Source organism: Ciconia boyciana, chromosome 8 (genome assembly GCF_034638445.1).
Source record: "Ciconia boyciana chromosome 8, ASM3463844v1, whole genome shotgun sequence".
Taxonomy (NCBI): Eukaryota; Metazoa; Chordata; class Aves; order Ciconiiformes; family Ciconiidae; genus Ciconia; species Ciconia boyciana.
The window spans coordinates 48,942,858-49,045,011 of NC_132941.1; the positions used below are offsets into that span (position 1 = coordinate 48,942,858).

Sequence of the window (102,154 nt, forward strand, 5' to 3'; positions counted from 1 at the left end):
TACCCAGATGGATGGATATTAAGGGATGGAGAGATACGTATCATAAAACCAATTCAATTTAAAAAGATTAAATAAGTTCCAAGTACGCTCATTTTTGCAAGGCCCAAATTAACTTCATTAATAATTACTTTTTAATACTTAAAAACTCCTGAAAGTCAGATTTTATTGTAAATCCAACAGCTTTTTCAATATACCATTCTGAATAATTTAATGACAAATCTGAGAAATGACAGGACAAAAGTCCATTGCATAATGCATTTGTACTTAGTGCTTTGTTTTGGTTTACTTCTATAACTTTAAAAGTGTTTTGATCCTGTTTCATTGGAAAGAAAATAAACTGAAAGTGAGGCTTCAACCCAAACAGTTTTTCACAGCAGTAGGTATAAACTCTGGAAAATAAAACGTGGGCTAAAACCGTTCAGGGACTATTAGATGTAATAGAAAGAAAGCACCTATCACTTAACAGAATTTTCGCTGCTAAAGCAGTTTTATGTTTGCTATTCACAGGTACTAACATTTATGATAGTAACCTTTATAAAGTCAATTTAATTATCTTTATCTTATTACAAATAATAAATTTAGTTGTCCTACAATGAAAATCAATTGTCAACATAAGCTATGGTTAACATCTAATAAAACGGCCCTCTGTAAATCCATGATTAATAAGATTGGCTTCTGTATTAACTAACAGACATCATAAAATTTCCTTCCTTGCATTAATCTGTATATTCAAGGTTCATCCTGCTGGACTGAGTTTCCTAAAATAAACTGTTAGAGTGAATGAGCAAAATTTTGGCGCCTATCATTATTACATTATAACCATTTGAATATATATCTATAGCTGAATGGTTTTGAAATTAATGTCATATTTTAATTAAGTCATAGAAGATGGTAGCTATAACAAATGATAAGTGATTCACTTCTTTGTTTCCTTTGCTTCTGAACATAATGATAATGCTGCTTATGTTTTGGTTTGAGCATTAGGGGAAGTTAATTGAAATGTGAAAAACCAATTTCCCAAAACAGTCTTTACATATGACAGGGGTTACTTAAGATCTCCTGTGTCAAAAAAAAAAAAAGGCATTTACTCCCTCAGAAACACGTCTACAAGTTTCTCCTTCCAAAGTGGGAGTAGTGGTGCTCAGATTCAGCATGAAGTTATGTTCTAGAAGACAGGGGATATCTGTGCCATCCTTTGGAGGTTTAAAAGGTTCCTCTTCCTGTGATACACACTATGCCTAAGGACACTGGCATGATACAGTGGCCACTACAATCAGTGCTAGCTTCAACTGACGTTGGGTCTAGTCTTTTAACAGCAGAATAATAATGTCATACCTATCTTGAAAGGTCCCAAAGTCATTTTACAAAGTCGGGGAAGTAGGTATGCTTGAAGTACCTGTGAGAAAGAACATACAGAATTAGGGATGGAAAGAACTTCCAGGCTTGCCTAGACAAACCCTTCTAAATGCCCTACAGAGACCAAGCAGGGCCTTAGATTTTTTTGGTTTTTAAGCATCATTATCAACTCAGTACATTCTTTGGAAAACAGAGAATCTGATCCTTCACCTTATTACTTTAGTATAAATCAAGTGACTGTAGCAGAATTAGCCTTATGTAAGACTGGACTTGTGCAGTGGGGAAATCGGTCCTCTGAGAAGCAGCATTCATTGTTATTACTCAAATGGCTGGGGAGGAGGAGGAGTATCTTACCATGTATGTAATCTGTTTTGTTTAATATTTGTCATAAATGCTAAAAGAGCATATTTTCTTTCCTGCTAATTGTTATTTATTTTTCACTTTGCAAAACTTGTGTATTAATTAGGAAAAAAAAAATTTTAAATTAACTTCTGCCAATGCAAATACAATACCTTATCACATGAAAAAAATCTTCACATAGTAGCTTTAGTGCTCTGGACGTTGTCAGAATAAAACTGTAGTCAAAACTATATATATATTATCAACAACTGTAGATGATTACATCTGGAAAGGTCTGAAAAAAATCAAATGTACTTTTATGTCATATTCCTGTTTATTTCATTCTTATAATTTGCTCATTTTTTAATAAAGAAAATGCACTAGTCAAGTTCAAAGTTTTAGTCATTGTGCTTCATTCTTTGAATTACGTTTAGGTTATGAACAGAGCAAGGGTCACAAAAGCATTTCAAGTATAACTAAGGAAGTCAAGGGAACATTTATATAGGTTTAATATTTTGGAGAAAAAAGAAACAATCCAGTTAATCTCCATTATTTTACAAAATCTAACTTTGCACCACCTGAAAACTGACCATCTTCTCATGAAGTTTTCATGAATCTGGAAATCTTCTCATGAATCTGGAAATACAGAACAATTTTCAGACCTCATATAAAAATGGCAGCTTGTTTCTAACTTCTTCCCTGACAAGAGACTGCTGGACCATGCATTTGCTCCTTTTTATGTCTGAAGAGCACTTGTGTAGCTATAATGTGCCCTCCTTTTGGTAGCTAGACCCTTTACTAGGGAACCAAAGTTGATTTTTGAAGTATTCTGAACACAGGGATTTAAACATTCGCTTCTCTGCACTGTGTTCATACTTTTTCATAACATTTTCAAGATTGAGCATAGCAATGCTGCTGTGGATTGAGTTTGTGTTCAACCTACAAGAACAGCCTACTTTGCTAGGTGGTCTACATCTCACCTATAATACTATGTCACATAAAGCCTACTAATGCCAAGCCTAGCATGATTTACTGTTATTTAACTTTATAAACTACCTGCGTGGGTGGGCGCGCAGTTTATAGAGCATTGCCCTTTACCATAAAAAGTAGTTTCTAACAGGGAAAGAAAAAATAGTAGTCAAATGGTTGTAAACACTTGTTTAAAAAGTATATATTTACCAACTAAGTATCTTAAAATTTATTTATTTTTTCCTGTTTTTAATGCTCTGGAACATTAGAGCTCTTTCTTTTTTTCCTTCAATCTCTTTTTGATCGAAAAGGAATGTTTAATTTTATTTTTCCAGCTCCTTCTAGCTTTATTTTTTCTTTTATCACCCCAAAGTTACAGGCTTCCTCTTGTTTCCTCTACCCATTTAACAGATGATTGCAGTGGTGACTGACACCTAACAGAAAAAAGAAAGGCAGAGTCTAGCAACTATGCACCTTCTCCTCACTTCTCTCTAGCCCCACACAATTGCTTCTGATACCCAAATTAAAACCAGCCATCAATAGCAGCCAGACAGCTTAGTCTTCTTTCCTCTCTTCAAATAAGCATTGCATCCCCCAACGACTCTGATGCAGCAAATGCCGCAGCTCCCCGATTTCCATGAAGAAGCAGGAAGTTTCCTTTCCTCCATTTCCTCTTAACTGCTAATTTTTCACTTGAAAAGCAAGCTGGTGGCTCTGATTATCTGTACTTCCCATGGCCCTCTTATCACGCTCTCTCCATTCCCCCTTCACATGCATTTAAACTCACATTTTTCCTCATTTTATTTCCCCACATCACATTCATCCTACCTGTTTTTTTTATTAAATCAAGAGCTATCCCACTTGGCTACTAATCCAGAATCTGAAAAAACTCATCACGTTAATTTGAACGCGGCCAGATACTACAGCCTCAGTCACCACAACTCTCCCTCATGCTCAGCTGGACTAATTCAGTCAGGGTACAGCCTTGCTATTTATTCTGTAGAAATGGCTTTCTACTCTTCTTATAAAGGATGCCTTATAAAAAGACAAATTCAAACCACCATGTAAGCTAGCCTGGACCACGCCATTTCTTCCCTCTGGGTTAGACCTGCAAATCCAGTGACTATGTACAAGAAACAACTCTTGCTTTCATTTTTCTTACCCTCCTTTTCTCCTTGTCATACATTGCATAATATACCAAAACAAACAGGTGTTGCTTTCTACTTTGGGCAATGCCCATGTGGTGGGGAACCCAGAGAGGGGATCAGGACAAGAGTTTAGATACTGAGAGTGTCTATTGGCCCTGCAGCCAAGCTCAAGACATCGGTTGGATCATCTTTTTCTCAGATGTGGCTCTTCATAAAACAACCCTTTGCCTAACCTTGAATACAGACTTATCTTCGTGGAAACATAAATTTGGTATTAGTTTTTGAAACCTGTTCTTTTAACAGATACTTGGCAAAAAGCTTATTTCTAAGTCTTGGTCAGTGGCCAGTACTTGAGCTTTGGACTAACGCTTTAGTGTTAGAGCCATCTAGTGGGAGAAGAGACATGGACAGAAAAGGCAAGACAGGTTCTGCATCTGGATTTTTCATCCTATTCAGCTTTCCAGTGTGACCTCCGGACACCAGGGCCAACAAAACAACGGTCTGCCATGCCAGTATTGCAAACAAAAAAACCCCCATGACACTGGGGGGTACTTTAGGAAAACAGAAAGCATGCAAGCAGTCCATGAAATTCATACAGCTGTTAAGGCTCCCAGTTATCAGGAAAACAGCCTGTGCCTGTACCAGGAGAAACCAAATAGCTAAGGTAGAGGAGAAAGTTTCAAAGAGGATAAAAACCAGGAAGCACAGATTCTAGCATGATTTTATGGATGCAACCCTCCTCGCGTAGTGGCTGTTCCAGTTTGTTTGCTCATACTGATCCTGTGAACTCCACAGGGAAAATGAAGTAGTAGGGTGAAAGGCTTGCACAAGCCTCTTGCATTTGGCTTTGGCCATTCCAAATATACAGCTGTGGGATCAGCTCTTCTGGTTGAATGTTAGTCAGTAAATGATTTCTTGAACAGTTTGAGAAGACCATACTAAAACCTAGTCAGTGTTAACAGACTGTTAACAGTGTTAACAATGGATCCTAGGCCCTGGAGAGTTCTTAAGTCTGCTAAGTTTCTGGTGCCAGAATTTAACAATATGACAAACACTCTGTGAAGGAGACAGTGCTGCAGTTTCCAGTCTTTCAAGTCCCTTACAAAATAGAAAGATTTGGTTTATTGGTGATAACCAATGTTATGATAACCAAGTGTTATGATAACCAAGTGTTATGATAACCAAGATTATCATAACACTCCCATAAAATTTAAAAAATAAAATCCATTTGTGTCTCTTATTCACTTGAAAGAGAATTAATGCTTTCCCTGCTCCTGTCAGGCTGTTGAGAAAAAGCAATTAGCTTTGCCCACAGAGGCAAAAGAGAGAGGACAAATGAGAGGTAAGATAGGTGTTTCCGAAAATAACAACTGATTAATGGTCTACCTCATGCCAGAGAGTTCAGAGAATCAGTGCACAGGAATACTTCAAATTATGTCTTTGTCTCTATCAGCAGGACTGCAGTGTGCTGTGTGAATGGTGTCCAAAGTACATTTAGTTGGCATACTTGCTGAAAGTCAAATAGACATATGGACCACCCCTTTGAAGAAAGATCAACTTAAGCCTGCAAGCTAGATATAGAAAAATGAACAATCTCCTAAATCATGTTTTGACAATTCAATGTAAATTAAGGCTGTCTTCTAGTGCCTCTCCCCACTCCCATCATAATCCTATTCATCTATTTTTTTTAGCACATCATAGCTTCAAGTTTTCTTCAAATTCTCAGGTAAGCATCATGAAAAGAGCAGCTGGTCAAATGCCACTGTCAATTTCTGGAAATTCACTGTTATTATACAACATAGGAGCTGCATTTGTAATCAAGCTTGCATGTTTTAACATTATGTATCTACATCTTAAAACAAATGCTGCCAGTTTACAATGCAAGCTGTGGTTGACAACATCATATCCAAGCCAACACATCACAGCTTCAGGTTAAGAGGAAGATAAGAACAGTGGGGTTCAAAATAAACAAAAACAAAAAAAACCCCCAAAACCCATCAGTGAGACTAGCTTTCATATAGCGAAGAGACACTGAAATAAAGCTATTGTCTATTATGAAACAAGGGAGGGAACCATCCTTTTCTGACAGCACAAGACTTATGACATAGCTGCTAATGTTTTAGCTAAACCTGTTAATGTAAGATGAAAGTCATGTAAGCTTGTTTTACCGAGGGAGGTGCTTATACATTTGTTTTCCATGTATCAATGATTTATTTGAAGTATCCCAGTCAAAAGACAGCTATCTACTTCATAGAAACAGGAATCAGACTAAAAAGCAGGTACAAAACCAGAACGTGTATTTACAGTTAATTAAAAAATAAAATGGTAGCTGGTAATGCTGATAAAGCATTTTCCCACATCACTTTCTGCTCTGTTTTGAATCTACTGAGAAACAGAAAAGGATCTCATACTTGAAAACATAAAAGTCTATTTAATATACAGCACCATGATCTGCAGGTTGTTGTTGGTTTGGTTTTTAAGTCTGTCAATACTTTGCAAGCTACAGCATATAAAAATGGGACAAAGGCAGGACATCTGGCAGGCCAATCTTTTGATCCAACTTCGCATCAATATATCACTATATACAGAGATCAAGAATAACCAAAGAAAGTTATGGCTCAGTAGACAATTAGACATAAGTATTTCAAAGCAGGGGTCTGCAGTGGATATATCTTAGTTCAGTGATCTTAAAGGAGGCTTAGTTTTGGGAAGAAACTGTTCCGTCATATCCTCTATTTTGTTCTTCTCCACTGTAGCTGCAGATTTGTTCTCTTTGTCCTTTTTGTGACTCCTTTTGTGCTGGGATTTAAAGAAAATGCCCAATAAATTATCCATGTTAAGAGAATACAAAGAAATTAAAGACTACTTGCTCATGTACAATGCAGTATATAGGGTTCTGAGAAAAAAAAAAGTTGGTAGAACTCCTGAGAAAGGTTCATAACATTGCATTTACTAAAGAGATTTATTGTAGACATCTGGAAGTTCAGCAGCTACTTTTAAGGGGATCCATGACAAGTAAATACAACCCCCCAGGCTAAACCCAAGCCTAATATACCAAGGGTTTACACTGATATATTGGTAGAGCAAGAGAGTCAAAAGGAAGGAAATAAAAAACATCAGTGAAGAATCAAGAATGATAATATTTCTGTCTGGCCTCTAAGAAAATACTCCACATCCAATTTCAACTTTCCATTAACACACGTGTTAATGTCTAGTAAATTATGACAATTTTTTCATGCAGGATTATTTGCTGAGGAGTTTTCTGTCTGTCCAGCTTGTCAGAAGTTTGCATTATTTTATCTGCTATTAACCGTTATTAGAATCTGCTGTTATTTTAGCTCAAGTTTAACAAAGCATATTCTACAGGATTTAAAGAAGTTGTGAGACTACACTAAATGATAGTAGGTGACTTTAGACTACAGCACTATTATGGAACAATAATTTTTTTTCCACTCTTAAGTTCACAGCTGTTTGGAATATCTGTGGAAGTTACCTGGAAAAAGGGAATGCCACCATTTGTGTGGCAACATATGTTTGTATCCACTAAGGATTTTTCACTAGAAAGGCTTTCATTGGATTCTTGAAACCCCTCCTCCTCTTCCAACAGGTCCTAAAACAAAGGTTTTCAGAAAAGTGTATTTAATGTCTGAATTTCCTAGGCGAACATACAGATCTATACATTCACCTCATTCACATCATCTATACATGATCAGATCTATAAAAGACATGGCACTTCCATTTTTTTGAAAAACAGAAACAAAAGTCTCTAAATTAACATCATCTCTTATTTTTCAAGATATTGTTTTTGTCAAAAAGCTCAGCATACGTGACTCCAAGTACCCTGTAAAACACAAAGGCTGCAACAGCTCTAGGGTTCTAGTCAACTCTCCGCAATGGCATGAAAAAATTCTAAAGGTGTGAAATCTTCAAGAACCTCATTTGCCATTCACACACATACCTGATCTGCATTATCCTCCACCTCCTTTGTCACACTGTTTAGCATAGCATCAAGCTTTGGTTGCTTTTGCCTTAATTGCTCCAGTAGAAGTTCCCGGGGTTCTGTTCTCACAAGTGTGACTGGATAGAAGTAGTCTCTTCTCTGTGGAGTTGTCCCTTTAATGAATTGTACACTAATGAAAGGCACTATTAAACACTTTCAGCAATTGCTTTAATTACAGATCCTCAATTTTACATTAACTCAATACAGAAATCATGCTTTGTTCCGTCATCATTCTTTGCATACACCTTAAAAAAGGCATAAGGCTGCTATAGTTATATTATGCCCCCATTAACCTTCACTTACGAATTCTGCAACTCAAATTGCTTTCTCTAAGACCATTCTGTCCCCGACTACTTTAAATACCTGTTGGAACATCCACTTTAAGATCCTCTTGCAGGAAACCATTAACCTGAGTCAGTCCATGCTGTGCTTCCTCATTAAGTGCCAGCTTTTGCTCCAGAAGTATCTCCTGGTCAGCTTTTATCTGATCAAGAAGGCCATTTAGTACCTTCTCCTCAGCAGCCTTTTGTCTACTAATATGGTCAGCAATTTCAGCTATTGCTTTATCACAGTTTTCTTCATTTTTCTGAAAACAAAACAAAACCCAACCAAAAACACCGAGTTAACAGGAAAGTTAAGGTTATGGCCTCTTCTCTAAGATGTGGTGCATGATTAGGGACATGACCTGAAACGAAACAACTGAGAGACCTCAAATTGAGAAGTTTCAGTGCCAGTTTTACACTCTCATTTTGAGAACGATCTTCAGAAGAGAGTCAGTTTCTTCGAAAGTATGATCATTTTAGAAAGCTACTCATAAGAATAAAGATGATGCCATCTGGTTCACATCAGACTCCTCATGCTTCTATGCACAGCCCTGCACAGAATTAGGATATTCAAATGAAAGTGAAAATTGTACAAGCACTAGAAGCTGTATGCATTTGTAGGGGAAAAAGAAGGAAAATGTGTATTTTTGGCTGTTCCCATTGGAATGAAACTCCTGAAGTATTCAGTAGGTATAACAGATACAGGGGTGTCTTGAGACTGCAAATGCTTTTAAACACTTAAAGTTTCTTTCTGAAAGTTAGCAAAATGTTGGATTTTCCTGTTTCATTACCTATTGGAACAATAAAACAAGAAGGGTGGGAAGTGAAGTTTGCAATGGAAATTAAAAAAATTAGAAAAATTCTCAGATAAAAGGCTAGAACTATTAGATACGTAAAAGGAATGCTTTCTCCCATAATGTTAATCCATCTAACCAATAGTCATTTGCATCCTCCAGTATATATTCTGTATTTGACCACTGCACAAATCTCCCAGGCACATTACTGGTAGACAGAGCTTTAGAATTAGAGATATATACTACCAAAAAGATGTAAACAACCCAAATCACACATGGAAGTTAGCCTGCATGGGATTAATCAAGATACCATTTTTTGAGGTTATTTGCACTTTAAAGCTCAAAGTCCTCCTCTTAAATTAAGCTTTTGATTTCCTCTAATTGCATCTATTTAAGCTGAGTAACACAAGTCTGCTGTGATTGAAAAAAACACAAATTTGTTCTGACTGTAAGTAAGAACTTTTTCCCCCCCTACAAATTCTACTGTACAAGTTTGTCTCAGAATGTTGTATTAGACTACAAATGACTACAGGTACCTTTTGTACACACTGAAGTTGCTGTTTCTCATCATTGAAGGACAATAGCTGCTGATTGGTAAAGTCAACTATCTGAGCAGTTGTAAATTCACCCCATTTATCAGTATCCTGAGACACATTTTTGAGACCGCTGAGAAGCTGTTGACAGTGGTCAGTGGATTCTTCCAGCATCATCTTGTTTTCAGCATTTATAATCCTGAGCTCTTGAGAGAAATTATCCAGAGATGCAATAAATTTGCCATGATTGGAAGTTGTACTGCTGACTAGGTCTGTAGTTTTCCTGCAACAACGTATTTGTAACAGTTCAGAGATTTTGAAAGGTGGATTTTAACATATTCTACATTTAGAAATATTTGAGACCAGAACCAGTGAAGTACTGCAGTTCTATCAAACCAGTTAATTATAATGTCGTTGCTCTATTTAGTAAATTTACAAATTGCAGCACTTGGTGCAGTAGGTTTGTTAAATCCCCTAAAAAAACCAAACCAAAACCAAACCCCCAAAACCCCACAAACTAAAAAACAACAGCTTTGGCAAGACCTTAGTTATTCAGTCTGCACCTGAATGAAGCATGCTGCAATAGATACACTGTTATACTTCAGGCTGCTAAGTCTTTAAGGTATGAAGTTCTGAAGTCCAGCCAAACTGAGGGCCATTCATCAGCATATTGCTCCCAAAACCATGGTCTCTTATCTGCAGTATGCTCAAGAGACGAGTTTGAGGAAAAGCCTTGTAGAGCTACCTTTTACTCTGGGGAAAGGTGAACTATGATCTACATTCTGTGGCAGAACTCAGCTCTAACATATAGATCTTGTCCAGAAGACTTTATAAGCATATAAATATGAAGAGCATCTAATTTTGCAGTCCTCTTCACACATAGTTTTATCTTGCATCAGTATACACCAAAAGTAATCTGCTCCTTACAGGTGAACATTTTCTTGCACAGCCGTGATGGTGGTCTTCAAGCTTCCATTTTTTGCAAGTACATGAGTTAAGTTCTTCTGAGTCTCCTGAGCAAACAGGTCAAGCTGGCTTCGCAGTGAGGACATTAATTCAGCTGCGCCCTATTAAGAAAAATGTCATACATTTCACTGTTATTCTGCACTTTTTAACATTCTTAAAGGGTACTTTATTAAAAATGCAGCAAATAAAATAACTTTTTCATTCTAAAGCTGAAGGTACAATTTTTGAGTAGAGAAGATACAGACACTTTGCTTTTGGAGGTATATGTAAAGGCATATATACTGGACATGCTCAGAGCAAGGGTAAATTTTTTGTTACCTTCCTACATGAGCTTCTTAAAGCAGCCCAACAAAGGCTGAAAAGAATTAGGATCATCAAGTTACTGTCCTAACATTTTTTCTGAAGCAAGTATAATGGTTTACTGCTACAAAGAGTTTAAATCAAAGCAAGCAATCACACTTGGTGTTAGGATTTCTTCTTACTCTAAGGATACCTTTGTATGTGCCAACCTCATCATTTCCACTTCTTCTTTTAAATTCTCACAATCATTCTGAAGCTGAGCAAACACACTGGCCGTTTCTTCCCGTAATTTTTTCAGAGTGAGAGAGAGCTCTCCAAAGAAGGTATCCACTTCCTTTTTATGACCCTCCATCTTTGAAAAAAGTTTTATTTAAAGTTAGATATTTGTCTTTAGGTAAGAATTGGATACTTTCCCTAGCATAATTTATACAGAAACAAACTCTAACCCAAGGAAATTGTCAAAGGCACTAATAAAGTATTGTGCATAAAAGGTGGAAAATGACACTTAGAGCAATCTGAAGTTACAGACTGAAACTTGGTGTGGGCTTTTTCAAACACAAAATTTGGCATGTGAGGTAGACAAAATAGGAAGACACAGACAAGGCACTTGGCTAAGACAAGAGCAAGAAGCAAGAGCTGGTAAGACATGGACTATTTGCTCTCTAAGTCTGAAAACCAATAAAAAGCCTCTAGACAAGGGGAGCTGATTTCACATGAGTTGTAATTGACAGAAGGGGGAAATTTTTTGGTCAGAGTAACAGGTCACCAGCAACAAAGATTTGTTTTTGACAAAATGGAAAAAGAGGAATGAGAGAATGAGGCTGCAGTTCTACATAAACATCATGAGATAGACTAGAACTAAAAATTGAAGCAAAGGACTTCTTTTATAAGTGCAGTTGTCTGTACTTATGGTTATTGTTAATAAGATACAGCATCACATTCCCCAGGAATCAAAGTGACTATGGAAAAAGCTTGGTATGACAGCAGGAGAAATTGGGAGTGATAAGACTTGTCTAAGTTGATTATTTTAGATTTCTAAAATACAGGAGATACTATATTAAGGATATTATCAAATATTTGTTATATATAGCTTTAAGCATCCACGTTTTACCATTCTTCTGTAGCAGTTGTGCCACTATAGGTAACGAGCAAATACACCACACTCAGAAGTAAAAAAGAAATCTGAAAGAGCAAACTAAAAGGTAGAACTCATGGGATGGAATAAAGAAGAAAAGGCCATATCAGACATGGAAATTCTGACACACTGCAGAAAAACCATCAAAGGGTTATCTGTAAATTAAATAAAATAGAAGAGCACAAGGTAAGAGACAAATTATGTGCATTACCTTGTCAGCCACAGCAGAATATTTCTTCATGTTACTCTGAAACTGACAGTTTAGCCCCAAGACAAATTCTACCATTGGTGTCAAGCTATTTAATGCTCTTCCTAATCCAGACGTATGTTCCTCCTAGGAACAGCAGTAAAAAAAAAGGCAAAAGTAAATCAGGATATGACTGTTCCTTCATCTACATTTGTAAGAAGCTATCCATACACATACCCATGTACTCTGTTATTACAGTATTTGCTATATAGTACATTACAGGTTGTGGTAGTGACAGGGGAAGGGACACGGGGAGGGACATAATCATGGCCAAGTGCTGAAGCAGAGACAGGTAGAGAGCATCAGAAAAAAAACTATACAATATTTACAGAACCCCTTTTGATTGAGAAAGTTTCAAACATTTAAGTAACATAAGAGTATATAAATTTACTAACAATTAATTTCAGCAGCTCAGCTTTACAATCAAGCGACAGATTCTCGTGTTGTGTTAGTTTTTCAGACACGTGAGAAACTTCAGTAGACACCAATTCTTTAACAGAGGCAAAAGATGCTGATACAACTGATGCAAGAATATTAGCTGCTGAAGAACTGGTAGACAGGAGGTCACCTACAAAAGAAATCAAGAAGTGTTACAAATTTTTTTAAAAGTTCCACTGTAAGATAGGAACTCTTTTTATTGCTCATCATCTTACTGCCTCTTACAGCACAGGAAGGCTGTTGATCATCCCAGATACATTATTACTGGTGCAACTGTAATCATTACATTGCTTAAAATAAAGCCTCTTCCACTTATTAAAACAGATCCATTTTTGGAAACGTTCTTTGGTACTACTGTTGCAAAAATTCAGGATGACATACTGATACAAGTATTACACTTACCTATAAAATTTGTGTAAGATGTCAACATCTGTTGCTGCTTCAAACTGTTTTCACTAACTGAATCTTGTATTTTGTTGAACAAAACATTCATTTGTCCTGCAAATGTATTTTGGACGATAGCATTGTGTTGATCAACAGCCTTCTTACGGTCCAGTTTTGCATGGAGACCAGATACATCTTTTGTAGTCTCTTCAACTGTACTAAGTAACTACAATTTTTAAAAGTTATTTTAGTCAGTCTTTAAACAAGAAGTCAAACATATATTACATATGGAAAAGCAACTGTAGTTCTGAGTTAAAGGACAAGTTATCTCCCTAGAAAGACAGGTATTTCCCTTTACATCAAATTACAACTGTTCTTAATCTTGATGTTATGGCATTTGTAGTCTTGGAACACAGGAAAAAATTACCTACTAGAGACCATTTGTTCTGACTTTGAAATTAAAGCATTAATAAAGGATATCCTCAGTATTTAAGGAATTAAGATATCATTTATCACAGAATAGTAACCAAAAAAGATTCCTGACCACTTCAACTTCTTCTGAAAGATTTGACAGTAAATACATTCTTTAAGAGTAGTCAAGCAAGAGGTTTCCAGTACTAGTTCTGTGATAAATAATTTAGAATCCGAACATATAGTGGATTCTTGGTTTTGTAGTCAGCATAATTTCTGTACCTATTTCTCTCACACAAACACTCCACAACCCACATGCAAAAAACTAGGCATCCCCTCCCAACCTTACAGGAATCTGAGTAGAAAGAAATTTTCATGTTGACTAAACATACAAGTTTCATCACTTTGCAGTTTAAATAGCAGGACACTCTCCCTCTCCCCACATCAAGTCTGTTTTGATAATTATGACCAATCTACAAACACATCAAAACCATACCCTAAAATATAGAGGTGACAGGGCAACAGTTTCCGTTATTCATTCAGTGAGTGTAAATTACTGCACACACCTCTGCAAAGCTTTTTGCTTTTTTTCTACCCCAGTTATACATAACTTACTTTTTTGTAGGGCCAGCCATAAGTTTCTAGTAAAAAACCCTACTTATTCTGCAAAACAACTCATGACAATAGATACTGCAAAGCACTGGAACTCTCATGACAAACTGGCCTGAAGGAAAGGTAGCTCCAGACCAACGAGTATGTTTAGCAGTCAACTGTCAATATTACCAGAGAGATAGTCCTGCAATCTTAAGTAGCTTTTCATCATAATATAATTTATAAAGAACACTAATCCTAGTTTTCCATCTTAAATTCAGGTTTTGTAACACTTGCATCATGCTTTAGCAATACTGATTTCCTTGAACAGCCCATGAAACTCCTAAAACAGAGGGAGCTACTGTTACAATTAAGTGCAAGAACTGTGACAACCTTGCTGGCTGTGCCATGAAGTTTTTGTTCAGTGTTTTCCAAAACTGAAACCACATATTCTTCTTCAGCCAGATGAACCTTGGTTTCTTGCAGATCTTTTTGTGTTTCTTCCAGTTCTTTCTCCTTGATTTGCAGATGTGTTTTACACTGTTCAAGTTCATTTTTACTAACTGTGAATAGTTCAGTGATCTAAAGTGGAAGACAAACATCAATAGGGCAACACTGCTTTTTATAAGTTCAACAGTCCCACTTCACATCTGTCAAATTATGCCACAATACCAGAAGGCAAGTTGTCATCTACCAATGTAATTTCAGCTGTAAGGCTCAGAGGTCTTAAACCTAGACTATATATTTGTATAGTGTCTGTAATCACTGAAAATATCACAAACCAACACCATTTTCACTGTAATAATCCCTTGCTTCCCCACTCAAACCACAAGATCAAACAATTGTTACAGTACAAGAAAAAAAATCCCACTAAACAAACCTAAGCAGATAGACTGAAGAAGAGTCAGTAAAGCTGATTACACAGAGTAGTTACATATTCCAGCAAATTAATATCTGCATTTCTTTTAAAGAGGAAGCTCCCATTTTCTGTGTAATTTGTTAATGGGAGCTCATCACCTTCTCCTCTTTCCCTTCATTCTTTGCTCCTAAGCAGGTAACTGTCAACTGAGATGACACCATTTTACAAGCAGATTTTTGCTGAACACACAGCAAAGCAAATTAAAGGTAAAGTGGTAGACATTAAAAAACATTTTAAAAATAAATATTACATCCTGCAGCTTCATATATGATATTTCAACTTCCTAACTTCAAGGATTAGGAAGCTTCCACTGTTGACTAATTAGGGAACTTTAAGAACAAAAACTCTTTAGACTGTTCTTTGCTCAAACTTTTTTCCTCCTTCCCCAAAGACTTTTTTTTTTGGCAGATTTAAGCCACAGTTGAGAAACGTCACTTACTCTTTTCACTTCTTCCTCCATGATGCTGATTTTGTCAATATACTCTGCAATTTGTTCTTCCTGAACTGTCAGCTTTCCATTAAGGGCTCTCAAGCAAGGATTAGAACAAGCAAATAAATTAGTCAAGTAAGAGCTGATTTCAAGATTATCTACTGTTTTTTATACTACATACTTAGTAATTTTGAAAAATAAGTATTGCTAACTTCTGTATGAAAAGCAGGTAATTTATACTTAACACAGAAAGGATTTAAGACAACTTTCCATTGTAAACCTTCTGTGTAAACTAGCCCTCTTACAAAGTGAAGTAAACTATATCAAGTTTGCTCTCCTATAAGAGCTTCCACTGAAAGAAAGGCTGCATGGTGTAAATCTGCATCCCAGCTATGCTCAAGGTAAGTTCCACATATAAATAAAATCCTCAGTGCAAACCTATTCTTTAGACTTCTATCTGTGTAATAATTAATTTCAAAGGAACAAGTTGACCAGCCAAATTCTCCTATCTTCAATTTTCTGGTGTGAAAAATAGATCTGAAAGCATTTCTGTATAAGGATAGGTACCAGTATCTGAGATTTGTTGCTAGTCATTTTATAGACATTTTGAAGACATACTCATAATTTTCAAGGGAAATATAGACTCCATTTTTTTCTCGTGCAGCAGCAAGGTCTCGCTTCAGACGCTCAATCTCTTCAGTATATTCCTGTATAAAGAATCACATGTAAACCTGAAAATTTCTACTCTGCTTTCAAGATAAGCTTTAGCCTAACAGATACTTCACAAAAATAGTGCTCTATGAAAGTTTTGCATAAGCACAGGAGCAAAGCACTTCACTTCTGTTCCAAATAAGTTCAGTATAGCGCTATTTAAATTCATATCATTGGATATATGTAAAGCATTGAAACTTCCCATTTGAATCGTACTTGGTTGCATATAAACAGCTTACAACGGGAATCACAGCTTCTTTAGTAGCAGTCAGCTACTTTATATTGGCTCTTTGTTCATACTGACAAGTTCACTTTAATTCAGGCACTTTCTAGGGAATGAAACTGCTAATACAGCAAGTCCAGAAAAAGATAGCCAGTGTCATTTAGTGGCTCTCCACTACCTTGTAAACAGATAATCCATACACAGAGTCATAGCTAGTAGCAATAGCCCCCTCTATCCAGCTTTAGTCTTAGCAACAGTTTCAGTATCTGCAAAGTGACTAGTGCTGTACCAGTAGAGCAGCTTCATTTGAAAGCATCAGCTCAGTGATTAAAATCACCTCAGAAAAGCACTGCTACTAGTTATAGCTTCTCCACAACTTCATAATTCCTGCATAGCAAAAACTATGTTAACAGAATCAAACCTAACCTGTAACTTAATTTGTGAAGATATATGTCTAGTTTACCTTAATAAGAGCTTTTTTTGTTAGCTTCTGATTAACTTCAGGCTTGTTCATTATGTTCTTTGCTCTGTGGGCATATTCCAGCGTACTCAATGTTTCCTGTGATAAACAGATGTAACGCTAGGTCAAGCTGAGGAGTTAACTCATTTTTTTGTATCATTAGCAAAATATAATGTTTATTTTAGGAATAGATTTCCAGACTTAAATTTACCTCAAGATTTATAGATGCAGGAGAAACTGTAGCAATTATTGATGTTTTTGTTCGTCCTCCAAGAGAGTCTTGAAGGATTCTTGTGAGTTTAGATTCCCTGTATGGAATATGTGGGGCTCTTTCTACTAGAGCAGTAATAACTCTTCCTAGTGTCAGGAGAGACTGGTTGATATTTCCAGCTTCACGAGCTCTTTTGTCAACTGCCCCGGATCGACCGATATTTTCACTTCCTGCAAGATCAACCTGAAAGACAAGAGGAAGGACACGCTTGTCTCAAATCACCCTGAAGAATGCATTCTGCAACACTATGGGGCAAGCAACACACATGAATTAGCTTATGAGTCGTTCATGAGACATTGGGGTGACAAATGGGACTGACGTTTCTTAGAGTGACAAATACAGTTCATATCACTTTATGAAAAACAATGATTTTTACCCTTATGGGAAAAAACCCACCTCTCAAGAGAATGAGGCCAGATTATTCTAGTTCATTACTTTAACAATGGCATCAATGACATTTGGTTCAAATACTTACCAAGTTTAGCTTCCCAATTTTAACAAGTTCTTCTCCATCTATTGTCGTTTCTTTCATATGGATGGTAATCGAAAACACAGAGTGGGAACGGCTATAAAAGAATTCAGTTTCAGCCAGACATCCCATTAAAGCCAAATGATCTGCTTGCTACATGATACTACTGCAAGTTAGGTATCTTTTTAGGGAATACATCTGGCCCATTAATTGGGACTTACACATTTTCAATACACAAAGTTATGCTACCAAGTATGTTTTTGTGTGTATACATATGAATACAGTACTTAAAACCAGTGATGAAGCAAATGGATGTTTGCCTCATTCAATCCTGGTAAATTTTATCTTATTTCAAGCAAACCCAAGAGAAACACTTTGGTTTTGTTTACATTTGTGTGTTTTCTCAACTCACAGACATGTCAAGAAAACTGGCTTGTACTTTTTTTTTTAGCCAATACACTAAGAACAGCTTTACAGAATGTGAAAGTAAGAAATTTAGTTTTCTTTATCAGGATAAGAAAATGAGCAAGTAGCTGAATCCAATATTAAAAATTTAGAAGGTCAATTCAGTTTTCATTCAAAACAGTAGTACAGTTTATGATTATTTTAGCTTGAGCTTATTCCTTTAATAAATTTTTACTATAGGAAGCTAACATATATAGAAAACCATAGACAAATTACACCAGTTTGATCATGCATAAAACAACAGTTCAGGCAGAATGAATTCTCTAAATTCCCTGTAATTTCAGATTAAATTAGTTCTGTGTTCTAATCTGCAGTAGCCAAATACCCATTCCCTTGCACCAGTAGACAGATATGCTCAGTATATCTTTAATTTAAAATATGACATGGGTAGGGTTTTCCTTGCTTATAGCAACACTGGAGCACTACTTGTTCAGTGACACAGATATCACATCTGCAGTTCTAGAATGAGAAACCAGTAATAAACAATGATATTTTTGACCAAGGTGTGTCTACTAGATTCTGACTATGGGCTGCAATCACATGAAGTAGCTTGCATTGCCATACAAAAAACCCCTCAACCTTATCCCCGACTTCCACAATCCAGTTTGCCAGTTTTCAGAAGCTGGGGTTTGAAAATAGGGTCTTGTGTTGACCTGTAAAAAACAGGTCTTAGCAGTATTTTGAAATTCCAACTTCAGTAACAAATCCTAACATACCATTTTCTACTGCTGGTGAGGAGAGGAAAGGATACTTGAGACTCTTACACCAAGTTTTTATTTAGTAAACAGGGTTGGCAAAAAACCAACCACCCATAACAGCTAGAAGACAACCCACCTCTCTAATACAGGTATATCAGCTAAACATCTTCCAAACTTGAAGGGACCACAGCCTTCTTTTTGAAGATGTACAATATCTACTGCAGAGAATATTTCTCTCATGCTAGTACATACAATGTATTTCAGTTACATATCTGTCAGACTTTTGTCTTTTGTTTCCATAGGCATAGAAAGCTTTGAAAAAGTTAACTTCTTCACTTTGAGTTATAATTAAATTTCAATATTCTAGATGCCAAATTAAGAACATTCTGCTACTTATATCTCAGCTAGAGTTTGGTGGAATGCCAAGGCTACTGTTCCAACTAGACACTGTGTATTAACAAGGGATATATTCAAAACAAAGCATGCAAACTCTAAACAAGAGGGGAAGCTTACGTAAAAAATCATGGAGAGAGAAACAGGTTGCCCATTTTTAAGACAAAAAGCATTCAGATTTTATAATGTCCCCTTCATACACCTATTAGAATCACCCCACAGGATGTGATAAGGAAGAAGTTTTAACTATGGCTTTCTAATCCACATTTGGCAATCGCAGCTATGATACACAATCTCAAGATCATGCCAGGTTTGCACTAGCTTCAACATCTTTTACTTCTTTGGTAAGATCCTGTTGAATAAAACAAGAACAAAACAAAGTTTCTGAAACAGGGAAGATTTGTACCTGGAATATGCATTCATGTAAGTAGCTGCAGTCGTTCTTTTTGCTGCACCCCTTTCCAGGATTTGGTAGACTTCATTTTTGTTGTGTACAGTTATTTCTTCCAAGCCTTTAATAATTACACCCCTCTGTCAGAAAATAACACATGCTTATTATACATCTCAACAATCCTGAAAGTCTTAAGATAATAAATTTTGGAAGACAGCACTAACCTTGTTTCGAGGGTCATCAAACATCTGCAGTCTTTCTCCAACATCAGGAGTGGGATTCAGAAGATCAAAAAGCTCCTCATTATAGATTTCCAACAGAGAGACTTTCACTGAAAATTCGGTACCATTTTCTGTGAGTTTTTCAAATATTTGATGCAATGTACGGGGTATTATACCTGCTAGTGGATCCTATAAATTAAAGTGAAGTATTTAATACATAATTATACTGAAAGAGATTTGGGGGTGGGGGTGGAATTTCAGCTAAATAGTCTGATTTGATATAAGCAAGAATACCTTGGACAAAGATCATCTTGCATATAAAGATTGCCAAGACTTGTATGCATGCATTAAAGATGTAAAGTTTTGATTTTCATACAAATGAATGAGACCTTTCGTTAATTTACAAACATTTAAGGAAAGTCAGCTTCAGGATTTGAAAGGCATCAACTTTAGGTTTCCTTTAGCCTTCTGCAATTTCTAACTCTGAACTATAGTATAGACAAAAGAAATCTCAGGAGTGAAAATATACCTCTTCCCAAGTATATTCCTCATTGGGTGACCGCTCCCCTTCCATTGTGAAGGTCTTACCAGTACCAGTTTGGCCATAACTGAGAATAAAAAATTAAAATGTAAACAAGAAACTAAAATTCAAAATAAGTTTCCTAATAATAATTACTGGCTTACTTACGCAAACACTGTACAGTTGTAGCCCATAATAACTTCATCCAAAATGGGACACACAACACTCCGATATACATCAATCTGCTTTGCCTGAGCTCCAAAAACCTGTCAAGGCAAAGACAACACATTCCATTTATCCGTACAGTAATGTATAGCATCACACAGTAATCAGACCATATTAGAGAAATGTACTAGCTTGTTTCTAGAAGTCCCCAACTTGACAAGCAGTTACCATATCAAATGTGTAAGTCTTCCTTGATGTCTTATCTGTCACTCCTCCAGTGCGGACACTAACTTCCTTTCTTGCTTGATCACAGTCTACAACAGCATAGGAGCTTGCTTTACGTTCTGAGGCATTAAAAGGCCTAAAAAGACAGGAGTTAAGAATATCGGATTGATATCATTGCTAACAAGAACATAAACTGACAAAGCAGTAATGTCACTCAGTTTAAGGATCCAGAATAGTACATCTGGGTAAAAGGAACAGAAAGCTTTTAACTTTAATAATTGTTTAAGGAAAAACTGCTGCAATTTGTCAGTTTCCGGACAAGGCAGTTTCTCCTTCCACTCACTGTGGGACAACTCAAGTATCTATAGCTTTTAGTTTCTTTACCTATGTATTTTTTAACAAGTCCATAAACACTCATTTAGATGTCCACACAGCTAACTTGCATTAGAAAATGTTGTTCAATTGCAAGGGAGCAGAAGATTAAACATACCAAGTAGTTGTACAAGTAATAGCCTTCAAAAACAGAAAAACTTATACATGAAAGTTGAGGCAATAGTAAATCAAACTAGTTAACTCTAAAAATGTCCTTTTTTATTTTTCATTTACATGAGCAATGAAGCCTACATCTCACACTGATGACAAAACACTCTTAAAGCACCAGAAATACTAATAGACCCTACTAATAGCAGAACAGTAGACAGCAATACCAGAACCTTTATAATGGTGATGCATTTGAATTTAATAAGACAGACAAAACATTGGATTTGTGGGGAAAAAAGTACACATACCTTTTTGCTTTGATTGAGTTTTAAGTAAAGTTTAATAGAGGTGTAATAAAAGTTTATAAACTTGATGGTATTTTGTTTCATCACTAAGTTAATTTAAACCTGGTACACACAATTTTCCTTTGAAGGGGCATTTGCAACAATTTATCCCCAAAAGCATGGAAATGACCATGGGCTGAAAACTACAAGCATGAAATGCTATTTTATTACTCATTTAGTAGTGCTACTGCACTGAAAGTCTATGCTACCTGTATAGCTGACCTGAACAGTCAACTTGAAAAGAGAACTTCTACAACCTTAGCAATCTTTAAAATATTGACCATAGAGGCACTTCAGATACTGTCTCTTTAAATTATAATGTTAAAAAAAAAAGAAGGAAGATACCACAAGTGCATGGCATCTTGAGTTTCCTGACTCTTGTGGCTAACATTTCTTCCTCAACACAGCACTGAGGCTGAAGTGTTAGACCACTAGACACTTTGGTGCAAGACTGACTGGATCACTAAAATCTTGTTCACAGGGGCAAGTTACAGCTCCGGTTTTGTGACTTTTAAAACGGTAAGAAGCTGAACAATGAACATATTCTGCTCTGTAATGATATAACAGTGAACCAGCCAAATGCAGGAGCCTTATGGGATCATAGCCCACAATTGTGAGATCAGAAGAACAATTCAGCTAGGCTGGAGCATACATGCAGATCATTGCCATGCGCCACTAGACAAGCAGAAACCTGATATGCCATGGTGACATTTAATCACAGGTTCATCCCCTTAGGTATGAAGCATATTAACATGCATATTAACAATGCTAATGCATGCATTTTGAGTTTCCAAATGCATGTTTTACCAAAGCATAGTGAATGGGTTGCTTGAAAAGGTTTTTGATAAGCTCAGACACATCAGGTTTGGAAGCAAATTAATACAATTGCATCTATCTACCTAGTTGTAAGGTAAGTAGAACCTGACTGATGCAGAAGAAAAAGGAAAGGTGGAAGGGACATTTACTAGCTCAAACACACTGAAGCTCTATTAAAAAGAAAAGCTGTACAAGAGGCAAGACCAAGGGTGGGCTAGAAAGTTTTTAGGGGTTAGAGACTAAATCTTGACATAGGACTTAGTCTATGAGTTGCAACAAAAGCAAAACACTACACCATGGACAATCCTCATGCTACTGTCATATTGAGCATTATATTTAATTAAAATATACACTGATATTTAGTGAGCCTATTCCAGAACAGTTGAGACTACTCAGAGGAAAAAGAAAGTGATTGCTCTTGACAGTGTTTCGAACTCAATTGCTTCAATAAAATTATTCTTCTTTTGTAATAGCTTTGATTTACATGAACACTTTCACCAATCCCATAACATTTGTTTCAGCAGCTTTTTAGTTGTGTTGCAAAAAATAAGAAAAAATCACTTTTAATTTCTGTTTTCATTTTGCATCTGTAAAAGTAAAACTTCCAAGCGTGAGGATATAATGATTGCAAAATACATTAATAACAATAATATGTAAGCTAACATTTGCAGTTCTGGCTCAAAAAAAACCCAACTTCCAAAGGTATTTTGAACACTCTTCTTAACCCATTAGCAGTATTACAGTTTTAACAAGTAACAATTTAAGAACATTTAAGATCTAGTATCAGCGAGCAACTCTTCAAAGTCACCTCAAAATTACAAAGAGAACCTAATTTTATAGTACATGAAATTTGTCACATCATACCAAAACCTAAATTCCTCTCATCAACCAAGATTGTTGGTCATTATTGCATAAGAAGTTGACCCCCATAGCTTTTTGCCTGAATTTGGAGAGTCCGCATCACTGAAGTTATACAGAAGATCGATAAGCGGGTGTAGCAAAAATTTTATTAGCAGCTTCCTACAGAAGCTCATAGAAGACAGAAATTCAGTTTGGGATTTTTTTGTCTTGAATATCAGTCATACTAACTCTCATCTAGCTCTTCTTAACCTTCCTGCATAGCTTCATACAGGGCGCGCATTGAATCAAGTTAGGAAATTGCAACTTTTTGCCTTTTTAAACTGTAAGAGATTATTCATAGCAGCGTTAGTCTTGCGGAAGTGCCGATTATCTGTGCTGGCTCCAGGGGTCTGGCACTACGGCGCATACAATTAATGCTTCGGACAGGCATTTTAAAGCGCAGTAACGAGCGCCGTTTGGCTGTAACGGCGGGCTCTTCAATAACGATATACTCGGAGAGACATCATGCAGTGCCCTTTCGCCGGAGCCGCCGAGTAGCACCTTGGCAGAGCCGCGGGCCGCGCGGCGGCCCGTCAGCGCCCTGTCACACGACGGCGGCCTGGGCTCGCCGGGCACACCGGGCTCCCCGAGAGACGGCGCAGCAAACGTTTCAGACCGAAGTCCCCAAGGGACTTACGAGGAGGGGCCTCACTGGCTCCCCGCGGGCTCCTGCTGCGGGCCGACCTCCAACGCTCGCCCGGGGAAGAGTGGGGGGAAGGCCGCCGCGCCTACCTGCACCGCACCACCACCTGGATGTTCTTGCCCTTCTCCTCCTTTTTAGCGCCACCGCTGCCCTGGAAGCTGAGGGAAGTCATGGCGGGCCTCGGCGTGAAACCTGCCAGGGGGAGAGAGGCGAAACGCCGACCGCGTTGCTCCGGGGCGCCTGGGGCTCGGGCCAACCGCCCGCCGCTCGCCTCAGCAGCCGCCGCGCTCCAGCCGGGGGCGCGCGCTCCGCCGCCGACTTTGAACCACGCACCTCCCCCCGGCCCGGCCAATCAGCGGGAGCCCGCGGGGCACCATGGGACTGATTTTCAAATTCTGGTGGTGACGCACCGGCGCGGCGGAAGGGGCGGTGCCGCCCCGTCCGGCCGTGAGCGCACTGCATGCTGGGGGCTGTAGTCCCCGGTCGGTCACGACCACGTAACGCGTGACCGTGGGACGGAGGACGGCGAGCCCGCTGCCGTCCCTGGCAGCTCAGCCCCGCCCCCCCCCCCCCCGCGCTGGCAGCCGCGGCGAGGGCATCACGCCAGAGCAGGCCGCACGATGAAGCGAATTGGACCGGACGGGTCGCGGGATGGCAGGGGAAGGCAGATCCCGCGGTCCGGGACGAAAGGGGGGGGCACATCTGCGTTACGGTGTCTGACCTGGTCCCCCACACCGCTGTGACGTTCTAGCTGACGTCAAACTCGAACCTGCAGTGCATCCATTTTTTGCCACCACTACCGCGCGTGCTCACAAGGGGGCAGCAGGGAAATCTACTGCCTCCTGCGCCGCTGCCGCTGAGCATCCATGTACTTGCGGGCGTCCAAACTTTCACCTCGGTTATCTTCAAGATTCACGTCATCCTTGTAATCTTTCATCACAGGTCAAGCCCTCTGGCCATCCTTTCTTTTATGCCCACTGGCTCTGCAGTTAGTCCACGTCTTCTTTAAACGGCACGTTCAAAATTAGACAAGAACACCTAGCCAATGCCCGGTGGCACGGAAGCGTTACTTTGCCTCTTTAAAAAATCCCAGTATCCTATTTCTATTTACACGGTGGAGCACAGCATTCACTGTTCCCAGCAGGGCACCTCGCTGTCTCCTCGGTCGGCGGTGCCCCGCTGCAGGTGCCCCGCGTTTGCAGCAGAACTGCCAGGCCAGGCAGTTTCTAGCCCCCAGCTGCGCGCTTCGCTGGCCCTGCCGGGAGAGCTCTGCTCTGGTCCCTCCGTGCGTCGTGTGTGCGTTAACCCAGGCTGGTCTCCAGCGCGATTCATGAACACTGCTCTAAATTCTACACTGCACTTTCAACATGTTTACAGGCTGGTACTGCCTGACCAATTAGTGGGACAATCCCATGTCAGAATGAAAACAGATAGTTAAAGGCTCAGAACAAAGCACCGTGGGTGCACAACATCCATCCTTCTATTTTGAAACTAGATCACGTGAACCACTCACCAAGTACAAGTTTGCATCGTCTCACCAGCAGTTTCGTTTATGTCACCCTAGCTTCCATGTGAGAGCTTCCTTTGAGGTGGTTTTCAAAGCTTTGCTAGGTGGAGATCTATGACAGGTAACAGGTCTTGTGGGTAGAGGGGAAGAAGCAGGTGTTAGAGAAGATTTAACTGGTCTGACATGCTTTGTTCTCGACAAATCTGTACAGGCTCCTACAGGCTGTCATACTGTCATCTATCTGTTACGACCTACAGTGCTACAGTGTTTGGCTACTGTTGTTCTAGGGCCTTCCCAGTTGCTGAAATTCGGATTACCCATCTATAATTTTGCAGGTTCCGCACCCACCCCCCCTTCTTTTTTTTCCAAGTTGGCTGCTTTGAAACTTACACCTCCTCCATGAGTTCTTAAAGTTAATAACAAATGAATCCTAACCTATAAGGCTTGTGGTAATTTTTCTGACAGTGACATGAAGCAGCATCACATTATGCTCCTCTACCATCTATCTCAAATTTAGAACAACGTCAGAGCCAATCAATCTTATACTAGGCATGAAGAACAGGATCTGAGAAATACACACATTATTTTTATAGAAAAGGACATGAAGTGTTGGATTCCTAGTCTGCTGAAAGCAGAAATTGATTCAGAAAACATTAATATTCAACAAATTAGTCTGCCATTCTAAATATAGACTGATGATGAGACAGGACAAGAGCTATGAAATCTTTATAGTGATTAGTAACAATTTTCATTTCCAGCCTTTCAGAGCAAGTATTTTCTGTTTGCTCCATGTAAGACTTTACTGCTTGCATGCCACTGAAAACAATACAATCTTAAAGTACATATAGCATATAAATATATTACATGAAAATAAAACTACTTTGCAAGGACAGACATTTGGAAGTTAGTAATTGCCATATGAATTACTGCCCTTGAACATTAATTTTTAACCTTTTGGCCTCAAACCTAGAAATAAGGCAATGATTCTGTAGAAAAAGCCTGTAATGAAACACTTAAAATTTATATGCATAGACAGCTAAGGAATCTGTATTTTCTAACAGTCTTAGAGCTTAACTTTCCAACCAAAATTAGCTTGGTGGGTTGGTATTACTAACACATACTATTTTTTTTCCTCTAATGAAACACTGAAAATCACAATAACACATTTTTGTTTCAGTTAAGTGAAGATTTAACCAAGTGGGAAAATTAATATAAGATAAAAGCGATATCCATTGCAAACACATTGAGATCACCCTTATTCTTAGTTGCTTTTTGTATTCCATATATGCTAAGAGCAAAAATAATTTGTGCAGACAACTGTGTAGAAGCTACTGCTAGACTGAAAAGTCAAATGCAGGTATGCAAATATACTGAATCTTCACCTTTTGCTCTATACTCCTTCATATGGATCATACAAAAGAAGGCAGCACTGGAACACAAGAAGTCTTTTCTTCCCATTTCTGCCTGTTTGTTCTTTTCTAGTACGAAAGTGTGACCTGCATTAGTCAGAATTTTGCTCAAAATATTAACGTCTCTCACAAACAAAGAAGAAAAGATCATTCAAACCTGCATTTAAACAAGAGGAATCTATTTAATTACTGGGAGTTGAATCTGGCCGATAGCTACCTTTGCCATAGCTGTGGTAAGTGGAAAACATGTATTTCTGGTAATCAAGTTAGCTTAAAAAATGCATACAGTTTAATAGCTGCAGCTCTGTTGTACAAGGTCAACTTATAGCATAGGTTGTACATTTTCTTAGACTAGGTAGAGCCTAAAGATACAAATACTCTATAAATACAAACTGAGTAACAGGGAGCTAGCATTTCACAAGCAATAAAAATAAATACGAGAAAAATGAAACAAGAATACTTAGGATAGTCTTAACAGTGGTCGGGAGAATGACCTTTAAGAAGGCATGTACCTCATCTGTGACAAATACATTTTATTTTTTAAAGAGACACAAAAACATTACAGAAAAATAAATTATATAATAATACACACAACTGTCAATGTACGACTTCTGTAGAGATTACTAATCCCTGCTTACTGATCAAAAAGGACAACTTTTCACTAAAGCTTGCCAACAAGAAGTTGTTGTATTATAGTGATATTCATAGGCAATGCATGTCTCAAAATTAAAAAAAAAAAAAAAAAAAGTGTTTTCCTAGGATTTATATCAGATGACCTGGGTAATTACAGGTATGGAGGCCTGACAAAACAGTAGAATTGTTGACACTACACCTGATTAGCTAAGAATTAAGAAAGGTTATAATAATGGAGACATATAATTAATACAAATTATAAGTTTGGGTGAGACTTCTTCAAGGCTTAGTAACACCTGTTTTGATTACCAACATGCTACACAGTGTATAAGCTGTATTGAACATGTGGAGAGTTTAATATTGTTTAATATTATCAGTGACATAGGAAAAATTTACTGATTTATTGCATATTCACATTAAAGGGGAGATCACCTGCACCTCAGATAAACATAAAGCAATTTCTAGCCTTTAAACAGCCTGTCCAGGTGGCCAGTAATATTCTAAACTCTGTGTTGTCCACATACAGAAAGTTAAACAATGAGGACTTACACACACACTGTACTGGTATATTCTCAGCTGAGGACAGAGTTCTTCTTCAGTCAAAATAACAGGATAATTATTTCACTGTTAAAAATGAAAGATATGATGCAATAAAATAACTACCTTATCATTAAAAATTAAGGACTCAATGAATATATAACATGATTAAAAACAGAATTGCTTTCAACTAACCAGGGAAAATACACAGAATAAAGGATCTCTTTTTTCTGCATGTGTGCCAGATCACTGTCCGACACAGACACAGACGGTACCACTTTTACATCTTTTTATAGGTATAGTCACCACAATAAAAAATTAACACCACACGTAGGGGGGGTGTATGCATTTGTGTAATTAGCTCAGAGTAAAGCTAATAATTTGCCATACACTTACCTATTTTTAAGGCATGCAGCTGGATGACATCCTTTACATAAAAAGAAAAGAAACAATGAATGGGAAAATTGGAAACATATAGACTTGACAGGACCCACTGAAGTCAACAGGAAATGTCTCCTTGGTTTCTCATTACCTTTTGACTTTAATATTTTAAAATGTTATTCATTATTTTAATACTAAGAACAGTCAACAGACGATCTTTTTTCATATATGCCTTGTCATGAAATTGCCACTATTTATTTTGGAGTGGAAATAACCATCATAAGCTATGCTTTTTTCAGCCTGAGGCCAGTTTGCTACAAAGCCCTTTTATATACAATTACAATTTGAATTTAATCCAGAATTTTAGCTAGGGGGAAAAATATGCTTCCATTGTAAGCATATCAAGACTGTACTTTTGCTGCCTCTTAGCTTTCAAGAGGAATATAAAATACTGGTTTTATTCTAAATTATTTGTAAGCTGGCTACTTTGACATAACTTTCCTTGTGCTGTACAGTTATGTCACATATTCTGAAGAGGGATCTCCACGCTGCTACTCCATAAGGCTTCTTCATGGGAATTTTTGAATAATTTCCACACTTACTGTAAATCATACTTAAGTTCATTTGATCTTTTGGACAACACCTGTTTTTCCACGAGGGCAGATGAAGAAGGCAGGACTGAAAGCATCAATTGTCTATGAGCAATTAAAGTTTCATGGGGAAGAAATCTTAGTTGCTGGACTACACTGAGAAAGGAATTTTACTGCAAGTCCTCTTTACTTTTGCTGATGGTGTCGTATTAAAAATATCTTTAAAACATGGAAAAGATATCCAAAATAGTGGATGAGTGTAATTTTGGCTAGTATAAACAGAAACAGAGAGGGGTTAGATTCTAAGAACAGAATCTGCTCTGAATAAGCGTCAGTGCCATTGAGTAGCCACTAAATGAGCTTACAGTGGAAAAAATAGGTGTAAAGTACAGTAGGTGTGACCTCTATTGCACACCTCTGCTGCAATAGTTATGTTAGATGCACGAGGAGGTGTGATCTTTCATCACCACAGCTACAGAAGCAGAAGCGCTTGCTTTAGATGCAGCTATTAGCAGACCACCACAGTTTTGCTGGTGCAGTCTACTTTGCTTTCCCAGGATTGTCCCTGTGTATATCCTAGGCAAGATCTATATGGAAAGGCAAGATTTATCAGAGCAGCTAAATACACATCAGGCCAACATTAGCTAAATATATACATTCGGCTACATTAGCCTAGCAAACTCTGTCAGGACCTGAAAAAGGAATAAACTGCCTGAAACCCTGTATACTTTTATAGCTTTCACCCCTATGTGACAACTGATACAACATGCCTACAACTTGTGTTAACAATAAAGGCAGAAGCATTTCTACTATACATTCAATTTAAGAGAGCGACTCCAATTCACAACCTCTTAATCCCCCAGTTGCTTCAGAGAGGGAGGAGACAGATCATGAAGAGACGCTCATCTGGCAACATGCTTTCTGCCAGACACAACGGTATTACCCTCTCTGATGCACTGGCAATGGCAACGGGGCAGAAGTAAGATTTAAGATCTCACCATTTATCCTGTCCTCTTTCCCTCTGGCCTGCTCTTGGCTTTTACATACACTAGGAAATGGAAAAAAACCTGACTGCCTCAAACTAGAATCCCATGAGGACAAAGATATCCTTCATTTTCACAGGAGTTAACATATTGTGTTAAAATTAGGCTCCCACACAGTTCTAAATCCAACCAGTTAATTTAGGTGAAAACTACCAACTGCCTTGCTCCAACCAGCATTAGTTAACTTGAGAGACAGTTCTGTGTCTAAACTGAGGCCAGAAGTGTGGGTGTACTTGATGTAGACACAAATGTCTTAAACTGGCTCAGGTACTGTAAGAACGTCTCTATAGCAGCGCAGATCTCAGTGGAAACCAGCAGCTCAATGTCTACCCAAATTCCCTGACAGATTTTGTTGACCATATGGAGTAGCGTGCTGCCACTTTTAACAGCTAATTTGACCAAAGCTGACTAGTTTAAAGCTACTTCCGACACATCTTCAGTCCCATCTTTGGGTGCAGAAATAATCTTGGCTAACTCATCAGGTCACATCGTTCTACCTTTTTATGACAGGAGGGTTCTGTGAACTTCCAGCTGTGAAATACCACCTGGAATAAAAGGCAAGCAGCGGGGAAGCTAAAATCAGGCATTAAATGTAGCACATTAAGTTTTTTCTTTCTCTTTTTTTTTAACTTTGAGAAATAACACATAGAAGAATAGATAAATCTGAAGAAAGCACATTACTAGACTGCAAACAGTGGGGGTTTTTGGTTTGGTGTTTTGGTTTTTTGTTGTTATGGTTTTTTGTAGGTTTTTGGTTGTTTTTTTTTTCTCCCTAGAAAGGAATTAAAGCAGCCAGCTATAACCACGACTTTCCCACAGGGAGATCTACCAAGAAAAAAAAAAAATCTCCCCAGAAAACCAAATACATGGAGTTAATCAGGTCAACCTTATCCAGCATTTACACCTCGTAAACCCATCCTGCAAGGAGAGTCCTGTGCCCGACGCAGCGGGGCCCCGGCGCTGCAGACCTCCCGCGGCAGGTGAGTGGCGGCGAGCAGACTCCGACGGAGAGCTCCCACGGGGTAAATTCTCTCCCCAGGGGAGGGAAGATTTTGATACCCGCTGGACCGGGAAATCTGAAATCTCTGCCACTCAGGACGGCACCGCATCCACTGTACTCAAATTACGAGGCGTCTAATTACCTTTTGTCTTGGCTTGGACGCGGAGCCTGGCCACCCGGAAGCGGGCGGGCCGCTCCCTCCGCGCCGGGCCGCAACACGGTCCCTTCGCGGGCGCAACCTAGCCCCGCGGCGCCGGCGGCTGCGGGGCCGCTCGGGTGCCCTTCCCGACGCAGCCCCGTCGGCCTCCACCGGGCGCGGCTCCCCGGCCCCCCCCGCCGCGACGAGTGTCGCCCTGGCTCCCCGCCCAGCCACCCACCCCCTCCGCCTCCTCCCAGAGGCCCCCTGCCCCCTCCTCAGCCGCAGCCGCAGCCCCGGCCCTCCCGGCAGCAGAGGCAGCCTCCCGCACCCCCAGGTACGGGCCCCGCTAGGCCCGACGCGGTGGCGGCTGCCCCGCCGGGCGAGGAGGGCGGACGGGACCCCGAGGGCGCCGGGGAGGGATTGGCCAGGCGGCGAGGGGAGGCGGGCGGAGAAGATGGCGCCGCCGCCGGCCACGGCGCCGAGGAGCGGCGCGTGCTGAGGCGAGCGGAGCCGGGCCGGGGCAGGCGGCAGCGGCGGGGAGAGGCCGGGCGCTGGCGGCGGGGCCGGGATATGCGGCAGCGGCCGCTTCCTGTCCTGAGGCGGGCTCTGCTGGGCTTAGCGCGCTCCTGGGCCGCCCCGGCCTCCCGGTTTTTCCCTCAGTGCCGGCAGCGCAGCTTTCTCGGGTACGGTGCGTGTGCGGCGGGGGCCGGGGCAGGGGGGGCCGGGGCAGGCCCCCGCGTCCCGGCATCGTGTGATGGGCCGTGAGGTCGGAGATCCGCTCCTGCCCCCGCTGTGTTGTGTAAGCGGTGGCGGCGCGGCCCGGGCGGGGGCACCTTGTGCGGCCAAGGGAGTGCCCGCCCTGCCCCGAGTGCGGCTTCACCACCCCCGGGCCTGTGGGGGGCCAGGAGGAGCTCGGGCCGCGGCCGGGGAAACGCGGGGCTGGCGGCGAAGCCCTCGGGGGGGAAGCGGTGGGGGAGCTGGGGACGGCGGGCCCGTGTGTGCCGCGGAGGCCTGCGTCCTGCCTTGCCCTGCCCGCCCCTGGCAGGGCCCGCCCGGGAGAGCCCGGTGTGCGGCGGGGCTGACATGCTCGTCTGTCTCCAACTGCACCTCCGTTGACAAAGCAGGCTTGGTCATCAGCCGTACGGCTGTGGCGCCGCTTTAGCTGCCCGGTGGCTTTGCTTTGTTGGTGGGTTTCCCCCCTCCCCTCAAACCCGGAATTTTCATGTTGCTTAACTTGCCGTGTCTTCCGAAGCCATAAATATATATAAAAAAAGTTTAAGTTATTTGAAAAGAAACTGCTATCAGAGTTACCCAAAGTTGATGGGAGCGGCCACTTCAGTTTGTGACGAGCTGTCTAGTACTGGCGTTGTGTGGGTCTGGTTCTTGTGTGTGTGTTACCAGTTCCAGTGGAGACAGTAAGTAACCTCGATCGAGGGAGGAGCGGGCGGGAGGCTTGGCATGGCTCACTTTAGGGGCAAATTAAACTGCGTAACAACTCGACAAAGTTTTTCCAGGAAGGGAGCTGGGTAAGGGAGAGAGGCTAAGTTGTTTTCTTTCTTTAACACTGTGTCTTTTATTTTAATAGCAAAACTTACCTTTAACACTGCAAAAGTAAGAGATGTCAAAAGTAGCATCTTTTGGGGGGAAAAAAAGTGAGGTATGACTCATGCTGTCAATGCTCGTGTGTCAAAATTTGGATGCACCGTTATTGTTCATAATTGCTATGTATGCTTCAGTATTGTAAAAGTAATCCACAATGTATATTCAGAGCCAATGCTTTTCTGAGGTTGTATTTTCTCCTGCTAGATTACTCCTCTTTAAGCATGTGAATATATGCAGTATTTGGACTTAACTTTATATATGTGAGTAGGCCTGTTGTGTTTTCATACTGCCTATAACCATGATTTAATAATCCATTTAGTTTTAATTAGGATTTACATAAATAATAATCAAATGAGAGGAGGCATAGTGCTTTCACGTGATGATTTTTTTTAAGATGGTGAACATGTGAAAATTAAGTGTTCCTTTCAATTACATGTTCCCTGTTCCCATTTCTGAGTTTTGTTCATACTTTCACCTTTTTTTCAGCTTTAACTCTTTCTTGTATAATTTTTAACCTTCATCTGCACGTCGAGTAGCAAGATCATGTCTCAGTTAGAACTTCTTATCTCTTCCTTTTCATCTCATGTGCAGCATTGAAATTATCTGTTCTACTTGGGAAGTCCCTAGAAGGGTTCATATTTGCATGTCTGCATGCTTTTTTGCTCCCTTTCTCCTTTCTGTCTTCAGTCGCTTGTAAGGCTGTGGCTTAATCCCTTAGATGAAACGGTACCTTTGGGAATTTGATCAAAGTGTCAAGTATATAACTTATTTTGCACGTGAATACAAAAGTAGTTCCCTACCCTATTATGTCCAAAAGAAGAAAGAGGACAGGGACAAAAAGTTCATTACCTCCAGTCTTTCACTGAGCTGGAAGGTGTTAGGCCCCTAGCTAAGGGTTATTGCAGGTTATTGTAGAAGTCATTTACTAAAAATACTGTCAGACCATTTGAGAGATCACATGTTGGGTTGATATTTTAGATATATTAATTCTATTGTATTAGATGCTTTCATAAATAATGTTGATCTATTGATCATAATAATGTTGATATATTGATCTTTTAACAAGATAGGAATCAAAAAGTTTGTAATAAAAAATGTCTGTAGAGGAATTGATTTAATTGGTTTTGTGTCTAGTTAAATATTGGTATGTGCATGGTCTGTCAAGTAGCATCTTTATGTTCTCAGCTTTTATGATGTCCATAAGTTGATAAAATATGCTTATGATAGCACTGTATATATGTAATAAGGTGATTTTTGATGGAGCTTGTTTGAAAGTTGCTTCACTGTAGCTTTCTATTTAGATCTGACCTTCTGCAACTTGTTTTTAGAATGAGTCAGAACTATAGCTTGCCTGAACAATTGAAATGGAAAAAAACGGTGTAGAGTTGGGAGTTTACTTACAGCGTTAACAGTAGAGCTAGAATTGAATTGTCCAAAATCATAAAAACTAAAACACAAAGTAGGTACACAGCCAGGACTTCCTTTGTTGAAACACACCGCTGACTCTTGTAAACTGCTCGTTATAGGTCTGTTGGTTATGTCAAAGCTCTACTGTTAGATAAGCAATTGCTTTTAATGTGGGATTACTGTACTTTTCATGATTCAGAATCCTAAAGTTCTTTCTGTTGTTGTTGCTACATCAAATTTTCTTGCCAGTTCTCTCATCTTTCTGTGTATTTCTTGTTGTTATGCAGTATAACTAAAGTTTTAGTCTCATCTTGTTTTTTTAATTCAGACCTCACAAGTTTTTCTTTTTGAGGGTATGAGACAGATGGTAGCATAAAGTGTTAAGTGAGTTGGCTTTACAAAGAGTCTCGGGCAATCTGATGTGCTACTTGCAGTTAAAACGTATGAAATACACATCAAAATACAGTTAGAATAAAGCACAGAGGTCTCTCCTGTAGCATGCAGTTTTATGTTTCCTAGCGTGTGCAGGGTGGCCATGCGCTAGACACCACTGCTGCCCAGTGGTTGTGGACCAAGCCCTGCAGCTGTAGGGTGGTGGAGGAAAAATGTCAGGGAGGGAGGAAGAGAGAATGACAACCACTTGGCTTGCAAGTGTTCGATGGATAAAGCAATTAATTCAATTAAGGAGTACATTTCTGAAGAAAATGAGTAAAATACACTTTCAAGCAGCTGGTCATGTAACACAGAAACTAGTCTTGTCAGTCTTGTTCTTAGCACACAATTTGAGACTCTGATGAAAATAATGATGCAAGCCAAAATACTATGCCAGATTTGTGAAATCATTCTGAAGATCCTGTATCGTCATATTGCCTAAAGATTAAAAACAGGTAATTTTACTTAAATTTAAAAAAGAACCAGCCTTTCAAATAATGAAAGGCTTCAAAACCCTTTTGGAATTTTCCTAATTTTCAGCAATCTTGTAAAAAGTTGAAGCAAAGAAGTGCTAGGGAAAGATTAATTTCAGTTGTTTGCTATTTCTGGTGAACCTGGATAAAACTTGTTTACCCTGGAGGGTGTGTTTTGATGAATTGTTTGGGGCAATTTTTGAAGAGAGAGGAAAAGTAAGCTGAAGTGATTTAGAAATTTTAAAAAACTTGTTATCCTTTATTGCTATGTCTGAAATCAGATTGTATAAAATGCTGCCTTTTTGTTTGACTTTTTTACCCAGTGCTTTGGAAACTGTGGAATGGTCAAGTTAAGGAATGCAGTTTTAGAGCAGTAAATTAGCTTTATGGCTATGCTTTATATTCCATCCTGTTTGACCAACACAAGACTGTTGAAAACACACATCATTTTACTACTCAGGCCAGTTACTCTTCTGGGGCCTGATCTTACATGTGAAGCTACCAGGGCCCTTGTTTTTGCCAAGTTCACACGTGGTATTGTCTCATTAACGCTACTGGTAATTCCTGTACACACCAGCATTTCTCCTGTCACATTGGCAGTGAAACCTGAGGCAGACCAAGTTTTACTGCTGTGATCTGGAACCTGCAGAAGCTGGACCCTTCTGGGAACAAGAGCAAGGCAGGCATCTGCCCTGGACACTGTCATTAGGAGGGAATTTTCTGAGTCAGTTACAGACTTGGCAAAAAGCTGCAGACCAAGGTTCTGAAAATGCTTTCATTGTAGCGAGACTTCATAATTTCTTCAAAATGAACTACATAACAAAACCTTATAAATATTTATAATCTTCAGACTTGCCTGATTTGGCATGATTAGTTGTTCTTAATAACTTGGTAGAACTGATTAAATCATTGTGGGTCTTTGTAGTTGGAGCTTTTGTGTATGAAGTAATATGCTGAATTCCTGATGAGTTTAAAAGTGATAAAACATGTTAACATTTTGAGCGGTTTATCTGCTTATGCAGTCTATCTGCCTTGTATGCAATCAAATTTATTTAGATCAGCAACAGGAATGTGTTGGGATCTTATACATTCTCTAGCTTCGTGACAAGTAAATTCACAGAAGATTGATGCTTTATGAATGTTGAATAATGTGAACTGTTTTAATCTCTAAATGTGTAAAAGAAGGATTGCTCGGTTTGTCTACTGATGAACCTGTAACCTGAAAGAGTTATGGATGGTCTCCTGAAGTATCCTTTATGGTAATGGTCACCTGAGTTGATTTAATTTGGTTTGGGGTTTTTTGTTTGGGATTTTGTTTTGTTTTGGTTTTTTTTTTGAGATTGCTCTTTCTCTGCTCCATTTTTTTATTACATTCTTGGTAACAGAACTTAGTAAAAACATTTGTCTGATTTTAGAAAAAAACCTGATTTTAGAAAAAGACTGCCTACAGTTTAGTCTAAAAAATAATTTTTAATTGTAGCGTACAAGTGAATTGAGAACTTAGGAGAGGAGGTAGATTGTTGGTTGATGTACTGGTAATGTCACTGTTACACATACAAGGATGTCACAATGCCATCGAATTCTGCTATCGTGAAGAGAGGTAGGTGCAAGAGACAAAGAGAAGGGGCGAAGACCTGTGGAAGAATGGAGATTTATTTTATTGTGGCAAAGCCACGAGCTTGCAACTGAAGAAGTTCATGGACTCCTCCAGAGTGCTCAATTCAGTGCTATCATCCCTGTAAGAGAGGTGAGAAAACTCTGGCTGGTAGTTCTGCAGCACCGGGCCTCCTGCCGAAGCACACGGCACTTCTTTCACTCCAGGCATTGGCAGCTGAAGAAATCTTCATGTAAGTTACTAAGAACTGTAAACCAAGATGGATTAGTAAATACTACAGAGAACACGTTATCAATGGTAGCTCCCATGCAGGACAGAGCAGAGAGAGCTTTTGGCTCAACAAAGGTTTCACTTCACTCTGGTAAATGGTAGGCAATTAAGTTTGGAATAATAATTAAAAAAGCCTAAAAAGAAATGGATATAAATAAAATACAGAACATGGAACAGGTGCAGAATGTGAGATTGAACATTGCTGTGGTCTTTGTATAGTTTCAAAGACACAGTTAGAACTCAAATAACAATTGTATTGCAGTCAGCATAACATATCGAGTATATTCAAAAGGCAGATGAAACATGAGTTGAAAACAAGGAGCAATTCAGATCCTAGTATATACAAGTGTAAACTTAAAGTGAGTATGTTGTACTACCCACAGGCGTATCCATAGAAATAATTTGGGTTCAGTTGCATAAAAGCTTCAAGCAAACCCCAAATTTTAAGGCAAGTGATATAAATTGAAAGCAAGCATCAAAATCTGCTAGGCTGGTAACTGTTTGTTGCTGTTCATCTGGTTACTTCAAGCTGATTAGTGTCTATAGCCATTCATTTAGCTCAGACCTATGTACCAGCATTTGACTTAAATATGTGTGGCCTGTCATGGCAAAAAATCTTGAAAAGCACTTTGGAGTTTGTGCTTTGGGGATCATATTTTTACTAGCTAGTTACATTCTTGCGTTGAAGCAACCCTCAGGAGTTTCTGTTAATTGGTTTTCAAATATGGTCCTTTAATTGTTCAGACATTGAACTAAGATTTGACTACATTGGCTAATTTTTAATTAAAGTAAGTTTACTAAAATAACTTTGAAAGATTAAAATAGTTAGGCAGAATCATATATCACTTAATGCCACTCTGTAATACTCAGTTTGCAGGTGGAACCTGGCATCCCCAGAGAGCCTTGCTGGTTCCAAGGGACTGCCTGGCTAGAAATCGTTACAAAAACAGGGCCTCAAAAAATAGGATATAATTTTACTTCAAAGTGCTATGGTTTAAAATTCAGCATCTGTTTTAACTGATACTTTTCTTGTACAAGTGAAGTAATTTTGATGAGGAGGAAGTATGTTTAATATTTCCTAGTCATTGAGTAGGGACACTGCTCTCAGTTCAAACATCCCCATTCTTTTCACTGTTTCTTTCTAGCTCTGTCATCTTGCCACCTGTAATTTTTGAGCCAGTGGAAGAATCCCAGTGCCACAGTAATGCTTTATATTTGTTGCTGGTGTCTTTGCTTTATTGGGTCTTTCTCTGTTGCTTCTGTTTTGTGAAAGCTGTATGACAATATTTCTTTTAATGATGTTTTTATTGGGATATTAGCTCTGCAATAAACACAGCATCTAGTTTGTGGATGAATTTCTTTGCTACTGACCATCAGCATTGAATGCTCACTGTAATGACAGCATAGCAAGTAGATACAGCACATGTACTTCAGGACAGCGTCTGAAGACAACTTTAGGAATTAACCTACTTCTCAAAAAACTACAGGAAATACAGAATTCTTTATCTTTCCATTACTTTTTTTCCTATGGTCAAAAGCAGTTCTATTGTCAAAAAGTGGTTTGTAGTGTTTTAGGATTCTTGTGTGAAAGAATGGAACATGGTATTGTTATAAAGCGGTTGCACTTAGAGAACTTAAAAGTTGCACAGAAAAGCTGTCATATGAGGGAATGTTTAATATTATGTCTTACAGTTTACTCCTTAAGAAAAAGTCAGTGTATAAATACTCTATCTTGAATGAAATTTTCTTTTCTAGCTATTATATTATAGTAACATAGCACCATGAGGAATGGTACTTAAGCGGGAAGGTATTGGTCTTATTCTTTTGATGCATTGCCTTCCAGGAATATTGCATAGTTGATCTGCTCTTGCTTTTATATGAGTTGTCTGGTACTACAATTTAGTTTGCAGGGAAATAGTTGTGGGTTAATCATGCAAACCCATTTGAAGTTGAAGAGAGTGTTGTTTTCACAATGCCCCTTGAAATAACAATGAAGATGGAGATACAAGTTTAAGTCTTTAGTCTGAAGGCTTAATTACTCATTTTGACCTTTTGAAAAGTATAGGTTTTTCCTGTACTGAAATTTGACTACTGAGCTGGAGGTAGCCTATGAAGGAGGCAGAAGTGGGGAATGATAATAAAATGAAGTGGAGGTGTACAGCTTCACAAGACATCAGTTGAAATCTCATAAGGTTTCACAGCAGCCGTGTAATTTGATGAATCACATTGGAAAAATGAGTCATCTGAACGAACAGTAAAGTTCTGTGACTTAATGATGTGGTGTAGAAATAACAAGGAGATATCAGATGACAAGGAAATTGTATAACATTTAAAAAAACCTTGAAGTTTATAGTATATATGCATCTTATGATAAGCAACTAGTATCTTAATGAGATGGAATATTTTAGCTGAAAATGAAGTGATATGTGTTCCTTAGCAGAGGTGAAATCAAGAGATTCAGAGACCTCCTTGCTCTCCTACATACTTATATTTGTCAATCCAATAGAATTGTGTGCAAGTGAAATAAAATTAAGAATGGTTTAGTTACTGATTTTCATCTATGAAAAGTAGTATCTATTCTCACTTCATACATTTTACACAGTGTCTTAAGTTTAGTAGAGTATTTCTACTGAGGATTCTGAACTTTGAACAAGGAGGGATTTTTAAAATCATAACCATGGATTATATCAGTGCTGTTGATGCAGAGAAACAGATGTTGCCATACTTGGAGTATCCCTTGTTTTTGAATGGTATCTGTGTTTTTTCAGAGGAAGGAAGCCCATAGATATTCCAGGCAGGATTAACCCAAGTACAGCGTTAAACTAGTGGATAAATGACAGGTTTAAATGACAGTGTAGACATTTAAATTTAAATTCAGCATTTCAGTTACTGTTTAGTGATTGCGTTTGACTGCACTTTTTTTTGTAAGTAATTCATAGTGTGAGAACCGTGTTTTACTAGTGGAAGTGTTTCCTTCTAAAATGCACTGAGCTGCACATTTTAAAAAGTTACTTCATATTGTTTATGGCTCTTGCTTAGAGACATTCAGATTCTGATTATTCATTGATGCCTTCTGTACTCAGTGCTTCTATTTTTTTATTTGGATTATAATTCCTGTTTGTAATTTGGCTTTCTTTCATATAAAGGCGTGTTATAACTTAAGTCTATTTAAAAGTTCCAGAGTAATCTTTTTACTTCTTTCAAAAGTATTCAAAGATCTAATGCTTACTTTACTGCCTTTTTTTTTTTCTTCAATAATATCTTCTCCAGTTTACATATGTGTCTCCTTCCTCAAGCATAAATCCAGTCTTACACAAACTTTCACTCTGCTACAGGTAAAATCTTAATTTTCTGTTTGTGAAACACTGTTTTTCACTGATTCTGCTGTAGACATTATGTTCATAAACTTTCTATCCTTAACATGCTGTTACTAATGAGCTCTTTATCAGCCTCATTGTGATGTGTAACACCAACACTGAGGGCTGTGCATCTGCGGGCTTCAAGTTGGCTGTTGTTTTTATATCATAGAATCACATGAATAAATGGGAAGGAGGTAATCCAGAGGGATAGTAGCTCACAGAACTGCTTCATGGTTTGAGAATGATACAGTATTTTAGGAAGGAGATTTTATTAGCTGACTCCCTTTTTTCATTTGTAATTTTAAACTGTAAATAAAATATATAATCAGATTTTCTTTTCTGAAGTTTTTTTATTGTGTATCTGGTAACATTGAGTATGCAGTTGATTTGCTAGCTAGAGAGTTAGTTAAAATGTCATGACCGAAGACCTGAAACAGTAAGTACGTTGAGAACTGTGCAGTCCTTCATGTTCCACATTCCATACGGTCTTAAAGCTTGTATGTAGTCTTAAAACTTGGATGGAGTTCCTTGAACCATGCAACCTGAAAATGGAAAAATAAATACTGTGAAACACCTTGTTATCTGTGTGATACCGACAGGACCGTACAGAATTTCTTGTGCCTCTGTGTATGTGTTGTGGTGAGGAGTTAGACTCGGATCTGATTTTCTTTGTAAGTGAAATTAGTTCAGCAATGACTAATGAAGCTCATGTAGTAAGTTACGTGGCAATATGACAAGCAACATTTCACCACAGGAAAAGATTGAGTTTGGTTGGTACTATATATTTATAACAGGCCCTGTTTGAAAACCTTTCCTGTAAAACAGTGTTAGAATTCAGTGTCTGTTACATACAGGAATACACCACATGCTTGGCTCAGAGCATAGCTCTCTGATTTCCCGTTTCTGGGGTTTGCTTATTTTTGCGCGCGCGCACGTGTGTGTGTGTGTGGTTTGTTTGGGGGTTTTTTGTGTTGGTGGGGGTTTTTTTGTTGTTTGTTTTGTTGTTTTTTTTTTTTTTTTAAACATGCAGCCAAGTGGTTCCATTCTACCTCCCCAAATATCCAAGTCTGAATGTCTCACCTTTTCACTTGGCATTTTAAAAAATTGAATAACCAGAGTTTGTAATTTCAGAATCGGCCTTAGTTTCTTAGCATTTCAAAGTTGGGCCATTAAAGAAGCATGTCTCATAGCATGTCTGTTAAACTAATAGTAGAAGTTTAAACATGTGAGACAGTCTGTTTGCGTTTATCATGGGGATTCTGCAGTGTGTTTGTATTTTTATGGCAGTATTATAAATGGTGTCACCCTTTCTTGCTTGAGTGTACAAATCCAGTGGTTTATTAGTAAAATTTTGTTTATCTGACAATCGCAAAGTTAAAACATTCATAATATAACCACCAATTCAGGCACATGAAATACTTTCCTGAAGCCTGAAAGTAAACTTGAGATAGCAATGTATGCTTAATTTAATTTAATTTTTATCATAATTGAATAAGGGGATGATATTTCTTTACTAAGTTATTTTTTTAATTACCGTTAGTATGAAACTTGAAACATTAAATTACATGATCTACAATTTTATCATGTTCCTTGGCCTTCAGGTTTTTTTTTGTTTGTTTTAACAGCAATATCTCTCAGGATCTGAACTACACTTTTTGGCCAGTTCTGTGAGTTTTGCACAGAACGGAATTTCTTGCTGTCAGTATCGCCCAGTATTCTCTAACATAATATTAAAATATTAGCAGGGCTTAAGTAAAAATAGTAAGTGAAATTTCTTCTGTTTTCTTTAAGGTTTCAGAAGGAGACAAAAAACAAAATGAACAATCCAGCTATTAAGAGAATAACAAATGAAATCATCAAATCACCTGAGGATAAACGAGAATATCGTGGACTGGAATTGGCAAATGGCATTAAAGCTCTTCTCATTAGTGACCCCACCACAGATAAGTCTTCAGCAGCACTTGATGTGCACATAGGTATTTAATGCATGTTGTGTTCATTATGTCATTAATAAAAATGCTTTAAGTTTTGATATCTTAATTGCAAATAAACTGACAAGAGTGGTATCCAGTTGGCAGCCTAGCCTTTTATTGTAATTTAGAGTTTATTTAATTTTGACACATCAAGTTGAAAATTATTAGAGCTAATTAAATTATCTTATTGTACTCTGTGTTTACTCAAGTGTAGCTCAGGCAGTAGAAAGACTTCTTTTAACCATTAAGTTTTGTGTTATGAAAGATCTTTTGTAAGCAGAAAAGGGGCGGGTATGAGTGCAATTATTTCAGACAGCTCCATCTGTCATGTCAGACTTTTTTTTTTTTCATGCTAAGTTGTTGATGTGTAGTGGTGAGAAAATGCTGTAGTGCTGGAGGAACTGGAGAGGCACTCCCTAACTCCACTGATGCTTAAGTGTCCAAACTGAAATATTGGAAATAGAATGGGAAGGCAGTTACTTTGACTCTTTGGAATAATGGAAGCCTTTTCTTATATCTGAGGTATTTCTCAAGCTTGTGTAGTTTCTCAGTTGCTTGGAAAGTATGATGCACGCACACATTACCTAAGCATTGTTACTCATTACCTAAGCATCCTCTTGCCATGTTTGTAGTTGGGAGCTCTTGCTGCTGGTGGTGTTAGGACAGAATTAGTAGAGTAAATTTGAAAACTTCTGGCCTTTTTTATTATGGAGACGGCTGTCACAAATCATTATCTAGCTTAGAGGATCCCAAATGTAGTTTTGTTAGGTACTATGATAATAATATCCAACTGCAGCATCCAGTTCCTGCACATGTACTGGAGGAGATTTATCTGTTGCCTTCATCTCTACTCTCCCATTGCACATTGTTGTACACTCCAAAGCAGGGCTGCCAGACTCAAACTTCGACATTTCTGGGTTCCATTCTTGCACATCATTATTGTCTTTTAATCTGACTGCCTTCACACCTACTAGCTGGTCATCAATAACTGCTTGTGTTCAGGCAATTACAGGTTATCACCACAGGATAAATACCTTCTTAATTGTGGTTGGCAATTGCTGCCTTTTAACACAGTGCAGTTATTAAAGTCAAGGTATAGAAATCAGAACATTGTGATCTACCAGGTCTTTAGAGGTCTTTACAGATTATGAGTCATGGACTTCAATTGAAAAATTGTCTCTCTAAGGCAACGCAGGCTGATCTGGAGAGGCAATTTGAGACACTAATTGGTTCAGCTACTCATTCTAAATTTTTTTTTTTTTAAAAGATTGAGTTTGACTATAACTGCACAAGTGTCTGCTTAAATTTACAGAATTGATATAATTTCCTGAGGCAACATGCTGTAATATAAAGCACTTTAAAAGACTTAACGTTTTAGTATTACTTTTTAGGAATGGTTACATGAAATTTTTCCTCCTGCAGGATCCTTGTCTGATCCCCCCAACATTGCTGGGCTTAGTCATTTTTGTGAGCATATGCTGTTCCTGGGAACCAAGAAATATCCAAAAGAGAATGAGTATAGCCAGTTCCTTAGTGAGCATGCTGGGAGCTCAAATGCTTTCACAAGTGGAGAACATACCAACTATTACTTTGATGTGTCACATGAACATCTAGAAGGTGCACTGGACAGGTAAACACATTTTTTTATATTTAATTTTTTGTAATATAGGTGCTCTTCAAAATTGTGTAAAAGTTTTTTGATAGTTCTATCATTGTGATATTGAAGAAAGGGTTGAGAGCACTATCTTCTGTTAAAACTGATACCAGATATTTTTCATTTCAAAAGTTTTGCTCAGATTTTTTCAGCTAGCAGAGTCATTCACTGAGGCAGAATTTTTGAAGTTCAAAGGCTGTGTTTACACTGAGCATTTTTGGAAATGTGGGGTACAGAACATGATCATGAACTTAGGCATTGTGCAAATACTCTGATTGTATAATCAAATACTGTGCTTCCCATACGATCCTTATTTCACTCATAGCAAAAGAAGGATGAAGTCTAGAAATATATTCGGATGCCTTTAGTAAAGGGTACTCAGTTAAATCTCTGCCTTTTGTGGGAGGGGACAGAAATTGAAAGGTGTGTAGTCAGTGAGGTAAAGAGTGGATTTTCCCTTTGGACTTTCCGTGGATGTCTGACAAGACTGATTAGATTTGCGAGATTATGAGCCTCTTGCAGCTAAACTTCAAAACAGTAGAAATCTTCAGTGTATGAATTATGATGCAAGGTCCTTGATCGTTGTAGTATTTTATATGATGAATATGTTGTTGTCTGCATTTATAGATAAAGAAATTCAGAAATAAAGGTAGTGAATTGGTGTCAAAACTGTTACAGAATTTATAAGTTCTGCATTAAAAAATAATATATTCAGCTGCTTTCAGGAGGTACCAAGCTTCATACTTTTCTTTTACCACCTATGTACAGTACTCTTGACTTGAATCAAAATTTTTCTGTTTAGATTTGCCCAGTTTTTCCTGTGCCCTTTGTTTGATGAAAGCTGCAAAGACAGGGAAGTGAATGCTGTTGATTCTGAGCATGAGAAGAATCTGATGAATGATGCCTGGAGGTTGTTTCAATTGGAGAAGGCTACTGGAAACCCTGATCATCCCTTCAGTAAATTTGGAACAGGTTTGTCAGAATATTATTGTCCATCCATTGGAGTTCTGTAACATACAGAACGTACATTCTGGAGTAATGTACATAATATTATTGTTTATATAAAATTGTTAAAGGCAGACTGAAACAATTCCCTTTTTTCCTCTCCATACATGGTTATTGTGGTGCTTTATCACATTTTCCACATTATAGACCACACAGAGCTAGAAAAAAATGTAGGAAACAGAGTGAGTTGCAGTACAGTGATGAAGCATCCTTTATGATTCTGATAATTACTGCAGTGAATGCTGTTTTCCAGTTACTGGATTTGTCATAATGTGGTACTGTTAAGTCTTTGTGCATAACAAAGTGAATGAACTGTGTTTAAATTGTTTTTATCCATATCCTCTTTTTGCTAACTAGTATTGTATTAGGACTAGATGACCTAGTGACTAGGTCGAATCAGAAGGATCAGCAAAGTAACATGAAAATTACTGAGTAAGACTATAAAAACAAAATCTTAAGCATAAAATACAACAGTAGTAGATGGATGGATAAAACGGTCTTGGACAAATACCAATCTTATGGCTGTAGTTTTTTTCAGGCTTTATAATTCACAGAATGCTTAGTAACAATTTAAAATAAATACCTCCAAAACCTCAATTTAGAAAGCATTAAAGTAACATACCATAGTTATGGTCAAAACCACAAATGTTTGATGCTTTGGCTGAAGTTTAAATGTTTGGGGTTTTTTTCATATAAGTTATTTTCTACATGTATTTATTTTTGAAACTATCGAAGTAACAGGGCTATTCATTAATGCGCTGCACTGTTTCATGCTCAAGGATTAATGTGTTTTGTGGCTGGGTCAGTTTGCTGAATGAATAGTTGATGCAAGTATTGGGTACAGTAGGATGATGGGAGGGCAGGTAATGGGCTTTAAGGACTGGTTTCTTTCTCTGTCTCAAGAAAGAGAATAATATTTTTGCACCTGTTGATGGAGGGCATCAATCAGTTGAGGGGCTGGTAGGCAGCTGCTACAAGAGCATGTATTGCTCTGCTTACCAATAAAGAGAGGCTTGTCTGAAAAAGGGAAACTATAACTGCATTCTCCAAACAGCTAAATTTGAAAATAAAGTCTTGGGAACTACATATTGATAGCCAGGCAGGCATCCAAAGTACATTCTGTAATCTCTGCTACTGAAGAGGTTATTTAATTTTTATATAGCACCCAGAAAACATGAGTGGAAGTTGCAGAAATAGTTTTCTACAATTTAAGAAGGTTTTATAGCTGACACAAGTGAAATGTTTTCACGGGGAGAATGCCCAAAATGTGCTCAAATTCAATAGCAGTAGTCATACTCACCTCTTCTTAGATTAGGCTCTGATTCTGACATTAAGTTATAGCACATAGCCTTCCTGTAGATCTGACTTTGCAGAAGTAGAGCCCAGCTTTGGTTTTTATTTACCCAGAGAGGTGACAACTATGATATGCTTTTCATGACAATTGCAGTTGGCATCCTTCTTATTGTTTCCTTTTGACCAGCTGAGATGTTGTTAGTCTAGCTGAATACAGGAGTGACTCCTTTTGATGCTTCAGGTCACTCCTCGTTGCTGTGCAGCCTGTTTTGCCAGCAAACCTTCTATTCTCTTTGTCTGTCCAGAGAAACAAATGCATCTTAATCTTCTAGTTTTGTTGTTAGGATGTGCATTTTGTCCCCAGATACCTTTCACCCATCTCCCTGAATTAATGCCTGTGATGTTAATTCTTCTCCATCAGTACCCTCAACAGTGTCAAGTACTTTCCCAGGCACTTTTGCACTGTCTAGTGTCCATTTTCCTCCATCTACAAGGTGTCTTCTGACTGTTGCCTCTCAAATGTACTCCAGTACTGTACCAGCAGAGTTACTGAGATAAAGCTTTAGCTTTATTTTATTTTGTTTTATTTTATTTTAAACTATGTATTGATTCTATGGGAATAAACACAGTAGGGTATCTAAAACTTCTGCGTTTCATTTGTCTGCAGATGGCGAGGAATATAGACAAAATATTTTAAACATAATACCCTAATTATCCTTTTTAGGTGTCGTTAAGAATCCTTGCTTTTACTCACATGTGAACTTTGAAAATTAAAGTAATATATTGCTTGAGGCAGCCTCTCTATGATGATTTGTTGACTGTTGCAGTTGTAATTAGACTTGTATCTAGTCACCAAACATCTGGACAACATACTCGTCTATTATTTATGTAGCTAATTTTGCCTCATTGATTTGTATTAACTTATGTCTTTGATTGTAAGATTTTTGCATTGGGCATATATGCATAGCAGGCATGCTCTCCCAGTCTTTTCTCTCTTTCTTGTTGTTTTTCCTATAAACACACAAGTCAACTTTTCTGCTACATTTTCTTGCCTTATTCTTCCTCCTCATCCGTTGCTCTCTTCTCTACCTGGTCTGGTTGTGGCTTAAGGGAGTTACTGATCTCAAAGTTAACAGATAGAGTATTAGTTCGCAGTTCTGGTCTGTAGACTGTGTTGACCATTTTGTGTGTCCATGTAGTAATGGGAAGTGGAGTTGATTAAAATCCAGTGTGCTTTTCGTAGACTCTAATTTTTTTGTTGTTTCAAATTCTTACCTTTACTAAACATGAGTTCTGCTTTGACTATAAATGTGGAGTATGTCCTTAGAGTAAATTATTGAAAGCTTGATGTTGATGTGGAGATTGCACTAATTAACAGGAGGATAACTTAATGGAGAATGTTTGGTATCTTCTGCTTATGGGCTTATTCAGGGAGAGCTGTAGTTCTCTTCCTCTCTAGTCCTGTTCCTCTACTGCAGCAACAGCTCAGCTGTTTGTGAAGCAGAAGCTGAACAGTCACAATTTAAAAATAATGTTTGTAAATTAGTAATTATTTATTTCATTTAATATACTGGGCTATAATTTGTGGCACACAATGCCACAAATAATTTCACACAGTGATTCCTATGACAGGAATGTGTATGTGGGAGTAAAACCTACTCCAAATGTGCCAAAGAAAAACCTTTTTCTTCCTCTGAATTAGAGCCTGGGCTTACCTGCATTGCTTTGAAATAACCCATTCAAATTAAAAAGATTCATTTGGAAGACTAAAACATCCTTGGTTCTTTAGGAGTGTGCAGATTGAGAGTAGAAGTATTTATTGTCTCTGATAAGCTGAGACAGTATTGATCCAGTTTACTTATTATGCATAGTAATTGTTTTTAAAATTACTATCCATCTGGAGGAAAGCAGATTTATTCATTTATATTTTTCTTTTTGATTTGTAAATTCATAAACATAAAGTATTGTTAACTTTTTTTAATGTTACAGGGAACAAACTCACTCTGGAAACTAGACCAACCAGAGAAGGAATAGATGTAAGACAAGAGCTATTGAAGTTCCATTCTACTTATTATTCATCAAATTTAATGGCTATTTGTGTCTTAGGAAGAGGTGAGTTTTGTTCTCTTGGTTGAGTAAGACTTTACGTGTATTTATGTTTGAAGAAAATAAAGCATATGCAAGTGTCTGAAAATCTACAGAAGGGAAAAAAGTAAAACTTTTATAGACTGTCTAAACATAATTTTGTGTTTAGTGAAGTCTCCAAAGCAACTTGCATTGTATAACTTTAGGTGTTTCTAAGCTTAAAATAGAAAAAATAAGCTGAAAATTTTAAATCCATTATCAAGTCACCAGTTGCTGTCATTGTATGTTTGTCTTACGAAGACTGACACCTGTCTGGTTTCAGATGTTGGGAGAGCTTTTGATACTGTTTTCATATTTTAGACTTACGCTTCTACTACAAAAATTTCTGTATTATCAAAGGATAAACCTAACCTAACATTTAGATAAAAAGCCTTTACTTCAGTTTACTCCTGAATTAACTTAACAGACGTTCCAACTGCTTAAAATCTTCCATAGTCGAGATGATATTTTACATAGGTTTGCCAAAAGCTTAATAACAGTGTGTTTAAAAACTGTTTGCTTTTTGAAAATATGCTGGCAGACTGGTGTTTGTATCGTGTTATACTCACCATCTGAGCATTATTGTAAGAATGGAATAAAATTCATTAGCAAAGTGAAATATTCCTTTACAGCTATCTGTTTACAGGATGCTGAGTATGAAGCTGATTAACAAAATGTACCTGTTTAATTTCAACCATAGCATATACATGAACCATTTTTTCTTGTAGATTTTTAAGGTGGGCAAACACGGTGAGGATTATACTTCTTAACTGAATCCAAGTTTTGTGCATATACTCACTACTGAATCAGTTCCAGGCACCCTGATTCTTTTCAAATCAATTTATTATTATATCTTACCTGCTGTAATATCACGTATTGATTAGAATATGATGAAAGTTTTTTTTTCCACTGTTGCAAGCTGAGCAGTAAAGTGTATTGGAATTTTTTTTTTTTTTTTTAAGTGCAGTATCAGACATGTTCTAGTAGACATGTAGGTAATACCACTAGGGCTTAATGTATGTCATGTGTGAAAATTACTTCCTTATTTTTCTGGTAGTAGTGGAAACTTTCTGCAAGTAAACACTGTAATATTAATGAAGATAGCTTGTAAATATTTTTCAATATTGTGAATTTACTTTTTATTGCTATTTGAAAGAGGTGCTTCCCCCTTTTTCAACTAGCAGAAAAACTTCTCAGTTTTTTTCCTTGTATTTTACCTGAGCAAAATAAAAAAAACCCTTTTATTTTCTTTAAAAATATTTATTAATTGAAGGTAAATAGATACTGGTCGGCATTTAAAACGATTGAATTAAAACTCTCTTCCTCATTTAACAGTTCTGTTTTCAAGGTTTCCAGGATCTTTTTTTCTTCAACTAGTTTTTTACTGGACAGGCAATATTCCAGGACAGACAAGTTCTGCATTTCAAATATCAATAAAATGTAGAAAATAGTCTTAAAATCTGTTACCTCTCAAACATTTCTGCAATTTGCACATATGTATTTTTTTACTACAAAACACAAAAATTATTCTTGTTAAAATCCTGAATTTAGGTGGTTTTACTAGTCATTTTCCACAGTCGAATTCTTTCAGTGTGAGTTGCTCTTGTTCAGTTGAGTTGCCTAGTTCAATATTTAGAAAAATTAGGAGCCTTTGAAACATTGATCTTTGGGATTTTTCCTTTCAGTCTTATAAAATAAATAAATACATTTTTGAAAGGTAACTCTCAGGCTTTTTGTTAGTCTGCTTGTATACAAAATGCTGTACAACTACCCTTATTTGTCGTATTTAATTAAGTAGTTGTCACTATAATTGTGAGGTGCTATTTTCGCAAAAGTTGCATCTTATTTTCCCTGAAAAGACACATACCTTTTCTCATTCTGTTATTTGTTCAAGCAGGAGAATTATGCAGTTGCTTTCCAAAAGGCTTTATATTAATGGCTGATTTGGCTATTTGAGGGCTTGCCTCTAGCATTAAATTTGAAAATTTACAAGTTCCGTGTTCTTCCTGATTTTTTTTTTTTTTATTTTATCTTATTTTCAGGGAGCTCCACCCATAAAAAGCAAACTGCAGAAAACAAACCTAGTTAGCATTATTCCATAAATTCTTTGCTGAAATACCTTGCTGTAAGTGTAGCAGTACTGGTATTTAATACATAAATAAATAGTTAGAAATTCCATAACATAAAAATATGTTGAGTTGCACACTGGAAGTCCCCCATGATCTCTCTACTCTTGTGCATCCTGAAATAACTGGATGTCTAAAGCTACGTGCAGCCTAGTAATTCTCTGATTTTCCTACCATTTTATATATGTAATGTAAAACAAATAAAAATATATGTCAGTAAAAAGTGGTGGGGGAATCAGAATTTCTCTAGTAAATAGTAAAAAATTATTCAAAAGTTTGCTAAAATTAAATAATGAAATTCAATTTTTTTTTTAATGTAATCAAAAGCAAAATTCACTGAGTAATCATAGAACAGCTTTAGTACAGCAGTTCATATATAGACTTTTAAATGGAAACTTTTTCAGTAAAAATCACCCTGACCACTGGAAATGTGTCCTAAAGAAAACCCTGACTGTAGTTGTAAAGCTTAAATGAATGTGTATTTTGCTGATGTGGATAAAAAATAGTGGTCTTTTAATAGAATTATATGCAGTTCACAAAATTTTATTATACAGCGACCCGTCGTGGTTTGCATTGTTTCATTTTTTGTTCGGTTCCCTCCTGACCTGCACTGTTGTCTTGGTGTAGTGTAGGAGCATGCATACGTTGGGCAGGAAAGTTTCCGCTTTCTAAATCTAACTGGGATTGTTTTGACTAACAAGGTGACTGCTTTTTGAAATCTTTCAAGGATTAACGTTGTACTTTGAGACATCCAAGAAACACGCAGTTTTTTCTTCAGTGCTCACCCTTGAAAGGCGTGTGCTAAAAAACTTGATGGATGAATCTTTCTTGTCTTATTCTCACTTTTAGAAGTGCTCCAAAATGCATTTCTTTTAAGCAGATAGCTATTTTGAAGGCAGTATTTCAACAGAAATGGTATAGGTCAATTTAGGTGAATTCATGCACAACATCAAATTCTTTCTGCAAATGGTCTTCCTCTCATTTTTGGAGAGTACTAGAGTCATGGACTGAAACTAGAATGGATGTAAAAGTAGAAGTGCTTAAACGGGTCACAGATGTGTGTGAAATTTTGGGGTGCTGAGGACAGATGACCCTGGCTCAGTATACATGAAGTACTGGAGGTGAGCTGAGGCTGAAGAAAATCCAAGTTTTGGTAAAGATGCTTTCACTCTGGAAAATTTGCAGCTGCAATTCCATGTCCCTTAAGCTTTTTGTGGAATGTTTATTTTTGTAAATGTTCAGTATCTGATCTGTCTTTTCTTCAGTTCCAGCTTAGATTCATCAGTAAAATTTAAAGATGTTTTTTCGGGTTACAGGATTCACTTTAATCATGGTTGAAGCCTTCCTTTAATAAGCATGGTGCTTATAGCACGTTATAGTTCAAACCTTAAGTATGAATACAGATTTCCTTTCTGAAGTTAATAATCATCATACCATTAAAACTACTTTTCTGTATAATTTATGCCTCCCCCAAAGAATATACAAAATCCAAATTTGCCAGAATCTTCAGATAATGATTTTGCTTTTTCTGATGTTTCTTTATTCTAGAATCCTTGGATGAGCTGACTTGCTTAGTGGTAAAGTTGTTTTCAGAAGTAGAGAACAAAAATGTCCCTATACCAGAGTTTCCTGAACATCCTTTCCAAGAAGAACATCTCCGGGTATGTATAGAGATATATATTCCATCAGGAGTGTATACCTTAAATGGTATTTTTTATGTTTCAGTAATACATTGTGCACTTCACTACTTTTGTATCAGTGTCCCTATTAAGTTCCATATTTTTCTTCGTTTTCCACCCACCTTCCCATGCTTATTGTAGTTTTGTGAAGTTTATAGTAAAGGTTGTACATTTGGTTGCAGGTGTAAGCAACTGAGAGATAATTAATTCTCTTTTTGTTTGTATCATGAATGGCTAAAGTGTTGCCCTAACTTTTACATACCTTTACTTTCGAGATTTTGTTGATATGTTTGTAATGTGTGTGTGTGAAGGGAACACGATATGTGCTCCTGAGGTGAATAAAATAATGAGAGTTTCCTTTTGTTTATGGATCTCCTTGTTTATTTCCCCCCTCAGCAACTTTACAAAGTGGTACCTATTAAGGACATTAGAAATCTTTATGTCACATTTCCTATACCAGACCTTCAGAAGTACTATAAATCAAACCCTGGCCATTACCTTGGTCATCTGATTGGGCATGAAGGCCCGGGGAGTCTTTTGTCAGAGCTTAAAGCCAAAGGTAAGTCCTTTGAAGGTAAAGAATTAAAAAGTAATTTATTACACAATTTTTTAAAGCTTAGCTACATTTCACTTAAATGTATGTTTGAGTGTATGTTATGTCTGTCTGTATGTTAAATTTAAAGTTCCCAACTGTTTGAGTAATTTGAGTGGTAAGTAATTTTGTGCTTGATTTTTGTTTCTGTGGTGGGTAAAAATAAATAAATAACAGGCACTCTGACTACTGAAGCTATTATTTCTTGCACTCCCCTTTATCTACCCCTGTTTAGAGAGTTACATGAACTTTGACATAATGATCTTGTCTCTATTCTGTCACTGACTTAGAGACTACTGTCAGGTCCCTTAATGTCTGGAGGACTACAAGAGGGTATCTTTCGCTGTTTTTCTTTATATTACTGTGTTCCAAACAGAAATAAATTACCCAGTAATCAAATGATCTTGAGTTTGTCATATCACTGTGAGCACAAAATCAGATAGGTCTGACTTGTGTTATGTTTAACTTGCACTGTTGCTATACGCATTAAGGAAGAGAAGGAAAACATGTAAAGTAGTCAAAATGTAAAAAAAAAAAAAAAAAAGTAATTTAATATTGCTGAAGCATACAAAAAGTAGCATAAATTGTTACAGATTTGTTTATGTAATATATTTTATTTTGGATTTCATAGGATGGGTGAATACTCTTGTTGGAGGACAGAAGGAAGGTGCTAGAGGTTTCATGTTTTTCATCATTAATGTGGACTTGACAGAGGAAGGACTTTGTAAGTGAAGCACTATGTCTGCATTCCATGTTGTTCCTTATCTGATGGGTTTGTGTTTGTATCCAAAGAGACTAATTGTGTTTATAGCTTGAAAGCCAATTTATTTTAGTTAACTGGTTATTATTCTGTGTTTAGATCCTCTCAGTATGCTAACATACTTCATCTAACATAAGAAACCAACTTATTTGAGGTTATATTAAATTAAAGTATTTCATTAAATATTTTAAAGTAAATTTCTTTAAAAGAAAAGCTGTTCGTACCTTTGTGTGCTACTTATTCATACTATTCAGACCTGAGTTAAATTATATTGTAAACCAATATCTTAACATAAGACATGTTCAATGCAGTTCTCGGAATTAGCTGGGGACCTAAACACTTATCTTAAATTCATCTCTGAGAAAAACATGTTTAACTTTGCCAGTGGGATTGCATATGTACTTAATTATCTTGATGTGTCAGGGTGTAATTAAAATAAAACCTTACATATTTGTGTTCATCAGAATTTTTTCTTTGTGCAGAACTGAGTGAATTATAAAGCAAGTATTTTTTTCTTTCCAGTGCACGTTGAAGATATTATTTTGCACATGTTTCAATATATTCAAAAGCTACGTACAGAAGGACCTCAAGAATGGGTTTTCCAAGAGTGCAAGGTACAGTGATTGGTACTTGAAATATGTGGTGGTTGTATTTTTACAAATTTTTGGATTATAAGTAGAAACAGATTCCTTGGCTGTGGAAATAGCCTTTAATAATCACATAGTAATTAAGTTTATTAATTTTAAAGGTGCAACATGACACAAATGACAAGTACATTCAGAATATCTTGTCTTAATGTAGATGTGAAATGCTCTTACAGAGCTGTGAGTTGACATTTTATGATAGTATAATGGAGGTGGAGGAAGAAGTATCTTACTCTGTCCGCAAGGGTTTTGCATAACCTTCCTTAGTCTTCACTGAAGCGGGGAGGGGGGAAGCATTTGCTGTGAGGGGTAACAGTGAATTGGAAATTCAAATGGCTGTTATTCTACCCCTCTCTTCTTTCATGTGTCAAATTGTATAGTTGAGATTGTAAAGGCAGTAGGACATTTAATCTGTTTATTCTCTCACCTTTTTGAGAGGTGAACTAAAACTTTTAATGGAGTAGTGTGGCTGTACACTTTAGTCTTTGCTGAACTGTTCATGCTTCTTACAAGTCAATATGGTTCTGTGTGCACAGAGCAAAAATGTGAAGTATCCTATTAGAATTAAATAGTACTGCACTTCTCAGTGGCAGTGTGAAATAAAACCAGTTTTATTTATGTATATAGTCTCATTGGTTCACTACAAATACTTGGGTAAAGATTTCTTGTTCCATCTTAGCTTTATTTGGTGAAAACTGTTGAGTCTCTTCTGTCTAAGAGTAGAAATTCTGCAGATGCATTAACTTAGTTTCTTGCATTTTGACACTATACCGGTACAAGAAGTCTCTTTACCCTCTGCTAAAAGTCCCAATGGAATTGTTTCACTGTCATCGTAAGCAAATACAAGATTTGAAAGAGAGAGTTCCATCCTCCCATCTCATCCCTGTGTCTTTCCCTTGCTCCTCTTGTATCAGCCCCAGCACTCCTGGGGCTGTGAGGTGAGTCAGAAGAGCTGTCAAACTAGTTTGAAAAGAATGTTCTTTTGAGTTTATTTTCAGCCAAATTGTTGAATTAATCAGACTCTCTGCATGGTTTCACAGAAGGATGGACTGTCCTTTTCATTGGCTTTATAGTCTTAGATCTCTTTAATTCACCCTTGCCATTGTAATCTAAGAATGATGTCAGTGGCTAAGACAGCATAAGGAACACACTTTTTCTGTCTCTCAACTTAGCTTTTGGCTGGCTGAACAAAAGGAACAAAAAGAGGGAAAGGCTTCAGTTCATTAACGTACAGCGAACATTGCACTGGAACACTGCATTGGTTGTATCAAAGTTGGTGTGTTTTCAAATTATCGGGAAATTTAAATATCTGAGCCATGGGACAGATCTCTTACTACGAACAGGACTTACAAGACTTGTATAACACTTCGTCTTGTGAGACTATCCAAAATTGCTTGTGAGTTTTGTGCAACTTGAATATTACTGAAAACTTTTGTGTTGGGTACCTAACTACTATAAAATGGATACAACAAAACTCCTTCCTTTTCTTACGTTATAAAAAGGAATTAAGTAGCCAGTAATTATTCTTCGTATAGTCTTTAATATATGCTTTTCAACCCTTCCTACATTGTTTCCTAGGATCTAAATGCTGTGGCATTCAGATTTAAAGATAAAGAACGACCACGAGGATATACATCAAAGCTTGGAGGAATGCTGCATGTAAGTGTGTGGGAGTTTGTTTTTTTGTTTGTTTGGGTTTTTTGTTTGTTTGGGTTTTTTGTTTGTTTGGGTTTTTTGTTTGTTTTTTTCAATATAGTAGTCACTTAGCAGTATGTTTGATTATACTCTTAATAAATACAGGTATTTGCAAAGGTCGTTTGCCCATCTTGAGCTCAGGAAGCTAATATCATGCTGCATAGATCTTCGTTTTGGCAGTCAATAAGTCACATTTCCTTCACACTTTACCGTTTTATACTTCTATACTTGGTAGAACTGATTTTACAGTAACTAGAGTTGCTGTTTGATCTGTTTCAGTGTTTCTTAAGACATATGTACCTTGTCATTCTGTGTCTACCTGATAGCTAAATATTGTCTAGGGAAATATAGAGAAATAATATTTTATCATAAACAGAAGCAATATGTTTCTCAATGCTTCCATAGTTAACAGTGTTGAAATACTGCAGTAAGCAGAAACGTTCATATTAAGGTAGCAAGTTAGAAATGTTTGACTCCACTAATGGGATTACCTCTTGGTACTGGAAGAATCATCATGTAGCTTATACTTAGTCTTTATACTTCTTGCAAAATTCAGTTCCCTCATTTTGCACTGAAGGAGGATTTAGGCATTTGGGTTTTTTTGTCTAGTGAAATTCATGCAACTTCTATACATTGGAGCCATTCTCCGTTGCACAGCTAATGTCTACATCTACTCAGAGGCATTTTTGGTTTCTTTGCAGGAATTCCTGCTAATGCTCCTACACCTTTAACTTGTAAAGTCTAAAATAATGATCTTTAATTTTAGAATTGTCTTTCTGTTTACTAAAAAGCATTAGACTTAATTGAAAACATTTAGATGGATATTTAAAGGAGCTCCTATTTGGGATGCTGTCTCTTGCTTTTCTTCTGTCAGATGCATAAAATCTCTCTAACAAATGGACTTCTGACTTCTGAAACAGTCTTTCAGTGGTCTGTATTTGTTGGATCATTCCCAATTACAATTGCTGTCTCCAAAAATCAGGCCAGGAAGTTGCCAGCAGTGTTCCAAAGAGGAGGGTATTGATTCAGGACTACTTTTTTTTCACTGCTTTTCTTTTGCTGTGCTTTGCAGTATGAATGGTAATTCCGATTCTGCTGTTAGTTGCTTAAACACTAATAGAAAAATAACTTTTCTAGTTCTCTTTATTGTCTCTGAGTCATCCTAAGTTTATGCTTTGAATTAACCAAGCTAGAACTGTTGTTTGGTCATTTCATGCACTTATGAATACTACCTGTTTTTCTTAACTTGGAGAAGAACCTGTGTATAAGTTAGCATGAGTAAATGTAATATCATAAGTTGTTATGTATTTACCAAAAGGATTTAAAAAACCTTTTTATTCAACAAAACAGATGTTCATCTTTAAAGCACATTTGTGCTGGTCTAAGGAGTCACCACTAAGGTTTTGGTGTCAAATTATATTTCATATTTGTCATGTGTAGGCTTGATGTTTTCCAAGTAGTTGTTCCCTGGTTTGCAATGCCCTTTTTCTTTAATTTTGTTTTGTCTCCTTAATTGTATAATTTTTAAAATTTCACTTTAATCTGATTGTCGTATGTAGATTGTTTTAGTCCGTTTTATTTTAGTTATGTTATGGTCTGACCTTGCTGAAAAGTAGTCACAGAATCACAAAATTGTTGAGGTTGGACTGGACCTTTGGAGGTCATCTTGTCCAACCCTCTTGCTCAAGCAATACAAAAATAAAGTAACCAAATAAATTTTATGTTCAATTCCAGTTGGTGGGCAGACTGTGGCCTGTGTTTGTAAAGGAAATAAAATGTAGACTTTTGGTCCTATATCTGTATTGCATTTGTAATTTCAGATTAGAAGTGCATAGATTACTTAAAATCTCCCCTTCAAGTTGCTTAGTCTGCTTAGCCGTTTATGCAGTGTAGTTAAATGAGCATTCTTCAGTGTACGGTGAATCTTTTGGACAAGACCTTTCAAATTCTGGATCTTTAGCACTCACATTTGGATTTTTTGTAATACAGGTTTGGTTCATTGTCCTTGGTCTCCATGCCCCCCCCCAGCCCTTTCTCTTTTCCAGAATCCTTTGTGTGAGTTACTCTGTGTTCTGGAAGTCATTCCACTGTAGTTTTTTGTATAATGTATGTAATTCAGAAAGCCATTTTATAATCTGGTCAAAGAAGGTACACCTATATGGCAAACTGCAAGTACTCGGTGCTTAGGTCACCTGGTGTTTTTCCCTTGGTAAACAGATGTTTAACAACAAAGTTTTCCTGTCAGCCACACTAATCATTTGCAGAGGAATTTTAACTGTTTTTTCATCTTAGATTGCAATATATTTTAAGAGATTTTCATTTTGATCCTAAATAAAAAAAGTTAACATTAAAATTGTGTAAATTTGTGTTATGCTTTTAGATAATTAAAATATACTTTCCTATAAATTACTGTAAATAAAAATTGAATTCTTAGAGAATCCTAAAAGACTTAGTGGGGTGTGTGTTTTATTTTGGGGTGTTTTGTTCATTTTTGTTTTGGTTTTTTTGTTGTTGTTGGGGGATTTTCTTGCTTTATTATATTTTATTTTTCCCAAATGCACTCTAGTACTTAGTGTCTTTTATCTTTAAAAATATCCTCCAGGGGTCAGCATTTACCATGTTATTTTTACTTCAGTTACTTCAAAACAGTATTTAAAGGTGGGTTACTTTTTATATTGAGACATAAAATATTTCAAGATAAAAGAATGGTAATATACAGTATATAAGCTTACCTAATATAGGAGGAATGTGATTGCATAGTTAGAGTACTACTCCATCTTGTTTAAAGAGAAAGATTTTAAGACATCTATGCACTTCTAACTTGAAATTACCAAGGTAATACAAATTTAGTGACCAGAAGTATACACTTTTATTTCCTTTACAAAATAGTAGTTTTTTTCATGCTTAGTTTTTGTTTAATTCACCTATGTATTTCTGGGCTTTGTTTTCTAGTATTATCCTATAGAAGAAGTATTGGCTGCTGAATATTTGCTTGAAGAATTCAGGCCTGATTTAATAGAGATGGTACTGGATAAATTGAGACCAGAAAATGTTCGGTAAGTTAAACTGCAGTAACTTGTATTTTAACCCAAACATTATAAGAAAGCAGATGAACTAATGGAAACACAAATTCTTAGGTGTCTCTTACAGCTCCAAAGTAAATGTCACTGAAAAAGAGCTGGTTGTTCTGTGTGTTAATGTATCTGCTCCCCATTGAAAATAAGCACTCTTAAGTGCATGCAACTCTTCCTGTTCAGACAGAAACGTCCTTTCAGTCCTTTCTATGCAGGATGTCTTCCTCAGACTGGAATAGTTTTTAGGAAGATACTTACTTGGAATAGCTCAACTGTTACTGAGAAAAAGCCTGGTATCATTATCTTGCTTCACTAAATTCTTGGGACATTTTATATGGAATGCTCTAATATTCATAATTTGGAGCTAGGTCTGGAAATCTGGTAAGAGGATGGCTTTTATCGGCTGTATATGTTTTATTTTCACTATGGAGAGCTATGAAGGTTCGTGCAGATTAGCAGACCCTCTGAAAAATATCAATTTATGTGGGTAGAAATAGCTGTGTCTTCAGCTGCTAAAATCTCTCAGACTTGCAGAGCATGTCTTTGATGTGTGACCGTACTGCACATGTGCTTTCTTTGCAGAGTGAGTGTGCTGCAGTAAAAATTTCAGGGCTCAGTAATTGGTCAGACTAGATGTTGAAAGGAAAAGGGGAAGCCTCTCTCTCCTGTGCTTTTGGGGATCTTCTGTTGTCAAGCAGGGCAGAAAAGGGAGGCCGAAAGAAAAAATGTACCTCATATCTATTTGAATACCTAAAGAACAAAAGCATGACCAGGATGAGGGAAATAATACTTTGCTGAGATGATGATTTACAAGTGAAGGAATCTGGAAGCTGTAGAGATGAAAATGAGGGCAGGTGAAAAGAGGGCGTATTAATTGAGGAGGAGGAAGGGCTGGGCAAATGGTTAACAAAGGAAGAGCCTGGGACAAGAGACCTGGCAAAGGACATCATGGGGGTAATTTAAGGGGAGGTATTGGTAGCTAATTTAAGGGGGGATATTGGTAGCTGTGGGGAGCTGGTATCTCAGTCAAGAATGGATAGAGAGGCTGGCTAGTGGAACTGCTGGGCATGGTTAAGTGCAGATTGGACAAAAAAATGAGAGGGGGATAGGAAATGGGACTAGTAGGCAGAGTGAAGGTAAGAGAGCAAGTCTAGAAGAAAAGATTATGTTAGGCTTAGGAAGGATATTCAGCTGAGAGTCCTGAATCATGGAAGCAGGGCAAACAGAAGAGGTCCAAGACAAGGAGCCTGAGGTAGGACAGCAGCAGGACTGATGGGACTAAGCTTGGAGGAACTGAGCAGGAAAGCTTGTGCAGACTAAGTGCAGTATAGTATACAAAGGGCAAAGAAACTAAAGTTTACCAAGTCTTGCCCTTCCCCCCACTGCAGTTGTATGCTTTTTCCTTTTTTTCCCCCTTACAACTTCTGTTTCAGTTGTTACAGAATAGAAATGTTTGGAATTACATGGTAAGATGGCAGTACCATGTATTGCTCTGCCTGAGCTACCAATGTAGTTGGAAGGTGTGTAATGAAAGTAACAGGAATCTGCAGAAAGAGAAAAGTGCAGATTCAAGGTTAAGACTGTAATGCTGCTCAGGAGAACTGACCTCCTTCTTTGCTTTGTGACAAGCTTCCTAAATGGCACGATAAGCTCCTAAAACGAACTTTTCACAGCAAGCCAGTACTCAGTACTCATTCCTTTTTATTTTCCTGAGGATGCCTAAAATCTTAAGGCCTGACAAGGGGGATTGCTGAGGACCTGAATCCACAAACAACTCAACAGAAGCTTTGCTTTTAATTTATGAGGTACCATACAATGCGAAGAATTAAAAAAAAAGAGTGTTAAAATGAGCATCTAAAATGAATGGGGATTGTGTAACTTCGTGGATCTCTGTATGCCTCGGCTTCCTATCTATGAAAATAATGTATCTTGGGATATTTTAAAATATGAAATCAGTTCCCGTAACACTGAGTGCTGTGGAAGGGACAGTAATTCTATTTTAGTAATTTTAGTAATTCTATTTATTTAGAGAAAGAGAAGAAGTCAGGTCATACATTGAGCAAAAAATATAAAATATTGAATAACTGTTTCTTAATTGTTCTGTGCACTGAACAGGGCAGAGGTTTGGTAGGACAATATGTAAATTAGTGTGTGTGTATATTTATATGTATGTATAATGTGGTACAATCTAATTACTAGAAGGTTGCATGGGCAACAGTTATACTAGCACTTTGGAGCCTGATTCCCCCACCCCTACCCCACCAATTTGATTCTTTTAATAAATCTTTCATGTATATGGTGATAAATTGTAATATTAAATTAGTGGTGTAGAGATATTAAAATGTATGAAAACACAGAAGCAAGCTCTTGCTTGTGATTCTGTATATCAGTCTTACAGTATTTGAAAACATCAGTGTTTTGCAAGCCAGGTATATGATACAAAAAATAATGAGTTTTTGGGAGTTCTGTTTCTGAATATGTTCCACACTGAAATTTTCAGACAGTGTTGGATATAGAAGGACAGTGAGGCATGCATTCATATATTTCTAGAGTTTATATATTTCAGTCTTCTGAAATTACTGTGAATTACTTAAAAGTTTGGGCATGAATTTTCACTATGTTTGTATGACAAAATCTGTCTTGTATATTCATTTAGTTTAAGATGCATGTTACTTTATTTTCAAAAGATGGTATATTTCAAGTAATTATTGGATAAAGTAGGATAAAATTGGATGATGAACTGTATTTGCAAATGTCATGGGGTTCTGGTGTTTCTAGGGGTATACAAGTAATGATAAAATAAATGGAGCTGCCTATGTCAGTGACAGTAGTTGCCATAGTAATTAGTGCCCTTTAAAGAAAGGCCTATATCTTTGTGTGTGGGTGTGGATCTATGTGTAATGTGTGTGGGATACTGCAACTGAAGCTGGAATATTTTGAGAGATCATATTTTGAACAAACAATACTTCAAAGAAAATTTCCAGGTTCTCTTTCGTATTGTATTAAGTAAGTCTATTTTGAATATGTTTTCATGTTGATCTACCACCCAACTTCTTGGAAATTTGATACAAGAGCTTACCTTTAACATAAACACTGTTTTTAGTAATTAAAAGAGAGAATGTACAATTACATCTTCTCTGAAGAAAGCTTAACCAAATTCCATATGAATTTCAACTTTTAACTGGTTTTAGAATTGCTTACAAGCAATAGGTAAACCATTTTTTATACTGATTTAGTAAAGCTACAGGTGCTTAATCAAATCTGATGTTTATTATAGCTTCACATAGCTTTAAAATGTGGATCTTAACATTGCAAGAAAACAGTCGATATTATCTTGGGGAAGGATACCTTTCGTAATGTAAATTGGATCTTTGTTATTAGCCAGAGAACTTCCGAAGCATCTGCATGCTTAAATTTGCAAAAATTGCTAGAGGAGATTAATATATGTAAATACATTCATAGACTCTTTAAGCTTATCAGATGCTGCTGGATGCCACAGACCACTCATCAGTTTTCTGTGTTACTCCTGTTTCTGGCTGTGCCAGCCTTTTGACACTCTCTTCCAGTTGACAGTACTTCAGCATAAAATAGCCATAATTAACTTGTTCGAAAGTTATTAGTGTGGGGAAAGGAAAGTGTAGAGAATGCAGGTACAGGGAGAAAATTCAAGTCTATAGAATGTGGTCAGAAGCACAGGAATAGTGGTAACAATTTTTAGAAGAATGTAGAATGTTACTTGGTGTGCTTTTTTCAAATAGGTAGTAAACAGCTGTTTCACTACATTTCTTTTATTTTAGTTAATATAAGCCCATGTTTGTACTTGCAGTTGCAATTCGGTGTTCCTTTTGTCTTTGGTTTAAAAAAAAACCCAAAGGGCAAGAAAAGAGCAAAATGAGCAGGAATCGTATTAGAGAGGAAAAAGTACTTCTAAAAAGACATGGAATTTAGCCATAACTTACTTGAAACATTAGTAACCAAGGAAAAGAATTGTTTACTATTATAAGTGTCTTTTACTTATAGTAATTTTGTAGGGTTACATCAGTCTTCTCACATTTGACAAAGTGACTTGCTGGAGATGGGAATATTCTCTACACTTGGTAATTGTGATTAATTTTAAATAAAAAAAGGATTTTTTTCAAGATGGAACACATCTAGGGCAAATACCAACTGAAAATGATCAGCTTTAGTGTTCAAAGCAAATGGGAAGCATTGATCCTTCAGATGATAGAGATAGTTGTTTCATCTCAGCTTTTCAAATTCAGCCTGTTTTGAATGCTGTGTATGTGAATTCTCAAGTGGCAAAGTGCAGTACATTTAGCCTAGAGAGGCACAGTGGTGGGGGTGTTTTGGAAACTAAATTTGATAGAAGAGGTATGCTTTCCTGTACAGGAAGGTCTCAAAGTTTTCATAACGGAAGAAGTGGCATGGTGACTGAATCAAGAAAGCTTGTGATCAGAGAGGGATGGTCATCTAGTAACTTCTGTGTATGTGGGTCTCCATGTAATCTTGGGCTTTGAATGTCTTAGGTCTCACCCTGCTTTCTTTTAGCTTGTTGTTACTGTGCTTTCTTTGTGGATGCTGAAAGAAATACGTTGCATTTAATCTTCCCTCAGGACTAACCACATTGTCTATTCACTTTACCTGGCTTAAGAAATACATTATAATGATTATGTAATTTTAAGCATTTGAATAAAAAAGCTAAATATTGGGAGATAAAGGGACTTTCAAAACTGGAATATACCTAGTTTTATGGCCTCTTCAGTTTATTGTTAAAGAAATTATATATTCTTTTTGTTGCAGAGATTTTGGTAGGGCTTAAAGATAGTAAGTAAAAGTAGGTTAGTTCTCTGAAGCTTAAATACCCACAGCTCTGCCTACAGCTGTCCTGTTAAGGCTTAAATATAAATATGTACAAACTAGAGAGTGACCAAAGACGGATTAAATGCAGTTCTAACAGTGGAATTCAGCAAAGCACTGATATTCTAACATGGATTGAATGAGGCCTGCAGGAGGCCTATAATGATGTAGCAGCAGGCATACTTTGAGTTTGAAAGGTATATGGTCAGAGTAATGGTAAATGTATTGCTTATTATGTGTAGACTAAAACCATGCTAGTGTTTGCTATTTCCATAACAACTATACATTCTCATCTTAGTTCTCTTTATGTTCAGACTATTTGTCTTCTCTAATACTGTAACGTATAAAAAGAAACCCAAAACAGCAAACCAAATTTAAAATTCTTAAGTGTTGTGTTGCTTTTTCCTGCTTCTCTAAATGATACATTTTTTTCAGTGTAGACTCAGGAGTTATACTTGTGCTTCTGTGTAGCTTCTACGATAATACTGCAAGCTGATTTTTCTCAGATGTAAAAATATAAGTCCTTTCAATTTTGGTGGGAACTAAATGTTTTTATTCAGGGCATCAGATGTTTAAAGATCTGAGCTGATTAGACTTTCCTATTTTCATGTGATTGAAACAAAATATCAACTTGTATGTAGTACTGTATTCCTTTTAGTCACATTTTAAGCACTTCTCTTTTGAAATTAAAAGTAGAATTAAATGGACTGGGAATTTTTTCATCTTTTACTTAGATACTTCAAAGTATAGTAAAATATAACAGGGAATATAATTTTATAGTATCTCTTACTTTAAATTGCTGGCAAGATAAAATATCTTGGGGGAAAAAAACCTTAGTTAAATATTACTAAAAGTGATTTCATGGTATGTTAGAAAGATTGGAGAAAGCCACTGTGGATTTATATTTTTAGTGGGCTCTCTTGAAAGAATGAGTTGAGATTATAGATGCTAATAAAGGGTCCCTTTGTGTTTTACTTTTTTTGTATTACATCTGTATGTATATGCATGTAGTAAACTATCAATTCAGTATTATAATAAAAAACCGTGGACATGTGCTTTTAAATATGTGTTCTGGTTGTCTGCCATTTCCTGATATTTATGCTCATGTTTACCTTTCTATTCTCCCTTTTAATGGAAGAATTAGTATGTGCCACATCATCCTAACTTTGCCTGTTGGTTTTTTTTTCCTGTTTTGGTTTGGTTTTTTTCTTTGCCTTGCATAAATTGTGTCTTGCAATGGTTTAGTTTCCATTGATTTTAATTTTTCCTTTGTATCGTGGTTTTATTTATAATTTCCTTTTCATAACCCTATTGGAATTCACCTACATTAAGAACTTTTCTTGGCATAGCTATATTGGGGTACCTGCATTCACAGTTGGAGACTACTGTTCAATGTCTTTTTAAAAAGTTTAGCTTTTCGACTGTTATTTTCTTAACAAACTGTGTTTTTAAAAAGTATGGAAAAATATCCATACTCACAGATGGTAGCAAGTATCCATATGTGCTTCTATTTGACTGAACCATAACAGGAAGTTTCCATGTTCTCCTCCCCCCTCCTACCCCCGCACACTACTTGTTGCGTTTAGCGGCTTAATTTCCCTAAGAGAGAAACCTTTTTAAGATGTAAGTATCATTTTTACTTGTTCAAACTGCATTAGGTTTTGCCAGCCATCTGTGAAGATAAGGGAATAGACTTGGCATGTGTCGTAATCTTAGCTGAAAAATGTAATTTTCCCATCATTTCCAATACAATTTTTTTCCCCTCATCATCTGCAGAATAAATGCTCTTATTAAAATTTAAGAAGCTAGTGACTCATCAGATTAGGCAACTAAAGAACATTTTCCCCTGGATAGTAAATGGACTTTTTTCCTCTTGATATCTGAAGTGCAGCACTAGTACTATCCTAGAGGGAAGAAAAATAGAATGAATGCCAACAATGTTGATACAGATTTTTCTAAGGGCTGGAATTTCACAGATTCTGAGCAAACAGTTACTTCAATGCAGTCAGTGATGCTCATCCCCGATGATAAACATGTTAAAATTATGGAATGTATGGGTTTATTTTTTAATTGCATTGTATTTGAGTAAAGATTTTGAAAATCACAATTTATTCACTTATTTCCCCCCACAAACCATTGCGTTTTTAGAGACTTAGTTTTATTGAACCCTAACAAATGCTTCTGCAGAATGATTAGAATGCTGCACCCCAGCAGCATCTCTCTGCATGTTGTTTCCCCTCTTACTCTGTTTTCAAATGAGATTTGTGTGGAAGTGGCTTTGAATAGCCTATGTTGCCTCCTATCAGTTTTACTGATGTTTTTGGGGGAAGTTATAAACAAATCTAGGCTTTTGCTGTTTTTGTCTCAGTCATGTTATTTTATGCATTTGAATAAGATATGTGTAATTTTTTCCATTGTTTGACAACATCATAATTTGGAAGACAAAGTTTAAATTAGTTCCTAAAAAAAGCAATTGTTCCTTCTTAAGTGTAAATTCATTTTTTTGGAACAAATTTGCTTTGACGTGTCTGTTACTAATACCACAAATACTGTGGTCTCAAAGTCTATTACTTTTTCACCCCTAGAAGCTTGATTTTGTTATGTAAATCTGCAATATAATAGCTGATAATCTTTCCTGGAAGTACATTCATTTTAAAGCACACATTCTCTTCCCAAGTAACACTATTCTGTGGATCTGTCACTTGTAGCTTCAATTTAGATTTCAGGAGAGTGAAAAGCAAGATGGCATCTAGTAAATATGTATCACATTATAGAAATTGTGCTTGTTTTTGAAAATTGACCATAACTGAGGACTACAACAGTTTGCATGTACAAGAATGTACCTATAGAAGTAAATTGCATTTATAGTTTCAGCTGTGTTCCACGTTCATGAATGGCTCGGAAGCCTAATTGCACTGGTTAAGTTTAAATATGTTGTAAGCAGGTGCCTAATAAAGATTGCCTGATTGCCTGTCTTGCTTTTCCAGTGCATTTCAATGCTGTCTTAAACCATGGGGTTGTTCATAGTGCTATACAGCACAACACAGAAATGAAAAGCAAAAGTAACATTACATAATTGGTAACTTTAAAGATGCATCATGATATATTTAAATAACTGCATAGCATTGTATTTCCACCTGTGGTGGTGCTTTTCCCCTCTTCTTTTCCTGTCCTGCTGTTCATTGCTGTTCGTGCTTGTATCTTGGTTTAGGTTGTAAGTCTCAGTCAGATTAAATGCCTTTTGGTTTGTTTCATGTGGTTGTGGGTATGTTGCTTGAGAGCTCAAAATGTAAGTAATAATTCCAGTAGTGATTTGGGGTATGGGGAGGGCAAGGAGGATCCCTTGAAGCAGAACTGCTGCAAGAATTGCAATGCTGATTTCCACAATTTCTTATTCTATGTGTTGAGCAGACAGAATTATTTTTAGCTCTTTAATTTTAGTGTGTTCCTACAGAAAATGTTTGGGTGCTTAGATTGGCAGTACTGCTTGAGCATCGGTATGTTGGAGAGGGATAGAAGGAGGGAATGTCAAATAACAGACATCTTTGTATTATAGTATGAAACACCTTTGTCTTGCTGCTCAGACCACATGATTATTGGAATTTTATCAGGATAATCTTTTAGCTTAAGACTATTTTTATTTTTTTCTTTTTATTTTTTATTTAATGGATGGAAAAGCCTGGTAGGTTGCTCTGAAATTCTAATAGACTTCATGGTTTTTATAGTCTTAGCGACTTCATTTGTACATGATAGAGCTTTTGCTCACCAGCTGTCCAAGTTAAAATGCAAAACATAATAGAATATTTCTATGGTTCATTTTAACGTAAACAACAATCTTGCTAATAGATTTCACCTTGTTGACCGAGCTACTGTCTGCTGTGTTGCAAGAACAAATATTCTCTAGGATTAAAATGCTTAGTTCTTTGCTGAATATTTATTTAGTATTGTTCCTTTTGTATAAAAAATGAAATAGATGTAACATGCAAACAGATATAAAACCATTTTATATGAAGTCACAATAAAAATGTTAACCATTTCTGTCGCCATTTGCAATGAGAGATGAAATAATGTATCTCTGAAAGATGAATCTTCTCATTCTGGTTTGGATATTGCATAACTTCTGCAGAGGAACAGCGGTTGTTTTGTGTGTGTGTGTATTCATGCTAATCATGTGGTTCTTTCAAAGGTGGGGAGTAAAAATTTCTCCCTTCCTCAACCCAGAGGAAATCTGCATTCCTGAAATGTGAGATTTGATTGCCCCTCTTTAATGTGTATGATTTAAAATATTGTCTCAAAATTAGACAGTCTGTGGTGCAAGTCCTGCTTCAATTTTTGAATCTATTGCTAGAGAATGTGTCTTTACAGTCCCATGTGACTCAAGATTACTTGCCATTTATTTAAATGCAACTAATGCTAGGTATTTACCCCACTCTTCTCCTGCTACTTGAATTGCAATGCACAGATCAAATTATTAATAATTTGAAAATCTTCATAATAGGGGAATCTAGAACTAAATACAGCAGAATCCTGTTTTCTTCAACCTTCTTGGATTATTTAGTCTTCTATGTGTAAACGTTAAATGAAAAAGGAGGGATGAGGACATAGGCATTTACAATATTAATAGTCCACATATTTAAACTTTTCAGTGTATTGCAAAATTCATGCTAAGGGTATTTTTCAGTAACATATTTGTAAAATAAAATACTATAGTTTGAGGCACATCCATATGCCTGTTTTGATTTATGCCTAACTTTGCCATGCACATTAGAAATATACAACAGGGTGTTCCTGGCCTGAAGATATTGTGATTTTTAAAAAGAACACTTACATTGCATATATTTTGATGTTTTAATGTGCAGTTTAGCCATCTGCACAAGATTTGACAAAGTTTGTTACTGTGCTATTCAGCATCTAGGGATTGTTAAATATATGTAGGAGGAATTGTGCTACCTTTTTGACCATTTCAGAACTCTTATAAACATCTATTTACTCTTAAAGCTAGCTACTTATTTCCTTTGAATACTCTTTTGTGTTGTAGGTTGTTAAAAAGAATTAAAGGAGTTTTCTTGATACCTATTATGAAGACTACTGAAAAAATACTGATAAGTTTGTAACTTTCTTTATTCTGGATTTCCTCTTACTTAGGTGTATTCTTTAGTTCAAGGAGTGTCTGGACAATGCTCTTAGTCATATGGTTTAGTTTTAGGTAGTCCTGCGAGAAGCAGGGAGTTGAACTCGATGATCCTTATGGGTCCCTTCCAACTTGAGATAGTCTATGATTTAGCTTTCTAATTGAGTATAATTCTGTTGTATTGACTGTAAATACATTAATCTTCCTACTTTTCTTCCCTTCCCCTCAAAAAACCCAAACCAAACCAGAAAAAAAAAGGGGGGGGGAGGGGGAGAGAAACAAGTATCAATCTGAAATGAGAATAATACAAAATGAAGAAACTCTGTTAGTATCGGATTATGAATGGGAGAGTGAAACTGCAATAATGTAATATAAAACACTAGGTCTGGAATAAATTTCTATAGTGAGTATTTTCACATATCTGAGTGTTGATATAGGTGGTATGAAAAATATTGTAGTCACTTCATTAATTTTGTAGAAGATCTCAAGGACTGCTTTCTGTGTTTTCTGGAACAAGGACAAAGTCTAAAAAATAGAAATTGCATGCGACAGTAATTGTGTGTAACTGTAGGTTGTAACACTTTAGAAAAACAGTAAAATTAAATGACGCTGATAATCTGATTTCATGGTTAACCTTAGTGTGTAGTTCAGTATATGTATACTTGCTATCCAAATGTACTCTCTAATTGTCCAGGAACCATTTCCAGAAATAAATTCATTCTAGTGATGGAACAGAAATAGTGCTCTGAATAATTTCTTACAGTCTTTTCTCAGACACATTCATGCCGAAGTGCTTTGTCTCTTTGTTTTCAGAGTTGCAATAGTTTCCAAGTCTTTTGAAGGAAAAACTGATCGAACAGAAGACTGGTATGGAACACAGTACAAGCAAGAAGCAATTTCTGATGAAGTTATTAAGGCATGTTAAAACTTTTAATATATTCTAATATCTGCAAGTGAAAGACAGTGGTAAATTCTTTGTCTAATTTTCCATTTAGTTGAAAACCTGCTGCTCTACATAGCATGAAAATTGCACAATGAGTCTTAAATACTATGACACATAAGGCTCTTAGGTTAGTCTTTAGATTTCAAATATTTATGACATAGGACAGATATTTTAATGGTTTTAAACCATGTTAGGTACAGGGAATGTTATACCATTTTTGCTATAAAAGATCCATAAAATGCAGCGGCTACTTAAAAACATAAGCATTAACTTTTTAAAACTTAAAAGTCTCTATTAAACGTTAGTGAACTAATCTGTTCTTAAGAAAGGAATCTTTTTACAACTGCTATATGTAACTGTTTCTGAAACTGATTTTTGCAACGTAGAAAATGAGTATATTTTGCCAATTAAATGAGCTTCTAAAAATCAAAACTCCAACTAAGGATGTGGGCAAATCCTCCTTGAAGCTTGTTATTGATCTAATCTTTTAATAAGAGATGGCTGTAAAATACACCCTAGAGCTAAATTGGGCCTGCCAAGCATGCTTTGAACAGACAGTGCATAGGAACACTTCACTTCCTTTAGCTTGTCCATACCTATGTTCTTGATTAGAATTCTTGCTTATGTATTTAGTTTAATACCTTCATTTAGAGTTCACAGTAGCAGAAAAGATGAGATATAGAACCACCTTCCACTTTACAGTAAACTTCAAAATTATTTTTTATCTTTTGTCTTCCTCCTCAGAGCACTTCATCCCACTGATAGCCTACTTCAGCTTGGTTTCCCAGATATTTCTCTCTTTCCCAGTTATCTTAATAGTATTTGCACATAAGCTAGTGGAACACATTTTACAGTCTTTTGTTACAGCATAATATACATATATATATATCCGTTAATTAAGCAGAAATTCTACTTAACCTCATTGTTTTTCCTGTTTATCTAGAAATGGCAAAATGCTGACCTGAATGGGAAATTCAAGCTTCCAATGAAGAACGAGTTCATTCCTACTAACTTTGAGATTTTGCCATTGGAAAAAGATGCGACACAGTACCCTGCTCTTGTCAAGGTAAGCTATCTGTATTTGTTCCGTTTGCTAGCTAACCTGGGAAGTTAGCAGTTAATTCCTATGTGTTTTTAAAACACAGATTGTGTCATGTTCCAAAGTGTAATAAACAAAAAAGTACAAAACTTAAAGATATTTCTAGAAAGACAGTAGAAAGTTCATTCTTGCTAAACTTTGGATTATGACTATTTGGGTTCTTAGGAAAATTAATCTACAAACAGCTTGAACTCTCTTTGCCATTTTGAAAGTGTGTTAACAATTGATAGAGATAGTATTAAAGCCGTTTATTCAGCAGGAGGGTGACTGCCACCCTTACATTTTTTTGAGCAGTGTTCAGTAAGTTGAGGGCGTAGACAAGGCTATTCTTTTGTAACTGTGTGTGGAAAGAGCTTGTGATTGCATGGAAAAAGGGAGACACACATGTAAACATGTAAATAAACATCGCTGTCCAGCCTCCTGGAAGTATCGTTTAATTATCTCAATACGTTTAGCAAATCTCAGTTTTTCTGAGTACCTACATTTTGCTAAAAAAATACTTCTTACTATTAAAGTGTAGTTGTCTTTACTAATGCTCATCTCTGTTCTACGCTTAGTTGGAGGATAAATAGGGAAAGTCTTCTGCAATTACATGTTGTGCTTCAGCTTGAATACTCAATTCAGGAATACTTTTTGCATACTAGATTAATATAAGTCTACTTTAGTGCAAAGACATCCTTCAGGAAAATATGTTTGTTCTGCACAGGGCATTTTAGGTATATACTTGAAGCAGTATTATTAACAGAGGAGGACTTCGAGAATATATTTATGTTCGTCCTGAACTGAAACCCTAAACGTCAACAGGGACACGTACTACAGCTCTATTAAGTAACACTAAGTGGTTTGCTACAGAAACTTGATGGTCCTTCAGTGTCTCTCTAGCAGCTAGGCAATTGATCCACAGAAATGCTTTGCTTTAAGGCATCATTGCTTTAGAAATGTATTGGCTTCTAGTTTTTCCTTTCCCTTTAAAATATGTTTTCTGAGGGAAGATGTTTTTAATCTTCTGTACTTGATGAAAGAGACATTATCTATTTTGCCTGCATCTCTTTTATTTTCTCCACAGCTGTATGTCTGTGCCATTTTCCTTTTGTGGGCCCTGGCATTTGTCTGACCCCACAGCAAAACACTCCAAGAACTAAATCAGCAGAGATTAGCTGTACAAAAAAAAAGCAATTTTTCTGCTGTTTTATATGCCTAGGTGAGCTTACTATGGACTGGACCAGTGTTGTGGAGAAAGAGAGGGATGGGAACACAAGTGCAGGAATAGGATGGCAATTTTCACTGGCAGCATGTCACTATGTCACCTCTGTTGTAATGGCACATCTTGCCCTGAAAAACCCTCACGAGAGAGGGCAGTTGGGATATGGGCTTTGGCCTGACAACTGAATTGTTACTATGGACTGCAGCTAACGATCTTCAGCTATTGGATCAGGTCTCCAGTACTACAGACAGGCTCTACTGTTTATCATTCTGTCCTGATGCAAAATGTATTCTAAACTGCGTAGTAGCAATTTAACAGAATAAAAATTTTGTTGTCTCAGAGAGAAGCTGTAATTTGGCTTTTTAGAATGAGTCAAATATTGTGTAAAGGAAGGTGTGCTGTAAGAGGCGAGACTTCTTGTTTTTTTTAATGCAGAAAGGAGGAGGAAAATACCATGCCAAATCCCTGAGAAGCAAAGAACATCTGCTCAAAAATATGAGAAAGAGAAATAATTTTACATTTAAAAGTTCTCTTCTTGTGTATAGCAATTTAAAGAAAAGCTGTTGGGGGGATAAAGTTAACTAGAGTTGGAACAGAGAGAGAGTATCTATTTCACAGCTTTTGTGGGAGAAGAAGCAATTGGGGGGGGTTGTTTAGATTCTTTCCTGTACTAGGAGATTATTCTAAAAAAATTTGGCAACAGATCTTTTAACTAATTTTCAACTACTTTTACTACTTTTTCTAAATGTGTATGTGTTTTTTGTTACCAATGTTACTTTAAAACAACATACAATGCATTAATATTTTTTACTAAAAGCATTAAATACACAATTACATTCTTAGTCTAAAACATGTATGCTGCTGTAATGTTGCATAATGGCACATCTTTTAATGCCAGCATTAGCAGGGAATTTTGTGAAGCTAACTCTGTATTTGTCTTTGATCGCTCCTGCTCTAGAAAAGTAGTTCCCATTTTGATCATAAACTCATTCACAATGCTGCAGACATTTAACTGCTTGTTAAGGTGACATATGGTAAGAAGAGAGTGTCAATAAGGATAGATGGATGCATACACAAATGTATATAGCAAGAATATGAATTTAAGGGGACAACACTAAACTGAGATTTGAATTGGCGAAGAGACTTTTTTTTAAAAACAGTGTAATATATTACAGTTAAAAGTTAGGTGACTTAACAAAACTTCCTCTTCTTGACACAGGACACTGCTATGAGCAAACTATGGTTCAAGCAAGATGACAAATTTTTTTTGCCAAAAGCTTGTCTCAACTTTGAATTTTTCAGGTATGCAGTGTTAAGTATATCACATAAATTGTTCTCTAAAAGTTTCTTGTTGTTTGGGAATCTGCATTTCTGTGGCAAAAACTTTCTTGCATGTATTAAGGCTTTAAAATGTTTGTCCTTACTTGGGAATATGCAATAAGATACAGATAGCAGGAAGGTTCATGTAAGTTATGCAGTAGTAGTATGCAAGCAGTTTGAGGTTCTCCATCTATATTAACAGGAAAATTTTATCTAAAAATGCTTTTAAAACAAATTTTCTTCTGTGTTTTATTTGCTATACCTGAAATATGCCTGCCAACAGGACCTACTGCATATTGCAATATACCTCTTTAAAAATTGGTGTGTATTGTTTTTAATAACTAAATCGCAACTATTCTAAGATAGTGTTTTCTTTATAAAATGCTATTCTGATACTGGTTTTAGGTTCAAATTATCTTTTAATTCACATAATGTAAGCCAGTATAAAATTCTAAGGGCTTAAAATTGGGGGATTTTTATTTAACTGACGCCAACAACTGATTTTTTTTTTTTTTTTAGAGGAACACCGTCTGTATTATCAATGAATGTGTGATTCTCACCTCAGGATGCATGATAAAGTGCTGTAATGTTAATTCTGGTCTTCCATTATTTTTGCCACAGGAAATTTTTTTTTTTTTTTTTTAATGAGCATAACAGTGATGTACCTTCTTAGTGTTCCTTTCAAGTAATAATTTCGAACTTTTGAGTTAAAAAACTGCTGTGTTTAGAGTGCAGCTATTTCTGTGCTGGCCTACTGAAAGTGAAAATAATTTCAGAAACTCTCCTCCTTTGGCCTAATTAAACAATTTGGTGATATTGCTGGAAAGGCTATTATGTGGGCTCTGATAGATGCTCATAGATGCACTGTTGAATCCTTGTTTTGAGTGACCACTTGAAATTTTTCTTAGCAGAATTTTAGGTAGAGGGTTTTTTTCAGAGAGTGCCAGATCTTGGTACTGGTGTTGGTACTAGTTGGGGAAAATAGGTTGCCTGGGGCATTTCCTCTTTCTTTCTGCTTTTTGAAACCACAGGGCAAACATTACAACTGTTTCAACTTCGATGTGCCAGGACGTGGAAGATCAAAATGGTGACTGCCCATCTTTTATTCAGAGAACAGCAATTGCAATACTTTGTCGTCTTTGTTCATACCTGGTAGCTTTCCCTTGTACTATGTTTGGCCAAAATCCGAAATAGGTTTTTATTGATGGACACTGTGTTTATGTTATACAGGTGTATTTTTTTTAAAAAATCAATTCCAGATGAACTAAGAGTGATCCAATCTCTATACCAGTTTGTGAATGATTAAAAGATAATAATTGATTTTATGTAGAGCACACAAAGGTACAAGTATGCACACATACACACAATATCATAGAATCATAGAATGGTTTGGGTTGGAAGGGACCTTTAATGGTCATCTAATCCAACCCTTCTGCAATGAGCAGGGACATCTTCAAGTAGATATGTGGTGATAGTCTTTCCCAGTTAAATTTGTACTTTCATCTCAGTGAGCCCTTTTCAAAAGCCAGTAATACTTGAGCTTTGCTGACAGAAATTATTTGCCTCTTTCCTCTTAGGAATGGTTATAGGTGGAAAGCTGGCTGCTTTTTAGGGTTGGGGGTGAGGGTTCTTTCCTCTTCTTTAAAAATGAGATGGTAGTTGTGTATGAATGGACACGAGGAGATTTTGACAATATTGGGTATATCATCTCCAAAAGAAGTTTTAAGCAGGTTTGTCTGGTTTTGATACTTAGTGAAGATTCTTAGTGAATCTCTCTCTCTTTTGAGACTGGTCATGCTGATGGTCATTGGAAGAAATGGTGAAATGTATAGTGTTTATTCACGAGACTTGATGAAATTACTCAGCTCTTGTGGCCAAGTGATATAAAGCCATCTTAATAACATGGTTTTTCATAAAAAGTTTTAGCCTCAATTCTAGATCAGAATACGATGACTGTGCTGCCTTGTAGCAGATTACAAGAATTTGTTCACACTACAGACTGCTTCAATAAGACAGAAAAAACTAGGAGGATTTCTTATGCCTGCAGCCCTGATCATCAGGAATCATTGGAAGAATTCCTGACCCAGATGTTATAGCACCAACTGCTGTGTAGAGGAAGTTGATAAGGGTGGTTTCTCCTTCAAGCATACAAATCCAGTAGGAACAATCTGAGTATAGGAACGTCTTGAAGTTGCCTTGTTCCAAAACTGAAAATCCTTACGTGGTACAAGTCTTGCATTAAAGAAACACCACAGTAAAAACCTCTGACACAGGACTTATCATCCAGCCTAAAGGATGATGATAAGCTTTTGCTTGTGTATGAATTATGACTTAAGAGCTCAACAGGTATCCTTTTTTAAAAGGAAGCAAAATAACAATGTAATGTGCTGCTGTTTTGAAAACTTTCTAAAGGTAGTTATAAACTCTGCTCTTCAAGTTTCCCAAGGTTTAGAGATGGATGTTAAAAATACAATGCTAATTATTTTTAACTGGATAATTGCTACCTTCCAGTTTAAGAAATACTTCAAGCAACTTGAGTTGCTCATGAGGTGACCCAGGATCACACTTCAGTGTTGATTCCAGCTATGTCACTTACAACCCTGTTTGAAAGGGGAAAAGACTAGACTTTTAAGATTTTTCAAATACACTATCAATGACTGAGTTGTTCTGCTTCCTCAAGTCTAGTCAAAAAAAGTAAACTAGAAATAAGCATTTATTTACAAAGTTGCCAGTAATAGAAGGCAAATCCCAGGACAGTATTATGATAATTGTGTTCTGTTATTTTTCACTTGAGGATTAATGACTTAGTAGTCTTCATTATTTTCAAAACTCCCTGTTGGCCTTTGCCAGCTAAATGAGTATATAGAAGTTATAACTGATGTGGACATAGTAATCACTCAAACTGATTAAGTCTCTATTCTAGTATCAAAATGGAAAAGAATATAGTGAGTTTGGAGGAAGGTTTATGATAACATAAGATTGACCTACATTGGGCATATTGAAATTGCTCAGTTTCAGGAAATTCTCATTGTAGGGAGAAATGCAAATAGCAGAGCCCCCTCCCCTTCCCCCCCCCCTTAAGTTCTTGAGTTGCATTTCTCTTTTTGAGAAATTTGCGACAGTATTGTGTGTGATCGGATGCTTCTAATACAGTAGACCTTGTATAGTTGTTGCCATTAAAAAGATAACACAAAAAATTATGGTGGTATCAAAATGGATGTGCCAGGCTTCTTTCCTGAGCTGAATTTAGCATGTACTGCATATTTTTCATACCACAAATTGCTAATCTCTTAATTTTTGTAATAGAAACGACTTTGTTTTCTGATAGTGTAGAAATATTAATTAAATTTCTGTTCGGTATGTGAGCTTTCATTTCAGTCTATTAAACTATGTTGGTTATTCAAGGTGTATTTAGTTTGTTTTACTCCTGGTGAATTCTGACTGTGCAGCAAAGTAAATATAATGTGTCTTGATTTATGAGCACAAATAAGAGAATATCTCTGGGATCTTCAATATATTTAGGTATCGCTCAAACCATAAGCAAGCTAAATAATTATTTTTGGGTATGTTCATATTTGTCTTCGAAATAGGAATCCTTCATAATGGGATATATCAGCATACTTGCAGTAAATATTGTTTCCTTCAGATCAAACTTAAAAGGCCAAAAGAAACTGAGAAATAATTTTAAACTGCATATTTTACTTTCAACATTTTCTTCCAGCCCATTTGCTTACGTGGATCCCTTGCATTGTAACATGGCCTATTTGTACCTTGAACTACTCAAAGACTCCCTCAACGAGTATGCATATGCAGCAGAACTAGCTGGCTTGAACTATGATCTCCAAAATACCATCTATGGGATGTATGTAAGTACCCAAATCAAGGAAAAGCTTAGAGCCTTAAAACTACTTCCACTCATCAACATTTTTATATTGATTTGATGGAAGGACTTTTATTTAAAAAATAGGTCTAAGGCTGTCACTCCTTTTGATCTTGGTTATTAACCATCCTTTCTTTAATTTGAATTTTAAGTTGAATTTTGTTCAAAGTCTTCAACAATCTTTCCATTCATATTTAAACAAATTTTCTTCTTTATTTTTATATCATTCATGAAATTAATTAGTTGTAAGATTTGTTCCTCCATTTTAAAAAAAGAAAAAAGCAACCCTAATCCAAGCTTACATATTTCAGTTTGTCAGATAGCTACTAAAAACTTTCTGACTGATGGGGTAGAAGACCCCCTTTTCATGCTATTAAATGAATGGTATACTTCAGCTTTCCTGTTCAAGAACTACTGATCATGAGGCTGCATATACATACTCTTCAGTCATATTTCTTCATCCATTACTTTGTCACTGCTTGAGGTATCAAAGCATTTCTTTTGTTTTTCTTTTTGTTAGTCGCTACATTTATGCTGATCCTCTCCATTGCAACATGACATACCTGTTTATCAGGTTATTGAAGGATGATTTAAAAGAGTATACATATGCAGCACGCCTCTCAGGTTTGATCTATGGCATTGCATCAGGAATGAATGCAATACTTGTAAGTAAGAAAAAAACACAGGAGGAAATGAAACAGCTTGGGCGTTGTTGAGCTTGGAGAAAACATTTGACTTCTGCATTTCTAAATGAGATGGTTAATGTTTTTTTCCTTGCATATATCTCATGAATTAAAGGCAAAGCAAAACTATATTTTAATCAATACTGAGTGACCTGTTGGAGATTGCAGTGTCTTGTGAACATGTGTGCAGTGCAATTGTTGCATTCTAGTTCACGTTTTTATTTGCTTGCATGGTAATCTTGAAAGTACTATTGGAGGTTTCTATATAAAAAGATTAACTTTTCTGTTGAATGAATCTCAGCTTTACAGATTTTGTTATAATTCTCTAATTCTGCTATAGTGAGCTGTGGAAATGGATTGTGCATGTGTTCATTAGAATGCAGTGCTGGATATTTATATTTATGGCTTTTCCTTACTGTTTGTTTTTGTTATGTGTTTTATAATCTGTTTTAAAGTGCTGACAATACTTACTTGATAAACACTGATATTATGATAGATGGTTATTTCTTACTCGGCTTCTCCTATGAGATTTATGATAGGAGATTTGAGTAGTTTCTCTTGAAGTTCTGTTAAAAGCTTTTATTAATCATCATTTTATACCAAAATGTGTTTTGAAATTTCCTGAAGAAGTATTATTTTCCAAAGCATATTGTAAGAGAATATACTGTATATTGTCTTTACATTTTCTGTATAAAAGACAGTGCTGCAATTTCTTTTTTTATCCAATGCAAATCTCATTTCCTGGTAGCATTCACTTAACTTACTGCAAACATGGTTATCTATTTTGTTTCAAAGCTTGCTGATGTTTCCATGGTCAGAGTTAATTCCTTTAAAAAAAAAAAAAGTGTGTGTGTAATTTTCTTCATTTTTAGTCACAGTTTAGACGTTTAGAGTTTTATTTTAAATATTAGCTGGTTTTTGTAGGGTCTTTGTATTCTTCTACTGTAAAGATTCTGGTTTTGCGTATTAAAATCGGTTTACTCCATTTTGATATCTGTGAATTTCTAATATTTTTCTAATATTTTCTATATCATGAGAAGTTTTATAGTCAATAGTTGTAACTGTACAATGTTGATACTTTAAGCAAGGACACATGCTACACTGAAAACAGTCACCCATGGTGATGATTGAACAGTTTGAGTTCTTACACTAATTTAGGATACCAACCTTTGTCATAAATCCATTTATGATAGCTTTTTCTTCAAATTCATGGTTCAGGTATGTTTCAGCAACTATAGAAGAAAAAATTCTTCCTACTGGAAAGCAGGAATTCACCTGTATGTTGGTTTGTGTCCTAGAATTTATTTTTACCCTTAATTAAACTGCACAAATCCAATTAAATTCCTGTTTCAAGATACCAAATTTTGAAGGTTTTTCTTCCCCCAAAAAGGCCTTCTAATGCCTTTTTTCACTAGACAAACTTTCTGTAGCTTGATGCAATCATATAGTAATTTTTAAGTTTCTGTGTTGTGTTTTTAAATTACCAAATTTATTTCATGTATGCTTTCAAAAAAATGTGTATGATCAGATCAGTATCTCATTACGATAGTAGACTAACTACCTTGGTGTTTTCAGCCCAACACCATCCTGGTTAAATTGTGCTGCTGTTGACAGTACCGCTTTTCTTGTGGTACTGCTTACTTCTGCTTACGTAAAATTTTTTTTTTGAGCAACAAGATAAACATGAAACAAAAGCAAATTGGAGAGAATATTTAAGAAGGCTGTGAATCTGGATTTTATCACTGAAATGAGAAACCTAGAGTAAAACCATTTCAGTACTCCGCATGTACAGTTTACTGACTGGACTCAATACTTGTAATCATTTAAAAAATCTGTATTCTTAGTACAATTTGCTTACATCAACATGAAATTACATTAATTCTCTGCGTTCATAACTCCTGGGCAAATATGCAACATTATATTCCTCAGTTACTTATCTTTTGATGGGTAAAGTTATTTTATTTCAGAATGAGTTAATGTTGAATAACGTTGAATTTAGAGTAAGTATTGAAAAGTGTGTTGTTCAGTGAATTGTACAAGACTTGGTAATTGTTTTATTCTTTTATCTTCCACATTTAAAGCAAACTATGCACTTTTTCCATAGCTTTCTGTAAAAGGTTATAATGACAAGCAACATATCTTGCTCAAGAAGATCATTGAGAAAATGGCTACTTTTGAGATTGATGAAAAACGATTTGAAATTATCAAGGAAGCGGTAAGCTACATGAGAAATTTACATTTTGGAGTAACTTAAAATTTAATGCATTGACTTGAAATGAAATCTGAGGGCTGATTATTAATGGAAGTACAGAGTGAAATTGCGCCTCATTGGGACTGCAGAAGCTTTTTTCTTTTGTCTTTTTTGTGACCCAGAGTGTTTATATTACATTATTTGGTTAAAAATAACTGGCCCTGGAATCTTATTGCAGTTGGTCTTCCTTATGATTGATCAAGGGATTGCAACTTGCTTTGATAGGAGTAGAAATCTAAGAAAGGGGACAAGGGGAAATCTTAACTTTATATCCTGTTTTGCAATTTGGAAAGGCCCCAGTGGGATCTAGTCATAAAAGAAGGGGAAAATGGGTGAAGGGGGAAAGGAAGCGTTGAAAAGATTTGCAACATTTCTTCTCCCCAGATGCGAAGAGGAGCTCTGCTCCTGGGCCAAGATCCTTTGGCGCAAAAGTAACCAGCTGGTTAAATACATGCTGACTTTTGGAAGTCTCACTTCCTAAATTTAATGACTGATCTATATATATGGAATGTAAGTTAGATTTTTTTGTTTTTTTAAGCTCCTGAAGTAAATTTATGAATGGTGATTACATTTGCTAAGCCAAACAAAATACATAATTGTTCTTCTGGTGCTTTCTTTAGAGCAAGACAGAGGTAAAACAAAGGAAATTAACAAATTAGATATTGGCACTCATAGCAACGAGTGGTTGTGGAGGTATAAATGAGTGCACAAGGATTAGACTGGTGTTAGGGGACAGGCTGACTTCTGGTCCCGAAAGCTTTCAAATAGTCTGCAGTAGATGAGTGAGCTAGGGCTGCAGGGAAGATCACTCCATGCTTGCTGTATTCTTATTTTAATCCTCTGCTGCTGGTGATTTTTGAACAGGTGACTGGCCTAGACAGACAGCAGGGCCGTCTTTAGTTCATTACTATTTAGTAGGAAATTCTAAGCAGGTGGACATCAAACATGAGGTAGATTTATTATAACAGCACTTTATTTAGGGCTCTGTGTACCTAAGATACATTACTTTTCTGGAAAGTTTTAACTGGATGTGACAAATGTCAAGGTAAAAAGAAAACCCAGCCCACAGGTCTGTGAATGATCCATTTTGGATGATTTTCTCTTAGTTTAAGATGTTTCCCTGATTGTCTTTACAGTTTGCTTGAACTTTGTCTCTGTATTATGCATGTTTTGTCATTTTATAGATTTTTGTTACATAGGCCTCTTGTGTATGTAAAATAAGGACAAAATACAAAAAAAGTCGAATCAGGTGGGAGATGGCTGTTTTTCCCCTCATGTCTACACCTAACAGATAAAGGAGATACCAGCTTCTGGCTTCTATGTGGAACTTCATGGTCGCTGTTTCTCACTCTTGTGCCCTGAAATGAGTTACTTTTCTCCTGTACTGGAAATGATCCCAGCTTGCCAAAACTATTAGTGTGCACTTTCCATTTCCTCTGGTAGAGGAAAAAGGTTTTGCTTATTTTGTAAAGGTGGAGCTGGACTAGAAAGGAGTTTCTTTGGAGAAGCTCACTGATTCTTCTCTCATACCTCCTTTATCCAGGCAAAGAATGTAAGGAATTTCCCAGTGCTCCTGTATCTTTCTAACCAAGTCAGCCCAGGGAAGCAATTGGGAGAAAAATACATTTTCTATTTGCGATATTCCCCCACCCCACCCCTGGGCAGTCATTATAGAATGCATATTTCCTGGGTAGAGAACTTGATCTAAATACTTATTTAGGTCTAACTGCAATAATTTAATTTCCAGTCATTAATTTTATGGAGAAGTTTGATTTCATGCTCCTTTCAACCATCTTAACGGTTACTGCTTAATCCATAGGCTCAGAAGCCCACATTATTACTAAGGTAATTTAACACAATTTTTTGACAGGTCTAACAAGCAAGAGAATGTTGATGGCACTACAAAGTTGAGAGTACAAGGTTAATATTTTATGTTTAGAAATAGAGTTCTATAATTTGGACTTAATTATTTTGTTTTAGTACATGAGATCACTTAACAACTTCAGGGCTGAACAGCCTCACCAACATGCAATGTATTATCTCCGACTGCTGATGACAGAAGTTGCTTGGACCAAAGATGAACTAAAAGAAGCTCTAGATGGTAATGTTCTGCCACTTTTAAACTTTATTTTGATTTTTTCTTGTGGAAAATGTCTTGTTACTAAACTAATGAAGGTACCTATTTTGAACTCTGTCCATTATTCAAGTGAGGCCCCTACAGTGCCAGACCTGAGCTGATGCTGGTGGATGTTGATGCCTCTGCACTTGTCCTCCAGTTTCTAGAAAGTGTAGTAGTTCAGGCAAAAGGCCTCAAATGGCAAAACTTGAACAGCTTTGTGGGCATGAGCCTGGGTATGGTGAATCCAGTGCTTAACTAGCACTGCTAAAATAATTTGGCTCTAGCTGACATCTTGCAGACACATTGGAGTGTATCTGCATTGTACTTCCCAATGTGCACACTATTTTCTTTTTTCTATTATCAGGGAATCCTAACTACTGTTTCTGTAGATAATAAAGAACTGTAGATAAAAAAGATAAAAGAAAAAAGATATAACTTCTGTAGATAATAACGATAATAAAGAACATTACGGTTCTTAACAAAGAGCAGGTGCCCCACTATATTTGGAGGAAGAAGAAATTTCAAATTAAGAGATTTAATTGATTTTAGTAATAGCTGAAGAACTCTTCCCTACCTTTGTTTTCCTGTGTTACAACAAAAGGCTGTTACTGGGACAGTTTGCAAAATACCTTGTAATACCTTCTTAGAATACACCAAGACATTCTTTTCAAGAAGAATATCTGACTTTTGTATTTATTTGAGGGGGTGGATTCAGAATACATATCCATAGTTGTTAAAGACTGACACATACGATACTGTTTGAAGTTGTGATGCTGAAAACTGCTTCATTAAGATAGACTCTATAGATGCCCTGAGCCAGCTCCACAGGGGTGTGTGTTTTTCCTACCGGATTGCTCCAGGATAGAAATATAAATGTTTAGTTGTATAGTTTTTTGAATGAGTGCAGGTATCTCTGAGATTAGCAGTGGTGGCAGCGCCTGTGAAGTCAATGACAAAACTAATGCTGATTTTCATGGCAGTGGGTTCAGCTATATGTAGGTCATTCCTTTTTTTAATGACTACTGAATTTTGAAAAAATAAGAGATTTTCTGTTCCATGTGTAAATTGTCTTTATAAGATTAATGCTGCTGTATTCAGCATAAGAATGGCTAAAAATGGAATGCTGGACAGGAATGCTGTCTACTTAACACTGCTGGAAGTCTGCTTGAAATACAGGGAGTTTATGCATGATTTTTTTTTTCTTTTCCTCTCTCGCATTCAATGTGTCTGTAATCTTTTGCACTATTAATAAGCAATTCTAGAGGCAAAAATTAAGATTAGGATTATACAACAATAAAATGTTAATTTGGAATCAGGGAAGAATGTGGAAATGAATTTTTTACTGGGGGTCAGTTACCTGTTTTAAGAGAGGGAAAGACTGGTAAGCGCAGTATAGGTTTTTCTAATACAAATCACAAATCTGTTAGATATGTATGCATCCCCCACTGAATAACTGAGTGACCTCCTAATCTTGATTGTATTTGTCTTTTCAAAACTTTGTGAAATACACAAGTATTGTTAGTTTTTATTTTAGTTGCGAAAATGACAAAATGAGAAATCAATTTTTTGGTGTTATAGTGTGGGTAGTCTTGTAATGTCAGGGAATTAAGAATGGAGGTGTCGACTTTGGGATGAACACCCCATCCATTCAACCATCCTTCCTCTCTTCATCCATTGATTCTATATGTTAAACACTTTGCATTATATATGAAAACTGGTTTGGAAAGACAGGCTAGCATAGAATGTGTGTGTATGTGTACTCTGGGATATATTGCAAAAATATGTTTCTTGTGCATTGTTTGTTACAAAGATACTATCAAAACACCATATTTGAGTTGAGGTTCTTTTTTTAGTCTAGATGGTAAATGCACAGTGTGTTTCTCGAGCGTTGTAAACTATATGCTGCTGGTTTAGTTAATAACTAAGGCTTTATCTTGGAACACCACCTGAAAGATTGCAGCTGTTTTCTCTGGAGAATGAATGTTTGTTCAGCATGATTGGAAAGAAGGCTTTTTTTTCTTTTCTTTTTGGAATCTGGGTCAGATGGTACGTGAATTCTAAGCAAAACAAACTATATGATGAGTGCTGCTATTTAGACCTGGAAACTCTCCAGTGTTGCATTTTTAAGGAGAGATTCACTTTTTCATTATGATGAGTTTCTCCTCCTCTAAGAAATGCACCATATCTAATGATGAGTTAGGTACTTCCTAACGTAAAAATGTATGTAATTGATTTAACTGTCTAAATAACTATTCTAGATGTCACTCTTCCCCGCCTCAAGGCCTTTATAGCTCAGCTGTTGTCACGGTTACACATTGAAGCTCTTCTCCATGGCAATATAACAAAACAGGTTGGTGTGATACTTTCTTTAATAAAACAATTTTTATTTAAAAGCAACATAAAAAATCTTCTCAGATCTTAAAGCATCTTTGCCAAATGTGATTTCATAATTTGACTTTGTACTTTTTTATCTTTATGGGAATATCATAGTGTCATTTGTTCCGCTTTAGATTTATTAGGCTGAGTGCTGCCCTTGTATTGCTCTTGGAAATTTAATGAAAAACAACTTATGATCTAAATATTTTAAAGTCTGTGTTGCGTGTCATTACTGTGATGTGATCAGGCTGCATAAGGAATGATGTGCTGCAGATCCTGCTTTTCCATTTAAAAGTTTCAGGCTAACTAGCAAAGATTTAAGAATCCAAGATCCTTCCAAATGAAGTACTTTGCACAAAGCTAAACAGGGATGGTGGGCCATAAAAAATAAGTTTCAGCTCTCAGTTGTGTCTTTTTGGGAGTAAAAATCAGAAAACGTTTGTTCTGTATTCCATTAAAATAGTAACGGTTTGTATTTGCATAGAAAATCTAACCAAATATTTGAATATATGTACTAATACAAAATGTAGTATCTCTCTTGTACATTTTTGCATTCTTTTTTTGTAGGGCTGGTATAGCAGTATATCTGTGTTATACCAGCTGTGTGATACTTTACTGGCAGGAGGTGTTATAAACACTGCTAGTGACTGCTGGATGTATGGAGAAGAAAGTTAACTCGTAAGGAGGGGAAAAATAAAAAGATGAAGGAGCCAATAGCACTGGATGCACAGTTTTCTTTTTCAAGGATGTCTTTAAATTTTTTTTTATTTTATAGAGTATTTTTCATGTGGAAAAATGTAAAAAAATTGTCTCACTCTTTTCCTTCCTTATTTCTTACACATTTGTATATGAAAGTCAGTTACTTCTGAAATATAATTGAATGACCAGATTTTTTTAGATTTCCATGATAATGCAGTCACAGCAGAGAAATGCATTCTTTAGTTGGCATAATGGGTGGCTATTGAAGAGTCCTACAGCTAGAGAACTGGGAAGGATTTACTGTTATGCCCATAGCTGTGTAATGTTTAGAAATGATCTGCAAACCTCCCTGAATAGATGCGGGTAGGAAAACTTCTCTGTCCTTCAGTGCCCATGATGTGATCATCACTGACAAAGCTCAGAAATTTTAACCTGGATCTAAGAATTTTTTCTGACTAAAATTAAAAACAAATTTACATACTCTTGCGACACCTTTCAATACTTGAAAAATTTTTTAGTGAATCTGTATTTTTTTTAAAAATTAGACCTATCTAGCTGCTTAAAATTCCCATTTCTTCTTGAACTAATTTCATTCCGATACTTGTTTTTTGACTGTTCCTTTTATTTATTTGCTGCAAGTGGATGAGTAGTAAACTAATCCTGTTCAGAACATCTGTCTGAACAGTCTTGTAAATATTTTGTTTTAATATGGTGACTTGATTGGAAGAATATATAGTATTTTTCTCTCACCTTTCAAACTGGGTTTTGTTAGACCTCAATCTTTTTGTCTTTAATATTGGGTGGGGTTATGGGGGAGTGTTCGGGGGGGAAGGGGCATGTGTTTACTCAGTTTTCAGGCCTTTTGCATGTTTTTGATAAGATCACTTGTGTTGCGAGTTTGTGGCAGTGCAGACTAAGAGGTTTTGGCTTTCAGCCAAAACTACTTTGTAGCAAGTTACTGTGACTTCCAGTACCCAGGTTACAAGAACACATAACCCTTAACAGGTAAAGCTTTTGAAGTTAAATCCTTGAATTAAACTAATGATTTTAAAATTTTTTCACTACTTATGATTTTTTTATTATTATTATTTTAATCCATCAAATAAAAGAAAGTATCTGGGCATCGAGTCCTAATAATACCAGCACGACAATGGAATGCATGTTGGAACTTAACCATTAATTTGTTTTCTTAAAATTCCATCTCATGAGGTGTTAGCTTTGCAAGCCTATGTTGTAGGTGTCTTGTCTTCAGACTTTGAAAGATGACATCAAAGTGGTGAAGGGAAAGGAAAAAAAAGCCCATAGAACTTCAATTTCAACAGCATTGGGGAGGAGTAGAAGTAGTTAAACATGTAAAAAAGATAAATGTAAAAAAAAAAACCAACCACAAAACCCTTGCCCTCCAAACCCCCATTTCCTCTCATCTACTTAACTTCTACTGTATTTTTATTAAATTACAATATCCCTACTTCCTATTCTTGAGGGGTTTGGGTTTTTTTTTTTCTTTTTTCTTTTCTCTCATGTCACCATCAATAATTGGAAAGTCTTATCCTGCTGTTAGGTACAGAATAACTAATAAAAATCCTCTTATGTTTTCTCTTCCAGGCTGCATTAGGAATTATGCAGATGGTTGAGGACACTCTCATCGAGCACGCTCATACAAAGCCACTCCTTCCCAGTCAGCTAGTGAGATACAGAGAAGTGCAACTTCCTGACAGTAAGTTAAATGATTTATTTACAATTTTTTAATGCACGTTAAATTGAAATTCTCTGTTTACTAACGGCATTTTAAAATGAATATTACTCCGTTGCTAGGAGTTAGTTTCAAAATCAGACTTACTTCAAATTATTTTAAACTTTAAATTTAAAAATATAATTAGGGTGTGGTTTTGTTAGTAAAATGATACACTAATATATCATCTTTCTGGTACACTTGAAAATGAATTTGATTTTATTTTTAATCTGTGTATGTAAATTGGACTTCTTGGGGGTTGGAACTAGACAATCTTTAAAGTGCCTTCCAACTCAAACCATTCTATGATTCTGTGATTCAGTCCGAATTCACTCGGTATGATTTATGGAAATAAGAGTCCTGTCGCACTCTCTGCTACACATAGTATACACATTTAAATAAGCACCATTCTTTGAGCACTTGTGAATATTAATTGACCATTCAGTGAAGGATTGTCCTAAACAACTCTTGCTTTTTGAGAAAAATAAAAGCTCTTACCCAAGCAACTTTGGTTTTTTTCTAATACAAATTCTTTTGGTCTTGTAGTGTTGTATATGATTTTACTTCTATTGTGCAAAATAATCTTATATATAAGAAAGGAGGTTCAAGGAATTGCTGGGAGTTATACAGGAATGGTGACATATGTAGCTATACAACCAAAGCCAATTACCCATAGCTGATCATCAGCCTGTGGAAACTGCCATATACCAAAGAAGCTATTGGTATTAAATGCTGAATTATTTTTAATGTTCATAAATGTTTCTGACAAATTGTCTTTAGAAACTATTTACACAGTAGAGGCAATGCAGAATTCCACTCCAGTTCCAAAAATATTTGCTTGAGGAGAAGCAGCCAGTTTCAATTTACTTGCTGATATGCTCAAGCTATGACATTTTGATGTGTTAAAATAATCTTTTCTTTACTTGTTTCATGAAAAGTATGCTGTTAGCAAAATTCTGCTGTAACAGTCCTAAACCATTTATTATAACTCCATTCCACAAGTTACAGACCATTATCTTTTTAATTGTGGACAATAAGAATGTACCTTTTTACGAACTTAAGTGTTTTAACTTTGTCTTTTAGGAGGTTGGTTTGTATATCAACAGAGAAATGAAGTTCATAACAATTGCGGCATTGAAATATATTACCAGACAGACATGCAGAGCACTTCTGAGAATATGTTTTTGGAGCTCTTTTGTCAAATTATCTCAGAACCATGCTTCAATACGCTGCGTACCAAGGAACAATTAGGTAAGTTTTCCCGTAGTGATTATGTGTCTGTATACACACATGCATGCATACTGACGCACTTACATGAGACACAATGAGGTGTTCTTTCCTTGCTTAGTGAATGCCGTTTAAAGGGCACTTGGTAAATGTAAATCATTTTAACTGCTGATGATCATTCCTTTAACTGATGACTCAAAGGAATGTTACTGTGCATATACTCTAAATTGACAAGGAGCAAGCATAATTTTTAAGGTAAGTCTGAAATACCTGAAGCGAACTCTGGCTTAATAAAAAGTTTGATCACTGTACAGAAAATTTAATATCTCAAATTTTTACCTAAAGGAGATGATATCAGTTTCCTAAATTTTAGATCTTCTTAAAGAATCAGCAGTAGTAGTTTGGTCTTTTCTGCTTGTGATCCTACTTCCAGGTGCACTTGATGATTCACAAGCCTTAGCTTAGGAATACTGCTGTATGGGTCATGGTAAGCTGCCATACTAAATACATTTCAGGTTTTTTAAGAATACAGCTGTTCACTAAGAAGTACAAATAATTGTTACCTGAACCAGTAAGGCTGAGAACTGGTAAGGTTATTCCAAACAGGATAACAAGGAGACACAGAGGCTTTGCATGACAGTTTGCATGATTGAAATACTGATGGGGAGGAGTACGGTTTTTCCAAAGGTGAGAGGCAGGGGAATGTCTCAGTGTGATGACTATGAACTACCAGGGAGATCAGGCAAGATTAGACTTTTTGTGAGCAACTAGCAGAATCAGCCATACCATATTGATCATAGGGATTTTAACTATCCAGGTATCTGTTGAAAACAGCGCAGGACCCAGGTTATTTAGCAGGTTTTTGGAATCTGCTGGTGGCAGGTTTAGTGTAGAAGTTGGAGGTAACAGCTAAAGAGGAGGGGGGGAACCATTGAGGAAGAACTGCGTGAGTGTGTCCAGCGCTGCGTAACTGCCGTGTGATAGGGTTCACAAGACTTAGGAGGGAAGACAGTAGAAATACCAGCAAAATTCTGTAAACTTCATGGAATTGATAAGAAGATCTCTGAGAAAGTTAAGGGAAAAAGAAGTTCAGGAGTTAGCAGTTTGCTAAACAGTAGAAGTAGTAACAAGAACTCATTCAATAAATACTTCAGCAGTACGAGAAAGAGGAAGAGAAAAGTTGTCAATGGTGGGGGAAAAAAGTCAAAATGTGTTAGGACGGCTTTGTTAGTTTTCACTTAAAATGTCAGCTGTGACCAGGTGATTTCCAAAATAAATACCAGTGATCAAAGTCCAAGACTTACCTTTGAACAGGAAAATAAGAGATTAAAGGTTGTTCAGGTAAATTAGGAGCTTTTAAAGAGTTCAGGCATGATGAACTCTACATTACATTAAAAAAACAACCAAACAAAAAAACCATACACACAAAAAGTTATGAAATCCTGGAATTAGAAATCTTATAACTGAGAATTTGTGGATGATAGATGAGGTACTGGAAAAATAAACATGGGTAAATGCTGTATGTTTCCTTAAAAAAGGAAAGAGAAGAGCAGGGAAATTGCAGATCAGTCAGCTTAATTCTGATTCCTGGAAAATACGGAATAAGTTATCAAACCAGTTCTAAATTCATAGAAGATAACTGAAAGACTATTGCTGGACAAACTCAGGTCAGACTAACCTAACTTTTTAAATAGAAACAGAGTTTAACTGTATGGGTGGAAGTGGTGATGTTGTACGTCTCTTCTTGATAGTGTGAAGAGTGCATAGTATTCTCAAATAAGCTAGAGAGAGCACCTAGGTGGAAGTGCTACACATCTGGCTGCAAGACTGTTTGGAAAGTCATGACTGGAGAACAGTTAAGAATAGTTCATTAGAAAAATGGTGTTCTACAGAGGTCTATTGTGATCCAATGCTATTTAGTATTTTCATCAAAACTCTGGATAATGAAAGAGTGAATATACTTACTAAATCTTCAGATAATACTAAGCTGGGAGAGGCTGCAAGTGTGTGGGAAGGTAGAATTAGAATTCAAAATTAGTTTGACGTTTTGGAAACATGACTTGAATGAAGATAAGATGCAATTTGGTAGGAATGGTTTGGCAGGAATAATCAATGGCACAGATACAAGCTAGGAAGCAACTGGCTAGGTAGCAGTTATGTAGAAAACAATCTACAGATTACAGTGGATCAGAAGTAGAACATAAATCAGCAGTGTCATGCTGCTGTGTAAAACGCTGGGATAAATAAATGGGAGCTTCCAAGATGCACACACAATAATACTCCTGTATTGTTCAGGTAAGGACTTTGAAATACTGTATCCAGTTTTGACATGAGCATCAAGGAACAATTAGGGAGCTATAAAACAACATTTAAAAGACTGAAATGTGACAGATTTGTTATTAAAAGAGTGGAAGAAGACTGAAAAAAGGCTTGGGTGTTCAGATAAGCAAAAACTGCAACAAAAAGGAAGGGAATATTTTCTTTGTATCTAATTGATAAGATGAGAAATAGTGGTTTTACATTGCAACAAAGAGAATTCAGATTAGGCGTTATGAAAAAATAATAAGAAGTTCCTAATGTTGAGTCTAATGAAGCACTAGAGTACAGCTTAATTTCTGGTTACCTAATCCTGATGACAGAATTCCTTTTGTTCTGTCGTCGTCTGCCTCATCTCCTCCTCGCCCCTCCCCTGAACTGTTATTTACCTCAGTGAAATAAAGATGTTTTAAAAAAATACAGTGGCATATTTTGAAAACCTGCATTATTTAATTTATAATACCGAATTAAACTTTGCATAAAATGGCATTGCTGTCAAACGTGCCATGTTTGGCAAACTTAATGCTGGAACAAGGGATTTATTTAATTTGTGACTATTCTTGTTTTGCCAAGGTTACATTGTGTTCAGTGGTCCACGTCGGGCAAATGGCATACAAGGACTGCGATTTATTATCCAATCTGAAAAGCCACCACACTATTTAGAAAGCAGAGTTGAAGCGTTCTTAAAAACCATGGAGAAATGCATAGAAGACATGACAGAAGAGGCCTTCCAAAAACACATCCAAGCTTTAGCAATTCGTCGTCTAGATAAACCAAAGAAGCTGTCTGCAGAATGTGCTAAATACTGGGGAGAAATAATTTCCCAGCAGTATAACTTTGACAGAGGTAAGACAAATTATAATTCCTCCTTTGTGGACCCTGTGCTCTTACTGCTGTTGGGGCCATTAGTAATGGAGGATAAACGTGTTCCCTGATGTTCACCATATGATGGGGGTTGGCAAATGCTTCATTGACCTTCCATTCTTTCCCTTAAGGCTCAGTGAGACATAAAGTAGGTCAAGAATTGGAGGTGGTTTGAATGCAAATGTTGATGTCACATAAGCTCAAATTTCTTTCTGCGGTGTTCAGACGTCTGTATTACATATGTGCCTAATACTTGACTGAGATGCATTCTAATACACTGTGACATTCCTGACAGTGCACACATTCATATGAACCCTGTTCCTCTTCCCATTGCGCAGTTCTTTTGAGGGAGTGATGGCAGAGGCAACAGCAGGTATCTTAACTAACATGTGACCTGTCTCAGCTTAGAGTAGGCTTGAAGAAACATTAATTTTTTTTGTTTTTTCATCCATGATACTTTGAAGATTATAAGTTTGTAGAAGACCAATTGAGATCCAACTTCTAGTGTTATTACTGAAAATGGACTGACAGTTATTTACATTGTGATCCTACATAGTATTTAGGTTGTATTTTTCCCTTTTTCATCATTGTTTGAAGATTTTTTTAATCCAAAATACTGAGGTATATTAGTTTCTAACATTAAAAAAAAATCAGTTTCAGGTAAGATCAGCTTTTCCTCACATTTCATGTCTCAACTCTTACAGCTATAATTTTCCATCTTCAATGCATAATATGCTTCCTATATAAAACTCGCTCTGTATCCTGTGACTTTTCTGCTTTACATGCACAGTTTTGGCCTTCCACGATAGCAAATACAGTCTTTTTGGTCAACAATGACTAACTGAACTGTTTTAATAATGAAGAATTTTGAGTTGTCATCTAGCTTGGACTTGAGAGAATGAGAGCTACTGACAAGGTTTCATGCCTGAGTATAATGTGGAAACTTATCCCCTCAAGCACTTTTGTTGTGTCTGATGAAACACTTCAATTTTTCTCTGCCTTAAGTGCTTCTGTTTTTACCGTACTTGGATCTGTATTATCTCTCTGGAATTTCTTACTGCTAGCTGTAACCGTATCTTTCATATCTAAATCCCTCTCAACTTATTATTTCCCTTGGCTTTTATATCTTTAATTCCCCTCTGCCCACTAGTAATTTTATTTCATTAATGATTCTAATATGACTAGAATTGTCAAAATCAGAAATTCATATTCCAGCCTTAAGAAGTGAAAGGGTTTTTTCTTCAGGTTTTTACATTTTTGTTATTATTACTTTTACTGTTTTAAAAATTTTCTCCCAAATGTCATCTAATTTTTCAAACTGTTTTGTTGATTTTTTTTTATTTCCTCAGTGTAGAACTTCATATTAATTATTTACAGCCTGCCTCACAGACTTGTTAGCTGCCTATTTGTTCTCTTGCACGCATCTTTCTTGACCTTCCCGCTAACCCTAAGAAAAGCAAGCATGCCTACAACAAAACCGTTCCTGCTTATGCAGCAATGATATTACGTGATTAGTTCATTACACTTTAATTTATGTGAAGTGATGTAGCTACTGAGATACATTGTCCAGGTATGATGTAGGCACCGTTCCTTACATTTATTTAAAAGTACATCCTGCCAAAGTACATCCTACCGTCCTGTTTCCTAACTGTGCATAAAAGACATCTATAATCAGTCTGCATTAGAAGTATGTAACATTGATTTGAAGATAATATACAGAAGTAGGCATATCTTTTTTAGCTACTGAATAACACACAATGCAATCAGTATTCTTCAATCGTGCATTTTTTTAGTAAGTCCAATCAAATGGACTTACTGAAGTATAATTTTCTGCCAAGCTTCCAATGACACTTTTAGTGATGCAAGTATTAGCTTGAAAAGTTAAGAATGAAAAGCATATCATTTGCAGTCATTTACAGCATCTGAATTTGAAAGAAAAATACTTTGAATAAGTAGCGTGCTAATAACCAGCTATGATTTGCAGACTTGTTCTAATTTTTACTATTGTTGTGCAGATAACATTGAAGTGGCTTATCTAAAGACCCTGACCAAGGATGATATTATACAGTTCTACAAGGTAAGTTAGTCATGTAGTTAAAATGTTACTTGGAAAGAGACGTAGATATAACTGGATGTTATTTGTGTGAACTATGAAAGCATATACTTATGCCTGTTTTAGGTAGATGATATGATTGATGCAGATACCTTAATAATAATTTTGTTTCCTGAATCTCACTTAATTTAATGGCAACTAGCATACTGTAAAAATTGTGGAGAAGGATTGGGTTTTGTTGTGTTGGTTTGGGTGTTTTGTTTTTTTTTTTCCTTACCAGCTCTTATTCTCCTCTTGTCTCATTTATCCTTTCTTTCTGAATAAAAAATGTGCTACTCTATGACCAAGCTTGGCCAAAATGGCAAATTTGTTCTTTTATTTCTTTTCTTCATCAGTAAATGATTCAGCTTATTTTGTGTCCATGAATTGTGAATGAAACAGATATTTTTAAAGCTTTGTTCACTGTAAATCAACACTTTTTTTTTCTTCCGCTCATAGTTAGGCAGAACAAAGGAACAGCATAATGATGCAATAATTGCACACTGCAACTCAGCATGAAGTTGCTAGATAGATATCTAATATAAGCAATTGAAATACCAGGGGGGTCCCCCCCAAAAAATAAATTGGGCCTCATTCTTTCTGTTTTGTAACGAATTTCATAGGCAATGATAATTCACTATATTGCAAAGTGTACATATTGCTTTATTACTTAGAGAGCAGCTAATAGCTCAGGGAATACTTTGAAAAATAATGTAGATCTATGTCTTTGGAACTTATTATTGGATGGAAAAATTTCTGCCCATGAGGAAGCATGGGTATGTGTGTATCTATATGTTCTTTTTTCTCTCTTCGGGGCGGGGCTAATGTCTTTCAAAATCGTTTCTCTTTTGTAGTCTGTCTTATCCTTTTCACTATCCAAGGTCATTTTTACATTACTGCCTATTTTTATGAGATTTAGTCTTAATGCTTAAAACTGGTTATTATTTACATGACACAGTGAACACTAACATCTTTGGTGGTTTTTTGGTGGTGTTTTTTTTTTAATAGTATGATAGCATGGGTGAAGATATGCAGCAAATACAAACTTAGTAAATGGAATTTCAGCAGCTGTTGTTTAATAAATAATAACTTGAACAAGTATCCACATTCTGTTTTTGTAGGAATCTATACTATTTTGCTTACACTAATGCTCAATACATTATTATCTGGTATTCCAGAGCAGAAATAACTGGCTAGATAGGTGAGCTAGTCGAGGTGAGTTTAGTAATTGTGTTCAGGATGATGTGCTTCCAGCAGGCTGCTCAGGATCGAAAATTCTGCAGAGATTTTAGGTTGCTTTCCTGATACTATGATAGGTAATGGCTGAATTCCTATTACTTCCAGTTTTTCTGAGTCCTAAACAGTACATGAATTTCTTACTTGATTGTAAAATGATTCAAAGTACTGTAGGGATGACCTTTAATAATATTTGAAGGGACATCCCAAAATTCATCCCTCATTTTAAAGCTTAAATTAAAATTTAAATACACTCATTCTTTTACTGTTTTATAAATACAATGTCTGAGTGATACTTCCCACACCTGAAGGATTTGATGTTTTTTACTGTAGGTGCTGTTGGCAACAGATGCTCCCAGAAGACACAAGGTATCAGTACACGTCCTTGCAAGGGAAATGGACTCCTGTAAGTATTGTGCTGAATATAGTATTTAATCAATTCCTGTTCAAGCAAGTCATAGTTAAAGACAGCTATGTTATATGATACAAATGCACTGTAAGAAAAATTCAGCTCTGGAGATTATATACCTTTCAGAGGAAAAAGTATTTCTTTTTATAGATTTTTCTTCACATGGGTGCTTCAGATTTTCTGATTGATGTTTGTGGCCAAGTTCTTCAGCCATTCTGAAGTATATTGGTATTAAAACAATATATCTTAAAATAGCACTTCTTTTTTTCAACAGGATATTTTAAAACAAACATAAAACTGTAATAGTCCTACAGGGAAAAACAAAATTAGGATTTGCAGTTATCAATACAATGAGGTGGGGGTTTTGGTGTGTTTTTGTTGTTGGTTTTTGGTTTTTGGTTTTGTTTTGTTTTTTTTTTTTTCTGACAAGCAATGAATGTCCACAACTTTATTTAAGCAGTCTCAAAGGAAAAACAAACAAACCAAAGCCAACCCTCTGGGAATGTCAAACATTATATTTAATCTTGAGAAAGTCAAAGTTTATTTAGGTTTTACTTTCAAATAATATAGATTAGCTATGCATTGTAAACTGTGTTGTTTCGTTTTAGAATTCAAGAAGGAAAAGGTTAAAAGTGTTTCTGATTAATATAAATAAACTAAGAGGAAAAACTTCTATGTTGTTTTGTGCGGATTTTTCACCAGTTTATACTGGACTTAAATTCCAACATGTAACTGGTTGCAAAATCAAGAATTTTAAAGGCTTGTCTGCAGAACAGAAAGAAGCAGATAGCTGTGTGCCTGTCATGAAACTCCTTCCAGTCTCAGAATGGTTGATTTTTATGGTATCATGGAAATTGTAACTCTGCAGCTGAGTAAGGAAGACTTGCTTCAAAGCATCTTTCCAGTTTTCATGACTAATCATTGGTAAATAGAAATAGCTCTAATACTTTTCCTGTCTAGAGAAAACTACATTGCCAGAATGGTTTATAATTTGCTTGGAATGGTATCTTCCCAAGACAAGGGTGAGCATGGGACACAACCTAAAAAGCGGTTACTCTTACAGAGATTATAGCAAGGTATTCTTTCCACATACTCCCCAGTCCTAAACCATTTAATATGACATGTGGCCTCTCTTCTGCCATGAAAGAGAAATTGGAACTTTAATACATTTCCCTGAGTCCAAATGAGCATTCTTCCAAGTGCAGGTGCCCATCCTCTAGAGTGTAACACAAAGGAGGAAGGCTAAAAAGCTTCCCAGAGAGAACGCTTCCTCCTGGAGGCAGACACCATTTTCTCTGAGAGTGGAAAAGAATTGGAAGCAATAGAGAAGAGATCTAGGATTTTAGGAGGGAGAAGCACTTGAAGTCCCAGGCTGAAGGTTACGGTTGAAATTTGAGTATGGAGATAGAAGGGAGGTTTAAGGAGTTTAAGAACTACAAGTTCTTATGGCCAAGTGGATTGGAGGCAGGAAGAAGTTTTGGGGGGACTGTAGTAGGGCATGCATGGGGACAGGCAGGGAAGACTTAGGGTTGCTATCCAGAATTTTGGTACATGGAGTAACTCCCATGCCTCCATAGGCACATCCTTACTAAAAGAAGTGCTGTTATTGCATTGCTCTTGTTGCATATACCAGTGGCATTTACTACTGTTCTCATAATTTGTACTGGAAAACAGTTCTAAGTATTAATTGATCAGTAGATTAGCAATTTTTATTTCTACGTTCTCTTTATGTTTAAGTAAACTGAATAAAAGCCACTACCTCAGCACGTGTTCTCAAGTCAAATCATGGATTAAGCTCTTTGTGTTTATAAAGACAGCCATGGAGTATAAAAGCCAAATGTTCAGAAAATCTTATTTAGAGACACTTGAAAATTAATAACCTGCGCTTTATATAGATACCTGTCTTATAAGAGAAAACAGCTTATTATGTGAAAGGTACTGATTAAATTATGGTCCTGAATTAATTTTGATGATGTTAAATAGGCCCTGTTGTTGGAGAATTTCCATGCCAAAATGATGTGAACCTGGCACCAGCACCACCTCTACCACAGGTAAAAAGAAACAACACACAAAAAATGCCAGGCTGTATTCTTAATATGGAAGTTTAGTATCATTAAATACAAGTTTATAGGCAGAAACAAACTTCTTGAAATTCATGCTGTTGTGGGGCTGACATTTCAGCTCTTTTCCACATGTATTGTCATCCTTAATATCAACAGGGATTTTTCCCGTTTTTTTTTTTCTTTTTTTCTTTTTAACAGTCTGTCCTGTTACCTTTGTTCCTTCTATTGCATTGGAATGAAAGCTAATAGTAGTAGTTAACTCTACTGAGTATCTGCACTGTGGAGTAAAACACAGATTGTTATTGTCTGAAAATACTGATTGTATGTCATTGGATGTATCAAGTGCCAAGATAAAGATGCGTATGCATCAACAAATTTATCATCTTTGTTTTTTTAAAAAAAAACAAACAACAAAACCTCAACCCCAAACCACCACCAACAAAACCAACTACCTGGTCACTATCTTAGAATCATAGAATCATTAAGGTTGGAAAAGACTTCTAGGATCATCTAGTCCAACCGTCAACCCAACACCTCCATGCCTACTAAACCATGTCCTGAAGTGCCACATCTACACATTTTTTTAACTCCTCCAGGGATGGTGACTCCACCACCTCTCTGGGCAGCCTGTTCCAATGCTTGACCACCCTTTCAGTAAAGAAATTTTTCCTAATATCTAATCTAAACCTCTCCTCTCCTATCTTAAAGCCTAAAATAGTAATGCACATTCTTGTCAATGTGTAACCTCTGGAGGAAGCAATTTGACAAATTCTATTCATACAAGTATTACAGATTTCACTGTGTGGTTAGATATGATAGCACTGGGCCCTTACTGGACCTTAAATGAATTTTCTTGAAGAAGGATGGTAATGTTTGTCCCAATAGATAACTAACTTTTCACAATGCAGTAGTAGATCTGTGTTCTTATTCAGCCCTTATAGGTGAAAAAATCACCATGGCTAGAAATTTTTGTAGGAATTATATGTGGATATGTTAGCCATTATGAGTGAAACATTAAAAAGTTACTTTGTTACTGCAACTAAAAATAATAGCTCATTGAACTGCTATCGTTTTTATGATCTTACCCTGATATTCAAAGGATAGGTGGGATGTTCTGAAGTAGAATTTGTAAATGAAAAGACAAGCTCTGCATTTACTAAAGTTCCTGCCATTATTAGTAATGCAATTACTGCATTATAGCTATTGTTTTAAATTATCTAGAGTAAATATGAAACCATTTATTTCATAAGAAATAACACTATTTTGGGGGATCCTGTAATAATGAAATGTGAATTACTAATATTGTAGAAAAGAGCAAGAAAGATGTGTTTATATGTAGCTGTAGCAAAAGTTAAAATGAAAAGTGAGGAATTTCTCACTTTTCTGAATTAAAGATATTGAGCAGACTTTTTCTTGCATACGCTTCTTTGCAGCCAAGTGTGATTGAAAATATGACAGAATTCAAGCGCAGTCTGCCACTCTTTCCACTGGTGAAACCACATATCAATTTCATGGCTGCAAAACTGTGAAGAACGCCACTGGATGAAGAAATGCAAGTGATCAGTACTGACATGGTTTCGGGGGACTTCATGATGAACAAAATTTATTAAAGATCATTAGGATAAATGGTTCTGTCCGTTATGAAAGTCCCGAATTCCTTCTTGGTTCGTTTGACATTAGCTGTGTGTTAGGGATAGAGAGTATATAAAAATCAGTTGTGGTCATGTGTCATTTATATTACAGAGAACCTGTTGAAAACCAAAATCAACTGAAACAATAATAATAAAAAACTTGTAGATGGCAGTATATTTTTAAAATAGTATATCCCTTCAAATTTTCATTTTGATAAAATAACCCTCCAGAGCAAACGAAATTTCTTGAAATATCCTTGTTACTCCTGAAGAACACCGTTTAGTATCCCAATAATTATCTTATTGGGGGCTGTAGGGGGTGAGAAAAGTAGGTCCTTTTTGGGATGGGGTCAACAATTTTTCTTAAAAATAGAGACTTTCACATTTTTTTGAAGTGACGTGTTGAATGATACTTTTTTAATTGATCCTTAATGCAACCAACATATTTTCTATTTAAGTTTTTTGAAGACCGGGGGGGGAGGGGGGGGGGGGGGCGGAGAAAATCTGACAACACAGTAGTAAATGAGAGAATTGTCTTAATGAGAATAATTGAAGATACGGGCATGATTTTAACCTTTCTATACAAATTTGGGAACATTTTATATTAAAACTAGTAAAATGCTGGAAACACTTGAATAATGCATCTTATTTTTGTTATCAAAAGCATTGTCCCAGTCTCTTGATACTGTTAACATCCTGTTCAGTTTTTCAGTGTTACTGTGGATTGTTTCCATTTGGTATATAAAATACTTCATTTGGTGTCATTTTTTTGTTTTCAGTTGCATGTGCACTGATGGAGAACTCAGTCTATTTTGCCTCATTTGTTATGTTAAGTCTCAGTCCAGCAAAGTGTAACCAGTCAATGTGTAACCTGTGGAGGAAGCAATTTGACAAATTCTATTCATACAAGTATTACAGATTTCACTGTGTGGTTAGATATGATAGCACTGGGCCCTTACTGGACCTTAAATGAATTTTCTTGAAGAAGGATGGTAATGTTTGTCCCAATAGATAATTAACTTTTCACAATGCAGTAGTAGATCTGTGTTCTTATTCAACCCTTATAGGTGAAAAAATCACCATGGCTAGAAATTTTTGTAGGAATTATATGTGGATATGTTAGCCATTATGAGTGAAACATTAAAAAGTTACTTTGTTACTGCAACTAAAAATAATAGCTCATTGAACTGCTATCGTTTTTATGATCTTACCCCTGATATTCAAAGGATAGGTGGGATGTTCTGAAGTAGAATTTGTACTAGTGCAAATAACTTCAAGCACGCGTTAGTTCTTGACTCAAGAACAGGTGAATGTCAAATATGGGCCCTGTAATGAATCGGGTACATCATTGTTCTGATACATGTGTGGGTCCTTCTTGTCCTTCAGGAAGGCATTTGGGACAGTGCAGTACTGGGTTAGCAGTACTGCTATAGCACAGGGCATGGTTCAGGTTACATCATAAAATGTTTGTTCCTACTTCTTTTCAGAAGGCTGCACGAAAACCAGAAGGCTCAAGAATTATGCTGAGATACTATATGTATATATATTCCATAATTTAGTAAAATGGTAAAACCAATATATGGTGTCTAATCTTCACCAAGTTTACTGACTTATGCAGAGTGGTCTTGTGCTTGGGACAGCCCCCAGATAGAAAACGGTAAGGGAGCATCGTGCTAATTACTAAGTTCTCCTACCTGTTTAATGCATAAAATTGACTGTAATTTTTCAGACAGGATGGATTATGCAAAGCACTGAAGATATAAAATCTGCTCATCAGGGGTGTTACTGAGAGTTTGCTTCTTATTAAAAGAACCCGAAACTAAGGCCCTGATGTGACAGGCATGTTGTCATATGTCAGAATCCTGGGATATTCGATAGAGCTGTTCTTGCATTGAATCGATGTTCTTTCTTACAGTGGCTCTGAAGCCAAGTTAAATGAATGCTTGACAGGGCAAGGGCCTTAAGTTGTGTTTATCTGAAAGTCTTTTCTAGTTGAATAAATACAGCGTATTTAAAAGTTGTTTTAAAGGTTAACAGTACATGTTTCAACATATTTTAAATAAATCTGATGATAGTTTGTGATGTAACCTGTTGCTAAGGAAGGCCACTAGCATTTTTTTGTAGCCTGAGGAGAAAAAAAATTAAGCATAGTATAAGCAAAAACAGTAAGGGTGTCTCTGTTCACCACACTTTTCATGGATCCTTCACATAAAATGGGCTTTTTACCCTCTTGCATTTCACTTTTGTTTATAGTTTTTCTTTAGTAAAAGTATTTGTATTATATATATTAAAAGTTTTGACAACATAATATAAAAATATATATTTTGGAATTTAGTATTTAAACATACCACTTACAGTGAAGAAAATGAAATGGCTTCTATCGTGTGTAAAAATAGAGAGAGAGATATATATATTCATGGAAGTACTATCAACTCTAATTTTAACAAATTACATAAATAAATTGGAATGGCAGTGTATTTAACACAAGCTCATAGATCATGTTTTCCAGAGGAAGAAATGTAGAATTTCAAAGTTCTGTGACTGGATGTGGAAACCCATGTAGTTTTCCAGCAACTCTCAATTGCTTTTAAGTGTTCTCCAGCATTTTACAGTTTCTGAGTTTGATATAGCAGTAAATTTTTATAAACTCAGGCATACTAATGGGTTCATTTTAATGGATCCAACGCTGCAGTGTCTACAAGCAATAAAAAACTACCTAGAATACACTGTAATTCAATTTTAGTGCTTGTTAATTAGTTGATGTAAGAAACCATAAATTATTATTACATAACTGTAATTTTTGCAAGTGCTATTTTAAGCAGTTGATGTGGAATCGGGTGCATGTGACACAGCCAGTATGACAGAGTGCTAGAGTTATTCTGTTTACAATAAACAATCTGAATTCAGTGTTTGGAGTTCTTAATTTGTTTCATTTTAAGTTTTTTGCATACTGGTAATGTTACATCTATCAGTCTGTGCATGTTTTTTATTATTCATTAATAGGGATTTTCTGCTATCCAGTTGCTTGGACTAGTTAGGCTGAATAGCATTGCTGGAGAAGTGTTCCCAGTCACTTCTAGGGAAGTTTCAGAGGACTTCCCCATGTGGGATCCCACACCTTTTAGGTAGATCCACCTCTGTTGCTCTCTGAGTGTATGAAAACTTAATAGTATAAAGGTAGAAATATTTGCACAAGACAGGATTTTAATTATCAAATTTGAAATTGTAAATTCAGAGCATCACTGCAGTCAGACTGAATCGTGCCTAGTGCAGCTTTACAGTGTTGCTTTTGAGAAATTACTTTCCCTGGTCATTTTCTTTGTTTTAC

The 102,154-nt window shown here is 36.5% G+C and overlaps 2 protein-coding genes across 6 annotated transcripts; one reads left to right on the forward strand and one right to left on the reverse strand.

The window, feature by feature from the left end:
* Positions 1 to 2,273: 2,273 nt before the first annotated feature.
* KIF11 (kinesin family member 11) lies at positions 2,274 to 26,647 on the reverse strand. Of its 3 annotated transcripts, XR_012043725.1 has the most exons (24): positions 26,568 to 26,647; positions 25,192 to 25,315; positions 20,499 to 20,631; positions 20,274 to 20,371; positions 20,115 to 20,193; positions 19,589 to 19,774; positions 19,380 to 19,504; positions 17,424 to 17,514; positions 16,889 to 17,131; positions 16,681 to 16,776; positions 15,902 to 15,990; positions 15,293 to 15,380; positions 14,328 to 14,516; positions 12,951 to 13,158; positions 12,506 to 12,678; positions 12,075 to 12,197; positions 10,922 to 11,080; positions 10,390 to 10,529; positions 9,466 to 9,745; positions 8,176 to 8,398; positions 7,771 to 7,925; positions 7,306 to 7,422; positions 5,199 to 6,611; positions 2,274 to 2,331 (listed from the first exon to the last, which is right to left on the reverse strand). XR_012043725.1 is itself a non-coding variant. In XM_072869398.1 (22 exons), exons 1-22 carry the CDS (start codon positions 23,848 to 23,850, stop codon positions 6,486 to 6,488), a joined length of 3,204 nt encoding a protein of 1,067 aa, XP_072725499.1. In that variant the 5' UTR covers positions 23,851 to 24,000; the 3' UTR covers positions 5,119 to 6,485. The 3 variants fall into 3 exon arrangements, 1 of the variants encoding a protein (XP_072725499.1); XR_012043724.1 differs by lacking the exons at positions 25,192 to 25,315; positions 26,568 to 26,647 and adding an exon at positions 23,768 to 24,000; XM_072869398.1 differs by lacking the exons at positions 2,274 to 2,331; positions 25,192 to 25,315; positions 26,568 to 26,647 and adding an exon at positions 23,768 to 24,000 and having other exon boundaries at positions 5,119 to 6,611.
* A 4,326-nt stretch (positions 26,648 to 30,973) lies between these two features.
* IDE (insulin degrading enzyme) lies at positions 30,974 to 101,733 on the forward strand. Of its 3 annotated transcripts, none has more exons than XM_072869401.1 (25): positions 30,974 to 31,251; positions 41,867 to 42,051; positions 43,471 to 43,678; positions 44,505 to 44,674; positions 47,990 to 48,112; positions 51,799 to 51,911; positions 52,326 to 52,488; positions 53,153 to 53,245; positions 53,804 to 53,895; positions 55,504 to 55,584; positions 58,573 to 58,676; positions 69,496 to 69,598; positions 70,569 to 70,691; positions 73,148 to 73,230; positions 76,970 to 77,114; positions 79,916 to 80,026; positions 82,043 to 82,163; positions 84,440 to 84,531; positions 86,862 to 86,973; positions 88,072 to 88,239; positions 91,105 to 91,377; positions 93,411 to 93,472; positions 95,057 to 95,129; positions 97,116 to 97,183; positions 98,629 to 101,733. In XM_072869401.1, the coding sequence occupies exons 2-25, from the start codon at positions 41,892 to 41,894 to the stop codon at positions 98,722 to 98,724; spliced, it is 2,937 nt and encodes a 978-aa protein (XP_072725502.1). In that variant the 5' UTR covers positions 30,974 to 31,251; positions 41,867 to 41,891; the 3' UTR covers positions 98,725 to 101,733. The 3 variants fall into 3 exon arrangements, with proteins under 3 accessions (XP_072725502.1, XP_072725503.1, XP_072725500.1); XM_072869402.1 differs by lacking the exons at positions 30,974 to 31,251; positions 76,970 to 77,114 and adding exons at positions 31,343 to 31,600; positions 77,649 to 77,793; XM_072869399.1 differs by lacking the exon at positions 30,974 to 31,251 and adding an exon at positions 31,344 to 31,600.
* The last annotated feature ends 421 nt before the right edge of the window (positions 101,734 to 102,154 follow it).

Coding starts and splice junctions, on each gene's coding strand:
- IDE (XM_072869402.1), top strand. CDS start 31,488: ATGCGGCAGCGGCCGCTTCCTGTCCTGAGGCGGGCTCTGCTGGGCTTA. Junction 43,679..44,504: donor CTAGAAGGTGCACTGGACAG/GTAAACACATTT, acceptor TTTTCTGTTTAG/ATTTGCCCAGTTTTTCCTGT. Junction 97,184..98,628: donor CAGCACCACCTCTACCACAG/GTAAAAAGAAAC, acceptor GCTTCTTTGCAG/CCAAGTGTGATTGAAAATAT.
- KIF11 (XM_072869398.1), bottom strand. CDS start 23,850: ATGACTTCCCTCAGCTTCCAGGGCAGCGGTGGCGCTAAAAAGGAGGAG. Junction 20,372..20,498: donor AGACTTACACATTTGATATG/GTAACTGCTTGT, acceptor TTGCCTTGACAG/GTTTTTGGAGCTCAGGCAAA. Junction 20,194..20,273: donor TACAACTGTACAGTGTTTGC/GTAAGTAAGCCA, acceptor TTTTATTCTCAG/TTATGGCCAAACTGGTACTG.